This window comes from Equus asinus, chromosome 21, assembly GCF_041296235.1.
Source record: "Equus asinus isolate D_3611 breed Donkey chromosome 21, EquAss-T2T_v2, whole genome shotgun sequence".
Classification (NCBI taxonomy): domain Eukaryota; kingdom Metazoa; phylum Chordata; class Mammalia; order Perissodactyla; family Equidae; genus Equus; species Equus asinus.
This window is the reverse complement of record NC_091810.1, coordinates 59,946,400-60,090,578: the sequence shown is the minus strand read 5'-3', so window position 1 is coordinate 60,090,578 and position 144,179 is coordinate 59,946,400. Positions and strand designations below refer to the sequence as shown.

Below are 144,179 nucleotides of genomic sequence, written 5' to 3'. Positions count from 1 at the left end.
AAGGCATAAGAAGCACTTATTTGGAGCTTGCAAACATGAGTTTTGTTTGTGTTCTTATGCATGTTTGGCAGATACAATGCAAGCTCTGCTTTCAGAACCTTTGGCCTTAAATACAAAGAAATGTGTCAGCAAATACACCAAGAAGTACGCTAAACCCAAAACTTCTGTTGGATCCAGAGGGAGGCTGAGGTAGACTCTGCTTGGTTTCCAGCTAAAGGCAACATCTGGATGCAATCGTCAAGAGTTCTGGCTGTTTGGCCACATCTAACAGAGAAGCAGAAAGTCTTACCAAAAGCCCAGCGTATTTATCACAAAGCTGCCCAATGCTTAAAGCACACCTGGTGTCAGTTAGGAGGGCAGAATGTCCATGTGGGCAGGATAATATCACCCTGTGCCTCTCAATGACCTCAAACATTTGCCATCTACTCCAGGACATGTGAAGTACCACCTACTTGCAAAATGGATTTCTTGGGTTGGCAGTGGGAAAAGGACATGTTTCTATCATCTTCATTTAGTAAATAAGAAATAAGCCAAGACTTTACAGCCCATCTGCTAGGCCGAAGTACCAACTCTGTGACTAAGCAAGTTATATAACATTGGTCTCACTGTCCTCATTGGTAAAACAAAATAAATAGTACCTCCCACATGAAGCTGTTGAGGACTGATTAGATGACAAATCATCTCTCAAGGAATGTAGGTTAAAAGTATTAAATTATTTTGTTAGATTCTGTCTATGTCTTCTCTTTGACTTCTATGCAGAAAAGTCTCCTTCATTAAAAAACAAAATCTTGATCTATAACTCACCCTCTTAATTTACTATATCGCCATTTCCTTAAATGTCAAACTCCTTGAAAGACAACTCTGCACGTTTGGTCCTGTCTCACTCCCATTCACCCTCACCTCCTGCTCCCTCCCCTACAATAAGTGCTGAGGATCATTCATCAACACCCTTTGCCACATGACTTTGAGTGTTTCTCAGGCTATCCCACTGACATGCTGGCCACATGACTGGAGTGGGTCAGTAGAACATGGTCAAACATATTTGCCACTTGTGAGCAGAAACTTTAAATGTGTTCGTTCTCTTCATTTTAGTCTCTTTCATTCTTGCCTTATTCCATGAGAACAGTATAGAAAGTAGTGACTACTCCTTAGCCTGAGTCCCAGAAAGAGAAGATATTTTGAGCCCAGGAAAGCCCTCCAGAATCCCAGCCCACTTGCAGCCTTCACTTAATGCCAGAAGGAAATAGTGTTTAGTTTTATTCTGTTGAAAATTGGGTTGTTTGTTGCCACAGCAAAAGCTGACTAATACCTAGTATCTTTTCTTCTGCTTACCTAAAAGTATCCCCTCTATAATGATCAATAAGGGACAGACTGCCAAAGACCACCGCCCCCCCTACAGCCACTCTGTACACATGATTCCCCTAGGTATTTCCATTTTGCAACTGTCACCTCCCCTGGCCACCAACTGTTGGCTCACAAGTGGGTATATGACCCAGGCTGCACTGGGAGAAAAGCATGAAACAATCACACACATAGAAGCAGAATGAGAGGGAGCATCCAAGGGGACTTGAGCCACTGGTTGAGGTTGTTCAGTTTCTATTGCTATGTCCATGCACAGGAAAGAGTTCCTGGCTAAGAGGAGTGGGGCTGTGATGATTACATGTAAGGAAAGGAAGCAGAGAAGCCTTCTGTTCAGATAGGAGGGACTTACGTTGAGCCGCACGGCAACTGATGGACAGCAGCTTGAAGAGCCAAGCTGGGTGTTGAAGTGGTTTAGAGCCAAGTCTTTCAGTTCAGACATGGTCTTGACAGAAGACTTGAGGAACCATCCAAATTCCTCTTGTGGCGAAGCTGAATCTAAGGGAAGAATGCAAGGGTCTGAGCAAAGCTGACCGAACCTTGAGGTTGGGAAGAACACCAGGCAGACCTGAGACACTGCAGGGAGTGTCAGAGGACCAGGCTCCTGACAAGTCACCCCAGGATTATGAATAAGAGACTTTCCCATCCCAAACAGCAGCTTCTAGAGCCAGTCTGGGGCCAGCCTTCAGTTTGTTTCCAGCATAGCAAGTCTCATCACAATCAGAATTGCTGTGCCCTCCCATAGACCACTCAGATAGCTCAGAGGAAGAGATTCCAGAACAGACACAAGAGTGTTCTGGGCTTTAAGGGATAAACAATCCTGCACCCCACACTCCAACTGTGTTTTCAATTGTGATGAGAAAGAGCAGTCTGCATCAACAAAGAAAAGGACTCCACAAACAGACCATCTTTCTCCTTTTGCAAAGAGAGGGAGGTTAAATCAGGCAAGGCACCCACCAATGCTTACCCTCCCCAGGGTCTCATGTTCAGAAGCCTGGGGGCTGTTGATTCGGGAGTTAGAACAACCATGCCAGGAGACTGACTTGGGAGTTCTCCTGTTGGCTCAGTCCCTGCCGACTCACATGAGACTGTAGTGCACCCCATGACAGTTACAACTCCCAGAGTGCCCTCCTGAGTCTCCTGGAGACCTTGGACTTACACTGGAGATGGCTGTGTTTATCACGGAAGAAGATCTTCTGGAAGAGGGGTGAACCCTGACCAGCATTTGAGGAACCAGATGAATAAAGGCAATGATGAGTACAGCTGGGTGGGATTGCAAATTATAAAGTTTAGCAATAACTTAATCATAGTCAACACCTAATGGATGGTAAGTAAGTGCTGGGCAATGATCTAAACATGCACAGAAGGTTTATTTTAATCCTCATAGTGTTCCCATGAGATAGATGCCATTAAAAGTCCCACTTTATTGATAAGAAAACTGAAGCATGAGAGTTTAGTGAACTTCTCTGAAATTTATTAAGGGAGATTTGTTAAGAGAGTACGTAAAGATTTAGACACAGGAATGTTCTTACAGCACTATTTTTAATAACGATAAGTTTTTCATAGCGACACTGAGATCAACTTAAATGTCCCACAGTAAGGAATGAATTAAATAAGTTACAATTCACTCGTACTACATTCAAAATAACCCTGTACGTATGTGGTTTGGATATGAAAATCTGTTTATCACGTATTGTTCAGTAAAAAATCAGGGCACAAAATAAATTAAAGTATAATTTCATATTTTAGTAACTATAAATATACACGAATTTTTCTCAAGTTCTGAAAGAAGGTGAGTCAAGGTGTTAATAGTGATTTGAAAATAGTAAGGTTGGAGCTGCTTTTGGTCACTCTTTCATTTATGTAAATCTTCTAATAAAAAGGATTTGCTGGGGCCTGCCCCATGGCCAAGTGGTTCACATGTTCCGCTTCGGTGACCCCGGGTTTCACTGGTTCGGATCCTGGGCACGGACAGGGCACCACTCATTAGGCCATGCTGAGGCAGCATCCCACCCGCCACAACTAGAAGGACCCACAACTAAAATATACAGCTATGTACTGGGGGCATTTGGGGAGAAAACGCAGAAAAAGAAAAAAGAAGATTGGCAACAGTTGTCAGCTCAGGTGCCAATTTTAGAAAAAATAATAATTTGCTTTTTCATAAAAAGAAAAGTTATATTAATTTTTTAAAAAATAAAGTAGAATGGAGGATTATCTGGGCATCAAAATCAGGTCTATGGAGGGCTCTTAATTCCATGCACAATGAAGGCAAGGCCTTGGTGCAAGTGGAATTAGTGTAGTCCAGCATTTCCCAAGAGTGGGTTGCTAGGAAGAAGGGTGTTTCATGGTCAAACAAGTTGGAAAATTCTGCTTTGTCCTCTCAAAGATTCACAATGCATAAATTCTGTTAACAAAATTTTAAAAAAAGAAAAACCTATTTTATTTCGTCTAATCCAGAGTTTTCACTACTTAATCACAGAACTCCTTTACACATAATACTTATTTATAGTTCAAGAAATGCTCACACATTTTGGAAGCAGTGGTATTATTTATCCCTCTGCCCAATGCTAATACCCGCCCTTGTTTATAGATGTTGTTCCCAAGAGAATCCCCCAGAAAACTTCCCACATTCAAATCCCCACTTCAGAGTCTGTCCCAGATAACAACATTTGAAAAGATTAAATAAAAAGGAGAAAAGACAGGTACGGCAAGTTAGAAAAAACAAGAACTATGATTACTTACTAGTCATGCTCATATTCTTTAGAAATCAAATTCTAAAAATTAATGTTTTAAGCAACATAGCTAATTTTTGAAATGCATAGGAAGAAACAACATAGAATGATCCCAGAACTGGATCAGGACTTACTCTAAATTTTCCCATAACAAGGCTTTAGGCGACATTATTGGGATTCACTGTATTTTCTACATTTGTCTTGTTTGTGGTTTTCCAGCATCTTTTGAACATGCTTCCTATATTTTGGCAATTTTCCACCTTGTGAGACCCACCTGTGCAAGATGGAAACCAGGAACCTTGCTTTCCCAGCCTCCTTGCAGTTAGGCACAAGGAAGTGAACCAGACACACCCCCACAGATTTCAGTGAAGAAAACAAGACAAGGGAGAATGCAGCACAGAATGCATTTTACTGGAAAGGGAGAGGGAGCTTGGAAGAGAAATATCAATCTTTCGGAATCTGGAATGTCAGAGGTTTTCACCGCAGTGTCTCGGGTCACTGTGCTCGATGAGAAATGCAGGGCAGGCACCCAGCCATCATGGGACTGGATCTGTGAGGAGTCCTGGAGAATATAATTCTGGTTTTCTTCCTGACTGCACAGCCCTCAGGCCTGACTCTCCGAGTATTCAATAACTTCCTTTTCTATTTAAACTAGTTAGAATGGGTGAGCAATGCATTGTTCCAGAACCAGATGTTTAGACACACCCTAACACTATCGCACTACCTATTCTCACAGGGTGAATGAGGGATGCTACAAAGTAGGCAGGTTACTTTTTTCCTGATATTCCAAATGTTAACCAGAGGATTATTCACTTTATTCCATCCAGTTCATGTTCAATTTTATATTTGGCTGGGTGAATTTTACTTCATCTAGCAAATCTAGATTGTCTAAATGGCTAATTTAATGCTCAGATAAACCAATGAAAGTAGCCGTTAGCACTCTCCTTTCTTGGATTCTGTAGGGCATCATCTCCAGGTTTTCCTCCTACGTAATCAGCTCCTTCTCTGCCTCTGTCTCTCTCCCTCCTTAGTAAAATCTGGATGTCAGCATTCCTCAGGACTGGGTCTTTCTTCTCTCTTTATACCCTCACTGGATAAACTCGAGTCCTGTAGTTTTAAATAAGACGTATGTATAGGTGACAACTATGCTTCCATCTCCAGTGTCAAACTCTCTCATGAATTTGAAGCTTAATACATCACCAGAGGATTATCAAAAAGATGTCTCAAACTGAACGTATCCAAAATGGACTATCCAAACTGCATTGTCATCCACCTGGGTGCTCACACCAAACACCTAGGAGCCAGCTTCCATTCGCCTTTTTGCCATGCTTCCTGCATGATTCAGAGAAAAAGCAGACATTTGAAAGAAGCTGCTGTAAGATACAAAAGAAATTCTTATAATGGATCTAATTGGTGCTCTCATTAAATACAAATACACATCAACTCTATTTTTTGTGTGTGTATGTGAGGAAGATTGGCCCTGAGCTATCTGTTGCCAGTCTTCCTCTTTTTGCTTGAGGAAGATTGTCACTGAGCTAACATCTGCACCAATCTTCCTCTATTTTATGTAGGACGCTGCCACAGGGTGGCTTGATGAGCAATGCTAGGTCCGTGCCCGGGATCTGAACCTGTGAACCCCGGACTGGCAAGCAGAGTGGGAGAACTTAACCACTATGCCACCAGACCAGTCACCACTCTATTTTAAAATGTAAAATAAACTAGAAAATTAATGGCTAAAATATGGACTAATGTTAAAATCTCACTAGAAAAAATGAAGAAATCGTAGATAAAATGGTGCAAGGAACTTAAAACACAAAATCAGAAGTGAGTTCTGTTTGCTGTTCATACAGAACAGAATCAAACCACAGATACGTAATGCAAGGAGAACGACTCAACAGCAATAAGCCCAGAGTATGAGCCCAAACTAGAGTGTCAAAGGTCAGGAAATGGCTTGGTGAGGGAGATAAACATCAGGAATCTTAATCTCAAAAGTGACATAGGAGGACCTTTAATCATTGAATTGATATTAAATTTAAAAATTGGAGAAATAAGGATTAATGTTTCAGAAAAGTTGAACAATAAGAGCGAAACTGAAAGCAAGACACACACTGAACAAATGACAGAAAAGAAAGAGGAAAGGAAGCATGGAGACACGCATACAGGAAAGTTATCAGAAAGCAAAATATTTCAATTAAAACACAAAAGACATGAGTTAAGTTCCCCTATTGAAAGGGGAAAATTCTCAGATTGGGTTAAAAAGTAAACCCAACTGCATCCTGCAAATAAGGGCACCTGAAACAAAATGGTACAGAGATGTTAAAAGTTAAACTATTGACAAGAAAAACATTTAATAAAGAAAAAATACCCATGGTGGTAATATAAACATCAAAGTAAACAGAACCAAAGGCATGAAAAGGGTCATTTTCGAGGGTACAATCTATAATTAAAATTAAACAAAATTATGAAGCTTTATTTGCTAATATCCTCAAGGTTTACAGAACCAAACTTCTGTTGTTGCTCTTGCCGGTGGTGTGGCATTCAGGGCCCTGTCCACCCACCCTCGTCACTCCCACCTCCCTCGGGATCTTTCTACATCTGATTGCATCCTGCAGCTTCAAGAAAAAAACCCTAGAAGAAAACAGGGGGTACTGACTGTCTGCTGAGGCAAGGTCCCCAAAAATGAAAGCTCTGTTTGCTCTAACAGCAGTAGACAATGGGGGCTAAAGATTGTCAAGAACTCCACTTGTTTAAGAAAGAAGAAAGACAGTAGAAATTTTAAAAAATCCATTTTCCCCTGCCAAGGGACCCAGGTGAACTAGGCCTGGGACTTATTCACATCGGCCTCCAAAGGAAATTCAGGCAGAACATGCATGGACTCAGAACAGGACCAAGGGCAACAAGCTCCACCCCTGATGAGTGGTAAAGACCAAAGTCAGAGAGGGCCCCTCTTATTCCAACAGCAAAAGGGAAGAAAGTGGGCACTATAAAAAAATACTGTGGGGGCTGGCCCCGGGCCCAGTGGTTAAGTCCAGCACACTCTGCTTCAGTGGCCTGAGTTTGGTTCCTGGGTCCAGACTTACGCCACCCAATGGCAGCCATGATGTGGTACAGAGCCCAAATACAAAATAGAGGAAGATTGGCACAGATGTTAGTTCAGGGCAAATCTTCCTCAGACAAAGGAAAAAAAAAAAGAGGGCCAGCCCAGTGGCACAGCAGTTAAGTTCGCACACTCCACTTTGGCAGCCCAGGGTTTGCCGGTTCGGACGCCAGGCACAAAGCTACGCACCTCTTATCAAGCCATGCTGTGGTGGTGTCCCACGTATAAAATAGAGGAAGATTGGCACAGATGTTGGCTGAGGGCTGATCTTCCTCAGCAAAAAGAGGAGGATTGGCAGAAGATGTTAGTTCAGGGCTAATCTTCCTCATAAAAAAAAAAAAGTACAGCAGATCTATATGAAAGGCATGTGTGACTGCTTACCAAAAACAAAAACAAAACCCTATGATGTCCCAGGAAAGGAAAAGGGAAAAGAAAGAAAAGGAAGTGTATGTGTGTGTATGTATGTATGTATTTATTTATTCATTTATTTATTTATCCTGAAACAAATGATGTCGCAGTCTCATTCTGCCGACACTGAAGTGTATCATCTGGGCATTCTGTAGATTCCGTAGATTGAACTAAATGAAACAGTCCCGGGAGCTGAAGCTCAGCTCTCCAGCTCATGAGCACAGGGCGGTGGATCAGATGGTTTGAACACCATGATGCAGAGCCCTCCAATTTTCCCCTGGAGTCAGCGCCTGCTGGGAGCAGGAAACAGGACTGGGAATGGGTGGTGAAAGGGACAATAAATGCAATAATAAAAGAGAGGCTGTGCAGGGAGTAAGGATAATCCTATACTATAAACTGAGGAGGAGGTACGGTCATTCCAATTCTCCATACCAAGGGGGAAAAAATGTGTCATTGAAAGCCAGGACAATGTCACTTAATCCTTGCAACACTCTGAGGTACACATCATTCTCATTTTACAAGGGAGCAACACAGGTGAACATAAGATAGATACCCAATAGTGCCCAAGTTCACTCCATTGACAAATAGGAATTAAAACCCACCCCTGCCTAACTCCATGGCCCGTCTCAACCATGACAAGTGTTCCTCCTCTGACGTTTATGCTAGATGTGACTTTCTATGGATATGTCCTTTCCTGAGATATGCAGTGTCATGGTTATGCTGTAGTATATGGCTCTTCCCACAGGCCACATACATTCCATTTCTTCTCTGTATCTTTGTTGGTAAATTTCCTTCATTCTAGAGGCAGATTGCATATATGCATCTTTGGGAAATGGAAAGAGGCTTTTTTGTCAGGACCTTTTTGGCAAAATCTGTGTAAACATACAGAAAAAAATATCTAACAAAAGTTTACATCCCTCAAAAAGAAGATCTAGATAATTCAAGCGACTGTATTAAAACTTCCCCATTCTACCTCACCTTGGTGTGTAGAAACAGCTGCAGAAATCCTGAATACAAGATCTTTGTCAAAAATCTTCTATGTCTTCTTTCAACTGACCATGGTTCCCCTAAGACTTTTAAAGTCTTTGGGTAAGCCACATGAACAAGCCCAACCTCCCCCCCTCATAAATCATGCTATTGTTTAATGATGCACCATCAAGATAGGCTGCATTTATCTCCCCAGAGCAAGCCTGGCAAGAAAATGTTCTGAAAATATTGGTCATGTTATCTTTCCAAAAGGTTAAGAGAAGGATTTGCTTATCTATAATGATTTATGGAACTGACAAGCAGGTGCACAAATGGGGCCGGAAAATGCAGAAGAATAGACAGAATGGCTTAGAACAAAATTATGGTGTCAGGGCAAGAAGCCGATAGCTCCATCCTATAATGGAACAAAAGAACTGGGATTCATAAATCACATTTGTCAAGAATAAATAAAAAGAGAACCAGACGAGGACAGTGCCCCTTACTGTTTCTCTCTCTCTCATAATTTGTTGGCCTGCCCTGCCCTGCCTCTGTCAGAGATAAAGGTTTCTATTGCTTTCTTGCTATCTCTAGATTAGGTCTAAACACCAATAAATAAGAGACACTGGCTTCTGTTAGTGTGTCCTGTCCATATCTGACTTGCCTAGTGACTGGTAAATGATTTTCTGTGACTTGATGATTTAAGCAATGAACGAGTGTATCTGAGCAATACCCCATGTTGATTCCCTCCAGTGAATCAGGCCTCAGTGGCCACAACAAGAATGCCTGAATTCCAGTTCTAGCTCTGCCAATACCTGCCCAGGTGACTTCGGACACGGTTTCTGTTTTCACTTCTTTCCTTTGCAACAGTATTAAAAATACATCATCTATCAGTTTGAAAAGCTGAGATAATAATCCAGATGGACAAAAAGAAACTATGTGAAGTCATGCCAGTGCCCTGGACCTCATGGCTGTTTTATTGATGAGCATATGGTGGGGGGCAGAGGGGCAGGTAAATGTTTATAAAGTTGACTTGAAAGAAATGTCTCGGGGCCGGCCACGTGGCCGAGTGGTTAAGTTCGCGCACTCCGCTGCGGCGGCCCAGGGTTCAGATCCTGGGCGCGGACATGGCACCGCTCGTCAGGCCACGTTGAGGTGGCGTCCCACATCCCAGAACTAGAAGGGCCTGCAACTAAGATATACAACTATGTACAGGGGGGGTTGGGGAGATAAAGCAGAAAAAAAAAAAAAAGAAACATCTCGTATCTCTAAATGAAGACAAGGAATAGATGTATACAGGATGTGTCAGTCCTTTTAATACTGAAATTACATCATTGAACTTGTAAAGAAGAGCTAACCACCTGCTGACTTAATTGACATTTTAGCACCAACTGAACTGTTTTGGAATAAAAATATTTTATAACTTCCTCGTTTTTGAAAACATTCTCTCCTTGTGTTTCGTTGTGGCCCTAACAAAAATTCAAAGGTAAACAAACTTCAATACAAATCCCCCTTCTACCTCCAACAGTCCCTTGTGCTATTTTAAGCTCTAACTGCACCATGGGTAGCAGTTGGTATAAGCACCTTGCCAGAAAACCTTTATTTTCATTCGCCAGAGAAGACAGCTAATCTCCAGGTGTTCTATTCAATGGATAATGTGCATATTGCAATGTATATGCACTTGTGTATCTCCATTTTGAAGCCTGAGCTTTGGAATAAATATCGCTCTAAGACCACTTGCAGGATTAAAATACAGAATGTAACACCAGATCAGGTTCTTGTCCCCTGCTCCCTGTCCCAGGCTCTTCCGAATCCATAGGCCCATGCACCTAGAAGGAGGCAGCACTGGATGCCCCACTCCTCACCCTCATGCTTCACCTTGATCCCTGCTTCCAGCTACATCCCTGCTCTGACCTGGGTCCTGATTTGCTGGCTTCATCTCCTATTTCCGGATGAGTTCTCACCTCCTAGACCAGATTCAGCCACTCCCGTTTGGACTTTGTTGCTCTTCCTGGGACAAAGGCTTGTGCTTGCTCTGCAGATCCATCCAGTTTTCAATGAGGCCACCCAATCAAGGCCTGGCTCTCTTGGCCTGAGTTACATGGTCCTTGCAGACCTACCAGGAGGAGGAAGGTGGCAGTTTAATTATATGTCACTGTGGCATCCACGCTCAGCTACCTCAGCATGTAGACACAGACCCCTCCACTTCCTCAGTTCCTTAAGCAAGAAAGCACAAAACAGTCAGAGTCAGAAGAGTTGCCAAAGAAGGCTGATTACCCTAGGTCAAGGAAAACCCAAAAGGTAGGGCAGCCTATGATTTTTTAAATACTCTTTTAAATTGAACTATGGCATATGTACAGATGAGTTAAAAATTATATATGTACAGGTGGATGACTCATCAAAAAGAATACACTCTTCGATCAAAAACCCAGATTCAGAAATCCATGACCAGCATACCAAAAGCCGCCATCATGTGCCTCCAAATCAGAAGCCCCTCTTTTCTTCTCAAAGCAACAAATGTCGTGACTTCTGTCCCCAAACATTAGTGTGCATGTGTTTGAATTTTATATAAATATAATTACACTGAACTTATTGTTTTGGGTCTTTGGGGTTCAACATTGTTTGTAAGATTTGTCAATATTTTTGCACGTAGATCATTTCTTTTCTTCTCTGTGGAGTATTCCATTGAATGAATGAATACCCCACTGCTTATTTCTCCATTCTAATGTTCATGGACTTTTTGAGTTGTTTGCAGTTTGGAGTTACTATGAACAATGCTGGTATGAATATTCTTCTACTGATTTTCAGTACACATATATGCACATTTCTGTTGTAGAGCACAATTTCTGTCATAGACTTTAGCAGATGCTGCCAAATAATTCTCTAAAGTGTTTATAGCAATTTACACCCAATTTATTACCAGCAGTGTTTGAATTCCAGAAGCCCTACTTTCTCATCCATACTTGGTATTGTCAGCCTTTTTAATTTTCACTCTCCTGATGTGTGTATAATTGCAATGCTATTGTAGATCCAGGCAGGAGTGGAACCTATTCGAAGCTTCAGAACGCCCTGCTCTGGCCCTCCTGTGGTCATACAACCCCCCACAAGTCTGCTGGGCCAAAGACAAATGTGGCGATAGAAGACCTGACCAACAGAATTAACATGATAGAACTTACTGACGTATGCTATGTACCCTCAAGATAGAAAACGGGTCTTTTTTCCCCAAAAGAATTTATTAAAAACGTTTTTTTAATTTACTATAAAAATGTTTGTTCTACAAAAAAATATAATAAAGAAGAAAAGTTAAGTGTAAGTAACTAAAGAAAGAGATAAAGAATAACACTTTTTAATTTATTTAATAACACTAATTTAATTTATTTAATAACACTAATTTAAAGAATAACACTAAAATACATTGCCCAAGACTATGAAAAATTGAATGAAATGTATATTTTCCGAAGAGAGTATAATTTACCAAAACTGATGCCAGGAAAGATAGAAACGCTAAATATACTTATTTCCACACACAAAAAAACTATTAACTTACCAACTTCCAAAAAAGCCCCAGGTCCAGATTATTTCACAGGGAAATTTTGCTTCAGGATGTAGAAAAGAAAAGACAAAAAAGAAAGAAAGAAAATGTCCACCTTTTTAAAATTATATGATTATAATATTGATATCAAAACTTGACAAAGATCACCCAAAATAGAAAATCTTAAACCGCTTTTACCTTTGTATATTAGTGAAAAATCCTTATTAAACTATTAGGAAAGAAGATCCAATGGCACATTTAAAGAACAGTATATAATGATCAGGTGGGTTTGTTCAAAGATGGTTCAGTATTAGGAAATCTATTACTATAAGCCATCATATTTATAAATGTAAAGAGAAAAAGCATGTAATTGTCTCTAGAGATAATGAAATGGAATTTGGCAAAATTCAACAACCATTCTTGATACGAATAAATAACAAAAATATTCATCACATATGTATAGATGGATAATGGATATTACTCTAACATAATAAAAGATGTTCTTCTCAGCCCAAATGTAAGCCTCATGCTGATAGAGAAACTCCAGAAACATTCTCACTAAAGTCAAGAATAAGATAAGGATGCCTACTGTTAGCATTATTATTTAACATTATACTCCAGGTACTACCCAATGTGATCAGACGACACAAAGATATGGCAGTATTAAAATTGGAAAGAATGATGCAATACGTTCACTCTTTATAGATGACATGATTGTTTACCTGGAACACCCCCTCCCCTAAATTAACCAAAAAATGACAACAAACAATGAGATTTTACTAAGTTATCAAGGGAAAATTTAAAATACAGAAATCAATGACTTTCAAGTAGTATATAAACACCCAACAGTTAGAAGATATAATGGAAGAAAAGACCACATACACATGAGAAATACACAACATAAAATAACTAATATTAGTCTTAACAAGCAATATTCAAGGAGTATAAAAAAAAATATTTCACATACTAGTAACTAACCCAAAAGAAGATTTGAAAAAATAGAAAGACATCATACCACATTCCTGAATAGGATCATTCAATATCATAATGATGTCAAATCTAAGTTAATTTATAACTTTAACAGGATTTCCATAAAAATATCAATGGATGCTTTTAGAAGTAGATATGCTGACTCTAACGTTACTATAGGAAAGCAATAGCCAGGAAACTTCTGAAGAATGAAGAGCAACAAGAAACTACCTTCCAGACATTAAAACAGATCATAAAGCCATTGTAATTAAAACTGTGTTATTGATGCATGGATACATAAGCAGACCATTCAAACATAATGGAAGGTATAAAAATAGACCCAAATGATTTTAAGAATCTGACAAATGATAAATGAAGCATCCCAAATTAGTAAGGTGAAAGTGGACCACTCAATAAATGATTTTAGAGTAGTTTCTTATCCTCGGCACTGTTGACATTTTGAGTTGGAAAATTCTTAGTTGTGGGAGGTTGTCCTGTGCACTGCAGGATGTTCTGTGGGACCCTGGACTCTATCCACTAGATGCTAATAACAGCCCACCCAAGACATGTGACAGCCAAAAATGTCTCCAGACATTGCCAAATGGTCTTCAAGTGACAAAATTGCCCAAGTTTGAAGGAAAATGCTTGAGAGCAACAAGGTAGCCCTTTGGAGAAAAAAAAATGAGCTATATTTCACAAAAACAATACACTCAAAATATATCAAAGATAAAATAAAAAGAATAATATGATATAAATGTACTAGAAGGAAATATGGGTGAGTTACTTTATAACCTTAAATTGGGGAAGACTTTTTTAATTTTGACTCCAAATTCAGAATTGCCTTCTCCATCTCCCCACAGAATTTTAAGCGAACTATCCAATTCCGGTGAGCATCTTGCAGAATCAGATCAGTTTGGAAGATACAAGGAGGTGAGTGTAATGGCCTCAAGGAGACAGCCATGGGACATATTTTGAGGTTCACTCCTAAAATAAAATTCTGAAAAATCCTGAGCTAGGAGACTACTACACTGTTCCAAGGTTGGAGCAAAGGTTTTTTCAATATAAAAATGAGGAAATTGAGAAGAGACCCAGTTGGAGGGGAGAGGGCATGATTAAATTGAATTTCAAACATATTTCCATATTCCTTAGCAGTTGACTGTCAAAAAAGCCACAAGAGGGCCATAGTGTTGATTTGATTCAGTCATTGACATTGCCAAGGCAAACGGGCCAATCATACTAATAAATACATTACATTGCCCACATGCATTCTCATCTATTTCTCGGCAACTAACCTGCCAATGGTCCACCATAATGGGCATTTAGCATTGTCCACAGTCACAAAAATAAAACTGAAAGATTACGGTTTGGGACAATGTCCTGTTGGGCACCATCCAGGATTCTTTTCTTGCCTAGAGTTTGAAAATGACCTTATGATCAGTTCTGGGTAAAGCAGTCAGGAATGGATGTGGTACTGCCAAGACAATTCGCTTTCCTTTACACACCAGCCCTCCAAGAATCCTAAGATATAAGAGTATCTAGTGCAGTGCTTATCATATAGTAAATGCTGATGTTATAGTCAGATCTTTCCTAAATTTAAGTAAGACTCAGAATACCCTAGGCAGCATGTTTAAATGCTGATGCTCAACCCTGTCCCCAGAGATTCTGCTTCAGGGAATCTGCACTAACACCTCCAAAGTGATTTGGATGTACGTGTTCCATGGACCTCACTTTGAGAAATACTACTATAGACTTTCTCCTCTACAAACGTGTGGTAAAGAACCACTTTTTCTTTAATTTCCAATCCATCACAGACTCATAGTTTCATAAAATATAATAAAAATGAATGACTAGAAAAATGAAAAAAACAGAAACTTATATTCAAATATAAGCCCAAATTTTTTATTATTAGATTCAGCAGTTACAAAATTACACACGAATAAATGTATCAATTCATTGATAAATATAATCAGAACAAATATGACACAGAAAAGAAGCAAAACTGTGCATCTTCTTCATTGAAAGTGTGCATAGAGGCAATGAGCACAGAGACTCATTATTATTGTCATAAATTTGTCATTTCACACTCATAACTAAACTAAAAATTATGAGCTAGCGACATCCCGTATTAAACGTTTGTGCATATTCTGAGCAAACACCATGTATATCAGCATTTAAAGGCTTTAATGTAACAAATGCATTTGCTACCCTAAATTGGATTGACAATGTTATTCACAGGGAATAAGGTATATCTAAATGATTTCTGTGTTTTGTTTTAATAGCATTCATAGACTCACAGTAAATAAACCATTCTGTTAACAGAATTGGAAGAAGAAAGTTTAAAGCAATCTCAGCAAGCTCAAGATACACACTTCTAACATTTGACGTGGCCCTACCGGGCGTGACTGGTTTGCAGCTCATGCCACATGTGACTCACTACGAACTCATTGCCAGAACTGGGCTATATCTCATTCAAAGATAAAAGAATTAATCATTGTTCAGATGGCAGCAGTGTCAAACTGTTACCAAAATTCTAAACACGTCCTCTTCAGTTCCGTACTCATCTCCTCGTGACCAGTCACAAACAGTTGGCCAACTAGCATGGTCCTCAGACCACACTTTGAATAGCACTGGCCCAGAGGACCTGAAAAATTGGCCTATCAATACTTCATTCTGCAAAAACTCAAGGTAAACAGACACAACCTTTTTTAAACATCAGTGATTCACTCAAAGGTTAGAGTCTTAATGCCTCTAAAACCATGAAGATGGCGAAAGAGCTGACAGACATTCATGTCTTCAGTTTTAAAATTATGCTGTTTCCATACCACACTAACTTAACATTCATTTATAGGAAGTATGTTTTTGTTTGAAATTCTTGTAAATAATAATTGTCATTTTACATTCATAATGACAGCAGACAACAGTTTCAGCCAGATAAATCCAATTAACATGAACACATTGTGCTTTCACCAGCAAACAAAAGAGAGAGAAACCACAAAGATAAACTCTGATGCCCCAGAGAAGGAGCAGAAGTGAATTCTAAAGACTCATGACTCAATTCATGCCCCGCCTACTAAAACCAGAGCCACCAGATAGAAAGCTCCAGCATTGTTGGGACAACCCAGCTAATCAATGGGTGTAGAGAGTCAGTCCATATGTATTCTCCTATCCCATGAAACATCAGGGAAGCAAGACATGGAGGCCCTAACTCAGTTTGGGAATTATTTGCAACCACTGACTCCTGTAAAAAAGACTTTCATGGAAATGTTTTGCTCTTCCACAGCACTGAATGGTGTCCATCTGTCTCCATCCAGTTCAACTCCCGCTTTGGGGCTCTGCAATGTCTCTCTCTCCCCCATTTATCTAGCCAACAGCTCTCAACCCCAGAGCCCCAAAAATCAGTTGCTACACAAGTATGCCCCCAACTGTTGATCACTGTGTAAAACCTACTCTTCCTGCAACAGGGGACACACTCCAGTCCATCAGCTGACACTCTGAGCTATGCAGGACAATGGAGTGGGGAACACAACTGGCTGGGAATAATAGGTAGGAGGCACAGCAAACAGTATGCAAAGAAAGAACGCAGAGAGTGATGTCAGCATCATGGTGGAGTGAGCTCACCCAGGACTCTCTCCCCTCCAACATACAACAAAAAGGAGCAACCACATTCTAACAAAAAATATCCTAATAACACAGGAATCCTCAGAGACCCACAGCAGCCAAATGACAGAGGGCGGAGAGGCTGGAGACCCTCTCAGAGGAACTGGAATGGGGTAAGACAGAACTTCACTCCCTCCCCTAAAGATCGGCTCCATGAGGGAAGGAGCAGAGAGGGGCCGTGTGTCCAGGGGATTGTCCCAGGACTCCCATGGCCATGCAGCCCAGACAGAAGCCTCTAACTGGGTGAAAGCTTTTGTGCGAGGGGACCCCATCAAGCCAAGGCCCCAGGAAACCAGAGAGCGAGAGCTGATTGGGAAACCCAGGTCTGCGTGGAGGAGAAAGTGCCCTCTCTCCCCCAACCCGCACTGTGCGTGCCATCTCAGCTGAAGGCAGAGGGCTCAGAATGAGCCGCTTTCGACACCCATATAGTGGCAACAAGCTGTAACTGCAACCAAATAATAGCACTACGAGCAAAAATCATTCCTCTACCATCCAGCAATTTATAAAAGCTCCAGACCAGAAGGAAAACAATAAAAACACAGAATTCTGTCCTGAGGACTTGGAAACAGGTAAACTAAATGACAACAAATTCAGAATAGCTATCATCAAAAACTCAATGAGGTAAAGGGAAATATAGAGAAACAAGCCAACAAGTTTTGGAGTTACTTCACAAAAGAGATTGAAATTATAAAGAAGAATCAATCAGAAATACTAGAGACGAAAAATACAATGGATCAGATAAAACAGAATACAGATTCCCTGAATGCCCATGTGGACACCATAGAGGAGCAAATTACCATAATCGAAGATGGACAGGTTGAATGGCTTCAGACAGAGGAAGAAGGAGAACTGAGACTAAGAGGAAATGAAGGAAATCTCCAAGAAATAGCCGACTCAATGAGAAAATGCAACTTAAGAATTATTGGTATACCCGAGGGCAAGGAAAAGGAAAATTGAGCAGAAAGGATGCTCAAAGAAATAATAGCAGAGAACTTCCTAAATATAGAGAATAAGAGAGAAATGTGTGTGGAGGAAGATTTCAGATCTCCTAGATATGTCAATGTAAAAAGACCTACTGCAAGGCATATAGCAGTAAAATGGCGAAAATGAATGACAAAGAAAGAATACTCAGAGAACCAAGGCAAAAGAAAATAACCTACAAAAGTATGCCTATCAGACTTTCAGCGGATTTCTCTGCAGAAACCTTACAAGCTAGGAGAGATGGGAATGACATATTCAAAACTTTAAAGGATAAAAATCTTCAGCCAAGAATGCTCTATCCAGCAAAAATATCCTTCAGATATGAGGGAGAAATTAAATCTTTCCCAGAAAAACAAAAGCTAAGGGACTTCATAGCCACGAGAACCACCCCCCCCCAAAAGAAATCCTCAAGAAGGCCCTCATACCTGAAAAAAGAAAAAAAGAGAGAAAGGGGTCACAAAACACAGAGTAAGGAGACAGATAGAATCAGAATAGGATAGCAAATATTCAACTATAGCATTAGGATAAAGGGAATGAAATCGCCAAAAACAAAGACAATCTTATCACTCTAGCCACAAATTCACAACACAAGTTGGAATAAGAGACGAAAATAATAACTTAAGAGGGGAGGAGGAAAGGGACTGAATCAGTTTAGGCTAAGGAAATAAGAGGCCACCAGAAAATGGACTATGTTATGCATGAGATTCTGAATACAAACTTCAGGGTAGCCACTAAACTAAAAAACAGAACAGAGACACAAAAAAATAAATAGAGAAAAAGCTAAGAAACCCAGCATAAGAAATTGCAGAAGTCAATGGGTAGGCCAAAACACACAGGATGAGAAACAAAGGAAATGCAGGAAAAACGAGGGACAGAATGACAGCATTACGCCCTCATGCATCAATAATCACCCTCAATGTAAACAGATTGAACTCTCCAATAAAAAGACACAGAGTGGCAAGATGGATTAAAGAACAAGATGCAACAATTTGTTGCCTCCAGGAAACACACCTCAGCTCCAAGGACAAATACAGGTTCAGAGTAAAGGGGTGGAAGATGATACTCCAAGCTAACGGCAAACAAAAGAAAGCAGGTGTCACAATACTTATATCAGACAAAGCAGATTTCAAGATAAGGCAGGTAAAGAGAGACATAGAGGGCCAATATATAATGATCAAAGGGACACTTCATCAAGAAGAAATAACTCTTATAAATATCTATGCACCCAACACGGGAGCACCAAAGTTCATAAAGCAACTATTAACAAACCTAGAAGAAGATATCAAAAATAACACAATAATAGCAGGGGACCTCAACATCCCACTCACATCATTGGACAGATCATCCAGACAGAAAATCAACAAGGAAAGAGTAGAGCTAAACAAACAGCTAAAACAGTTGGACTTAATAGACATATATAGAACACTTCATCCAAAAACAGCAGAATACACATTCTTCTCGAGAGCACATGGAACATTCTCAAGGATAGACCATATGTTGAGAAACAAGGCAAGCCTCTATAAATTTTGAAAAATTGAAATAATAACAAGCATCTTCTCTGATCACAATGCTATAAAGCTAAAAATTAATTACAAGAAAAAAGCTGAGAAAGGCACAAAGATGTGGAGACTAAACAATATGCTATTGAACAAGCAATGGATCATTGAAGAAATTAAAGAAGAAATCAAAAAATATCTGGAGACAAATGAAAATGATAACATGCCATACCAACTCATATGGGATGCAGCAAAAGTCATATTAAGAGGGAAATTAATCACAATACAGGCACACCTTAACAAACAAGAAAAATCCCAAATAAGCAATCTCAAACTACACCTAACTGAATTAGAGAAAGAAGAACAAACAAAGCCCAAAGTCAGCAGGAGAGAAATAATAAAAATCAGAGCAGAAATAAATGCTATTGAAACAAAAAGGCAGTAGAAAGGATCAATGAAACAAAGAGCTGGTTCTTTGAGACGACAAATAAAATTGACAAACCCCACCAGACTTACGAAGAAAAAAAGAGAGAAATCTCAAATAAACAAAATCAGAAATGAAAGAGGAGAAATAACAACAGACTCCGCAGAAATATAACAGATTATAAGAGAATACTACAAAAAACTGTATGCCAACAAAATGGATAACCTAGAGGAAATGGATAAATTCTTAGACTCTTACAATCTCCCAAAGCTCACTCAAGAAGAAGCAGACAATTTGAACAGACCAATCATAAGGAAAGAGATTGAAACAGCAATCAAAAACATCCCAAAGAATAAAACCCCAGGACCAGATGACTTTCCTGGGGAATTCTACCAAACTTTCAGAGAGGATTTAATACCTATCCTTTTCAAGCTATTCCAAAAAATTAGGGAGGATGGAACACTTCCTAACACATTCTACGAGGCCAACATCACACTGATACGAAAGCCTGACAAGGACAGCATGAAAAAGGAGAACTACAGGCCAATATCACTGATGAACATAGATGCAAAAATTCTAAACAAAATTTTGGCTACCCAAATTCAGCAATTCATCAAAAGGATCATACATCATGATCAAGTGGGATTCATACCAACGACACAGGAATGGTTCAACATCTGCAAATCAATCAATATGATACACCACATCAACAGATTGAGGAATAAGAACCACATGATCATCTCAGTAGATGCAGAGAAAGCATTTGAAAAGATCCAACAGCCATTTATGATAAAAACTCTGAACAAAATGGGGATAGAAGGAAACTACCTCAACATAATAAAGGCCATATACGACAAACATCATACTCAATGGGCAAAAACTGAGCGCCATCCCCCTGAAAACAGGAACGAGACAAGGATGCCCTCTATCACCACTCTTATTTAACATAGTACTGGAGGTTTGGCCAGAGCAATTAGGCAAGAAAAAGGAATAAAAGGAATCCAAATAGGGAGTGAAGAAGTGAAACTCTCGCCGTTTGCAGACGACATGATCTTATGTATAGAAGGCCCCAAAGAATCCACTGGAAAACTTTTAGAAAGAATCAACAACTATGGCAAAGTTGCAGGGTATAAAATCAACTTACAAATCAGTAGCATTTCTATACTCTAATAACGAACTAACAGAAAAAGAACTGAAGGACACAATACGATTCACAATCGTAACAAAAAGAACAAAATACCTCAGGGTGAATTTAACTAAGGAAGCGAAAAACCTATACAATGAAAATTACAAGGCTTTTCTGAAAGAAATGGATGACGACATAAAGAGATGAAAAGACATTCCATGTACACGGATTGGAAGAATAAACATAGTTAAAATGTCCATGCTACCTAAAGCAATCTACAGATTCAACGCAATCCCAATCAGAATCCCAGTGACATTCTTTACAGAAATAGAACAAAGAATCCTAAAATTCATATGGGGCAACAAAGGACCCCAAATTGCTAAAGCAATCCTGAGAAAAAAGAACAAAGCTGGAGGCATCACAATCCCTGACTTCAAAACATACTACAAACCTACAGTAATCAAAACAGCATGGTACTGGTACAAAACCAGGTGCACTAATCAAGGGAACAGAATTGAAAGCCCAGAAATAAAACCACACATCTATGGACAGCCACTCTTTGACAAAGAGGCTGAGGGCATACAATGGAGAAAAGAAAGTCTTTTCAACAAATGGTGCTGGGAAAACTGGAAAGCCACATGTAAAAGAATCAAAATTGACCATTCTTTTTCACCATTCACCAAAATAAACTCAAAATGGATCAAAGACCTAAAGATAAGACCTGAAACCATAAGACTTCTAGAAGAGGATGTAGGCAGCACACTCTTTGACATGAGTATTAAAAGGATCTTTTCAGACACCATGTCTTCTCAGACAAGGGAAACAATAGAAAGAATAAACAAATGGGACTTCATCAGACTAAAGAGCTTATTCAAGGCAAAGGAAAAGAGGATTGAAACAAAAAAACAACCCACTAACTGGGAAAAGATATTTGCAAGTCATATATCCGACAAAGGGTTAATATCCATAATATATAAAGAACTCACACAACTCAACAAAAACAATCAAACAATCAGATCAAAAAATGGGCAGGGGTCATGAATAGACATTTCTCCAAAGAAGATTATACTGATGGCCAATAGGCACATGAAAAGATGCTCATCATCACTGATCATCAGGGAAATGCAAATCAAAACTACACTAAGATATCACCTTATACCCATTAGAATGACAAAAATAACCAAAATAAAAAGTAACAAATGTTGGTGAGGTTGTGCAGCAAAAGGAACCCTCATGCACTGCTGGTGGGAATGCAAACTGGTGCAGCCACTGTGGAAAACAGTATGGAGATTTCTCAAAAAATTAAAAAAAGAAATACCATATGACCCAGCCATCCCACTACTGGGTATCTATCCAAAGTGCTCGAAGTCAGCAATTCCAAAAGTCCCACGCACCCCAGTGTTCGTTGCAGCATTATTCACAATAGCCAAGATGTGGAAGCAACATAAGTGCCCCACAACTGATGATTGGATAAAGAAGATATGGTGTGCAAATATACAATGGAATACTACTCAATCGTAAAAAAGGATAAAATCATCCCATTCACAGCAACATGGATGGACCTTGAGGGAATTATGTTAAGTGAAATAAGCCGGATAGAGAAGGACAATCTCTGTATGACTCCACTCATTTGAGAAATTTAAACAGATAAACAAAGAGAACAGATTAGTGGCTACCAGGGCAAAGGAGGGGTGAGGGGTGGGCACAAAGGGTGAAGGGGTGCACCTACAACACAACTGACAAACAATAATATACAACCGAAATTTCACAAGATTGTAAACTATCATTAACTCAATAAAATTTAACTTAAAAAAAAGAAAGAAAGAATGCAAGAATTGTGCCCCTTGGGTATAGTCAAGAGTGTGGTCAGAGCAGTAACAGTTCAGCTCAAACAGCAGCATGGTTCCGAGGGGTAAACCAGACTAGTAGGGTGATGGGTGCTTTAAAGGCAGCATGAGACACTGTTATACCGCGGTGGGGATTATGCTGGGGTGGTCACTGGCTTGCCAGATTGATTCCTGTGATCCCTCAAAACTCAAAGAGGTGCTACAAACCCAAAAAGGTAAGAACTCTGCTCCATACATCTTTCCTCCTTCCTCCCCGGAGAGTGTTTCTCAGAGGCAGAAGGGAGGTCCTAGGAAACGGAGAAGTGATGCTTTAAAATGTAGATTCTCAACTCGTGCCCTAATCCAAACAATCAAAGTCTCTGAGAGTGAATCCCCCCAAGGATGGGTGGTTCTGGCTGGAATATGGAGGAAATCTGAGTCCTAAACCTGGACCCTGAAGCCCAGCTCTTTAGAGCTGCTGACAATGCAGACAGTGAGCCCTTCCATCTGCGGGCCCAGCTGCCTGGACAGGTCTCTTCTGTCCAAGGCAGTGAGGGCCATTGCACAATGCCTCACACTCCTATTAGGGACATTGGGGATTTACCCTACTGCCATCAAGTCTTGCTGCCTCCTCAGCTCAGGAGCTGACCCTTCCCCTAGCCCTTGCCTAAGTCTGATTTCCTGATTAGCTCTCCAGGGTTCAACTGGAACCAGACCTCCACCCCGTAATGATTATAATAACCACTACTGTGTGTTAAGGACCTACAGTGTGCTAGATACCATACTGGGTGCTTTAAATACCTTGTCATCCTCACAGCATCACTCTACACCAGGAATTATCCCATTTTACAGTTTTAAAAAATGAGGACCTGTGAAGTTATCATACGATTAGGGAATAGTAAAACTGGTTGTCTTATCCCCCACACACAAAGTTGGACTATGGCTGAGACCCTGGAATGCCATCCAGTACTTTGTCATCCCCCTCCTCCTGACTTTGATCCCATTTCTGAATCCCCAGCTGTCCAAGACCCTGCCCCAAACCAGGCAGAATACCCGGAACCATGCTTGGGGTGCCCCTGTCTGTTGGGCCCACTTGCCTGACCGAGCACCTAGGATGTCAACCTGGGCCCAGATCACACTAGACTTTGTTTTCTTTTGGAGTCTGTTTGAACTGGCCACACCAGTAGAGAATCCAGTTAAATATCTGACTTAGACCCCCTGAAGTTTCAGGAAACAAGGTGGAAAAACTACATTTTTCTGGGGTCTTGGAACCTCAACCAACCCTTTCTGTTTAACAATAGGGCAGTAACTCTCAGAGTGCAGCCCATGGACCACCTGCATCAGAATCACCTGGGATGCTCTAAAAATAAACATTCCCAGGTGCCCCGAGGACTCCCGAACTAGACTGGGCAAGTGGTTATTTTCCTCTAGGTACTCTGTACATACTTCCTGAATTTCCATTAGCATCCTCATTACAGAAACAGCTTGCCACCATGTTTTCATCTCTGAAATGCATACATGTGTGCTTTTCTGACATAATTTATAACAATATTCATAAGAACTTCTTCAATTCACTCCTGTCAAATGCAAGACAGAGAAAAAGGAAGCTAACACTACAGAGCTGCTATAAGGGATCAGGCATCTTGTATTCTTACCCCAATTAATCCTCCTAGCAACCTTGGAAGATGATTTATTACCACCTTCATTGTCAGTTAAAGACACTGCAACTCTAAAAGGTTAAGTGACTTGTCCAAGGTCATGCAGCTAGACCAAGGTCAGTGCAGATACAAACCCAAGTCTGTCTGACCCCAGCCCCCAAGCTAGTCCCTCTACACTGCTCTAGTCTTCCCTCCAATATCATCTACAGTATGTTCTGCACATCGTCGGCTGTTTGGGCTCATTTTAATACTTAGTTACTTGGTTGTTTTGCCATAATATAGAAATTACTGCCTGCATTCATAACAGCTCCCCCACCTTCCCCTCCCCTGCCCTTAAGGAGCTCGGGGCCAAATTTTAGACTTGAGTCGTCTCACCTACATTAAAGGGAAAGCATGCAGAGCAGCATCGCTCAGAAACAAAACAAAAAAAGAAAGGAATTACTCATACCTTTTGCACACAGGAAGTTGTCAATCACTACTTGGCAAATAAATGAATGAACTCTGTGTAGACTTTTAAACCCATAACTAAATCGTATATTTCATACTGCCATACAAGAAATCTGCAAAAATAAAAAACTGTTTAAACTCTGAAATTTGACCCTCTCTATCACTAAAAATAAGGGAGTTGGCAAATTATGGAATGTGAGTCAAATCCGACCCACAGCCTATTCTTGTGCAGCCAGCAAGCTAGGAATCGTTTTTATATTTTTTAAAAGTCATTAAAAAAAGAAAGAAAAAAATATATGACAGAGACCAGAGACCATATACGGCCTGCAAAGCCTGAAATATTTACTATCTAGCCCTTTACAGAAAAAAATAGCTGAGCTCCACTACAGATGATAAAAAAATATTATGCTAAGATCATGCGTTCTCAACAGGGGTGCCATCAGAATCAAATTGATTCTTAAGGGAGTGTAAAAAATTTTACTCATTTTATGTATAAACAAAGATATACAGATAGTACATAAACAGATATGCAATCTATCCATGGCTTGAAATTTCTTGGGGCAGAAGCAATTAGGAAAAAATATCTCAACAGACTACTTAAGGGGACAATAATGAATAAGAGGATGAAAAACACTGTGCTAAACAAGAGCTGAGAGTCGGGGGGGAATGACTTCATGCACGAGATGTACAGTGTTCTCAGACTTCATCTTCATGGCCAAGCCGAGGCTTTCCTCCAGGATCAGACTCTCCCATTAGCACACACCTATTCAGAGCTATAACATGGCTGCCCCAACCCTGCCAGGACAGCCCAATGGGGCTCACACAGCAGCCATTTCTGTTATTAAAAATAAAGCCAAGAAATTCATTTTTTGAACTGAGAAGCTCACATGTGTTGCCCCCATTTTTAGCCTTGGAGGTGTCTAACAGCCAAAGATAAGCACCCCCAGGTTCTGTTGTAACAAGTACACAGAGATCAAGTGCCAAGCCAGAGAAGTAACTGGCAGCCAGAGAGGTAAATCGTTTGCGTCCCTTTCTAGCAAACATTCACAAAAGAGTTGTTCTCTTTTTTCAATCCAATCTAATCCACATCCTTCCCATAAAGCTGCTCTTGCTGGTCATCAGAGAGCTCTATGCTGACAACTCCAGGGGTTATCTTTCTCTTCTTATATTACTCAAATTCACAAAATCCTTTGAAACATCCTCTCCTTCTTGTTATATTCGTCTCTTCTTTACAGCAACTCTACACTTTGTAGATTTTCCTCTTAACTCCCTGGACAATCCTTTCATACTTCCTTTTGCAGATTCCTCTTCTTTCACCTGAATTTTGAATGTCAAAATTACCCAGGGCAGTCTTATACCCTTCCTCTTCTTTCTCTACATTCTCTCCCTGGGTTACATAATCCATCCCTAGCTTTAAGTGCCTTCTACAAGCTAATGAATCCTAAATTTGTATCTCTTCACCTCTCCCCTGAATTCTAGGTTCATATTCAGCCGTCTTCCTGATATCTCTACTTTTATAATTAAAAAATATTTCAAATGTCAGGAAACTCTTTATTTTCCCCTCTCCTTACAATGAACCTAGTCCAGACAGAACTCAGTTAGAGTCCAGTCAGGAAAACAGAATCACTCTAGATCTTTTCACCAGAGAGGATTTAATACCAGGAATTGGCCACACAGATGATAGAAACAGGAGATGGTGGAGCAACCCGTAGGTTAGCCACTGTAGGAAGTCACCAACACTTGCAGGGCTGAGAGGAAAGCAGAGGTGGAGGAGTCATTAGAGTCTAGAAACCAGTGTCTCTTAGGGAGACTTGAGACCATGACAGCTGACAGAAGCTAGAGCCATAGAAGAGACAAAACCTCTGCTGGCGACACCTGCGGCAGAGGGAAAGGGAGAAATACTCCTGGCTTCTCCGTTCCTGCTGCTAATCAGTTTTCTGCCATTGCCCCCATTGGCCAAACTTACCAAAATTCAGCTGACAATGGAGCCCAGGAAATAAGGGGTCTTATGTCTTATGGCATAACATAGGCAGGATGGGGAAAGGATATGAAGATAAACAGAAGTAACCAGTCTCTCCTTTCTTGGTAAATGGCACAAGTTCCACTGAGTTACTAAAGCCAAATTATAGAAGTCATCCTTGAAGCTACCCTTTTCTTTATCACTCACTTATAGTCTAATATAAAGTCCTGTCAGTTCTATCTCAGAAATATATTTGTCTACTTCTATCCATCTTATCCATCCTGGTCCAAATCATCCTTATTTCTCAGCTCAACAAATACAAGAGCTCTTTACTGTCTGCTGCCCCTCTTGCCCTGTTTCCAACATCCACACAGCAGCCAATCTGACATTTTTAAATTTGATACTAAATTATTTCATCTCTTCCTCAGAAACCTCAAATGGAGTTTCCACTTCTTATAATGGAAGTATAAGTGATTCAGACCAATCCTCCTGCTAAAGATGTCTAAAAATCTGGGCAAAACATTTTTTTTAAGAAAAGAGGTATCATCAAACAAAAAAAAAGAGGAAAATCTCTCTTGAGGAAGAGAACTAGCATACTAGGCATCAAATTACTCCTTAAAAAATTATAAGTGTAATGTACAACACACAGTCAAAGAAAAGTAGACAAGGTAATAAGTCACTATGACCAAGAACCAGCAGAAACAGAACACAGATTCTCAAAAATGTCACATATTATAATTATCAGGCATAGGCTACTAGCTTACTGGTTTAAAGAGCTAAAAGCCAAGTTTGGAAGTTTTGGAAAATGACTGAAAACTATAAAAAGTGACATAGCAGATTCTGTAAAGAACCAAATACAAATTAAGAATAAAAAAAATGCAATAAACAAAAAATGAATGGCAGATTTGACCTTGCCAGAAAGACAATAGCAACTTGGTTTATAGGGAGAATGCATTATACAAAATACAGCACATAGAGACAATATGATGGAAAATAACAGAAGACAGTACATGAGATACAGAAGATGCAATAAGAATGTCTAATATACATTTACTTGAAATCCAAGGAAGAAAAGAGAGAGAGAAAGAGTGGAGCAGAGACAATATGTGAATAAAACAGCTAAAAGTATTCAAGAACTGACTAAAAACATCAATTCCCAGATTCAAGAAGGTGAATGAATCCCAAACATAATAAATTAAAAAGAAGTTCATACATGGACATATCATAGCAAAACTACAGAAAAGCAGAGGCCAAAAAAAAGGTTACAACAGCAGCCAGAGGAAGGAAAAAAACCAATGACAGTCATTAGCAGATGACTCCTTACCAGCAACAACAGAAAACAGGAGTGGAATGAGATTTTCAATGTATTTACCAAAAACAACTGTCAACCTGGAATTTCATGCTCAGAAAAACAGATTCTTTAAGAGCAAAGGTAAAATAAAAATATTTTCAGACAAAGCTCAGGGATTGTGTTGCCAGCACCCCCATTGCAAGTATAGAGAACATTCTTTGAGCAGAAGGAAAATTATTTCACATGGAATGTGAGGTGTGCAGAAAGGAATGAAGAGTAAACAAACAGGTAAACATATGAGGTTAAGATATATAAAGACGCACGCAGTGTCAGCCTGTGATCCCCTGGAAAGCAGAACCTGAGACAAAGACGTGCATGTAACTTATCTTAAGTAATAATCCCAGGAGAGAGATTGGGGGACTGGAGAGGGCAAAATAAGAAAGGAGGGAAAACCAGTAAAAGGATTTATTATTGAGCAGGTCTCTTCTGTGGCGGAGCTGCAGCTCAATCTCACCAGGGCCTCCCAAGAAGCCACATAAAATTCTACCAAAAGGGCAAAAGAGAGGAGTACTTATTCACCAGTTTCTGTCCCCAATGGGACATTAACCTCCTCACGCTTCCAGGCTATGGATGCAAGAGTGCTGGGCATGATCTTGCAGACAGGAGGTGAGAGGGTTGAGAAAACGTGATATGGGGCGTAAGAAGAGTTCAATTTCTTTTTGTCTTATCTATGACTTTACTGAGAAGACTTCTAAAGCATCCCCACTAAGTATGATGATTGCACTGTTCTTGATGAATACCTTTATCTGGGTTTTTTTTTATTGAGATAGAAGTGTTCAATATTTGTTGTAAGATTATCAGTCAAGTAAACAGAGGTACAGTGTTCTCAGATCCTCGTCTTTTCTGGAATGAGAATAAAAGTATCGCTTAGACTTTGATAAGGTAATGATTTCTAGAGTAATTTCTACGGTAACCACTAAAAGAATGTGAACAGTATGTATAACTTACAAACGGGGGAAAATGGAATTTTAAAAAGATTTAAACAAAAATAAAGTGTAAAAAAAGGCTATAAATAAATAGCAAATAAAAAACACAAAATAAAATGGTACATTTAAACCCAGATATATCTGTATTTATATTAAATACAAATGTATTTAATTTCCAGTCAAAAGATAAAGATTATCAACTGGAAGAGCAAAACAAATAAATAGTAAAATTTCACCATGGGATATAAAAGACTTGTTTCAGGTTATCAAATTAAAACACCTATTACGGTCAAGATGTCAATCCTTCCCAAATTCATAAATAAATTTAATACAATTAAAATAGCAACAAAATATTTCAGAAAAATTAACCAATAATTCCAAATTAATCCAGAGAATACTGAATAACATTCTCTAAAAGTAGAATAATGAGAGATGTTAAAACATCTATAAAACTACAAGATAGACATAACCGCACCCATTCACGTGTGAATACTATTTAACACTTTTCTGAATGCATTTACATTTATTGTCTCATTTGATCCACGTAATAAGCTTTATAAACCAAACAGGCATTATATAGAGGAAGAAACTGAGGCTCGGAAAGTTAGCTTGTGCAAAGTTGCCCAGCAAATGATGGAGCTAAACCTGAATTCCAGCTAAAACTCACTCCTCGTGTGCTGCTCTGGTCCATCTCATCTTTAGAGATGACTACAATCATTAATCAGCTATACTTTTGGAATTGGGTCATGATTTTATATATATGAGTAGATAAAATGGAGATTGATGTGTGAGAAATGTCCCCGGTTTATTAAACGTTTGCTTTCCTTTGAGCATAGAAATAGCAAGGGGTTGACATAATGAAAATACAAGCAACAATCTCTGGTAAAATTCTCCCTTGGGTTTCTAAAATCTAGTATTCATCAACTACTTAGCATAAGATTTCAGAGTTCGTTTTCCCCTAGACAACATGATAAAGTTGTGATCTTTCCTAACTATCTTGGAACCCCAGGATTTTTTGTACATCTTTTGTTACTATAATTTTTGTGTTTGTTTGTTTATAATATCAGCTTATGTTTAGAAAGCGTTTGAGCTGGCTCAAGGCATGTACCTTGCGCCAACCATATTCTTCTTGGTGTCCTTGCAGACTTACCTGACACTTTCATCTTCCCTGCAATGATGGCAGCTACTTAAAGCTGATTCTGTGACTCCACCATCTAAACAGTACTAAACAAATATGTCAAGTCTTAAAATTATGACAACGATGATGACAATAACGATGACACCTTCCTCCACAACAACAGAGTAAATTGTTTTACCAGCTTCCTACAGAGAGCAAACACGGGAAACTCTACAATATGGACCTTCTTCAAGAAGTATGATTCCTGTTCTCCAAACTTAAGCCAGCCCTAAAAGAGATGAGATAGAAAGTCTGTATAGCCAGCAGACATCTCTCACAGATAGAATGCAAGCTCTGCTTCAGAACCATCGAATTTTTCTGCTCAATAGGTCCCATAAAGGTTACAGTATTCTTCCTGGAATTAGTTGTTAGACTTCTAATGAATGGAAAATGAGAATGAAGAAGAGAATTATTCATTTAGAAATTCACAGTGAGCATCAATAACAAATATTTTTTCATGCTTGTCTCAAAAATATCCCATTTTTAACTAAATGATTCTTTTAAAAGATTTTTAGGCACAGAATATAGTCGTTTTCACAGAGTATTATACATACTTTTGTATGTTTATTTTATATCCAAAACACAGTTACTTGTACAGTTTTGTTACGTAAAATTGACAGATGTAGTTATGTGACTTCAAAGGAATTTCATAAAGTCATAAATTCCTCAGCCTCTGCCTACCTATCTCATGCATCCAATTTTTTCTCACCATTAGCTAACTACGTTTTATGTTAAAAATAATGACAGGGAGAGAAGGGAACCAGACCTCCTGTACAAAAACAAACTCATATTTCTCTTCTCATAAAAAAATGAGGAATTGTCTCTCTCCTTGAGAGACCAAGCCATTCTAATGAATTATGAAACTCTGAAAAGTCCTGAACCTCTTTTCAACCCCAAGTTGATCATCTTTGTGTGAATCATTCACAGTAAATCTATGCCTGAACATTTTTAGTCTTAACCAAATGTTACCTCATTATCCCCAAGCAGAAACTATGCTGACAGCTCAGCCAACCTTTCGCTCTCCTTTGACAACTCACACTGCCAGAAATATAGTTCACTTCTGAGTAATCCTTTTATTTCTCCTTGGCTAGTGATTACTCTCAAACTCCTCTGCGTTTGAGATTGTATTCTTGCTTTTACTATTTGCCCTCCTTTCCTCTTCTTCCCCTTTCTGCTAGCCCTCATTAGCTCTTGCACGCAGCGTCAGTTCATGGTCTTGGTCACAGTGCCATCGCTGATCCCTCCTCCAAAAATTAGACAAATCCAGAGGCTGCCAATGAAGTTGAGAGACCATCTTTTCCAGCTCTTCATTGTAAAGTAGGAAGCCCCTGATTTTAGGCAAAGGCCAAAAGGAATCCCCTTTCCCACCAAAGGTCAGCCTATCCATCCGCCCCCCTCTGCAAGGGTCTCTTGAGTACTTGAGTTGTTCTACCCCATTCTGGGTTTCTGGAACCAAGAGAGAAATTCTGTTCTGACCCCAAGTCACTGACGGACCAAGCCCTGTTTTCCCATGTCCTTCAAGACAGTCCAGTACCTAGACTAGGTCCTATTTCTCCTCATTCAAGCTGTGACTACAGTCAAACAACTGATCCTCGCATTTTATCTGTGCTGCACCTGCCTCCTTTCCCAGAATCAGACCCTCTTCCTGTATCCGTGCCTGACTACAAGACGAGTAGCCACGTTCTTGCTGAGTAGGCTGACCCTCACCAGGACCCAGGACACTGCTGTGTGCCAGGTTGTCTCTGTGCTTCTCCTGAGAGCACCCCCACAATCTGCCCTCCTCATCTGCTCTTGGCGCCTCCTCTTTGCTCCTGACACGCTCCATAGCTAGAGTCACTACCTCGCTAAGAGCTACCACTGCCTCAGAGACAATAACAGCAGCTATTTCTAGGGTAGGGTGTCAGAGAATATGTCTAATAAAAAGAAATTGTACCAAACTTCAGCCTTTAAACCAGGGTAACTGACCCTTGGCAGAAGGCCATGGGCTTCTCAAAGCCCAGGATAAACATGGCACAGCTTCTTGGGGCATCAATTTTATTTATTTAACAGCAATAACTTCAAACTTGTTAAATATTAAAATAAAGTATGAGTTATTGTGGAGTCAAATACAGAATGTATATTAATTTTTAAAAATAAAACTCAGGGCCACTAGGAAACAAATTTGAATGGAAAATATCAGCATAATTCCAGACCGTGCCCCCGTATACTACCCCATCAACCCCCAAGTGTAGGCATTGCCTCAACTCATTCATTACTGAGAACATTGGAGAGACGTGGCTCTCTGATTGTCTCTCATTGCTCAAGGTGGTTCCTGTTGGCGGGAGTAAATTTTATATTTTATAGATATGGCCCTTTCCCCTCTGGCCCTGTCACCAACAATTTTCTTGAAGCCATTCTAGATGTTGTGCTTGAGAAGAGTTTGCAGGACTAAAGGGGCTTTACAGGGTTTTCTTCTGGACTGAGATTTGAAGTGGAATTATTTTTTATGAGTGTTATAAAGAAATTGATATCTCAATAATAATCATGGATAATTACAATTTCCATTTTTTTGTTATTATAAACAGAGCTGCAATGAACATTCTTATCATCATATCTGTGTACATGTCATTAACTATTTCTCTAAGGATAATGAGGGAGGTGGCTCTTTATAAAAAATATAAACTAGACTAATATTTCTATATTTCTACTTTTATAAACCCCAGGACTAGGTTGTGAGTATGAAACAATCCTCTTATGCCAGAAACTGGTGTCTCTTTGAACACTGAGGTTGTACTAAGGTTTGTAAAGTGTTATCTTCAGGTCCCCTGGCTGCAAGTGACAACAGCCAAAATCACTCAAGTATCTCAAATATAACAAGAAACAAAAGTGGGAAGGAGAAGGATGTAGTGGAAACCTGGAACTAAATTCAAATACCAAGCCACTACCCCTGTGAACTTCCACTACTCACAGAAAGAAGTTTTAGTACATATATTTTAGCTGTAATACTAAAATCTAGCGGAATTGTGTATATAAAATGCTGCTGAGAGAGCAATGCACTTGAGGGCCATAAGAGTAGCTGAAATTTAACAGGTGAAATTGTACCTTTCTTCTTCAAAATGTGGGTTTTAAAGAATATGGAATAGCAAGAGAAAATGTATGTGTAACCCATTCAACAATGGTATGCAGCCAATATTTGTCTGGTTCTTTCGATGCTCATCCTGCAAGCTCACACTCTTGGTTTGATTAGTTCTGGGCATCACCCTATACTGATAAAAACCAAGAGAGCCAGTAGTTACACCCCAGCACCCTTTCCCTGATCTGGGAGAATCTGTTGATTCTGTATCCTGGTGGAGGGAAGGCACTCAAACTGCCACTGATCGAGCACCAGTGTGCTGGTGCTTCATGCTTGCTGACCATTTCACCCTCATGACCACCATAAAAATTAATGTTATTGTCATCACCTTCCAGATAAAGACGCCAAAGGTCATAGTAGGCATGGATTTGCTGAGTATATATTAAGTTTGATCCACAGTCCCAAACACAACACAGATATGTGACTGTGGAGGCTGAAATATGAGGCCTTTCTAAGATGGTATAAAGGAATAAATAGCTGTGAGCACGGTTAATGACCCATTGAAATAGAGATCAGTGCAGCCAGAGTTCAGAGAGGGGTTGCATTCCACTACAGAAAATGATGAAAAACCCCAGAGTCCATAGAAATCTCACAGGTGCTCTGTCTGCAGTCTGTTTAGGGCCAAATTACAGCTCTCAATTTATCTGATGAAAGGTAACTCAAGTAATTTTTCAAGGTCAATACAAGCAGCACCCTCAAAGTCACAGCTCTGATGCCCCTGAATTAGGATGGAAAATAATTGCACCACATCTATAGCATCTTTGGAAAATAAAAAATTTTTAATCAGCAAAACTGAAAATAATGTTACCCCTCTCTGTTTCCCAAATTCCTCAGAAGATGCTAAGCACCAGAGGAACACATTGCACAGAACAGTGAAATAACTCAAATAGTGTGATTTTTATATTCAGGTTGATTAAAGATGTCACCTTGCCTCAATAAGCTTCAAGAACTGCCCAGATGGATCCTTTTTTCTCATGACTCATAAATTACACAGTTTGCTGAATCTGTAATTCACAGAAACATATCATGATGTCGGCCTTCTAAATGCCAATGCCAAGCCACCAGCCCCTTTCATTATATGCCGTGACTATGGATTAAATGATTTCATAAACATATTGGTTGTTTCACAGTTGGCCCGAGGAGTCTTAGAGCCCCTACAATCTGTCATCGCTATTAACGAGATATCGACCTCCTTGTAACCCAAGCAAAAAAGCGCCCCTTTGAATGTCAGCCAAGAAAAAAAAAGCCTCCAGAATTTCAGCAAACTCCTCTCAAACACCATATTTGAAATGGCCTCAGGAAAAAGGCCAGCAGCATGACCAGATGACAAGGGCCACATCTGTACAATATGAAATATAGGTATTAGTGATGCCTGGGATCCTTCCTCTCCCCATAGGAAAGAGGACCACCTTAAACAGGTGAAGCCCTTGGAGCAGGTTTCTCAAACATTTCCCTGAAGACCGCTTAGTAGCAGAAAATGGTAAACTCAACACCCAGTGGTCCTAGAGGCATGGCTGCTGGATCCTACCACGATTTCAAAATTTCCTAGAAGACTTGTGTGATACTTTTGCAATTTTATTATGTATCTTGCATCCTTTTCCATATGTCTAGGCTTATCTAGTAGCTAAGTGAAACTGATATTCCAGGAAGTGGAACCCTGTTTATCCCAGACGTTGAGGAGGCTGTGGGCTTCACCCACACAAAAGCCGAAGGGATCCACATACCCAACTCCAAGATCCTCAATCTTAGGGAGCTTTTTTAAAATGGAACTAGCTTCATTTAATATCAAAAATGGGGAAACTGATAAGACGAACATAGTTTACAGTCACAGAAAATTCTAAATTTCTCCTTTCCTAGGTAAATTAGGCCATTCCCCTATATTCTTGCCAGATTTCATAAGAATGTTGCCTTTGTGTTACTGTTAGTAGACTATGGGGCAAAGATATAGATAATTGGAGTTTTATATCTCTCTCTTTCTTAGCAATAAAAGTAGAGGTTGGGTGGGACATAGTGAGGCAAACCAAGAAAGCAGATCAGATGCACTGGCCTTCATATGTAGAACAATGCTTGGACTTGGGCCTTTAGAGTGTTAAGGGTTTTTGTACTAAAAGGTTTTTAAGATGTCCTCCAGTTGTATCTATCTGTGGTGGTGGTGTTCAAACTTCTTGTTCTCACATACCCTGAGAGAAATTCAAAGAACAACGTACCTAGGGGCCAGCCCAGTGGCATAGTGGTTAAGTTCACACGCTCCACTTCAGTGGCCCGGGGTTCACAGGTTCGAATCCTGAGTGCAGACCATGCACCGCTGGTCAAGACACACTGTGGCGGCATCCCACATAAAATAGAGGAAGACTGGCATAGAATTTATCAACAATCAGAAGTTAGCTCAGCAACACTCTTCCTCAAGCAAAAACAGGAAGATTGGCAACAGATATTAGCTCAGGGCCAATCTGCCTCACAAACAAAAAAAAAGACGAAAAGAAAAACAATGTACCCAATCACACATTTTTCTTTCTTCATAAATTTAAATAATTCCAAAGGATATAATATCTAGTATATAACAAGTATTGACATTTTTGAAATCAGACTATATCACTCATTTAAATATTTCCAATGGTAATTACATATTATATGATTTGATATCAACTATCACCCCATTTTTTTAAAAAATATGTAAACCAGCTCTCCTCGTATTTTGATGGCTTTTCTTGAACTTGTGTTTTCATTCTATTTTCTCCACAGAATTTTATCCAAATGCAATTTTATACTTTATTCTTGAAAGTCTTTTACTGATTATACTAATTTTATTCTCTGTAACAAAACAAGTGTACAAATAGAAGTTTTAATTTATTTATTTCATTTGGCATACATCTCTAAGTTTATTCGACAGGTTTTGCTATAATAATGCTACATCCTGAACAGCCCCAGAATCTCAGTGGCCAAAATAAAAAATATTTGTTTTTCTTACTCCAGAGTCTTTATGTCAGTGGAGGTGACCTGCTCAGGCAGCAAGTCAGCTGGACTTGGCTCCAGTCCTTGGCTTGGTTCAGATCTGTTCTCCATCATTCTTGGACAAGGGTCACACTGGCCATTTTCTTATCAGGGTGGATGACATAAGTTCAAGAGGTGAGATCAAATCACACAGCATATTTAAACCTCTACTTGCATCACACCTGCTAAGATTCCATTGGTCAAAGCAAGTCACATGGTCAAGTCCAACATCAATGGAGTGGGGAAAAGTACTCCTTTGACTGCAAAGATAATGAGTTAAGAATTGAGAACATAAATCCAATTGCTCATTTAAGAATTAAAAACTTTATTCTGATTGAATTACCATTATAATTATTATTGAAAACAAGTATCAAAACAACAAAAATATATTACAGTTTTTTAAAATAATCATTAAACATAAAAAGTAAATTTTTATGGTAAACACATCTCTTAATGATATGAAATTTTTAAAATTAGATCTTGTATCTGTGGATACGTATTATTAACACAAAAACAAAGCAGAATTTAGCATTAATTTCTTAATTACTTTTTGTTTTTATCAATAAAAGTATTGAGAAATTTTGTTTACATAAATGTATAAAAACAAAGAGGTTTTTATAGCAACTTGTTCAATTTTTTGAACTCTTTCTTTGTTATACACCAAAAATCTCACGATGATCCACCATTGAAAACTAACTTTAATGACCTATATACTGATAACTTGAGTCAGTCCTTCCTCAGTTTTGCTGAAAGCAAAGAATAAGAAACTATGTGTTTTGCAGAAGATTTTATTACACAGACATTCTTTTTATTCACTTTTTCAACTTCTAGGATATACATGTAGGAGACTTTACCAAAATCTATCAAGTGACTATTAATTATACATGGTTATACCTGATACTCTCATTTATAGGCACCTTGTGTAACACAATATACTCAAAAGGGATGGGAAAATATAATATGGCTAGTTTTAACTTAACTGTGCTAATGCAATATCTTTTGGGTAGGGAGGGAATTCTTTTACTTTATTATTAAATGTAGGGCAGCAGATAAATTATGGTAAACTATTTTCAGATAACCTAATGACAATGCCAGTTCTAACATCAAACCAATCGCCTAATCAGAGTTCCTTTCTATCCAAAGAATCTAATTTCATTTTTTAATTCAAATAAACATGTTAATATAGGACCCTATGACTTCCATCCCAATTTGGGGGGCAACAATAGTCTAGAATCCTTTTTTTTTTTTTGAGGAAGATCAGCCCTGAGATAATATCTGCCACCAATCTTCCTCTTTTTGCTGAGGAAGACTGGCCCTGGGCTAACATCCATACCCGTTTTCCTCCACTTTATATGTGGAACGCCTGCCACAGCATGGCTTGATAAGCAGTGTGCAGGTCTGCACTCAGGATCCGAACTGGCGAATCCCAGGCTGCCGAAGTGGAACGTGCAAACTTAACCACCGGGCCACCGGGCCAGCCCTTAGAATATTTTGATCCTAATTCTTCAAAGATCAATTTAAAAAGACACGAGTTGAACATCCGGGATTTATTAATATGACAATTTTAATGGTATCATCCAATGGTATATGGAAATTGTGACTTAACTTTTTGGAAATCAAAGTTTGTTTGTGAGTAAAATTGGTGTTCCCAAGTCCAAGTAGGATTTAAACCACAGATATGAAGAATAAAACTGGTGTTTGCTCAGACAATGAAACAGCTCATGAGCAGAGAAACTTACACGATATTCCCACCATAAACCCAAACCAACTCAGTTATAGGACTGGGCACATGCCAACCCAGATTAACAGAAGGGGACAACTCAAAGCACTCTGAGAATCAAACAAACAGTGACTCTGTAAACATAAAAATGGTTTACACAAATTTGGCTAAGCCTCTATCAACAGTGTAAAACTCTGATTATCTTACCAGAAAATTATTGTCTTTCATCCCTTTCCCTACCTTCATGGGACTTTGGCCTTCTAGAGTTCCATCCTCCAAAAAAAGAAGAAAATTAAACCAAATAGAATGATTGACAGCTGGCGAGGGGGATGAGAAAGCAGAAGGTTTAAAAAACTGAATAATCTGAAAGGAGTGTGGAGAGAATGGGACTCTTGAGGAGACAGCCTCCCCTAGGGCTGAGAGCAATCTAGTTAAAAGGTGGAAAAAGGGAGCGAAAGCCGAAGGCCACCACCTCTCCCCATTCTCCATTCAAGGGGGATTCTGTGCAGATGGTAGAAGGTGATTCAAGTCTGAAACAATTAACTGCTCTGAACATTTTTCTGGAGGCCTCATTAGTCACTGATGGACCTTTAAGAAAAGTCTTCTTCCTCTACTGAACTTGGCTGTCCTGCTCATCAGATGTTCATGGCTTTGTAAATACACTTGCATTTAGGTTCTGCTTACAACATAACTGTGATTTGGAAGAAGAAGAAAAATTCCAATGAGGTTTGAAGTTTTCACTTTTCCAGAAGGAGGAAAGAGAGTGGCCCCCCACACGTGGAAACTGCCTGAGATCCAATAACAGGCCACGGGGCCAGTCAGCTTCCGGGACTGGAAAGGCAGCACAATAAGCATCTGTTAAGTACTAACGATGTGGTCCACACTGCACAAGTGAGTGGATCTTTCACATCTTGGTCACATTCAAGTTCCTACATCTTAGACTGAGATAGGCCCTGAAGGTTGGTCGTCTTTAGGAAAGTGCACCATGATTATCTACATGAACAAGTGAAGGCCAGAGACTTTCCAGGGTCACATAGTTAGGAAGTGAAAGCAGAGAGACTAGAACTCAAGTCACCTGTCTTTCAGGTCAAAGAGAGAAGCACAAAGAACACAAAGTAGGCATGGACCATTTTTGTTAAGCTCCAAGAGCATAAAATTAATATGGAAGAATAGAACATTCGCAGTTTATAAGTTCTTCAGCAATTTCTTTTTTCTTTCTTCCATCTTCCCTTTCTATTATTCTCTCTTTTTTCTACGGGGGAAAATGATTGTGCTATAGCTTTTCTATTTTATAAAAATTGAACATTTTTATTCCTATTATACTCTGTACAGCTAAACATGAGATTCAGGACTCAAGTGATCTTCTTTTCAATGCACAGAGAAACTGATCACCACACTTAATCATCACCAACTGTGGTTGGCAGAATTCTAAGATGACTCTGAGATGACATTTGCCCATGTATAAGCCCTGCCCTTTGTGAGCAGGTGAACCTGTGAATATAATGAGAAATTACCCTCATGATTAGGTTATTTCATATGGCACAGTTGACGTTAAGAAAGTGAGATGATCCAGATGAACCTAACTTAATCACATGAGTCCTTTAAAAGCCGAGAGTTTTCTCTGGCTGACGGCAGAAGGAGGAGTCAGAGATCCAAACATGAGAAGGACTCAATATGCCACTGCTGGCTTGAAGATAAAGGAGCCCATGTGAAAAGGATCTGAGAGCAATCTCTAGTTGCTGAGAGTGACCCCCAGCTGACAGTGAACAAGAAAACAAGACCTCAATCCTACAACCACAAGGAACTGGATTCTACCGACAACCTGAATAAGCTTGTTTCTTCTCCCAGAGCATCCAGATGAGAACATGCCTTGAGACCCCGAGCGGAGAACCCAGCCATGCCTTGCTATAGAACTGACCTACAGAACTGTGAGCTAATAAACGAGCATTGTTTTCAACTTCTAAGTTTGTGACAATTTGTTATGCAGCAAAAGAAAACCAATACATCAATCTTGGATTTAAAATAAGGATATTCACACAGAGAGAACAAGATCAAGGGAAAAAAATTCAAGTAAATTTTGTTTCTTCTGATGGTTAAACAACTGCACGTGGACTTATGTCCCCTGGACATGCTACGATTGGCTTGGTGAAGGGTTATCTATTGAGAAAGCATAGTGCTTTCAAATAGTACTTGTAGTGAATGATTACCTCTCTCTGTTTCTTAGTTACAAATGTTGAACTTTTGAGATGAGAAGAAAAGCTTCAAAAAGGAGTAGTAAATGCTTGTTGAGTCAAAGAGGACAAAAGAAAGGTTTCTTTCTGTGTATCATATTTGCATTTGAAAAACAGGGGTCATTAGGAGCATTCATCTTGTCACGGTTACATCCAAAACTCATACACCATCTCCTCTGAAAGGTACCTATTACTAAAAGAGAAAGTTAAATATGTAAAAACTAGAAAAATAAGATGCCAGATGTAAATCGATAATTTTAGCAGTGGGCAGTGAATGACAGGGAGACGGGTGAATATCTCCTGAAAAATATCTTTAACCATCACTACTGGGATAATAAATTCAAGTAACTGTAAAAATGTGCCTCTTACAGAAATGGCTTTCTGAAATTATTCGCTAGGAAATGTGAAACTTTATACATTCATTCCGTCAGAGGAGAATTTAAAACCACTCATATGTCACAAGTTTACAGATAATGAGAAATGAAGGTTCTGTGTCAGTAATAACAGATATGCTGCTAAGGTCAAGCTGCTTTTATGAAGCAGTGCAAAGAAGGAGCCCTGTGCCAGCCAGCCTCCCAGATCCAGAAACATCATAACAATAGAGAGGTTACTGGCTCACGAGGCAGACAATGCAGCTGTGCCTGCCTAAGAAGCAGAGGAGAGGATATTTATCAGTGAGACTGAAGAATCTTCTGAAACCTTCACTCTAATTTTCATTGGTCTTAACTTCCTTCTACTAGAGCTACCCAGTTATAAAATACCAGTAGAGATCTATGTCTTTATACCACATCGTTATATTTGAATTTGGTTCAAGTAAAGAGCAAAACTTTATTATGGTACATTGAATGAATATGACAAATATATCAAAGCATACTGAATGAATATAATGAGTTAAACCTTTCTAAATATTTCCAGTTTCATGTCCCCTTACTACTAAGTAACCCAGTTTCTTTGCCTGTACCAAATCTATTAGGCCTGAAAAGAGAGCAGGGAAAATGCTGTCTCAGCCCAGAAGAGAACACGATGGAGGGGAGCCCATGCTCAAGAACAGAAAGGAAGCCCACCCAGTCAGCTCTGGAAGACCCAGGCATTTCAAGCACCTAGCAGGTGAGGGGGCTCCAGAGGAAAGTTGGATCTGTAAGAAGAGAAAGAAAGAAGTTAACTTTTCTTTCCATATCTGAATTTGGTGTGAGTAAATTTGGAATGCTCTCCTACAAAAGTTTCACAATAATTTGAACAGAGGAAAGTAGAGGAAAAATTGAGTCATCCAGTGGCCCACAGCAGCAGAGTCAGAATGAACTCAGAAACGTGCATCTTAGGGTTAGGCTTAGTGCCTAGTTCTAATTGTGAGTCAATGTGAGTGACCCAGCTTGACCAACTAGTCCTGGTTTTCCTGGGGATTTCCTGGTTTCAGCCCTGAAAGTCCCATCTCTCAGGAAATCCCTCAGTCCTGCACACATCCTGTCTCTGTGTATATCAGCTTGCAACCATTCATTACAAGTAAGTATAATAGTAAATGTAAGACAAAGAAATTTAATTGGATTAGATATCCGCTTAAGACAGATTTTAACAATGTGGCATTGCTAACCTTATCTTCAAGGGAACATCGACGCTTAATACTTCTCAACAGACACTCATTTAAGCTTCCTTTTGAGAATCGCTTATTAGCAGAGCTTTGGCATGAGGTCCGATTTCCTAAAGAAGAAAAAAAGTCTTAAACTGACCCATATGGTCCTGGACAAGCCCTTAAGAGAACAGTCATTCTTTGCATTAGAATTGGGCCAGGATAACACACTCATACATTAATTTGTGTTTGCTTCAGCTGCTGCAGGACACCTGAAACATCCAGAATGATGGGGACCAGTGAGCTGTAATACCACTAAGGCAGTGGCTACAAATGCATCCTGACAGGCACTATGTTGGGCAGGAGGGGAGCACGGGATGGGTGGATCAGCCCAGCTACCTCTGTCAACGTCCTGTCGACACGCAGGAGGGAAGAGGTGATGGAAGGTGAGAATGGACGAAGGCCTGAAAGTCCCACCTCCTCCTTCCCCAAATCCAGAAGAAAAGAAGTCCCATGTCCTCTGCCTCCAGGCACTAAGTTTAGCTTCCGGAATTGATCAATAATGTGCCTTTGCTCTCATCCTCCAGAATCAATAAGAAACTTACCAATGACATCACTGCAAATTATGACTACTTTTAGGGAAATGAGTCCTGTTTAAATGTCACATTAATGCCAACACCACATCGAAGGGGTCAACATATAATGAGAAGGGGCCCCTTACTAATAAAGCTCATTTGAATTTTAGGCCCATTTGAGTTATAGCTTCTCTCTTTTCACCTCTCAGTCCCCTGATGGATGTGACAATTAAAAATAAATGGTATCAAACTGCATGGATAATTGAAAAACTAAATCAGCAACTTCTGGTAAAAATATATTTTTGTAAATATATTTTGTATATATTTCCAGTAAATATGTATTTTTTGAAACAAGAAATACACTCATCTGCTGCAGTCTTGGGCTCTGACACAGTGAGAAGTGAAATGGGCAGCCCTACGACCTTGTAAATAGGAGGAAGCAATGGACTGACAGTTTCTCTCTAGAGGAAACATGCAAAGTACTGTAAAGTGTGCCTTTTCTATCTCAAGTATGGGGAGGAGAGGGGCTGTGGGCACAACCTCAGATCAGGAGAGAGAAATGAAAATGGAAAGGACTATCACAAAGTTAAACTCTGCTATAGTTGCCTCTAACCACCATGCACTCTCAATACGTAAGACTCTAAGGGGACATTTGCTGTCAGTGTTCCACCCAGATCCCCTGTATCTTCTTGCTAGTTAGGCACATCCCTCCCCCAGCCTCTGCATTCCCCACTCCTAACATGTTACACCCGGGGATCTCTTCAGAGACCTACCCTTGGGCTACCGAAGCTGCATTGCCACAGTAAGTAGAGAAAGCCAGAGGCTCCCAGCAGTTTACATCCTCCCAATGACTGACTGACTGTGTGGGTATAAAAGCCTAGCTCCCTGCCCTGACAGTGGACAAACTCTGCTGTGTGGTTTATATTCCAAAGCTCCCTTCAGAATTAGGTTGACGCAGGAACTCCCTCTAAAATCGCACCTTTGCTTGGCTTCCCCTACTCCGTCTCCTGCTTCTCCTGGGAGAAGTTCTTTCATAAGTCATTGTACATGAATCCCTGTCTTCAGGTCTGTTTCTGGGGAATCTGACCCAAGATCCCCTTCCAAGTTTTTTTTGGAGAAAAGACTCTAAAGTTAAATGTTATAAGCCCACGTAAGTCTCAGTAGCATTTCCAGTGGAAAGTCAAGCTGATTGAATTTTGCATGCAGACTTGGGGGCCTAAGAAGAGAATCCAGATATAGCCAACAAGCCAGCTTATACCTTGCATGTAGAGCTAAAGTTTTACATTATTCATAAATATTAAGGAGAAAAAATACCTCTGCCAGTCCAGATCATAAGGTGCTAAAAGACTCAATCCTCTAAAGGTGAACTCAAGGTCCAAAGTCAGGCTGCCTTCCAAAAGCTCAGAGAAGGAAGGTGCCAGCACTTCCCTTGTCCCAGTAACATTGAAAACATTAAATGTTATCTTCACATCTAAGAACAAAGGCTCTTTTGCCCTCTGGTGCTGTCCGAAGATAGCAGGATTCAATGGGAAAAGCACGAGATGGGTTGGAATCAAAATCCATGTTTTATACCAGCAATGAACAATTGGAATTTGAAATTCAGTACACAATATTATTACATTAGCACCCAACAAAATGAAATATTAGGTTTAATCTAACAAAATATGTGTGACACACGCAAAACTTATGAAATTTTGATAGAAGAAACCAAAGAAGATATAAATAAACGGAGATAAATTCTAGTTCATGCATTGGAAGACTCAATACGGTTAAGATGTCAATTTTTCCCAACTTGTTTTATAGATGAATGCAATCCCAATCAAAATCCCAGCAAACTGTTTTGTTGATATCAACAAACTTATTCTAAGGTGTATACGGAAAAGCAAAACACCTAGAATAGCAATACAATCCTGAAGAAGAGGAAGAAGAAGAAGAAGGAGAAAGAGAAGGAGGAGAGGAGAAAAAGAGAGTTGGGGAACTCACACTATTAAACTGCAAGATATACTATAAAGCTACAATAATCAAGACAGCATGGTATTGGTAAAAAGAATACAGATAAAGATTCTTGGAAAAGAATAGAGAGCCCAGAAATAGATCCACACAAGTATGATTACATTGTGAAAAGGGATGAATAGGTGAAGCACAGGCAATTTTTAGGGTGGTGAAACTATTCTGTATGATACTGTAATAGTGGACACATGACTCTATGAATTTATCAAAATCCGTTAAACTTTACAGTGTAAAGAGTGAAACTTGTATGCAAATTTTAAAAAAACAATCATTTGGGATTGGGAAGGTCAAGAGAATCCTAGAATGGAAAGGAGAATATAGTAAAATAATCTAACCGTACTTACAAATGTAAGAAATAACTTCACTAAAGGAGTTAGGGGAAAAATGATGTTGACCTAAGTATCTTTGGAAATGAGCAGAGTCTGTAAAATTAAAGGCAAAAAGCTGTAAATAAACACCATACTCTGATTGATAAAGTAGTTTCCCATGGGAGTAATGAGTTAACAATTCTGATACTAGTATACATGTATACTGGAATTGAACAATTAAGTAAATGGATGGCAGACTGTGGGAGTCAGGTTCCTCACTGTTGGAGGAGGAAGTTACAGATAAGAAAGGAAAGGAGGCTAGAATGATCCACGTTGTAATAGATTAGAGTTGGAGACATCAGTATGAACTTACATTTAGCTTAATATAGATACAGATGGTTACATATAGAAATATTTATGGATATGTATATATAGTAAGTTAGTATATACACACATATTTTCTTGCTCTGTCAGCTTAGAAGACCTAGCAATGACACTCCAATAACAGGCACACCTAGCGCCCAGATCTTGGTTCCTAATGCCATTCTCTGATAAAAGGAACCAGTGCTCCTTGTAGAAATGGTTCATTCTAGAAATGGCAGGAAAGATACAAGATGAGCCAGGAGCATCTTGTAGTGCCAGAAAGTAATGCAGTACTTAAAACAAACAAACAAACTCACAATGATGACAACATGTCAAAGAGACACAGGAGTCAACTGAAAGACCTCCCAATAGCCAAAGCTGGAACAATTGCAGCAACAAAATTAAGTAGTATTAGATTATAATCCAAAGCATAAAGTAACTGTCCTTTGAAAATGACTTCACTATCCTCTGGAAATAAAGAAGAAATCATTTCGATTTTCCCTGATAAACAAAAGCTGAGGGAATTTGTCACCACTATACTTGTCTTAAAAGAAATGGTAAAGGAGGTCCTGCAAGTTGAAATGAAAGGACACTAAATAGCAACACAAAAGCATATGAAAATTAAAGCTCATTGGTAAAGCTCATCATCTATTAATATATAGACAAATACAGAATACTGTTATACTGTGATGGTGGTGCATAAAGCACTTTTAATTCTGGTATAGAATTTAAAACACAAAGCATAAAAACTAACTATAACTATAAAACTATGTTAATGGACACACAATACGTGAAAATGTAATTTGTGACATCAATAGCATAAAGTGGAGGTGGGGACATGTAAAAGAGTAGAGGTTTTGTATACCATTAGAGTTGAGTTGTTATCATCTTAAAACAGATTGTAATAACTACAAGATGTTTTATGTAAGCCCATCGTAACCACAAAGAAAACACTTACAGAAGATACACAAAAGAAAGTGAGAAAGAAATCAAAGCAAGTCAACACAAAAAAAATCGATGAAACATAAAGGAAGGCAGCAAGAGAGGAAAAGAGGGACAAAATAGTTTCAAGACAGACAGAAAACAATGAACAAAATGGCAGCAATAAGTCCTACCCTATCAGTAATTACTTCAAATGTAAATAGATTAAAGTCCCCAATCAAAAGACACAGAGTGGCTGAATGGATGAAAAAACAAGATGAAACCATATGCCATCTACAAGAGACTCATGTTAGATGTAAAGACACACATAGGCTGAAAGTGAAAAGATGGAAAAAGATATTCCATGCAAATGGTAACCAAAAGAGAACAGGAGTGGTCATACTTATATCAGACAAAATAGACTTTAAGTAAAAAAAAAAGTCACAAGAGAAAAAGAAGGACACTATATAACTATAAAAGGGCCAATTGACCAAGAAAATAACAATTATAAATATACATGCATCTAACATAAGAGGCCCCAAACATATGAAGGAAACATTGACAGAATTGAAGGAAGAAATAGACAGTAACATGATAATAGTAGATTTCAGTACTCCATTTTCAATAATGGGTAGAACAACCACAAAGAAGATCAATAAAGAAACAGAACTCTTCAACAACGCTAATTGGATCTACAGACATAAACGGAACACTCCACCCATCAGTAGAAGATACACATTCTTCTCAAGCGCACACAGAACATTCTCCAGATAGATTACATGTTAGGCCACAAAATAAGTCTTCTCAAATTTAAGAAGATTGAAATCATACCAAGTATCTTTCCAACCGCAATGGAATAAAACTAGAAATCAATAGCAGTAGGAAAACTGGAAATTTCACAAATATGTGGAAATTAAACAGCACATTCTTGATCAACCAGTGAGTCTGAGAAGAAATAACAAGGGAAATTAGAAAATATCCAAAACAAATGAACATGAAAACACAATATACCAACACTTATGGAATACACTGAAGGCAGTTCTAAGAGGGAAACTTACAGCAGGAAACACCCATATTAAAAAGCAAGAAAGATCTCAACTCGAAACCTAACATCGCACTTCCAGGAACTGGAAAAAAAAGAACAAACTAAACTCAAAGTTAGCAGAAAGAAGGCAATTATGAAGAGTAGAGCAAAATAAACATAATAGACATAGAAAAAAAATCAATGAAACCAAGAGTTGGTTTTTTAAAGAAGATCAACAAAATCGGCAAGTCCTTGGCTAGATCAACTAAGAACAAAGAAGACTCAAATAATTAAAATCAGAAGTGAGAGAGGAGACATTACAACTGATACCACAGAAATAAAAAGGATTATAAGAGACTACTTTGAACAAGTATAAGCCAACAAATTGGGTAACCTAGAAGAAATTCCTAGAAACATACGGCCTGCCAAGACTGAATCATGAAGAAAGAGAAAATCTGAACAGATTGGTAACTAGTAAGGAGATCTAATCAGTAATCAAAAATCTCCAACAATGAAAAGTCTAGGACCAGATGGCTTCACTGGAGAATTCTAAACATTTAAAGAAGAATTAATACTTATCCTTCTCAAACTCTGTTAAAAAATTGAAGGTGGAGAGGCCAGCCCAGTGGCGCAGTGGTTAAGTTCACACGTTCTTCTTCGGCAGCCCAGGGTTCACCCGTTCACATCCCGGGTGTGGACATGGCACTGCTTGGCAAGCCATGCTGTGGCAGGTGTCCCACGTATAAAGTAGAGGAAGATGGGCACAGATGTTAGCTCAGGGCCAGTCTTCCTCAGCAAAAAGAGGAGGATTGGCAGCAGTTAGCTCAAGGCTAATCTTCCTCAAAAAAAAAAAAAAATCAAAAATGGAATACTACTAAACTCATTTTATGAGGCCAGCATTACCCTGATAACCCAAGCCAGACAAAGATACAAGGAAAGAAAACTACAGCCTACAGCCCAATATCCCTGGTGAATACTAATACAAAAATTCCCATCAAAGGGGCTGGCCAGGTGGCATAGTGGTTAAGTTCATGCACTCCGCTTTGGAAGGCCAGGGTTCACAGGTTCAGATCCCAGGTGCAGGCCTACACACTACTCACTGGGTCGCGCTGTGGCAGCATCATACATACAAAATAGGGGAAGATTGGCACAGATATTAGCTAAGGAACAATCTTCCTCAAGCAAAAGGAGGAAGATTGGCAACAGATGTTAGCTCAGGGCCAATCTTCCTTGCCAGAAAAAAAAAAAACTCTCAACAAAATACAAGCAAATTGAATTCAATGGCACTTTAAAAGGATCGCACACCATGACCAAGTGGGATTTATCTTTGGGATGCAAATATGACTCAACATATGCAAATCAATCAGTGTAATACACCACCATTATCAGAATGAAGGACCAAAATCACATGGCCATCTCAATTATGCAGAAATGCATTTGACAAAATTCAACACCCTTTTATGATAAAAGCACCCAACAAACTAGAAATAGAGGAATATTATCTCAACATAATAAAGGCCATATATGGAAAGCTCACAGCTAACATCACACTCCATGGTGAAAAACTGAAAGCTTTAACATCAAACTCAATGGTGAAAAACCCATTCCTCTAAGATCAGGAACAAAGCAAGGATGCCAACTCTTGCCACTTCTATTCAACATAAAACTGGAAATCCTAGCTAGAGCAATTAGGTAAGAAAAAGAAATAAAAGATGCTCAAATTAGAAAGGAAGAAGTAAAATTATCTCTGTTCTTAGATTATACATGGTATAACATGGATGAACCTTGAAGGCACGGTGCTAAGTGAAATAAGCCAAACAAAAAGAGTCAAATACTACATGATTCCACTTACACACAGTACCTAGAATAGTCAAATTCACAGAAAGAGAAAGTAGAATGGTGGTTGCCAGAGGCTGAGGGCAGGGGGAAATAGGGAGTTGTCATTCCATGGGTATAGAGTTTGATCATGAAAGATGAAAAGTTCAAGAGGTCTATTGTACATCAATGTGCATATAGTTAACAATACTGTGTACTGTACACTTAAAAATTGTTAAAAGGGTAAATTTATGTTATGTGTTTTTTACCATAATAAAAAAAATGTATTATTATTTCAGTGGCAATAGGGGTGCAGGTGGTGAAGAAGCAGGACTTCAAGAATTTTAGATTCATGAGTCATTTTTCCTGTAGATATGTGAATAAAAGCCTTCCTTTATAGTTTATCCTATAGTTGCAAAATCAAGTATCATCAAGCACATGTAGAATTTTATTTCACGTGGTTGTTACACAAGACCTGTGTGTATGTGTCCCTTTCACCATCAGCAAGTTTATTAGCCCTGGTCTGCTCATCCATTCTTATCACCTTTATCCCAGTGGTAATCCACCTGTGCTGGGTCTTCTCCACTTGCTGGCTACTCTCCAGCTCTTGTCCACACTTCCCTGCCTTGCCCTGGGCCCCAGAAGGCTGACTTTTGTGGAATTCATCACCCAGGCTCTTTTGTCCTCTGGCTGCTTGTCGGATTTGGCAAATGGAGGGCAACCGAAGGGCAGGGAGAGAAGTGACATGTTTATTCCCTGCTAGACAACACTTTGACAGCGTCTGCGTTTTTCCACCCAAGGTCACAGCTCCTCGCGGGGAAGGCCTCTCTGACAGCTACAGCTCCTGCAGAGTCCCCATTACCATTCCCACTGCTTGACCATCATGGGAGGTGATGGATTCTCACTGATTTTGGTCCCACATTGCCTCACCATTCCTTGCTGGTGCCTTTCACCCTATCTATACCTTTGCAAACACCTCCTCATTAAAACTCTCCTAAATTAATTTACATGCACCATCCGTTTCCTGTGGGGCCCTGACCAATATGGTTAGGATGAACTGAATACAGAGGCACTCCAGCAAGGTGTTTGAGCTGCGAGCAACACCTTTTTTCCCATGTTCATGGGGAAGCTCCCTGCTAGAACCAATATCTCTCCCCACCTTGCAAACAGAGCTTCCTAATGAAGCTATCATACCATTCCCAATCTGCATGATGAAAGCTCATGCTAAACAGAAATCGTGTTGTGAAATCCTGCCACAGAGGACTGAGCTGCATCAAGGAAAAAGTATTCGAACTCAGAGGAGAAGGAGGGTGGCAGGGGTGGGGGAGCCTTGCTGGAGGGAGCCAGCCTTTAGAAGGTGGTGTCACGGTGGGTCAGAACCAATGATGAGGGGTTAATATGGGTTGTTCTGAATGGCTGGCCCCAAGAAGAGAGTACAGGACAGGTGACGTTCACAAGCAATTGGGCAGCAGAGGGTTCTCGTGGTGATTAATGAAAGTCTTGGCCTCTGACTTGCTTAAACTCAAAAAGAAAATTAAATTTCCCATCAGACCTCTCCCATGCCTGGGGCCTGGGAAGCCTGTTGTTTATCCCCACAGGATGCAGGCAGAGAAAAGAGTTAGCACGAGAAAATACAATACCTGGGTTTCCAGGCCTGCCTCACCCTTCTCTCCAGTGCCAAACCTTGGCTAACCCACAGCAGAGGCCAAGGGAAGAGGGAGAACCTGCAGGCAGCCTCCTAGCACACGCTGGGCACTTGGCCCACTGTGTCTCACTTAGGATGACTCTTCATATAACCCTTCAGGACAGCTATGGATAGAGGGAGCCCTTCTGGCCTTCCTGATGAAACAGAAGTCAAGAGGCAAAGCTGCTCTAATCAACATTCCAGAGTCACAGACTATTATCCTGCCTTTCCTAATCCATTTGTCAAATCAGAGCAGGGGATTTGAGGAAGGGGGAGAGAAGGAGGAGACATGAATAGGTGAAGCACAGGAGATGTTTAGGGTGATGAAATCATTCTGTATGAAACTGCAACGGTGGGTATATGTCTTTGTGCATTTGTCAAAACCCATAGATCTGCACAAAACAAAGATGTAAACTATGGATTATAGTTAATGCATACTATACAACAACGTAAACTATGGATTATGGTTAATAGTAATGTATCAAGATTGGTTCATTGATTGTAACAGCTGTCCCACACTAATACAAGCTATTAATAATAGGGACACTGGGGCCAGCCCCATGGCATAGTGGTTAAGTCTGGTATGCTCCTCTTCGGCATCCTGGGTTCGCAGGTTCAGATCCTGGCTGTGGACCTACACTGCTCATCAGCCATGCTGTGGCAGTGACCCACATACAAAATAGAGGAAAATTTGCACAGATGTTAGCTTAGGGCTAATCTTCCTCAAGCAAAAAAAAAGAGAGGAAGATTAGCAACAGATGTTAGCTCAGAGCAAAGCTTCCTCACCAAAAAAATAATAATAATAGGGAAACTCTATTCTTAGGATTGGGGAGGAGGGGTGTTGAAGCATGGGTATTTGGAACTATCTGCTCAATTATTCTGTAAATCCAGAACTGTACTAAAAACATAAAGTCAATTTTTTTTGTCATTGTTGACGAAGATTTGCCCTGTGCTAACATCTGTTACCAATCTTCCTCTTTTTGCTTGAGGAAGATTCACCCTGAGCTAACATCTGTGCCAATCTTCCTCTATTTTGTATGTGGGCTGCTGCCACAGCATGGCTGATGAGTGGTATAGGTCCATGCCCAGGATCCAAACCCATGAACCCGGGCCACCAAAGCAGAGTGTGCCAAACTTAAACACTACTCCATGGGGCCTGCCCCCAAATAAAGTCTATTAATTGTAAAGAATTGTAACAATAGTCCCACCCATGAGCACCTGCCCTTCCTTGCTTTGGAGTGCACCTGGCCTTTCTCCCAGTGTGGGAATAGGCTATGTTGTGACTGGGACTGTGCGGCTGATCTACACACACTGGACGCACAGAATGGCCCAACACTGAGCATACAGCTTCAACCGAGCGTCACAAGATACTAAGAACTCCGTGGGAAACAGCGGGAGGGAGCTCCTGGCTAAACACCCCTCGATGCAGGATGAAGGTCGCAGTGCCAGAGGACTCCTTCCTGATAATACTCCTAGCGGGTGGCAGAGAATTGGGAAGGACTGTGAAACGTTCCCGTGGCTACGTTTTGTCTTGTTTTTTAATGTAGGTGTGCTTCATTCATGAGTGAATATTTCTGAGGTAGGGAGAAAATAACTGTGTCCAGTTATTTATGTAACAGTTGTGGTATTTCTTTTTAAAAAAAACCTTAAAATTCTAGGAGCCAGACCTGCCTCTGGATTTTAAAGATATTCCAGGAACCCAAGAAGTCCAGTTACTAAAAAGATTGTAGGTTACTTCTGGTTCTCAGGAGGGCAATGCCTGAGACTTGGGTGCAGGCAGTTTATTAGAGAGGTGATTCCCAGGAAGAAGTGAGGGCACGAGGAGAGACAGGAAAGGGAAGAAAACCAGTACAGGTGGGGCAGGAGGACTTGAACGCTGGCAACTGGTAACTGACAACAAAAAACTTCCACAGAATATCAAAAATAAGCAGACAAAGCCACTTACGATAGAACAAGAAAGACCACTTCATAATCATGACTGAGCACAAAGGTAAGGACACTGTGAAACCACAAAGATAATCAAATGCCCCCTTCTTTCTAACACAAGTGAGTGCCATTTCTTTATCAAACACTCAAGCTCCACTTTGTTAGTCCTGCCTCTTAGATAAAAATTATTAAAATAACCAGTCATCAAATTTCCTCAGCACCCAATTCAGCACTGAATTCAGAAAAAAATTCACTTCCTACAATCCTCTTCAAAATTACCCAGCACAAGTCCACATCCTTAACACTCGCTTAAAGTTGCCCACTGTATGCGTTCTCTCTGTTGCAGCAAACCAACCAACCTCACTTTGACTTAGGTAAGGTCCTGCGGCCTTCGGCTAATGGACATGGACACTAGTAAAAGGTGTGTTAATGAGTTAATTGCCATTGTGGGCAAGTGGAATTCAATCCCACTACGGACACTGCAGAATTGCATAGAATGCATCTCGGAATTGTACCACCAGAAGACGGAGAGACTAGAGAAGTGATGGGGGACTCCCGTTCTCCTATACTTGAGAGCCGTTCCTGGGGATTAACTCCTCTGCATTTTTGGATTGTGCCTGCATGGGGCTGAGCAAACTCCCACAGCTTTGAGGAATCCCAGGAAGAGGAAAGCAGAGGGACATGTTGAGTGTGCTCTCAAATGTGCTTACTGTGGGACCCTGATGGTCTATGGAACCGTCCACCAGAGATGTGCAGACACCAGGTGGTCCAACGGGGTGTGGCGCATCACAGTGCACTACTAGTGATAATCCGGATTTTACAGAGGCGGAAACTGAGACTCAGACAGGTCAGAAATGTTGAACTGGGCCGCAGAGCCGTTCTCTCACTGTTGAAAAATGGCATTGCTAAAATTTTCCTGCCAGAGACACATTTCTTCTCATCTCTTCTGGATGTGTTTCTGTGACACTGTAAACAAAAGAGAACGTGTTAAGTCCCACTTCTCACTTTATCAAATTGCAGAATGGGATCTGGGGATTATCTGCTACTACAGGCCGTCTTGAGGAATATGCAGAATCCCCTGGAGCAGGGATTTGCAAACTCCTGTTAATCATGGAACCCTTTTTTCTTCAGAGGAAATCCTACGGGGAACACAGAGCAGAGACAAGGCCCAGAGCCTCCCCTACTTGGGACTTAACCCACGACCTCAGTCAGCTCGGAGGCTCCTCCGAGAATGCCCAAATGCCACAGAGCACAGAAGCAAACCAAGAATAAAAGGCAGAATTTTGGAGATTCGGGCCTTTAGACCAGCCTGACCTCTATCAGCTTGTTACCCTGAGTGAGTCATGTCCCCTTACCTATGGGATGGGGCTCCTTTCATACTGGGATTCAGTTTCTCTCTTACATTGTACAGCTACCTCATTTATCAACCAACAACTGAGGGCTAAGTGAGCTGATAAACAGCCCAACCCTGCTGGGATAATTCACAATTAATCTTGTTACTCTCCAAGTACAAATTCAGCTGTTTGATCCTCACCATGCACCAGAGGCACCTGCGGTGGCACCTACCCACCTTTAGTACTTATTTGTTCAAACCCAGTGTCTTGTGCCTCCATGATTATTATCATGATAGGTACACAGCTGAACATAGAGGCAAGACAAAACAAACTACTTTATCCTTTCTTTGCAATTTCCCTTGGGAAACAAAGGAAAAGCATGGCAAAGCTACATGATTAGGTGCTAAACATACCGAGCAGAAACAACAGGGTTTTAGGAGCCCACAGGATGGAAAAGATAAAGGACAGAGGAACACATCAATAAGCTGCTACGAGTATTTAATGTGAAATGATATGATGTTTGGGATTTGATTTAAAATTTCCAACAAAACAAAAAGTGGGAGGACAAATCAAACAAGATTGGCAAAATCTTGTTGCTAATTGTTAAAGGCAGGTCCTGGGTACATGCAAGTGTGTCCTTTTCAGTGAAATTCTGTCGGTCTGAAATTTTCCATAATAGAGGGTGTTGTCCTTTTCCAGTTCAGTATGTGTGATGCCCACCTTAAACACTTTTCACATTATCTCATTTAATCTTTTAAAAAGCCGATTCATTTTATAGATGGAGAATCGAAGAGTCAAAACCATGAAGAAATTTTCCCAAAGCATCCCAGAGCCAGGATTTCCCTTGAGACCTCTTGCCCCTCAGGAAGCCCTCAGGCAGAGGTCGAGTTGGAATGGACCTTGACTTCTAGGAATGTAATGGCATTCGGGGAGAAGGCGCAACATGGACAAGCTCCTGAACTAAGACCCACAGGACAGGACCAACACTCTGAGAAGATGGTTTCACAACTCAGAAATACATATTTTATTACCCAGTTAATATGAGCCAATCAACCCTAAGTGAACTAGTGGAGGAAGATCCGTGAGGCTGAGAATCAGCTATTGAAATAAGACTGATGGATCTGAGGTCTCCAGGGTGACGAGAGGACTTGAAATGATCCAATGACTTGCTCTGTCTCAGCTGTGTCCTAACTCCACTGTGAGAATGGAGGGGATTGGGAATCCTGACAGCTGAATGAGGCAGAAGTTCTGGTTCCTGTCAGCTTTTGGAAGACTAACTTTCCTTTCTCCCTCCTTTTTCACTCCCAGCTCCTGGCCAAAAAAATATACTGAGCACACAAACTGCGTGCTGGGCACCATGTGGGTTGGATGTTGGGGATTCAGAGGGGCAGTAGATCTCTGCCTCCCTCCAAGGCTCCAAGGCCAGATCAGCAGCCAAGAAAGGTAAGCGATAATATAAGTTCAGAAGGGGAGGTCTGCACAGAGTGGAGCTGCTGGTAGGAAGCAGAATCTGCATTCCACCATGAAGTAAGGGAGGACCCTAGGCAACAAAAACTCGAGAGGAGGGCAGGCCTAGTGGCGTAGTGGTTAAGTTTGCATACTGCTCTTCGGCAGCCCAGGTTCACCAGTTCAGATCACAGGCGTAGACCCACACACAGCTCATCAAGCCATGCTGTGGTGGTGTCCCACATACAAAATAGAGGAAGATGGGCGCAGGTGTTAGCTCAGGGACAATCTTCCTCAAGCAAAAAGAGGAAGATTGGCAACAGATGTTAGCACAGGGCCAATCTTCCTCACCAAAAAAAAACCTCAAGAGGGCTACCCAGCCAAAGGTGGGCCTGTTTAAGATGTACCTGTCGGGGTGGTAGAGAGGGAAGGGCTACAAGAAGTTGCAGAGTAAGGTAAAGGAAAGAATCTCTTTAGACTTGAGTGGCAGGCTAACAGTAATGCAGAGCCAGTGATATTTCATACACACTGTGGTAGATTACACTTTGGGGGCCAAATTCTTACCCTTCCCTATATCCACACCCTTTCCCATCTGACTTTGCAGTTCCCCGTGTATGCAAGAGTGAGTGTATTTCCCCACGCCTCAACTTTGGGATCAGCCATAAAACTTGCTTTGGCCAATGGGATCTTAGCAGATGTGACACAAAGCTGGCTTTTGCAGTGGGGCCTTCCCTCATGTACTTCTGCCATTGCCATGACAAAGACATGCCCTGGGTAGGCTGCTGGTCCAGGAAGGATGAGACACTCTGCCTAAGAGACCCACAGACTAGAAGCAGAGCTTCCCCAGACACTGCAGTCAAAGCAGAACCACTCAGCCATGCCCCACTTAGATCAGTCAACCTCCAGCCAACTCATGATGCATAAACTAGCTGAGATCAACAGAGTCATATAGCTAACCTGCAGATGCATGAGCCAAATAAATGCTCTTTGTTGTATGCCACTGAGATTTTTTTGTGCTTGCTGGTTACATAGTAACGGCTGACTGATACATTCACCATACTTCTTTGCCAAAACAATTCAGGGAATTTTTTCCAGGAGGCTAGTCAATTCATGGACAATCATGGGCACCCGTGAAGTTAAGGTAGGGAGTATTTCTCTCTTCTTCTCCTGGAAGGAAGGGCAGGACAGTGCTGGGAACAATTGTGGAAAAGGCATGACTCTCGGTAAGATAATATGCGTGCATTCCTCCTACGTATTTGACCTGGCCTAACATTCCCTAACCTTCTAAAAGAAATATTACTTCTTTCCTAGAAGTTAGGAGCATTCTAGAAGGTTCTGAGAAACTTTCAGCCAATCCTGGGAAGTTGGCAAGCAAACTGCTTTAGAAAAGTAAACATTGTAAGTCCCAAAACTTTAGACTCTCTTACACACACAGACATACGCATCTTCCAAACCTAAATATTCCTAAGGTTTTGCAGGGTGCAGGCATAAAAACAGATTTTCATCACATAAAGAGAATTTCTTTTATAACAAATCAGTCTTCTTTAATATACGAAAACTCACGTCTCTGAAGCCATAACCAATAGTGTGTCTTGGGCAAAATTAACACAATTTAGTTCTCTGCTTTTAAAATGTTGGCTGACCTTTAACTATTTTAAAAGGTTAAAATGGTATAGGCTGCACAACTGTCAGCAGCTCTGTTATTAGAAAAAAAAAATTGTACCATTTGAACATTTCAGTCTGAGATCTTATCTCCTCTTCATGACAGCCAGTTACAGGCAAGCTCGGGCAAAGCAGCCCTAAGCATTAAATGCTTCCCTGAGCCAGGAATGAGGGCTGTTAGCCGGAGAGAGAGAGAGAGAATTAGTTGTCCCCAGGACTGACATTCAAACCCTAATGAACTTTCTCTTTCTCACAGACAGAGATTTGGGCAGAAATGAAGCCAGGCTGCTTTACACTCTCAAGTGTGGCCACAGCCCCCCAGCTGGCTCCATGCCCCCAGCCCACTGTCCACCAGAGATTCTGTTCTGGCAGATGCTGCTCAGCTTGTGTCCCAGTTAATCCTAGAAGAGATGCTCCCCGTGGCTGGAGACACCCAATGGATGAATCAAGACATTTCAAAACAGCAATTTGCCAAGACTCTTCTAACCGTCAGGACATTTTTTTTTTTCCAGTCTTTTATAACATCTACAGTCATGCATCACTTAATGACCGGGAAATGTGTCATTCAGTGATTTCATCATTGTGCGATCATCCTAGAGCGTAGTTACACAAATACAGACGGTATAGCCTACTACACACCTAGGCTGCATGGTACTAATCTTATGGGGCTGCTGTCATATATGCAGTCCATCGTTGACTAAAACATCATTACAAGGTGTGTGACTCTATAGCAACATGGACCTTATCAAAGTGTAAAAGCACTCTTTTTACACGTTATGAAGCATGTGCATAAGCCTCTCCCACAGCCTCGCCCCAGCCTTCAGCATCACTTGCATCTCAGCCTTTTCCCATTAACAACCCCATCCTCTGACCGTCCAGAAGCCTCAGCTCATCCCACTCCCCATCCCTCATCGAAACTCCAGCCCATCCCTGGGCCTGGCCCACCACACTCTGTCTCATCCTGACCTCTGGGATGGGGCGGTGCTAAGCCAGGAGACTAGATGAGGATCAGGCAGGGCCTCACCCTTTCAGCCTATCCATGAAGCTTTTCACTGCCAGGAGCAAAAACATCTTGACACAGTCCTTATCTTGTCCAACAGAAATATCCCATTTTGAGAGACTAAACCTAGCAGGGCAGAAAATGAGAAAGATACCAAACCCAGATTGTGGAGGAAAGCATTTATCAGAAGCCAGTACAACTCAAATCAGTCGGGCACAGGGTCAGGAGGCAGGAGCCAGGCCCAGGCCCTGCCGCGCCTGGTGAAACTCGGTCACTCCCTGATCAGAGCCAAGCGTGCCCCTCAGCCCCCAGCACAGCGCCCTGGAGACAAGGACTGATTCCCAGATAACCGCTGCCTCACCTGGGGGAGGCCGGATGCGACGCCGCTGAGGGCGCCATCTGGTGGCTCCTCAATGATGTGGCAGCCCGCGGAGCCTAAAGACACCAGCAAAATCCCAGCCAAAAGGGTTCAGAAAAGTGAAAGCTTGGCTCTGCCTTTAATTCTTTCTCCCACTCACTCACTCTTTGAATTGTCAAGACTTTTCTGGTCCTGGTAATGAGCATGATGAGGAAAAACTCCACCAAACCCCAGTTCAATTTGAAATCAAGCAATTTACTGATTTTCTTGGCTGGGGTACATTAGATATTGAATCAGCCAGAACCAGGGTTGGAAGGTGCCAGCCCACTGAGGGACGCAGCACTGTGTGTGACTGTTCCTGCCCTCGCCTCCCCCTCAATGACTGTGCACAGGCAGGGAAGGAGGACAGGGAGGGCCTTACCCGGCCATCTCTGGGACTGCAGGGTCACCTGACCCTCTGAATGGGATCTCTGAGAGCTGTCCTCAGCCCAGAACGAAAATCTACAACTGCCAAATTATTCAGTGGGCAGTGGCACAACTTGGAGGCCTTTTTTTGCCTTCTCCAATCCTCTTTCAAACCTCTCCTTACAATTAACGCTCATCTCAGTGTTAAAACACCATGAGGGGACAATATCCAGCTCGCCTCAAAAATCTTACTGCAGACACGAAAATAAGAGTGGGGTATCTGGACAACAATGCCCTGAAGACGTGCCTCAGCTATGATCAATGGGGGTGTGAGGATGTGTTCTCGCAGCTCAACTGGGTACAGGAAGTGACTACCTCTAGGTAAAAATACTCACTAAGCTCCTGCCAGGATAATCCTGATCATGCCAGAGAAATCACAGCAGACAAAGGGGATCAGAACGTTCTGGAAAGTGAGCAAGAGAGAAAATTGTGGAGCATCGTAAGCAAACAGGTCATTGCAATATTGCACACATTTGGCAGGATACTTTTTTTGAGACATTAACCTATGTTTTGCCAGGTGCTGTTTTTATCTCCTCGGGTTTCATGAAAGCAGCCTTTGTAAGTCTTTGCCTCGGGGTATTTCTTGCAGAGCAGGATGCAGAGGTGACTTGAGGTCAGAAGCTTGTCACTCTCCTGCCCTCTGTAAGGCTCCCTGATGAGGAAATACCAGATGTCCTAGAGGTGGAGTGGAGTGAGGAGCACCTATGCCAGAAAGGGGACAGGGCAGGGAAGAGTTGGGAATACCTGTGAGTCCCACATCTGTGATGTTGGGAATGTCTGTGGGTCCATGAATTATGGGGACAGCACTTCACAGGGGAGAGTCACAAGAGGGCGTACTCAAGAGTGTACTGGGTTGAGGAGGCTAAACCCAACAACCCAAAGCTCCCGGCCGCACCATAGATTCTGGTGCTCCAAGCTGAATCTGAATACCTGCTGGGCTGGGACAGGGAGTGTGTCTCGGCATTAACCAACGTGGACCCACGACTCATGACTGAGGAGGCCTCCCCTTTGCTTTATCTCTGTGAATGACCTCAGGACCTCGCACAACCCAGAGTGGAGAGATCCCACAGTAACCCCATGAGGTGAAATTTCCTGTGAATCCAGCAAAATGTGGCTTCAGCATTAGAAGATGAGAACAGTGGTCCTCACTGTGCATCCCAGTGTAAAGTGTGGGGGACTAGAATTGGCCACCCCAAGATATGTCTCTTTGGCACAAGGATTATTTTGGGCTGGTTACTTTTAAAAACTGGAGACAGGAAAGAAACTCTGAAAAGTAGAATTTACTTACCCTTTGTAAGAGACGTGTACATTTGTAAGGGAAATCTCCATCTGTAAAGGTGTCTCCTTCTCTATACTAGGAAGAAGGGGGGATGACCTTATCTCTAGAAACTCTTCTCAACGTGGAAGGCAAGGACTTAAATCTGCATAATAACCTTACTCTTGTTTACTGTGCTTACCTTATTTACTCTTGTTTACTTTGTTTACCATGTGTAATCTCCCATAACTGACTACCCCCACCCCCAACATCCCCCTTTGTCTGTAGCTGAAGATGATATTTAAGGTGGTGGCTTCAGCCATTTTGGTGAGTAGCTCAGTTTGCCTGAGCCTCTCCCATGTATACATGTTATAAAGCTTTGTTTAATTTTCTCCTATTATTCTGTCTCATGTGAATTTAATTCGTTGTCCGGCCAGAAGGACCCAGAGCAGGTAGAGGAAGGGTTTTCCTTCCCTATGAAAGCCTCCCATTCACACCCCCTCAAATGTGTTGGCAAGAACGAACTTTGCAGAAACCTGCCCCTGGAGTTAGAAGGACCTGGGAGCAAATATAAAATGGAGACTGAAGACAAAGTCTCAGAAGTAAGGAATTAAAATCCAAGCATTTAAAGCCCAGAGCCACACACAGTCCCCACAGTAGACACAGACAGGCCTAGTGTTTGAGAGGTTAGTGAAGGGTGACTCCCAGATGGTTAGTGAGGGCCACCTGGAAGCTCAAATCAGAGCACGGGATTCGTAGCCAAAGCTCCCATGTGTGGCCACCTTATCTTTTGAGATCTCAACAAAATTGGCCTGAGCATCTTCTCCCATGAGCTGTAGGAGGTCCAGTGAATTCCTGGGGAGGCACAGACAGGGATTCTTTCTCTTAAGAAGCCCAGGACAACTGACAGGGTCTCTGAGTTCCCTAAGTCTTTCTCCCTTTCCAGACAGGCCTTAAGAGAGCACAACTTTCTTTCCCTCAGATACAAATTGTGTTACTCCATCCCCATTAAGACTTAGATCTGTAGACCAAACTGAACACTTAAGATCAGTGCATTTTATTGCATTAAATAGCCCTCGACTTAAAAAAAAAAAGGAGGGGGCTCAAAACTTGCTATGGGCATCCCAAAAACCTGGAAACATAGACAAATATATATCTCATCCATAATATCTTCAATCTTGGGCCAGCCAGGTAGTGTAGTGGTTAAGTTCGCACGCTCCACTCCAGCAGCCCAGGGTTTGCAGGTTCGGATCTTGGGTGTGGACCATATTGCGATGGTGTCCCACATACAAAATAGAGCAAGAATGGCACAGATGTTAGCTCACTGACAATATTCCTCAAGCAAAAAGAGGAAGATTGGCAACAGGTTCTAGCTCAGGGTCAATCTTCCTGACAAAAAAAAAAAGAAAAAACTTCAATCTGTAAAAAGCGATATACTATTAGCTATACTGCCATAGTTTAGGACACCCTAGATTTGGATTAGGTTAATGAAGACATAATGAAGACAGTTATGCACAGCATAACAACATCTTGGTCAACAACAGACCACATATATGATGGTGGTCCCATAAGATTAGTACCATATAGCCTAGGAGTGTAGTAGGCTATATCATCTAGGTTTGTGTAAGTACACTCTGTGATGTTCACACAACAATGAAATCGTGTAAACAACGAACACATTTCTCAGAATGTATCCTCATCATTAAGTGATGCATGAGTGTTTACTATTCTCATTCTAGAGTGTGGGGTCAATCATTCTCCACACTAGAAATTACCTGGGCAAGACAGACCCAGGTGAGCAGCCCCGACACAGTGCTGGCATGGCAGCGTGCCTAGAGTTGGTGCTACCAGGGGCAAAATAGTCATTGTGGTCTTTGTTAAAGCTGGATTGAGAGAGAAAAGATTTAAACTCTATTACCCGCCCACGTGCTCCCTTGAGCAAGTTTGTTTCCTCTCCCTGGGCATTAAGTGTTCAGCTGTAAAAGGAGTAAGATGGACAAGGTCATCTCTACATCTTAAATTTTATGACTGAGTCTGTCTTTGATCCATCCTGAAGCCCTCAGGGCGACTTTCATTATAAATCATATCCGTGAGGCATCCTTGAAGTGCCCATCCCTAGGAAGATATTCTAAGTTTCTGAATGGAAAACCATGACTTAGAGTGGCCGAGGCCACACAGCAAATTGAAAATAAAATGTCTTATGATCACGACACCATTGAAGAGAAATGCATGCTGGGTTTCCATGTTGCTTAGAGTAAAATCACCATCATTGTACTTTTGGAGATCCCTTAGACTGGTCAAGGACCAAAGCAGAAGCGACTCACACCCCTGCTGTGGCACCAGAATTAACCCACAAGCCTGCAGGTGTGGGGCTCTGGAGCAGACCAGCTTGGAGAAACGGACTGCCTATGTCCAGGGAGGGTACAAAAGTCTCCCAGCAAACCGTCAGCTGCGAGGCTGGGGCCAGGGCTGCTTTCACAGCCTGCAAAAAAAACAAAGTAGCCCAAGGACCATCCCACAGCTCCCTCACCTGCCTGCCCTACATTGGGCTAAACTTGGCTGACTCGGTCCAGATAAGGTCATTGCAGAGAGGGTGTTTTCAAAAGATTTTAAAACAACAAACCCACTGCAATGCAACACTAGCAAATTGTATCCAAAGCAGCCAAACACTCCCAGCACAGCAGCCCCAGTGTGATTCCAAATGTCAAGAGCACCACCTGCTGCCCAGACTGTGAAAAGCCTCAGTCTCCCGTTCTCTTCAGCAACATCAGTGCAGTGGGTCTCAAACTGGATGAGTAAGCTGAGGATCTGAAGTTCTCTCCAAGATTCGTAAGCTGGTTGCATGTTTTCATTTTTATGATAGCCTAGAAAAGTTGACACAAACATATGCCAGATCATCTGACTGAGAAAGGAAAGGAAAATCTTCAAACCAGATTCCACGCCTTTATTTTGCATTTGCTAGGTTAGCGCTGGGAGGTTTTGTCAGGTGCTACTGTTTTAATTGTTAATGAAGCAGAACAGAGGTCGACTAACCCCTTAGGGAAGCATTTGTTCTAAGTTAAAGTCAAAGGACTCAGCTGCGCGCTCCATAGGGATTGTAGGAAAGAGCTGTGAGGACTAAATCATCACAGGGCTCACAATAGCAGGGGCACACCACTCAAAACAAGCTGAGACAGAACAGTAAAGACCATATTAGCAGTGCAAGAGACAATTTAGTGGGAGCCAAACACTATCCATCCCACTGAGTTAATGTGGATTATTGATGTCGCTTTCTTCAAAGTTAACTTGTAATTTGGCTTTGCTTTTATGGCTGAGTATGAATTATAAAGATAAGAAATGGATACCTAGTATTATTCGAATTATTTGTTACACTATATAAAATGATCTACTTCTATCTGGTCTTCCTATTTCCATCTCTCTTGCTTATACACACACACGCAGTGTTATTTGTTAAATGAATAAATTATATCAACACAGAGGGTTTGCTAGAATCTCCTTCCTCTAAAAGAGGTCCATATATGACTCAGTATCAGTCAAGTTTGGGCTGCAATAGCGGTGTGCTGCATAACAAACAACCCCAAAATTTCAGTGGCTTACAGTAACAACCATTTGCTTTCCTCATCCACAGGTGTGCAGGTCAGTTCAGGCTGCTCTGCTTTGGTCTGCAGACCAGGTGCAGGTCTGCTCCATGTGTCTCTCATCTTTGAACCGGGGTCTACTCTTTTTGTGGCAGATGGCAGCAGCAAAGTGGCCAAAAAAAACAGGAAAACCCGTTTAAAGCCTCTGCTTACATCATATTTGCTCACATTCTATTGGCCAAAGCAAGTCACATAGTCAACCTCAATGGAGTAAGGAGGTATATTTGTCCCACAGAGGTTGAGAGAAAGCGGGAAGAGGGCAAAGAGGGCAGGTCGAGCTGTGGACAAATCATACAATCTATAACAGACCCACATTGTAGAAACACTGCCTTTAAAGAAAGGGATTGTTCCCATTACTCTCTTAAAAAATTATAGAACCTCCAATGCAAGTCGTAATTAAGTCTATGAATTTTATTCTCTTCTCCTATTTCTGAAATTTCCATTAACTAAATGAAATTAGGTGTAAAATTCTAAATCATAACAGGAAACCAGAAGGGGAGCAACCACATGCCTAAAACTTATAAATTGAAAGATTGCAGACAAAAGGGATGCTAGAAGAAGTGCCAGCCCTTTCACCATTGGCTACACAAACTTCTCAGAAGGAGATGACATGACAGGATCACAGGAACCTGGCTTTCATCCTAGCTCTGAGCCAAAGTGGCTAGAGATAGGGTGGCTGGTGTTGCAGTCAGCCAAAAGCCAAATCCTCCAGGAATGGCCCCTCAACCTGCTGCCACGGCCCGCTGGAATGAGGCTCTCCTCAGGGCAGCCTCACTTCTCCTCAGAGCTCACCCGTACACGGTGCATGTGGGAAGTGAGCTGCATGGTGTGTGGGCCCTACTGAGAATGGCTCCTGCCCTGGGCAGCTGGGCTGGTTGATGAGGGGACCCTGATCCTGGCAGCTTTGGGCTGCTGAAGTGGGCATGGAGGGGAAATGCTCAACGTCAAGGAGGTGCTCCCATGGTAAGGCGCCTCCCTCTGTGGAGAGGAAGACCTCTGCTGACTCTCACTGGATCTGCCCCAGTGTCCAATATTACACAAACGAGGCCAGTCTGGTCGATGAGGATGAGCCATCAGAATAGTCCCAGGATGTACAAAAGGACTCTACAGTTTAAAAGAAGCAGCCCACAGTAATTTAAATCTGGTAGTTCTGGGACGTGGGTTAACAGGCTACTGAAACAGAATATAATTTAGACACAGACTTAATGCATAAGAAAATTTAGCATATAATAAATAAGGTATTCTTTAAAGTGAAAAAAAAAATGAGTAAGTAAAAAAATCTGTGCCAGGGCAACTGGGAATAAAAACAAAACTGAATTCCCTCCCTAACTCCTTGAACCAAACTAAATTCTGGATGGATGAAATAGCTACTGTTCAAATGTTAAATAAAGGTATGCATATGAAAATGTTTTAACATTTAATCTTGATGTGGGGAAGGTCTCTCTAAGCAATATATCAACATCAGAACCCAAAACAGAGTCCAACCATCAGAAGAGGATCATGTTTCTTTGAAAGGGAAGTTTACCAGGGGCGTACCCCAGAGCAATGGACAGCAAGCAGAAAGTGACGCATAGGGATGAGACTAGAGATGCCAATCGTTTCCTGCCCGGCCCATACCCTCCTCTTCTTAAAAGATCTACCCTCAACCTATTCTCCTCTGAAAGGGGCAGCCCCTGTACCATGTGACCTTCCACCACCATCAGACACAGTTGATTGGGCTAGAAGTGGACACCTGACCCAAGCTGAGCCAATCAAAGTTTCTCTCCCAGGAGTTTGGAAGTGGATCCCTGAGAAATGGAGCCATTTAGCTCTGTGGAGATAGGATACAAGGTAATGGAGAATCAGGAGCCAGCGTGGGCACCATGATACCCATAAACGTGAGAGAGCAAGAACCAGGAGCTGGTGTGAAGCAAGTTGGTGTGCAGGGGAAGAAAAGGAGGGGATGCCCAGTTCAAGACCTAGCTGAGGGCCCACTGGGCCTCACAGGGATAACCAGGCTGGAGAATCAGTGCAGGTGACCTCTGGTTCCCATGAGACCTGTTCCGTGAGAGCCCCCATGCCCTTGCAATAAGCCCCCTCTCTACCTGAGTAGTGTGTGCTGTCACTCTTCCTTGCAGCGTCATGATGCCTGATGAAGATGCAGCTTATATGGATACAGGTATTGAGAAAAGTGCCTCAAGAAGGAAGGAACAAAGCAGAGGTAAGGGGAGGCAGGTGTGGAGGAGATGCCACTGCTGGCTCTGTTCTGTCTGAGAGGGGTGTGAAGCAGCAATGGAAACACAACCTGGGAAAACAAAATGAGTGGAAACAACGTCCAGACACTCAGAGCCCTTGGAAGGGAAGCCTGTGTTGGAAAGCTTGCAAAAGAAAACACATGGAAGAGGCAAATGTGGGACAAACTGTCCCGTGGTGCTTCTATTATTTTCAAGGGACTAGGCAAAGCAGAAAAAAACATTGTCAGCCCTTGAACATTTTTATGAAGGCTGAAAAAGCCACGCCAGACAGCTTGAAAGCGGCTGCCTGGCAGGTACAAAGGCCCAGCGCCCTTCTGATTCCAGGCAGGAGAACAGCTCTGCTGACTTGTCACAACCTTATATTGTTTCCCTGGTGTTGATTTTTACCCCTGAGGGCAGGTTTAAAGAAAGAAATGCAGTAAAAAGAGTCACTCTCCAAATTGAAGATTCCGCTCCCCCTCTTTAATAAGAGTGCTGTGTTGGTGCCATTGGCAAAGTTGGGCCATTTATAAAAATAGATGCAGACTTATCTGATTGCATTTTGGGGAATGAAGGCTATTCTTGAAAAAGTGTTTTTGGTTTTGTTTTTTAATGAGTACAAAAGTGCAGGGCAGCCCAGGGCTACCGCCAGAAAGCAAGCAGTTGAACCTCAAAGAAATGAGGGAAAAGAAACTAAGAGACGTCCAGCAGGTCATGAGCCACTATCATTTCTGTTGTGATTTTTCCAGCTAGTGAGGCCTTGTCAATTGGCCGTGTCTTCATAATCAAGAATCTGAGCTGAAAGCCATTTTAACTGCTGCTGATGACTGAGGTGGATGAGGGAACAAGTATCTTCCTTTTTGCACATCTATCCATGAGCTACAGTCTCGTCCTCTCCGTGGTGTTAGAAGCACAGACGTGAGAGCTGGAATGAGCCTTTGAGATAGAGCCCAACCCTCTACTTCTGCGCAGGGTTCTCCTCCAAACCAAAGAGCTTCTTCCTGGCTTAGGGAAATAGAGAGAATTCTATAGGCTCTGGGAGCCCCCGGGATCCAACTGGAGACCCAGCAAGAGGCCTCCAAAGCAGAATCATCAGTGTGACCATGGAGGTAGGCCTATGGAAAGTTGTACAAAGGATTCCCAAGCCTTAGAGGCAAGGGAGCAGCAGAGAAGTGGGCTGGAACAGTGGGTGTCAGCAGTAACCCCATGGGAACTAATCGCTAAAGGATGCTCCCCATGACTTGGCACTTCACAAGACCCCAGAACTGTGGTCCACCGGGGAGCAGGTGGCTGAGATCACTGCCCACCAGCCAGCAGGATGGAGGACACAGTCAAAACGTAATTCAATTGACAGAAAATAAAATTATGCAATACTTGTTGCACCCCTGTAATTTCAGACTAACGTTAATACCTGCTGTGCCCAGTTAGGAAAACTGAAGTCAAAAGGTGAATTAAGTGACTTGCATTAAGATTGGATTAAAAAAAAATAACTGGGTAAATCTACGTTTATTGGAGAAACATCAATTTCAACAAGTCAATTTAAAATGACATCCTATTTAAAACTATTTAGGAGGAATGCTTATTAAAATCACATTTTCTGTTTCCAGAGTTACCTCTGTGATGCTCTGTGTAAGTCTTCTCTCCCTGTCAAATGCCTGGGAGGCTTTGGTGATGGTTGATGTGAAATGAGGGCAATCTGAGAGCCGTCTGCCTTCCCGTACCCCCACCTCCCACCAAAGTTCTTTTGGGAAGTTGGAACTGAGAATTTATACAATGTGCTTCCTTCTGTCAGATCAGGAAAGAGCCCAAGAGCTCTCAAGTGGAATAAACTTCCAGATCATGATGAAGTTATCGGCTTTCGTTGACATAAATTACACAGGTACCACAATAGACGAAGCATCATTTTCTCTGTGCTTCACGGGTTTTGCAATAGCAGCTGGATTTCTCAATGCAATTTTTCTTAAGGTCACATTTTCTTCTCCAAGTATATTCAGTGATATGAGACTTGTCAAAACAAATCTAGAGATATCTTTATGTTCTTATGTTATTCAATTCCCAGATTCTATCAGGAAGATAGACAAGGAGAAAAATGATATACCATTAAAAACAAAATAAATATCTGATCCTATTCTGTACAGTATCTGTGTAAAACAGAAAGAATACAACCCAAGGGAAAGAGAGAAATTTCCAGTCTTTATTCCTAGTACCACTGCTTTCTAGGAAACAATTACAGAGTTTTCACTGCAATTTATTTCCAGATTCTAGGACACCATTACTGTAAGATATAACCTAGGTTCAAGAAGATCTTTCAAGGGGAAAAGGAAACTAATTGAGTACTCATCAATTGTAAAATGCACTCCAATTGAAGAAATGCTAAAATATGAAAAAATTTCCATCTTAGAATGGAGGAACACAGCTATGGAGTGTTTGTCTTATAACAACTCAGCTATTAGTATATGCCGTAACGGGATGGTCATGGTGATCCCACGCTGGGACCAAAGGCAAGGTCATAAGACGTGGGGTCAAGGTTCAGAAAAGAGGAGAGGTGTGCTTTTCCAGGTTCCCTGGGCAAGATGGCATGGAGGGAAGAGCTGTAGCCTTTGGTAATTATGGCTTCAGATCCCAGCTCTGCCATTGACTACCTGTGTGGCCTGGGCCCTCAGTGTCTTCATTGGTAAATCAGGGATTTCTTCATTCATGCAACAAGTATTTATTACGAGCCTAAAATTTTCCAGGCACTCTTCTAGACATGGATGATCCAAGACCGAGAAGGTGCCTTCCCCACTGGAGTTTATATTTCATGGGTTTGGGTAGGCGCAGACAAGTAGACAAGCAAAATAAGCAGGAACGTTTCAAATGCTGAGAAGTTCACTGAAGGAAATTGAACAGAAGGGCTGGGACAGCACCTCAGGGAGGCAGCTTCTTGGAGGAGGCAGCATTTGAGCTGAGACCTCCAAGAGCTGGAGGAAAATCATTCCAGAGAAAGGAAACAGCCAGTACAAAGGCCCTCAAAGAAGGAGTGGACTGTGCTAGAGAAGTCACAGATGTGTTTGTGTGACGACGGCAGAGCTAGCCCTGGGGAGAGGGTTCGGGAGATGAGGGGAGCCGTGAGGTAGGGAGGGCCAGCTCATTCAGCTTCTGTAGGCCATGTTGAGGAATTCTGTTGTGTTCTAAATGCAACAGGAAGTCATTTTCAACTGAGGTGATATGATCAAACTTTTGTTTTAAAAATTCACTCTGGCTATGGTCATTCATGCATCATTCAGCATTAAGGGATGCTGGGAGGGGATAGTAATGCCTATATCATGAGGTTGTCTAGGGATTAGCTGAGAAAATATCAAGGACCTGTCACAGGGCCTGGCTCTGCATGTGTGCTCCTAAATGACCACTATCAATTATAATATACATGAAACTCAATGCACATCGCCTTTATGCCGTTTAATGCATTGCATTAAATTATCAGCTTCAAGCCTGTCTCTCCCACAAGATGGAGCCCCTTGACAGCAGATGCTAAGTCATATCCATCATTGTGTTCTCGGGACCTAGTCCAGGGCCTGAGTCATGCCAAGCACTCAATCATATTTGCTGAGTAAAGAGCTGAATGCATGAACAATTTTTTCCTGATGACTGAGGAAGGAACCTGGCACAGTTTCTGCTCCTCCACCATGAGTGTTAAGAGATGGAGATTCAGGTTTGGCGAGTAGGTTAGTAAGGAGGATGGTTGATCCAAGCAAGGAAGATGTGGTAGAATGCCAAAATGGCCACAAATTCTCCCATCAAGCTCCTCCCATGGAGAGGTGGAGGCTGTTGCCCGACTCCTTGAATCTGAGCTGGGTGTGTGAACTGGGTCAGCCGACAACGTGGTGGAAGCCATGTTATGCAAACTCCAGGACTAAGTCTCAAGGAAACATGCAGCTACCAATCTCATGCTGGGACCCCTTCCACCACCCTGTTATCAAGCCCAAGCTAGCCTGCTGGAGCATGAGCAGCCACGCAGAGTGAGACCCCAGGCATCCCACCTATTCCAGCCAAGCACAACAAAGCACCGCCTGTACCAGGACTGCCCAGCTGAGCCCAGCCCACAATCCCAATCCACAGGTTCATGAGAAATAATAACATGTTATCGTTTCTAAACAATTAAGTTTGGTTGTTGTGCATCAAGAGGTAACTAACACAGAAGACCTGGAGTAGAAATCCTATCCAAGGGCAAGTCAGCAGGGAAAGAAGACCAAGACAAAAAGAGAAGAAAATGCAAAAGTCTGTTAACTCCAGAGTATGAATTAAGTCCAAGACTCCTCCTTCACTCCTAAATGCTAATGGCGCCCCACTCTAAACACTTTTAGAATGGGGAGGGTCCTCATATTTTGATGCTTTGCTGAGATGGCGGAATCCTCTCCTGTCAGTTCCTGTGACTGGTTCAATTTGCCAAGAACCTGTCTTTCTCCAGAAAAGTACCCTGCCAGCCCCCTCCTACCTACCTGTCCCTTTATAATAGGCTGAGCTCTATCAGTCCTAAGGTGTCAATGATGGCACCTGCCTTTAATTCCCCATCACAATGAGTAAAGCCCCTCTGCCTGGCTAGGTTGGAAGAGATAGAAGCCATCATTTTTCTATGTTCTCCAAATCAATCTCCGAAAGCACGCAGGCAGAAGCCTAAGGGCCCAGTCTCTCCGGGCCATTTAAAAGCTGTCACCAAAACAGGTCTCCTCCAGGGATCTCATGTGCCTCCGAATCCGCATGCCTGTGGAAATAGACTGCCAACCCCAGTGAGCAACAATCCCAGTCAGAGAAGAACATAACAGCATCCAGGGGCAAGCTGCAAATGCCACAACCCCCATTGTAACTCCACAACCCTCGTTGTAACTCCACAACCCCCATTGTAACTCCACCACGCTCATTGCAACTCCACCACCCTCGCTGTAATTCACAAGAACCATAAAATCTCTCCAGAGCTACTTTGATGCAGTTTTTTGTTGTCTTTACAATGCCCCTGCCCTGCCCCCATGACTCTGAAGTCTTGAAGGGAAATCTCAGTCCCGTGCAAGTAACCCACGTATAACAGCTCCTGCTTTTCCCAACCTCTCGCCAACACCGTGCTGGTTTTCTTCAAATCCTAGAGGTCCTGACTCTAGGTTACCCACGTGTAGCACCCCACAGCATCCTGTCAGCCACCCCAGAGGCTACCTGCAATAGCTGCTACAGGTGCCCACGGCTTCCTCTGACTCTCTCTCTTCCTCAAGCCATCCCCTAGCTGCAGAAGCTTTAGAGCAAAACAGGCCAGAGCGACAGGGAGTTAACACACCAGGAAAATCCCTCCACCAACGAAGGGGAGGAGTTCATGGATAAAGCCCCAGCTTTCCTGCCGAGAAGTGGGATGATTCTGAGGTGTACTCTACACAGTGTCTTAGAGGGCTCTGAATGGGAGCGAGCCTCAGTCACCTGAGTGGTCCTCGTGCATGAATGCACCATTTCTTGGCTTTCCTCCCTTCCTGGACTCACATCCCCACTCTCCCACCGCATTTCCTGGGACTGCCTCCCAAAGAAACTATCCACTCAAGTCCTTGTCTCAGGGTCTGCTTGGGGAACACCATGACTCCAGAACTGCCCCAGGCGGGCTTAGCTTCCTTGTCCCCAGACCAGAAGCATCCAGCAGTGCCTGCTTGAGCTCCCCTCCACTCCCCAGCACAGCTCGAGGATGGAGCCTAGTTACTCACACAGGCCTTGAAAGTCTTACTGACACACTAGAACTAGTTCTAATCTCCCTTTTCAAGTAAAGGAAACCACAATCAATTCTGCAACCCCTTTCTGAGTTTGCTGGTCCCTGGATTACATGACACCACCACAGCATCCCCAATGTCACTAGGGTCCACTCACTCAGGAACCCTGGAGCCAGAGCAATTCTGTGACCTGGCCCCCTAGGATTAGCCTGAGTCTGGAGAGCCAAGCATTAAGGGGTCCATTCTGGGCATGGAGGGGTCCAGGGAAGAGGAGCTGGAGAAGTTCCCCGGGTCTAGCTGCCTCCTGCTCACATTAACTGGATGTGACAAATTCACAAGTTGGTCTCCCTGGGAAGCAGATTCTGAGAGCAAGATCTGTGTGTAGGAAGTTGACTGGGACTGTTCTCAGTATTGACGTCTGTTCGGGAAGGAGGTGTAAATTACGCAGGACTGGGGAGAAGAAGTTAACTGTGTTATAGTTGAAGCAAAGGCCTTGTTTGGTCTCACAGAGAGATATGGGATGGCTCTGCAGAGCTGCCCAAGTTGAAGCAAGGAGGCCGGACCTTTGTAACTCACATTGACCAGACACTGGATGTGAGATGCCCAGAGGGACATGAATGTGTGTATGGAGACTCATCTCAGCTAAGAGTAAGTCTAGGAGAGCAGGTGCTTCAGTCCTGGAGCAGGACTCTACGAGGCAACCACAGCATCCACCACACCAATGTTACGAATTTTCAGGGGGAGAAATTATCAGAAACAGAGGAGCTGGAGCTAAACCCTGAGGAAAGAGCACAAGTCACTTGACAATCACCCCTGGAGCTTCTGTGCTGGAGGCATCCCCCCTGGTAGGACCAATCATGGCTCTTAAGCCACCTCCAGACTTACCATCAACTCCCAACCAACTGCAGGTGAGTGGGTTGTCTGAGATGCCCAAGGCCCCACAGCACTGGCCTCTAATTTAAAAAAACCTTTCAACTCTCACAAGGCAGAACTGGGAGGGAGTTAATGGAGCCTCTAGATAAACACCTCTGTTGCAGAAAGCAGTGTGTTCAGAATCACTCATCCACAGGCATTTGGGACCCAGCCATGCAGGATCAGAAGCAGAGCAGAGGCTGCGAACTAAAGAGATGGTGCCATTCTGCATCGGGTTCCAACACTGAGAAAGTGAACCAATGGGGACGGACTGGATATGAGGTGGGGGACAGAGGTATCAAGGATGCTGCCTGTGTTTTGAACTTGCTCAGCAGAACCATTCCGTGAGATGGACAGCAATGGAGGAGGGCCAGGTTTGGGGGTGATGATTGCACATTCCACCCTGAAGGAACTTCTTTTTTTAAAGATTTAATTTTTTTCCATTTTCTCCCCAAAGCCCCCCAGTACATAGTTGTATATTCTTCGTTGTGGGTCCTTCTAGTTGTGGCATGTGGGACACTGACTCAGCATGGTTTGATGAGCAGTGCCATGTCCACACCCAGGATTCGAACCAACAAAACACTGGGTTGCCTGCAGCAGAGCACGTGAACTTAACCACTGGGCCACGGGGCCAGCCCCCACCCTGAAGGAACTTTTGATGCTTACATATGGATGTGTCACATATGTCGTATGGCCAGTTGGACAGATGGTCTGAGCTCCGAGAAGAAGCCTGAACTGGAGATGTAAATGGGAGGAAGGAGGAAGAGGATCATCTGCAAATAGATAGTGAGTGTAGGTGAAACTGCCGAGGCAGAGTATAGAGTAAAAGAAGAGGCTCTGGGACTGATCTTGAAGGAACAGCAACTATATTTTTAATAGCTTTATTGAAGTATAATTGACACACAACTAATTATACACAATTAAAAGTATACAATTTGATGAGTTTTGACATATATACACCCATGGATTCATTATTACATTCAAGATAATGAACATATCCATCACCTCCAAAGTTACCTTGTGTTCCTTTGTAATCCCTCCCTCCCTCCTCTCCCCAAGTAACCCCCGATTTGCTTTCTGACACTATCAATTAGTTTGCATTTTCTAGAATTGTACATAAATGGAATCATATGGAATGTAATCTTTTTTGGTCTTCTTTCATTCAGTCTAATTATTTTTAGTTTTGTCCATGTTATTACATGTATCAAGAGTTCATTCCTTTTTATTGCTGAATATTATTCATTGAATGGATGTACCACAATTTTTTATACATTCACCAGTTTATAGACATTGAGATTGTTTACACTTTTGGGCTACAAATAAAGCACCTATGAATATTTATGCACAAGTCTTTGTGTGGATATATGCTTCATTTTCTCTTGTAAATACCTAGAAGCGGAATGGCTGGGTCATATGGTAGGTATATGTTTAACTTTTAAAGGAACTGCCAAATTGTACTCCAAAGGGGGAGTACCATTTTACATCCCCACCAGCAACGTACAAGAGTTCCAGTTACTCAGTCCCTGCCAATACTTGGTATGGTCAGTCTTTTCATTGTGGCCATTAAATTTTAGCCATTCTAATAAGTGGATAGTGTTATTTCATTGTGGTTTTAATTTGTATTCCCTAGTGACTAATAATGGAACTACAACTTTTAGCAACTGGAAGAAGACCGAACCTATACAGGAGACCCCAAGGATTAGCCAGCATTGCACAAGGAAAACCAGAAAAATGTGGTATCCCAGACGTCAACAGGAGAAATGACTCAAAAAGAGAGAGTGGTCAATAGAATCAAACTATGCTAACAAGAGGACTGGAAATTCCATTTTGGATCTTGTGCCTTTGGTGACTTTATCAAAAGATGTTCCAACAGCATTTGATTCCAGCTTCCAAGACTCTTTCCAAGGAGTCTCATTGTATTACCTGCTGGGCAGCACCCTCTCCTTGGGTGTCTGGGTCCCAGCTCCCCGGAGCCCCTCCTCAGAGCCCCTGAGGTTAAAGCACCAGCTGGTATCTCTTTGCAGCAGTTTCAAGTGTCTGGAGAGTCACAGGCTCTGTTCTCTGGGGAGCCAACTCTGAGACTGAGATTAGCACGCAGAAGGTTTATTGAGGAGTGGTCCCAGAATCATCACCTCTGGAAGAGAAGGGAAAGAAGCAGGACTGGGTGACGGAGAAGTTGGGCTGTGATGCAGTCTCAACCCAGGGCTAGCCCTTCAGCATTGTCCCCACTGGGGACAAAGGGACCAAGCCTTCCCACTCTACATGAACCAGTTATCGGATGTAGCCCATCCTAGGAAGTGGGTGTGATCCTGGGTGAGGCGATTCTTCCCAGCTAAGGGCAATTCCTGTAGATGGCGACCATGGAGGGCTGTCAGCCAGCAGCATCCTGGCAGCTTATTCCTGTGAGTCTGGAAGGGGGATCCGGGTGGCACACTTAGCATCCACTACAAGACGTTTCTCCTGCAAGCTTGTGGGCTCTAATCACCCATCCTCTTCCCTTGGTTCCCCACCTAGGATAGGAAGCCACTTCCTGCAGTTACTATCTAAATACCTTCAGCACCTCCTCTGTGCTGTTGCATTCCCCAACATCTCTTTCAGCAATTCCTCCTACCAAACTCTCTCATGCTCTCATGTTTTCCTGACTGATACTTGCCTCCACCCAGAGGCCCCTAACACTGTTAGGGAAGGGAGGGGGGTGGTCAGAAGCCCACACTTTTGACTTTGTGACTCTGTGTCTTATTGACCAGGTTACATATAACCCAGAAAGGTCAATTTGGGAAATATCAGGATTATGTCTTGCTTTCAGCTCATGCATACTCCCAGAGTCATCTGCAAAAATCATCATCTCAGTACAGAAATCTGGACTGAGATAATCAGTGAACAGGCCTCCTGAGGCCCCCACGTGTCTGCCCTGCAGGTGGGAATGTGCCTGAACTCTCAGAGCGCCTTCATGCCTGAGCGTAAGCCACTTACTGCATTTCTGACACGTGAATGCACTCAATGGCTCCCTTGTGCTCTGAAAATGTTCACACAGTCACAGCCTGACTGCCTAACTTCATATGGAAGTGACTCAGGCTCAGGGATAATCAGCTGAAAGCAGTAAAAATGGGACAACAATGAATCAACGATTTCTCCTTTCCATTTTTCAGACTGCGCCAAATCTGATTTTCAGTAAGACTGAACGCTAGAGATCAAGACCAGCACATCCTAAATAAGCAGATGGTGCCAGTTAATCAAGTGTCCATCACAACACTTACATGCAGTCATGGCGGCTTCAGGAGGCACGTGGAAACCATAATTCCCTCGCTTCATCACCAGCAATCAGAAATAATCAGAAAATGACCCACTTCAGTCATTCAGAGCACATTTTATTAATGCAGAAAGACCACGATTCACCTTATTAATCTCACAGGGGGAGTTTAGACCCTGGTAAGCACCACTCATGTCGTAGACCATGAACTTGGTTACAAGGAGAAACAAAACACATCATTATTACTAAAAATCCCTCGCTGATAACAAGTCCTCCCCTCCTCCAGAAAAATGTATTAAAGGCTTCAAATATACAAATCTAAAAATATGTTACAACATTTAACATTAAGACTCGTTTATTTTTTCAATATGCTTTAAAATATACTGAGCGCCTCTCCTTCCCCTGATTTTCCAATTATGTGAAGAAGTCCTTTTCATTGTTTTTCTCCTAGACTTCTCTCCTTTTCTCTGTCCTTGAGCAGAACGGGGGGCTGAACAGGTCCCCAAGGAGGCGACTATGAAGCCTGCTCTGCAGCCCGCTTGTGCTGGCTCCGGAAGTGGCCCTCGCTGCTGGGGGCCACCTCCTTCTGTAGGTTTGCCGTGCTGGCCTTTCCAACAGTTTCAATCCAGGGGTGCTGAAGAACCTGGTGGGCTGTGTAGCGCTTTTTGGGGTCTACCACCAGCAATCGGCTCACCAGATCTTTGGCAGCTGTTGGAGAGACAGAAAGAGGGAAAGGAGATGAACACAGGTGGCCCTGACTTTTTCTTCCCCATGCACGAAATAACACAAACATCCACATCAGCACCAAGGCTACAGTAGAGCAGTGCTGTCCACCAGAACTTTCTGCAATGATGGAAACCTTCCCTATCGGCAGTACCCACTTGGGACTACTGAGCATTTGAAACATGGCTAGTGAAACGGAGGAACTGAATTCTCACTGTATTTACTTTTAATTAATTTACACTTAAATTTAAATAGCCATGGACAGCTAGGGGCTATTGTGTTGGAGAGCACAGCTCCAGAGGATGTTTCTTCATTTCTCCAGAGTCACAGGGCAGGCCCACCACTAACACACACGGCACCCAGTGCAAGAGAACAAATGGAGGCCACGTACCATATGTCTATATATTATATATTTTAAATTTGTAAGTCAAACTATCAAGTTGTTAAATAAAATATATTCAATCTTCCTTCCTAAGTTAATAAATATGCCTCCATATTGACAAAATTGAAAAATGTGAAAGAAATCTAAGTAGTCAATGGTGCAAATTCAAAATGAATTTCATTTTCCACCCAAGGCCATGATTCTAAAGAGAGGTGGTGACAACTGGTGGGCCAGGTGGCAGGTGGCAAGGAGAAAAGATTTCTCCATGGACGCTGGCTCTCCCAGGCTGGCTCTCTGAGCCCCCTCTTCCCATAAGTCAAGAATGCACAGGAAAGAAATCACCCACTTTTCTTTGCCTTTATTGGGGGATGGATGACTCTTGCTCAAGGTCAGCTGCTCAACCACCAATCACCCTCTCCTCTACCCCACTGTCCAGCCACCAAATGAGCATGGAAGCCACAGGATTTCTCCTACCCCACCTAGTTCAGGCTGGGCAAATTCTGCCCACAAAGTGCCCTGGAGCCTGCCCCCACAAGCATCACTCCTTCAAGGTCCTCAAAGGACTCAGGGGGTAGAAGGCCAGGTTTAAAGTGGGAATTCTCAGACTCACATGTACATGTGTGGACAACTGGACACCCCACCAACATGTCCAAGTTCTCTCTACCCACCCCCCAAGACAGCCACTCCTTGGCCACCCTATGGCATTGTGGGGAGAGGCTGGGAAGAGAAGTCTCACCAGTCTTGGAAGTGGGCCTGATCCATTTGAGCAGGGAATTCTAGGGTCCCAAATAAGTGATCTAGACTGGGAGACCTGGGCTCTGGGGCAGGGCACGGTTCCTTGGCCTCACAGTCTCCTCACTCTGTGGGGAGGAGTATAACCAGAGCAGGGCCCCCTAAGGCATGGGACCCAGGGCAGGGGCCACCCAATCCCAAGTCTAAGGACAGTGCTGCACAGAACGTTCTAAAATTATCTTTAGTCCTTCAATTCCCAAGTTGCCATTGCCTTGATCAGCTCAAGACCTTCACCCTACCAGCAGTAAGCCACCCCTCCACGTATCTCATTTAAGGGGAATAAAATGAAGCTTTTCCCTTCCCTCAACCTCCAACCCCAAGTGAGGAGACAGAAGCTAGGGATGAGGGCAGTTCAATAACTAATCTTAGATGACATGTTTAAGAGAAATTGGGGAAAAAATAGTTACCACTCCTAGTCTACTTTTTAAGCTAAAGACTCCAAGACTCAAAACCCCCAATTATCCAGTTCCCAATTTACAAGGGCAGTGGGTAGAACAGACAAATCAGCGGAAACGAGGGGAAAGATTCCATTTAAAGGACCAAACAGGGGCCAACCCGGTGGTGCAGCGGTTAAGTGTGCACGTTCCGCTTCTTGGCGGCCCGGGGTTCGCCAGTTCGGATCCCAGGTGTGGACATGGCACCACTTGACAAGCCATGCTGTGGCAGGCGTCCCACATATAAAGTAGAGGAAGATGGGCACAGATGTTAGCTCAGGGCCAGGCTTCCTCAGCAAAAAGAGGAGGATTGGCAGTAATCTTCCTCAAAAAAAATAAATAAATAAATAAAGGACCAAACAGGAGGAGGCCCACACATGCTTCTGCTCCTCTAAAAATAACTGAGACCCTCCCCCATCACTGTCCAGAGCCCTTGTGCTCCAGGCATGCCCCACAGGACCCCTGATTGCTTATATGAATAAAATAAGCACATCCAGTGTGTTCATAAACACTTCTATAAGATGCCTTTGATCTTTCCAAATGAGTGTCACATGTTTCTGATATTTTTCAGTTCTGAGGTTCCTTAACTGCCTTAAGGAAAAATGTTTGCTGACTGCAACTGGTGGTTAGACTCTTTCATTAAGTCTCAAAGTAAGTCATGTTTTCGGAGTGCTACATAAATCTACACAAAGCCAGAAGGAAACACAGGATGAAGCCCGACATGTCTACAGCCCAGCTCCTTGCCACGCACACAGTAGGGCCCTCTGTCTTCTGACACATCTGACCTAAAACTTGCATTGCAGTCAGAACCCAGGAAGGGCCCCAGCTCTTCATCCCTCCTCTCCTGCTGGAGGAAGTCCCAAATCTCACCGTCAGAGATATTGTCCCAGTAAGGGGCCAGGAACTCGAAGTGGCCCAGCTGGATGATGTTAAAGAGCTCGTCCTGGTCCCTCTCCGGGCTGCGGAAGGGGGGAAAGCCACACAGCAGGATGTAGAGGATCACACCCGCGGCCCACATGTCCACCTCCAGCCCGTAACCTGTGCAATAGAGGCAGGGACACAAGTGAAGCTGAGACCAGGCTGGATCAAATGTGACGAGATACATGTTGGAGAATCAGAGCTCCAGGTCACAGAGGAGCTCAGCTCTCAGTAAGCAAGAGCCCCTGCCAAACACATGGGTGGCCTTGCTGCCAACTCCTACAAACCTGGGGTCTACACCAGTGTTACTCAAAGTTTGGTCCTCGGACCAGTGCCAATTTGTGATCCTTTATTACTGGCCTGTGATAAAATAAGCACAGAAATTGAGAGCAAACATTTGGAAACTCTTATAGCAATTTGACACGGCCATGACATCCAATTACATGATCAACGGACACATCTCATGGGACAGGGTATAGATCAGCTCAGGGGTTGTCGGACACACATGATCAGTCATGTGGCATGAGCTGTGATGTTGTCACGTGCAGCAGGACTTCATATGGATCCACACAGTATCAGAAATTTTAAAACCTGGCCCTTTGCCAGAGATAGGCTGAGAACCCCGGTCTACACCAGCAGCCTCAACTTCCTATTCATTCAATGCTTTCTCTCACTTTAAATATATTATTTACTGGGTCTTTTCTATGATTATAAAAGGATTGATATTAGTAGCTATACTCCCCATGAACATGCAAACACACACACATTTATACTTTCTTTAACAAAATTAAGATCTCATAGCACATATTTTATACCCCATCTCATTCACTTAACATTATATCACAGCATTTCCTATACAGGAATTTCCCATGATGAATATAAAAAAATATTCTTCAAAAATACGATTTTTTAATAAGGTTTTTTTTTGAAGATTGGCAACTGAGTTAATTCTTCTCCCCAAAGTCCCCCAGTACATAGTTGTATATTCTGGTTGCAGGCCCTTCGGGTTGTGCCATGTGGGACACCGCCTCAACATGGCTTAATGAGCGGTGCCATGTCCACACCTAGGATCTGAACCGGTGAAACCCTAAGCCACCAAAGCAGAGCACGCCAACTTAACCACTCGGCCCCGGGGCCCATCCAAAATTATGATTGCTAATAGCTGTTAGTATTCCCTTCATATAATGAATCTTCTGTTGTAACTGAAGGTTCTTCTAATATTTTACAACTGTAAGTAATTCTGTGATGAACATCCTTACATATTAAATATCCGTGCACATCTCTGATTATATTCTTCAAATAGCTTCCTAGAAATGAAATGCACAAAGTAAATACAGTAAAGATTTTTGATACATATTGCCCAATCATCCTCCCAAAAGTTTATAACAGGAGTATATATGTTTTCAAACACTTTCTCACTTTTTATCTTTAGAAAAGGAAAACATTTGGCAGCTTTAATTTGGAAGTCAGATATTTGTTATTACGCCCCAGAGCAATGTTGTCAAGACACAAATCAGCAGGAAAATATTAGGGGAATAATCACCAAAGACCTCTTTCTAACCAACTTTAATGGCCTTTTCTCAGTTCTCACCCGCCTTCCACTCTCAGGAGGGTCTGGTTCTGCTGGGCCTCCCCTCTTCTTGAAATCTGCCCCTCGGCCTCTGTGACACTGTACTTTCCTCATCCTCTTCCTGCCTCCAGCTGCCCTGTCCTCTGCTTCCTTGTCTCATCCCCCAACTCTTGGCTTTCCTCAAGAATCTGTCCTTGGCTGCCCTTGTTGGCATCACTAAGGAGTTCATTATCTCGCCAGCTTTGGCTGCCAACTCTGAGTTCAGTAGTCTCAAAGCCACACGACCAGCCCAGGACTTCACTTGCTTGCCAACCAGACAGTCCATGTGTCCATCCTGATATCTCTACAGAGTCAGTGTGTTCAAAATTTCACTCACCCCATCCCCATCTCCTGAAAGAGCTTTCCCTCCCAACACCCTATTTCAGTTGGCACTACCATCAATGTGGCGGTTTCCCTAAGTGTTCATCTGGACTATTTCCTTTCCCTCTCCTCCTATCCAGTTCATTATGCCTCCATTAAAATGTCCATGGTTGCTCAGTATTTTCCTCTCCCACTGTCACCGCATTACCATGGCTCCTATGCTGGCCACACTGAGTCCAATTTCCTCTGCTCAGCCTTCCCAATTGTGAGTAATCCAGGCTCAACCTACTCAACCAACTAAACTGCCCTCTGCAACACTGAGGCTAGTCTCAACGTCTCTACCACCCAACCCCACGCACATTCTAGTCTCCTCATCTTAGCTTCCCTGATGCATCCACTGGTGGAAAACTATCCCTCCCTTCCCCCTACCACCAACCCTATACCCATACAGAGCCTTCCCATACAACATAGAGTTCCTAAACTGATTTCTCCTAGAGCGCCACAGAGGCTAAACAGTCATTCATATATTTGGAGCCATATAATAATAATAGTGATTTCCTTTTTATATACTTTACAGAGTGGGTCACTAAAACAGTTCATTGCATCCTTATACAATATAGAAACAGGTAATAAATATTATTCATGGGGTTTGAAATGGGACCCCGTTTTCCTTAAAATGCGTGGTTGGTGGAGGAATTTTTAAGCCAACTATCACAACTGCTTCCATTCTCTCCCATTAGAGGTAGCCTTGGGTCAGTGGCACAAATAGCATTGCTTGCTTAAGTTCCTTCCCAATTCTCTATCATCTTTCATCTCACTGTCCTGCCAATACACACACACAAACACACACCTCCCCGCCCCAATCCCTTCTCTGTAAAAAGGACAGCCCTGATGAGGGAGAAGTTCTCATACTTTGGTCAAGGAAGCTTGCTTCAAATATTTCCCTTAAAATCCAAGTGCAAGCTTAGTGCCAACTCTCTGAGATTTTTGACTGCTCCATACTAAAAAATATTAAATATTAAATATTGAAAATAAAACACTTGTTAGTAAGTGAGCTAGAGTCCCACAGAGCACCGCGTAATACTTACCTTTCTCAGAAAGAATTTCAGGAGCTACATAAGTTGGAGTCCCACACACAGTAAATATAGGTCTCACCACGTGCTTTGCAAGGCCAAAATCAGCCAGTTTCAAGGTGGTAGATTTGTCCTCATTTCGCTGAACCTGTAAGAAACCAAAATCCCCCAAACCGCCCAAATTGTGGTGAGAACAAAGAAGGAAAACTGAGACAAAAAACATGCAAAGTCAGGATAAGCAAACAATAGACATCGTTTAGCCCAACATGGACAAACTCAACGTGATCTCAGTGACAGCTGCTCACATTTTAAACTACAGAACCAACGAGTGAGGATTTACTGTGCTGTCCAATGTGGTAGCACCATATTGCCGCAGTCGGCTATTTAAATTTAATTAAATTAAAAATTCAGTTTCTCAGATGCACTAGCCACACTTCAAGTGCTCAATAGCCATTGGTGGCTAATGGCTACCATAATGGACAGTACAAATAGAGAACATTTCCATCATCACAGAAAGTTCTCTTGGGCAGCATTGAGTCAGAACAAAGATCAATGATACTTTGAGCACAGACTAGCTTTAGTGAAGACTAGTAAATGCCTGTGGGTAACGTAAAGTCTGGGCAGAGGGAAAAAAGAAAGGAAAAAGAACTAGGAATTAGAGTGAAGAAGTAGACAAACAAGCAGTGGAGGAATGTTAAATACAAACCCTAATTTGGGGGATGGCGGGAGTTAAGAACCAAACAGACCAGGAGTCTTTCATTCCAATTCCCAGTCTCGTGGCTGAGTGTCTTAGACAAATTTCTACTCACCTAACAGCAAGGAGGAGGAGGAGGAAGGGGAGGAGGAGGCAGAGGCGGGGGAGGAGGAGGAGGAGGAAGAGGAGGAGAAGAGAGAATCTCCAGCAAACAGGATTGTCAGGAGTTCCATTCAATGTGTATAATCTGCCCAGCAAAATGTTAGCCCTAAAGTGAACAATCGTCCCAGATTGCCTGGGACTGAGGGGGCTCCAAGGATGTAGGACTTTCATTTTTAAAACAAGGACAGTCTCTGGCAAACCGGAATGAAGTGGTCATCCTAGTTTGCACATAATACAAAAAATTAATGCCACTGAACTTAAATTTATTCCTACATATTGAAACTGATAAACTGGGTTCTGTTAACTTTTTTGCATAAAGGTGAAATAAATTATCTCTGATTCTTCCTTTAGACCCCCCAACTTCCACCAGGTTTTAGAGCACAGTAGAATTAGTCATTTTTTAAAACAGAGAAAAGACAGCTACCCTCACTCTGAAATGAATACAGCGAATTGACTGCTCTCTTTTGTCCTCACCAAAACATATCCCGCCTGAGTCTCACTCCTTCAAACATGTGCAGGTAACCGGCTTTGTGATCTCTGGCAAACCAATTCCCACTGCCATGTCAATCTTTCCTGTCCTCCTCCACCCTCAAGGTGTCTGCATGCTAGATGATGACTGGTAGGAAAAGGTGGGTCTTAACCGAAAAGAAACGAATCTCGAGATGTGACCTTAGCAAGTATTTAGACCACCATGCAAGAAATAAAACTAAAGATATGTTATATTGCACATAGAAAATGGAAACAAACAAAGAACCAATGGGGGGCGAACCTAGCATATGTTGCAGCAAGCAAAAGATGCATTGGTGCTATGGAGGCGGGATTTTACTTTGGGGAAAGGTTACATAATCAGGCACAAATCAAAATTCCAACCTTCTTCAGTACTCGTTGGTACCCAAACGAGTAAGATAGAAGGGCAACCCAACAGGAGGTTTGGCCTCCAAACATCAGAGAATGTGAAGACTCAGAGCAGCTGCCTCCCACATAAGAGTCTCACCTTGACAGACGTTTCAGGACACCAAGAAATAAAGGCACAAGCCAAAGGGTTCTCACAGCCCCTCATTCCCAGGATGCAGGCAGCTATGCACACCTGGGCGATACCTGCCTGCTTCTGACTCTGGCTGAAGCAGCTCTGGGCCTGAGCTGGCCCTGCTCTGTGCTATCCCAGGCAGCCGCAGCTTGCAGCTGGTGTGTGTACACGCAGAAGATGCTGGCTCCACACCAGGAAGGTGTTCTGAGCCCTTTTAGCAGCCTTGCCACCCAACCATCACTCTGACCTCTTTCGGTCACAGAAAGTAGCCAGCACAATCTGTAAGAAAGGAGCTTTGAACAAAAGACTCTGCAAGTGTGGCATCGTTTCCTCCCTCAGTGTCATGTGCCTCTTGGGAAAGGTGCAGCCCACTCAAGACCTGTTGTCACATCCTGCCTGGCCCCTTTCTTCCTAATATAAAGGACAAAGCTTGGGGGTGTCAAGTATCTCAGGCCCAGAGAGGAATTTATCCATAAGAGGGCAGAGAGAACAGTGGAATCGAAAAAAAAAAAAAGTTGAATTCATAGAAACAAAAAGTAGAAAGGTAGCTGCCAGGGGCTGGGGGACATGGGGAGATATTCGTCAGAGGGTACCAACTTTCAGTTATAAGATGAATAAGGTCTGGGGATCTAATGGACAGCATGGTGACTAGTTAATAATTCTGTATTGCATGCTTTAAATTTGCTAAGAAAGCAGATCTTAAGCATTCTCACAAAAAAAAAGGTAACTATATGAGGCGATGGATTGTGAATTAACTTGACTGTGGAAATCCTTTCACAGCATACACATATAGCAAATCATCATGTTTTACACTTAAATATATTACAATTTTATTTATCAATTATACCTCAATAAAGCTGGGGGGGAGAAATTAATGCACAGTTTTAATTAAAACATAAATTTTGTTAACTATAAGATTAAATAAATTTATATTTTTGGTTTTTTTCAAGGTACATTCTCAATAAAATTTTTATTTTCCACTTAAAAAAAGACAGAAAACAAAAAAAAACACAATGGTCACTATTGATATCTTTATCTTGAAACCCAGACAGCCAGTCAGTGTTCTGGGGATCTTGGCCACCCAGCAGAAAGGCAGAGACACAGCCACCCCTCCCCCTGGAGGGACCCCCTTCTGGACCCTGTACCGCCTGATGGATTTATGGCAAAAGCCCTTTTTGTAACAACATAGTAAAATTCAGGGCTGAGCTCCTGGAAGAGGTTGGCCTCTGGTCCACTTGCCTGTGGTTCTCTTGGGGACCTCTGGATAGGCCTCCTCATCTCCTCCAACAGAAATAACCCTTTGCTGGAAGGTTCAGCATCATGTAACAGTTACAAGCACAGACTCTAAAAGCCAACCATCAGCGTTCAAACTCCAGCCCACCATTTACTACGTCCTGGTCAAGTCACTTGCCCTCCCTGTGCCTCCATTTCAGTCTGGAAAATGGGAATGTGAATGATCTTACAGGACTATGATGAGGATTCAATGAATTAATATTTGTAAGGTGTTATAGACAGTGCCCGGCACCCAAGAAGCACGACAGAAGGGTTTGTTAAGTAAACCATATTACTTTAGCCACCATAACAGTTCACCTCTGAAGAGCAGGACAGACTTCAGGGAAAATGAGAAGTACAGGAAGTCAGCCCTGATATCTTCCGGCTCCCCTTTTAGGATCTCTTCATCCAGGCCCCTGGATCAAGCATGGCCCTGGTCCATCCCCTTCTGTCAAAGCTCCCACCCCCTCCCCAACTCTTACCTGCCCCGCATCTCATCATAGTAGCTGAAGGCTCAGGCCATAGGCGAACTGAGCAGTTAATTACAGCTCTATGATAAGACTAACTGGGATGAGCCTGGATGGTACCAGCCAAGAAGAGACTTGCTGGGGCCACCAGAGCTATAGGAGAAATTATCAACTGGTCTGGAGGCACATGTCCTCACATCTCTATTGGAATGGGGACAAAGGTTCCCAAAGTTCCTACCAGTGCTTGGGGGGCAGAAGGGCAGTGGGGAGGACTCTGGTCTTCCCTGTGCCCAATCACAGCCATGAACACAGCAACACCAGAAAATGGAAGGCAGGCAGCCACTCCCTGGTCTCCCCATACGAGTTCTCTGAACCCTCATACACAGCTGGTGGGAATGTATACTGGTGCTGCCACTATGGAAAACAGTAGGGTATTTCTCAAAAAATTAAAAATAGAAATACTATATGATCCAGAAATTCCACTGCTAGGACACACACACACACACAGTGGAATACTACTCAGCCATAAAAAAGGTGAAATTGTACCATTTGTGACAACATGGATGGACCTTGAGGGTACTATGGTAAGCAAAATAAGTCAGATGGAGAAAGACAATTACTATATGACTTCACTCATATATAGAAGATCAACAAACAAACAAACATATAGATACAGAAAACAGATTGGTGGTTACCAGAAGGGAAGGGGATAGGGGAGGGTGAAAGGGGTAAGGGGGCACATATGTATGGTGACAGATGACAATTAGACTTTTGGTGGTGAACATGATGCAGTCGATACATCGAAAATATATAAAGAAGTCGAAACATAATGATGAGCACCCGAAATTTACATAATGTTATAAACCAATGCGACCTCAATAAAATAGATTTTTTAAAAAAAGTTCTCCAGGGGCTGGCCCCGTGGCCGAGTGGTTAAGTTCGCGCGCTCCGCTGCAGGCGGCCCAGTGTTTCGTTAGTTCGAATCCTGGGTGTGGACATGGCACTGCTCATCAGACGACGCTGAGGCAGCGTCCCACATGCCACAACTAGAAGAACCCACAACGAAGAATACACAACTATGTACCGGGGGGCTTTGGGGAGAAAAAGGAAAAAATAAAATCTTAAAAAAAAAAAAAAAAAGCTCTCCAAACTTCCTTTGGATCCTGTCAGTGAGCTTACATCTCTGTAAGCAGAATGTGTCTTAATTACCGAGCCGGAGTCACTGCCAGGCAATCTAATCAATGTCTCCATAATTAACCCAACCAAATGGAAAGGCAGAGATGTAGAACGACTGCGATTCTGCGTTGGTCTGCGTATTGAGACAGACATAGCCCGAAAGGAGACAAGGGAAGTAATTATTAGAATAATTTAGACTAGAAAATCTAGTTTGGAAGGGAAAGACAACAAATAGTGTAGTGCCTAGAGTTTCCAGATGGATCATCTACATTAATCACATTGGCTGGGTAATTGCTGAAAAAGACATGTCCCTCACAAATATTTGTAAATATTCCCAACCAAGCGATCAGCATTAAAAGCATTTGGCTGATTTAATAGACCAAAATAAAATATGTATTCCTATGAGAAACAACAAGCATTCCCTTCCTCAGAGAAACGTCCCAATTCCAAAACCTGGCTCCATGGAGGTAATAGCAGATTCAACGCTTGAAAACTCAGTCTTTTATTTTGGAATTTAGTATGTGAAATGTCCATGTGCTGATGGGTCCATTTTCACATACCAAATCTGTTTTTTAAATTATTTTATGGCCTTTCTAAAACACCTTACGCTTCTTGTCTCTTCACGGTTAGCTTTTCTGAGTCTCAGGATCACCGCGGGAGCACCCACGCCAGCAGGAGAAGAACCTGGGGGGTGGTTAAGATCTGTGGAGTCTGTTCCTTCCAGAAAGTGGCTCCAGACTGCTCAGTGTTTTTAATTCTTCTGTCTCCAGCTTCTGCCATCAGGAGTTATGTGACCTCCTTCAGTGACTTGAGATTTCTCATTTATTGCACCTACATAAGCAGCTCGTTGCGTTTGAGGTCATGTACTGACTGGGGGAGTGTTGTTTTGGTTTGGTTTTTTTTTCAACAGGCACCTCCCATTTTTGGATTCAGAACAGCTCATATCTTAATCCTCGAAATCAAATGAGTGATATCTTTCTGGAAAAATTCTTCCTCCTAGAATCTGTGAGACTTCTGGAACCATCAAATTCTCCACCCAAACCGGGAAGTTGTCTAAAACATCCTTCCACAAGACTATTGTTCACCCCTGATTAAGATCTCAAAATGGAAAAGATTTCACAACTTTATGCAGGATACCATCCTAGCTTGTATGGAGATTCACCTCGGTGTTGATTCAGAACTCCACCCCCACCCCTGTTTTCCAAATCTGCCCTCTGGGGTGACACTGAATAAGGACACACCCCTCATAAACATGGGAAACAAGTACCATCATGCCCCACCACCTCTGGCTCCTCTAAGTTCACCACTGAGGATCCTCCAGCTGATTCTTATAGGACGTGGTGTCCTGACCAGTCACCCTTTCTGGCTCCCTCCTATGCTAAGTGCAGCGCCTGAACCAGCAGCATCGTGACACTTGGGAGCTGGTTGAAGATCTCGGGCCGCCCCAGCGCCACTGAACCTGCATGTCTCCAAGACTTCAAGGTGACTCCTGTGCACAGCAAAGTTCTGGATGATCCTCACTTCACTGATGCCTCTTTTAACAAAGAGCGTCCAGAAATGACCACCACACACCAGGCGTGATTTGATCAGAGCGGTGGGCCTCAGGACCTCACCTGCCGGGGCACTCGGTGGCCATCAAGGAAGCCAAAGACCCCAGTAAACATCCCCCTTCAATGTCCTTTCCTCAGAAAGCCTTTGTGAGGGGTCAGAACATGCCACCCCAAGTTATGCCACTTTGACATATTGATTATTTTGAGCCAAAGGTATTTGAGAAACAGCAGATGCAGGAAGCATGCTCTGACCTTCCCCTCTCTGCCTAAAAGCAGGACATAAACTTTCCCCTGACGAAGGTGCCCTCCCTGTACCAGGAAGGACAGAACTAAGTCACCAGAGACTCTGACCAGCCCAGAGATCAGAGAGAGGAATCCACATAACAAACCGCACTAAACAACCCTTCTCTTCCACTGGTTCCCGCCACGCATTGACCCTCCACAGTCTGCTGCCCCTAAAAGCCTACACTCCTTCCTTTGTCTTGTTGTCTCTCTGAAAATTTGGTGCTCTTCGTTAAGATGCTATAGAAGCCCCAAGTTCTAACCACCTCCTTGAATTACTCATCACTGTTTCTCCCATATGTATGCACACTGCACACGTAAATAAACTGTTTGTTTTTCTCTTGTTAATCTGTTTTTTGTCAGTTTAATTTCCAAGTCCCTAGTCACAGAACCTAGGAGGGTAGAGGAAAAAGGGTTTTTCCCTCCCCTACCCCTTCTTTGGTTGGGTCTGGTTGAGGGTCCTCCCATAGCCCCAGGGCACATATCTGACCCTGCCTCACCCACATCTCCATTCGTCTATCTTCTGGTCTAACTAAACTCACTGCTCTGGGTCACATTCCTTCTGGGGCTCTGTTTTCAGTTGTCCTCTAACTGAAGGGTGTTTCAGATTAATTTACACAGCACTGTAATGACTGTTGATCCATCTGCATCCGTCATCCCCTTTTCCAGCTACACCAGAGCGCCCTGCTTTGAATCCAGGCAATCTATATTATCTAAATAAGCATCCAGATAACATCTGGATGGTCTCAAAGCTTCCAGAGGAATCTTTATTTTTCTGAACAATTAACAGCCTCTTTGTCTCCTTCAGTGGTACAATTTAAACGTGACCTTGCAATTTTCAGCTCTGACCAGAGGATGGCAGCAGAACACAGACCAAAGAGCAAGCAGCCACCCTAAGGAAAATTAAGATGTGGGCAAGGCTTATTTCTCTTTGTCAACCACTATTTGTCAACTACGTACTTGATCCTTTATGGTTCCTCCTGCCTTTTCCCTCCAAGTTTCCATTTTCAACTGGCTGTGAAGACTGAAATGATCTTAGAAACCAATTCACCTTGAAATGCCAATGCCTAAACTCAATTTATATTTCAACAGCAAAAGATATCCTAATACAAAGAGTGACTGAAAAAAAATCAGTGGGGACAAAGTTTTCCCTGGGAATCTGTCACATGACAGGCCTATCACATGTTTTTGGTGTCTACATATCATGCCAGTGTTTTTCTACCAAGTTAACATCTCATATGCATTCAACAAATATTAGTTAGATGCCTACCATGTGTCAGGCACTGGTCTGGTACCAGGAATAGAGCAGTGAATGAAGTAGATAAACTCCTTGCTCTTATGAAGCCTTCTTTTTATTATTCAGTAATATTCACATGAATATGTAATGACAGATAGTGATAAGTGTTATAAAAAAGCAAAAGAGGGACAAAGGATGTGTTGTCTAGTACAGTCTCCACCAGCCACACGTGGCTTTTATTTTTAAATAAAATTTAAACTTCTTCCTCAGACACCCAAGGTACATCTCAAATGCTCACATAGCTAATGGCTACCTACTGGGCAGTGCAGATGTAGGACATTTCCATCATTGCAGAAAGTTCTGTCGGACAGTGCTGGGACAGACAGTGGCAGGGGCTGGTATTTTTAAAGGGTAGTTAAGGAAGGACTCACTGAGGAGGTGACATTTGAAAAAAGTCAGGGGTGCACCGTATTAATATCTGAGGAATGAGTTTTTCAGGTGGAGAAAATAGCAAGTGCAAAGGCCCAGGGGCATGTTTGACCCCATGTAGGAACAGCAAGGAGTGGAGTGAGTAGGGGGGTGAGTGGTTGGAGAGGAGCTTTGAGAGGAAGCAAGACGCCACATCATGCAGGACCTTCTAGGCCACGGAAATGAACTTGGCCTTTATTTGAGTATAACAGGAAGCCAATGACAGCTCTGAGCAGAGGAGTTACGGAGTCTGGTTTTCTTTTGGAGAATATCATTCAGGCTTCTGTGAGGAGTATGGCCTTTAAAGGAAGAGGGAGGACCAGTGAGGAGGCCACTGCCATAGTCCCAGCAAGACATGGCGGTGGCTTGGTCTTGGGCAGTGCAGTGGAGGTGGGCAGAAGGGTAAAGACAAAACATGAGAACAGACTGAATGTGGTGGATGAGAAAGAAAGGACTCAAGAGTGACTGAGGTTTCTGACCCAAGCAGCTGGGTCAGCGGTGGCCCCATGGTTCCAACGGAGAAGGATGGTTTCACCGCAGTTAAGGGGTTGAGAGCCTGACTGGAGTTCAGCATAGAATGGGAAACTGCAAATGGTGGGTACAGACACTTCTTCCAAAGTGTGCGTGTGTGTGTGAAGGACATCATAAAAAGATGGGCAATAGCTGAAGGGGGATGTGGAGAAAACAAGGGTTTTGTTTCGCTTTGTTTTAAGCTGGGAGATGTTACATTTTGTTTCTGGGATGATGGAGCCGTTCTCTGGGTTGGGGAGATCTGGGAGAAAGGCAGCTTCCAGGGCAATCAGTTTCGGCATCTTGAGCTTGAGATGCTCGTCCCATGAGACGACTAGGTGATGATGTGAAGTGGGCTGCTCTACAGGAGGCTACCGAATCAGACCCAGGAAACATCTACAGTTCAACATGCACTCCTTCATCAGCTGGGCTGGCCACAGCTGAACCAGACGCTGAGCTTAGAAAGACAGCACAACCCAGCAACTACAACACGGGCTCTAAGGTCAGACACACCCAGCTGGGGGACCTCTGGCAATTCCCTCAGTTCAGAATCCTCGTGTGCACATGGAAATAATGAGGCCTTGCTCACAGGGTTAATGTGAGAATCTAGGAAAACGTAAAGCACAGAGATTAGTAATCAACATGTCGAAATGACATGCCAATGAAGTTAATGGTACTCTAACGAAGTGTGCGCTCTAACGGGGTGGGAGCCATGTCACAGCACATCAAAGTGTAGGCAGTGGTTCTCCACCAGGGACAATCCTCCTCCCCCGGCACCACCCTCGGATATCTGGCAATGTCTGGAGACATTTTTGGTTATCACCACCGGGGGTGCTGCCAGCATCTACGGCAGAAGCCAGGAGACTGCTGAGCATCCTCTAGTGCACAGGACACCCCCGAGAAAGGACTCCTCCTGCCCAGATGCCAGCAGCGCTGATGTGGAGAATCCTAGTGTAGAACAAGAGAAATAAGGCCGTAATCCTCAGGTTCAGGCGAAAATAATCACCCACTAGTAAAAGAGACGATTAAGGTAACTAACAGGATATTTCCAAATAAATGCTTGGCCTAAAAAGAGATTTCCACACGTCTCTATTTATTCGTATGGAAACACAGAGTATGTTCCTCCCCACTAGCTTCTCAGTCTCCCAGATACTGGCACCCATGCAGCTCCCCCACCCTCAAAGGACCCAAGTCCACAGTCAGCGTCAAACTTGCTCAGGAAATACATCATTTAATCCAAAGTCAGTAACTGAACCATCAACACGTATTTTGCAAAAGAATTCAGAACTAGGATTGAAATTACCTGGACCTTTGTTTTAGCTCTGCTTACAGCAAACAAGCCAGAGGGCCTCAAACTTGACTTTTGCTGAGCCTGTTTCATCACCTACAAACTAAGGGAGAGGTCTCTAGACTGCCCCAGCAGACCTAACTGACAGTTACCCTAAGATCTACTGGGATTTGAAACCTGCAGCAAGAAAGCATGCCTTTCATCTCAGTGTTCACATTCAGGGACAGCAAATAAAAAGTTAAGATGGGCTGCTGAGCACCAGCCTAGCAGAGTGCCCAAAGCATGGATGTATCCCGGGTTCAAATTCCTCTTCTCCTTATTTGCTGTGTGACTCTGAGCAAGTTACTCAGCCTCCCTGTGCCTTGGTTTCCTCCCCTGCAGAGTGGAGTGAGTGTACCTACTACACAGGGTGTATACAGCAGGCAGCACGAGTAAGGGGCCTGGAGTGATGCTGGCCCAGCAGTGAGCACCATGCCCCTATCACCAGCGCAGTTCAGCTCCTTTGAATTCTTTAACTAAGAGGAAATGAACTTTACAGTCTTTGATCCCCTCCTTCACCACCTTGAGTCACTGACATTTGTTAAAACTAAACTTTTAGCTAATACAAGAAACATACCACTACGTAACCACACCTAAGGACCTAAAAGCTAAACAGCTTTCACCTGCCCCCAACTACTGATGGTGGGTGGGGCTTGATTTGCCTGTAATAGACAAACTGACACATAAAATTCAAACTTGAAAAATAGATAAACTAGGGGAGGGGAGTGGCTGGAACCACAAGGTCATTCTTGGCAGAGCCCTTTGAATAAGCAAGATTTGGTAAGGCAGGACAGAATCGAGGTATCAGGGAGGGGAGTCTGCTTGTTCCCCACCCAGGCCCCAGGCCCCACCCATGTGGGAGGGGAGCCAAGCTCAAAGGTCATGGCTATCACAGAGGCAGCCACAGCAAAGGAGACCAGCCATAGATCAGGGCAGGAGGACTGGGGCATCCGCATGCAAAATAACAGGTTCACTTCTCCCCCCAGAGCAGGGGAAACAAAAGCAGGCCAAGAGGAAGGGAAAGCATCTGAGAGACACTTTGTCCCATAGCCCCAACAGGTCTTTCTATGAGGTTGGGGGCCCCCAAGAGATCCAGAAGAATTGCCCACGAGGTTTGAGGAGTTTGGAAACAAGGGGCTAGTAGGCCCTTCTTGTCTACAGTTTACTGAAGGCTGTCACCTCCCAGATTTACCCTACACCAGTAGTCCCTAAAAGCCCTGAAAGAGGGCTCCGAAGTATCCCCATGACTCCACACTGGGGATGGGGAGAGGAGTGGGGACAGAGGTGGCAGGCCACCCCAGAAATGGCCCAACGCCTGAGCAGAACCTCTGCTGGGTCCTGAGCCAGCCCCACGCTGAGGCTGAAGGGACCCAGACAGGGCGCCACGTGGGCAGTCTCCACTTCCCCTCCCACACCAGGAGGTCCACTGTCTTCAGGGACCTCAAGAAATAGCTGGCAGGCAGTTTCTACTTCTGTCCCCAAACTTTCCCTAAGGGGAGGGGAACAAAAGGCATGGCTCCTGGACAGAGTTCCCAAGAAAAAACGAAAATGAACATCTCAAAAATGCTAGGAAAACGTATCTTTTGAAAGTTTCCCATGCTCCACCCACTGTACCTTGAGGGGCCAAGGTGAGCCTAAAATACAGGCCAACACGTAAGCCACAGGGCAGAAAAATGCATTGGCCGAAGAACCTTCCGAACCACAGGGCCATCTGAAACTCAAACAAACATATAAAGCATCTACTCTTACTGCCTGGCACCCAAAGATAAACAGGTCAAGAGGGCCCAAACATCAGGCCGTATCGCCTCCCTATCCGTCTAGCCGCCCTTTGAGACACACAAGTCTGCATAGTCTCAGAGGAGAAGCCCACGCAGTGTTGGCGCCCCGTCTCCAGCACAGGCGGTTCTCAGAGTCACTGTGCGGCGTAGGACAGTCGCTGCAGGTGCCTTCCCGTGAGTGCCTTCCTTGCCCACACACCCAGATTCCACACCGCTCTTGGGCAATTCCCATCCCGCAAGGCGAGCCCCGCCCAGGCAGCCATCGTGACTGGGCTGCCATCCATCACGGCAACCAATCCTCCTCTCCGAGAGAGGCCACGTGACCCATGCCAGCCAATGAGGGAGAACAGGAGGTCCGCCGAGCAGCATCTGAGCAAGACTTTCCTGCAGTTTAAAAAGGGAGACCTCAACCAAGAGCCGCCCAGTGCTTTCCCTGCATTCTATGTGAGTGTGACAATGTGATACGTGGTGTGGTAGACATTTAGGGGTCATGAGAGAAATGGCAAAAACTGCCTTGACATCTTTGTCCTGCTCTGTTAACCATCCCTGGAATTGCGTGTCTCCAGGCTTCTGGTTATGTGAGATGACTAGATGTCTTTATTGTCTGAGCTCTTGCTCCTCAAAGTGTGCTCTGCAGACCATCGGCATCATCTGAGAGCTTATGGGAATGCAGCATCTCAGGCCCCTCCCCAGGCATACAAAATTAGTATCTGCATTTTATCAAGATCCCGGGTGATTCCTATTCGCTTGAAAGTTTGAGAAGTGCTGATTTTCACCACCCTTACGCAGGTAATCCTATGGCAGCTGGAAGGTAGTTCAGCTGTAACAAGGAGAGCTAGTAAGAGTGCTCCCTCCCTCTCCTTATCCTCTCCTCAGCCCCTACAATTCATTCCACTCCCTTGGATGTAGAGGCAGGCAGTATATTGGTAGGCACATATCTTTATGTTCCTGCTTCCAACTCCCTCCTGGGATAAATAATGAACCTACATAGAGCACCAAGCTGATAATTATATGGCCATGCATGTAATTTGTCAAAATTTCCAAGGTTAAGGTCCTACCCAGTAAAGCCAAAGCATATTATTACAAACAGAATTATCATTGTTGTGGTCACCGTTAACTCCTCATGGGCCTCCAGTGGTGCTGTGAGATCTGAGAAGGTCAAAACATCAGAGGCGCTCCCTGGAGGGGAAATTTACCATTTCAAGCAGGCACCATGGGCCAAATGCCTGGGGGTACAGCTCACTGAGATCCTTAGACAAATAATTCTTTAACCTGACTCTACACATTCTATCCAACTGACTGAAAGGGATTTTAAGAGTTTCGTCTCTATATGAAAAACTGGAGCGTCCTTGCCAAAAATGGTACATTAGAAATTAAAGGTTAGAGAGGGATTAACAGTATATCCGTGTCCACATAGAATGTCTAGTTCTGCTGAGTCCTTCATCAGAAAGGCTCCGTCAGAATATTGCAATCAACGTGGCACGGTTTAATGCATGAGAGAGTGAAAGAATCCAGGACCAAGGCTAAGTTTCCTCTTTCTCTCTCTCTCTTTCTCTATCTCTGTTTCGACCTCTCCCTCTCCTTCCTTCCTTCTTTCCATCCTTCCTCTCCACACCTTACATGACCCCTAATATACAGGACATCTGAAAGAAGCTGAAACAGAGCCAGGGGGGTTCATGTTATTACAATAAGACAACTAGACCTTAGACCTTCGAAACTTGTTGAAGAGATTTACTAAATTGCTTCCTCAGATTAAGGGCATTTTGAAAATACAGAGTTTTAAGAAACTTAATCTTAGACCCTCAAATGGCTCACAAGAAATCACTCTCTTAGAGAACTGACAACACACAGGAATACAGGTATTAAGGAAGAGGATAAGGGAGATTGTTGTTATTTACTAAATGACCTGAACTTTAGGACCCCTTGGGGGAATGGAGTCACAAGTTTAGAAGATACTCAATAACTTCAATAAGTGTGAAGCATACTTTATAGTTGCCCTTGTTGTTGATAATTTATTGTCTGCAGTAATTATCAAACATCTACCCTTTTAGGTGACTGTTTCAAAACGAACTAGCAGAAGAAAGAAAACCCCAGTTATCAAGATGACCCAGTATCTGGAGTTCTGAAGACTTTAAGAAATTTCCTGAAACTTCTGGCAATGTGGTCAAACCCTGGACAATATGTGGGTTCACTGACTCTAAGTATACTTTTTATTTTCCTGGAAACTGCTGAAATGGACACTGAGGGCGACTCTCACTGATACAAACTTAAAGTCATAACTGGGATGTTTCCTGACAGAATTCACCCTGAGATTCTCGAGATGAGTTCTATCTCTTATAAACGTGTCTTCTCACTGACTTGCTTAATATTGACCAATGACTTAAAGGCCTGTATCACTATACTTCTTCTTTAGGGATTTCATGTTACTGCTAAAAGGCACATTTCTTGATTTTATTAGGTATACGTTAACGAGATATGCTTCATAATTGTTATCAATTTTTTAATTAAGGGAATTGGTATAAAAATGCATTCATGAATACTCAGACCATTAACGGGAGGATATAGATACCTTTGTCTTAGAAGCTAAAGGGAAAGGAGATTAAAATTGGAGCTGTTCTAGAAGAGAAGTCGTGCTGATCAGGGAGAAGTTTGCATTACAGAACCACCGACTAACACAGCAATAATCGTTGAGCCCTTCTTATATATCAAAGTAGAAGTGGAAAAAGAACTTAGGGAATTAAGATGAACAAAATGATAAGACAGGTTTATTTGAGACGGAGAATGGGCAAGGAGTATATTTGGCCATTTTTTATCCTTCTAGATTCTCCTTGTCATCCTTGGGGACATCAGTCACTGCCCTGTCCTAGTCACATTCAGCAGTTAAATACCTAGAGATATATCTTCCTTCCTAGAGCCAAAGAGAGGCCAGAAAGAGGGTACAACCTTTGTCCTTAACCAGGCTGTCCCCACAACCCCCCGCCACCATTCCTCCTAGATTCCAAGGGTCTCTGCTCCAAGCCCTCCAGAGCTATAGCACCTGCCCACCCATCTCCTTCCTTTCAGCCCTGTTGCCAGAGTGGGAACCTGTCCCTTCTCTTCCTCTTATTCTGGGACAGATTTTCTCAAATGACCTTGCTCGTGTCTGATATCTCTTCAGTCTCTTCCCCACCCCACTCACTCAGCTTTCTTTTCTGTATGTAACACCCAAGCCGTTGGCCGTAAATAACCTGGCCTTTTCCACTTCCCATGCTGTGTGGGCTGGTCTGATCATCAGCACCTCTCTGGCTCCTGTTTGCTTCCTCCCCTCATCCCAGGGCCCAGTCCCCACCACACAGCACATTGTCCAACCCCACCAAGGGAGCACACACTGGCACAAGGAACAATCGCACTGATATTTCTGCAAGCTGGAAATTCTCATAATTAAAAGTTCTTTTGCAAGATCTCAGGAGTCTAAATAACCCGAAGGGGAGAGGAGCACTAACATCTTATCAGGAAATGTGATCAGTAGAAACAGATAAACTCAGTAATAGAGGCCTACAGTTTTACTCTAGGGCCCAGTTATCAGATATAAATATTTCTTTTGATTAAAACAACATGATACGCTTGCTATATTCATTACATACTCCTAGCACATTCAGAAAGTCTCTAAAAGCAGCAATAGTTAGAATCAGCCATGTAATCAAAAGTTAGTTCTAACATAATCACTTTCCTAGCTTCACAAAGACAGGTCTTAAGACAGTAGCCATCCACTGAAGGAGGAAGAAACAATTACTTTGATAAAACAAAGCTCAACACAAGTGTAAAACACTACATTAAAGACAAGCGAAGCAAATTAACTGATGGACAGCAGTCACCATCGTGATATTTACTAATAAGAAATCTTAGAAGATCAACTGAGTTTGCCATATAATTATCATAACAGCAAGTGTAAAGATGACACCTTTCTAAACGCAGACAATGAGACCATTGTCAAGTCCAACACTATCTAGATCTCCGTCTGGAAAACCAAAAAGCACTGACATTAGATAGCATTCAGACTTCTGACATCACAACGTGTTGCACTTTACTCTCCCAGAAAAAGGACAAACATGGTTTATCAAGGTGACAGATCGTGTTCATTTTGATAAATGCAAGCTGACAAATTATCACAAGAGAGAAAAGATATTAACCTTTTACACAAAAGATGGCTCAAATATGTAGCTTTTCACAGTTTCTGAAGGACTCATACCGCCACGAAAAAAGATTTTTATTTTCTTTAAAGTGGGCTTTCTTCAATATCAGAAAAGAGGAAACGGTCTAAATATCAGTTACAATCAACACCAATACACAACTCATGTATTTAGATAGAAAATTATAGCTACTCTGCAGTTTTGCGTCCCTCTCTCTCAGAACAGAGACACACAACACACAAAAACACTTCACTGCCCTTAAGGGCACTAAATACACGTGTCCTGATATTTAACTCCGTGACGAGCTGCCAGATGACTTCGCAGAGGCAGTTAGCTTGTCCGTTCTAAATGCATTCCTGGCAGTTTGTCTGCTTCCTGAAGCAAACTTCCTGCAATCTAACCAGTGCTGACCTTCTCCACTTTAAAATTTGCCGACAAATGAGTCCCTTAACACAAGAGAGAGTCTCTATTGCCCAAGAGATGGGCCAGCTCGACAGACTGGTTCCAGAACCTCGTTGAGAAAATGCAAGCTCAGATGACTGTTCCCAAAAGAAAACAATCCTACACAGTAAATGATCTCATTCCACATCCTCGAGAACGTGTACACCTGTTCTAAGGCTTGATTAGGCACATGCCCAAAATGTTCAGCTCAGGGGACCCACCCAGGCCTCTAATCAGAATCTCTCCTGCTGACAGTTCAGTGACAACATCAGAGGGTCACTGAAGAACACTGCTCTCTTGCAGTTCCAAAGTGGTCATAATAAACAGTGCACAGGGCACCACACGTGGCGCTCAGACCCAAAAGATGGAAACAATCAAAAAGTGAGTGAATGGGCCGGCCTGGTGGCATAGTGGTTAAGTTCACATGCTCCTCTTTGGTAGCCTGGGATTTGTGGGTTCAGATCCCAGGCGTGGACCTCCACACCACTCATCAAACCATGCTGTGGCAGCATCCCACATGCAAAATAGAGGAAGATTGGCACAGATGTTAGCTCAGCAACAATATTCCTCAAGCAAGAAAAGGAAGATTGGCAACAGATCTTAGCTCAGAGCCAATCTTCCTCACTAACAAAAAAAAGCAAGTGAAGAAAGGATGGGAACACTCAGCTAATGCAAAAATGAAATGTTTCAAAGGAAGAATGATTTGACGGTAATTCAGACCACTCAGGCAACCAGATTGCTTCTGAAATTCTATGAATTTGGGGAAAAAACAAGGTTGCTTGACTTAGGGGTCAACACAGACATTTCGTCAAATAATTAGCTTGACTCAGTGTTTCCTTTTACCTCCTGGAGCAGTTTACAGAGAGGTGCACGCACTGGGATAATGTTTCCAGGCCAGGTCTACAGCCATGGAAATTAAAGGAAACAGGCTAAATCCCTGCCAAATAAATAAATAAATATGGGAGGGGGGGTGGCTCATGGAGATCGTTGTCTCCATTCACTATCACTTCATCTGGAGCAATCTGGCTTTGGATGCTGACTTGTGCTACCCACTTTAATATCAGAGTTGTTTCTAATGTAGTAATAATGATGGTAGCTGCCACTGATGGAATGCATGCCATTTCCCAGGCAGCATGCTACGGTCTGTATTCATTCATTCATCCAATTAATATTTAAAGAATGCCCCATGTGACAGAACTGGTGTAGGTTTTGGGGTACAGGCTGAATAAAACAAAGTTCCTGCTGTCACAGAACTTTCATTCCAGTAAGAGAAGAAATAAATCAGAAGAATAAATATGGAATGTACCAGGTGGGGATTGGGGCTGTGAAGAGGAAAGCGGGATAAAGGTGCCAGAGGGTGACGGGGTGAAGTATGCCATCCTAACAAAGACCACCGGGAACATACTTGTAGTTCAGGAACACAGTAGGTTTACTGACTCCCTGCAACAAGGGAGAACGCACCCCACTGGGTTCCAGACATCTAAGTAAGGGGTGTCCAGTGAAATTATTATAAGATTTGCGCTGTGTTAGGTGATTGGGGGGGGGGGGGTGGTTCAGGAAAGCAGGATTTTGCTCCAAATTGGATACTATCAGGAAGTGAGGGTAATTCTATGATTGGGTATCTTAGTGATTCTCATCTAGAAGGTGGGAAGAATGAAGTGAGGCAGTCCCTCACAGTAGCCAGAAGGGGGATATGTGGCCAGAGTTGTGGTTTGGACAATCTTGGTTTCATCTGCATTTGGACATGATTATAAAGGGGTCTTGCTTTTGTCTTGACCAACACAGTCAGAGAGCGGCCTTATCGGATGCTGGTGTTCGGTGAATTATGTTCAACAGGAGAACGCCACAGCTGAGCTGTGAGTGCCAGGCCAGCTCCCCGTGGTTAGCAGCAGTTCTTCTCTTTCCTGTGCTCAATCCTCACTCAACCTCCCAAGATCAGTAATATTACTATTTCTATTTACAAATGAGGAACCTAAGGTCCAGAGAGGTGAAGGACTTATCACAGAGCAAGCAACTATAAGAGCATGGATCCAAACTCAGGTTATCTGACTCCAGAGCCAGCCTCTTATCCACCCCACACATGGGCCCGTGCAGTGCTGAGCCTTTGAATTCCCTTGACAAGATGTTATCTTCGAAAGGGCCAGGTGGTTTCAGTGGGAGAGGGGACACAAAGCCTACAGGGGAAGCTGCTACCAATAGACACCCCTGGTACCTAGTCCAGAGGATGCGCAAATGCCACAAAACTCCACCTGGTCATCATCAAGGCGAAAGCATTTTTCTCCCAGTGATGAGGAAACATTTTCCATTTTATTAAATTGGAAGGCTTCTCTTTCAATAATTTAATAAAAACCAATTTATTTCAGCGACTTATGAAGTAAGTTTTAAATACTGGAACGAGTATGTTAAAATACCATAAAGGTAATATTCTAGCGTGTAAGAGCAAGAGTCAGAGGCAATTAATATTGTATCCTCTATTTTATAAACACCCTCTCCCACAGCAGCAAAATCGGGGCTTACCAGCAGGTTTTCTGGCTTGAGGTCCCGGTGGACAATGCTCTTGTCATGCATGTGGACGAGCGCCTTACACAAGTCCATGAGCATGAGGGCAGCGTCACGCTCTGGGAACTTCACACTTTCTATGATGGCATCAAAAAGGTCCCCTCCCTGTACATACTCCATGATCAGGTAGATTTCCGTTTCCGTTTCGTACACTTCATGCAATTTCACTATGTTGGGATGAGAGAGGCTCTGGATAATTAAGATCTCACTGTCAACCATGTCCTCCTTACCCTTGAGTTTGGACTTGTCGATGATCTTCATGGCGTAAGTCTGCCTGGTCTCGCGGTGCCTGCACTCCTTCACCACGGCAAAGTTCCCGTCCCCAATGACCCGGCCCATCTCATAATGCTTCTCCACGTTGGCCGTGATGATGCCCGGGGGCCGCCGCTTCCGGCCGCTGGGCCGCTCTTGCTTCTTTTCCTCCAGCCTCGTCTTGGGCTCCTTTTCTACCCTTGCAGGTTGGTCATCTCTGGGAACCATCTTTCTCCCTTCTGACACACATGGCTTTTTTTCCTTCTCTGGTTCCTGCTCTTCCCCTTGGGTCCTGGGGAGCTTCTCGGGGTTGGCCTGGCGCTCCCACAGGAGCCAGCCACCATGCTTGGTCCTGCAAATATTCCTAGTGTCCTTCTTCACATCCCTCAGCCCCTCCTCTCTGACGGGCTGAACTTCCATGAGACCCTTCTTAGCCTTGGCTGCTGCTTGAGGATGACCTTCCTGACCTTCAGACTCTCTGTCCTCTTTCTTGTCCGTGTTTTTGCTGGGTCTCCTCAGCTCCTGAGTGGGGTTCCCGGGACTGCTCCTGTGGCTGTCGCCCTTCCACCCTTCCTCCCCACCTGGAGGGTTTGCCTCGGGGGACCTCCTGCAGCTTCTCGTCCTCACCAGCTTCTCCACGTCGTACCTTTGGCACTTCCCCATGTCCAGCTCACTGGTGCCCAGGGAGAGCCTCTCCCTCTGCAGGCTCTGCTGGAGCTCCCTCTCTCTCTTGCACTTCTCACATCTGATAATTTCACCGGAGGTCTTTTCGACCTCCACCCCCAGGTGCTTCTCTCCACTGGCATGCCTCTCTAGAGTGGCTTCCCTGGGCGGCTTGCTGTCTGGTTCAGGCTCCCGTTTCCCCCTCACCCACTTCTTCTGGGCCCTTGCCCTGTCCTCCAGCACTGGCTCCCCGGGGGTCTTCCCCTGGAGTCTGATGGCTGCCTTGGACCCAGCAGCCTCACTGCAGTTCTTGGCGGTCTCGGTCTCCCCACAGCAGTGACCTTCCTTCAGAGCCTTGCTATAAAGCCTGCTTTTCAGCCTTGGAGAAGGGACCCGGCTGTGCTGGGTCAATGTCAAGGTCCGGGCTTTATTGGGGTACAGTTCCTCTAAAGCCACCTGAATGTTCTTCAGTGTCAGCGGTTCTTTGCCCATGGCTATGAAAGCATCGCCTTCCCTGAAGAAATCAGAGACGCTCTTGATCTCCCTGCCCTTAAGGTTAAACAGTTTCCTCACGCGATCACTCTTCCATCTTGGAAAGCCCAGCGCCTCTGAGACGTCTGCCAAGAGCTGCTCGAAGGTCTGCACTGAGCGTCTGTTGAGGAGCAGGGTGATCTTCCGGAGGGGGTGCCCGCCCAGCTTCACCACGGTCACAACCCTGGGCTTCAGCGGGCTGTTCTCAGCATGGACAGAGTGAAGGCCACTCTGAGGGCTGAACACAGGCGCGACGGAGCTGTGAGGTCCCAGGAATGGTTTCTCCAGACTCCCTCGGCCAGCAGGCAGCCACGTGCCCTGCAGCTTCCGCTCCGTGATTCTCGAGCTTAAATATTTTAGAGAATGGTCACATAGGCCTCGATGTCCTGCAAGAGGAAAATGACAACACAGTATTAGACAAGATGGGTTCAAAGAGCCGTTTGGCCATCACCGGAACTTTACTGGAGATTACTAAGTGTGATCTTTGAGGATCTGCTTGAGACGATGGAGCCTTTACACTTGAGGGCTAATCCCTAGTCTCCTCTATGAGAGACCAGGAGTGCAGAACAGAGTCAGACTGGGCCCAAGGTGGCTCCTCTAGGCCTGCCAGGAACCCCCAAGATGGGCCACACCTCGGGAGCCCTCTCTAGGCAAGGCCTGACCCTGGGAACACAACTCCAGCTACCCCAAAGTGAAGTGACCTTCAAGAATCTACAACTGAGATAAAAGGTCCAAGCTTTGCTGCTCAGGAAACACCAAGGAAAGGTCAGAACATTCTGGAACTTTAAAGAACCCACCTCATTGCCAAGAATAGTTTTCTCAGCTTGACTTCCAACTCACTCCAGGTGAGGCAATCTGTGAAGAGGTCATGATCACAGAGTCTGAGACAGATCTGGATTTGAATCCTGGCATGGCTACTGACTATTTGTGTGAACTTGGGCAAATTACTCATGTTTCAATTTGTTCATCTCTGAAGTAGGAATGATTAACACCTTCCTCCCAGGGTTTTTGTGAAGAGTAAATGAGAAAATGATTACAAATTCACTTAAAGGAGTGCTTGACACACAGTAAGGGTAGAGTAATCGCCAGTTATTAATACTATCCTTATGATCTTAATATCTCTTTTGTATTAGACTTTCATTTGGTAGTAATGTAATATCTTGATAAAGTAGAATTCGACTGTACACAGTGTCACCTGGCATCATAAGAACTCATGGACCAACATGCTATGGTGGACATTTCTTAAAGCTCTGAGATTCTCTTGCACTGGGGGTCATAAAAAAAAAACAGAAAGTTGAAGGAGATTTCAGTCTAGGTATAGAAACTTTCTCCTCCAAGTGGTTTTTCCTCTCATTATTAAAAAAAAAGGAAAGAAAGAAAGCAAGGTCATATTAACATTTAGAGCTTTAATAATGAGAATATGCTCGTTCTCATTATATTTCCTGATAAACTGAATAAATGAATAAAACAAGACTGTATTTCCTAATCAGCTGTACTCAGCCGGAATAAAGTAGTTGAGACAAAAGTGGTTCCGTTTTTATTTCTGTCCAGGTCAGTAAAGGAAACAGGAAAATGACAGAATATGTAACTCGGTTAAACCATGAGCGTGGTCTGCAAATTATTAAAGTTACCCCCCCAGGATCCATATGTCATATCCTACATGTAGGAATCTACTGTTTATGCTTCCTTTAAAAAAACACTCAAACTAATTATTTTTAAGTGCATTTGAATGGTGGCAGAAACTCCAGGATGGGCAATGTGGCCTAGCATATTTACACAGAATGTTTTTTGTTTTTTAATTATAGCATACAATCTGTTCTGAGATGATTTCCATCTAGACACAGGTGTCAGATTAGATGACAAGTAGTGGCTGGTACTGATCTTCCCACCTGCCAGAAACTGATGAGCTTAACAATCACACTTACAGTTAAACTGTTTATTTATGGACATCTGTTATTCCTTTTCTTCTCATAATCTCTCTAATCTGCCTCCATTTTTGTCTGAGAGAGTTGATGCTGAGAGAGAGAGAGAGATCAGCAGCAGTAATAGCAGACTGTGTTCCCTCACTGGAAAAATTGAGGCAGGGTGCAAGGAAGGTGGCCTTCAGAAGCGTATGTCATTTGTTTTCCTGATGGTGCTTCCCACAGAGTAGGACCCTCGATACACAGGTTTCAGGCTAAGTCAATGGAAAAGAACTCTCTATTCCAGGGCAGGGAGGGGACGGGGATTTTCAGGGGAGAACCAGGAGGACAAGGGAGCATTTGGTAAATACATTAGGGATGGGAGAGTTTAGCATGGAAGGGGGGTCAGGAGGGTCCCAGAGAAAGATGCAATATGGGATGTCAGGGAGGCATACAACAGTATTCAGGGAACAGGAGCGACACTGGTGGGGCTCACATGTTGAGTGGTGACGTAGGATGAGAGAGAGGCAAGTCACGATGGGACCAGTGGTCTCAAGGTCCCAAACAGTGAAATTGTGGAGCTTGGGTGTGGTGACAGATGACTTGGCCCTGTGGTACCCAGAGTCAGGGTGAGGAAGGGAGGTGGCGTGCTCTCTGGGACGGCTGTGCGCAGCCAGTTTCAGCAGACCCTATCCCAGAACCAGTCCTGAATCCTGGTAGTTGTCCTCCTGTCCTCCTGGTGGGAGCAATCTGGGAGCACTCCATCCCTGAACCCAGGAGAGGCTCCCCAACAGTGGCCTCCATCCCAGGGCACGGGACACAAAGGATGTGAAGACACGCAGCTCAGCCTCTGTGGCACCACCAGCAGGCATACTCAGTCCACTACCAAGATACTTCACGCAGTGAAAACCTCTGCAGTCTGCGGCAAGAGTGAGAACTCAGTCCCACTCCTCCCGAACATACCTGGGAGCTACAGAAATGGCACTTCTCATTCTGTCTGCATCAGGCTACCAGGGAGCGCCAGGAAAACACAACCTCCAGATGCAAACATTTTTATCTTCTCTTCCACAAGCCCACCTTCCTCCTTTAAAATTCTTAGTCCAGAGCAAGGGTTTTCTTCTTTAAAGGGAAGAGAAAAAATCAGGACACTCTGAATGCCCGGTCCATAGGCAGGGGGAGCAAACATAGGGAGAGCAGAGCACATCCCGCGGGCCTGGGCCCTGTCTCCAGGAATAGTCTCATCTCCCAGGGACAACAGCACTTTCAGGCGATCTATAAGCAGCATTACTGCAGTACTTACCCCAGTCACCCTGACCAGAAAACAAAGGCCAGCCCGTGTCCACTCATCTCCAACAACAACTTACAAAATCGATTTAATGGAACCACATGAAATTGCCAGTAGTTCTACCCATTACCAAAAAATGGAAATTCCATACGGCTCAGGCTAATATGATCTAGGATAATAAGTCCTCCTCTGTCCCTACATCGACAGTAAATAGTTATGAATGTGGCAACAGTAAAGACTGAACATCCTAATTCCCAGGCCTCAGCCACCAAGCCAGCAGCTTCCCAGGAAGGGACAGGGAAAAGATCCTCTTGTAGCACCCTTTCTGTTCACTTCCTACAGCAACATAAATTAAACTAGCCTCGACTTGACAGTACTGCTGCTTTGCCTCATACGCCACCAATACAAATGTTTATAGGGTTTCTCCCCTGCACCAATCTAACCCCACGCATACAGCAGGACAAGCACTGCTTTCTCTGAGCCACTCCTCTGCTCCAAAACCTACAGTGGCTCCGTATTACCATCCTGTAGGATGCCAAACCCAGACTCCTCAACTTGATATGTAAGGCCCTCCAGAATCCAGCAGCCCCCATCCATCCCAACCCTACTCCACCCTCACTCCTCCCACCCATCCCAGCCTCACCATCTTGTAAGACCTAAGACCCACAGCCTCCACCAAACCTTCCCTGACCTCACAAGCTCACAGTCAGCTCCCTCCTCTGGAGCTCTGTTCATTCATTCAAGCAACATTTAGCCTGAATGCTTGAGACCCAATACCAGCACTTGGCTGCAGAACACCGGGTCTCCCCTCCTGCTAACTGTTGCCAATCTCAGCTAATTGTTGCTTCATCTTCACAGGTGTAAATCTTCTCCCTCTCAACTTAAGCTCCCCAAAGGCAGAGACCGTGGATTATGCAAATTCCCCTTCTCAGCCCTATTACATAGAGCAGGCACTCCAGATTTGGGAAACTAATTCCCAGCGCTAACATCAAACACGTGTACCCAGCCTCAGTCCTCCAGCTCCCCTTGTAAATAATGGAGTGTAACTGCTTTCAGCTCTGGAAGACATCACACAACAGACCTCCTAAACAGATTAAATAAATATATGATCCCAGAAATAAAACATGATCCCAGACGTCCATTTGCCACAAGGAGATTTGCCGCAGCCGCATTTATAAAGAGCGACTATATGGGTGGGGGGAGCAGTACATTTCTTCAGAGTCTGTGAAAGCTTCCTTTTAGAATAGTGCCAGGAACACTGAATACAGCGTCAGAAGACCTAACTGAAATCCTGGTTCCACCAGGCTCTTATTAGCTGTGTGACCTTGGGAAGGTAACATAATCTCTCTGAGCCTCAGTTTCCACATCCGCCAAACGGGATACCTCACTCATGCTGAGGATGCCCAGCACGCTGCTTAGCAGAGAGTGGGCACTCAAACTGGGCTTATTTTCTTCCCTCTCCGAAAGAAAAGAGGCTTGTAACCTTGGATTTCCCCAAACCCATGTACATACATCTCAAGGGCAAAGAGAATGCAATGCTAAATGTGACTCAGCGGGGTGACTGTGTCATTCATGTAGCAATTGAAATAGAAAACCAGTAGGGACAGGGAAATAAGAGAAACACTCCAGCAAATCTAAGCCTACAGCTCTTCTGGGGAGAGAAACAAGCTCCCTACTCACTGATCCTAGGACTCTTGGTGTGAGCCAATAAACTTGGTAAGTCACAGGCCTCTTACTGTCGTCGCCTCTAATGGGTTTGGCTCCTGGCAATCGTGTCTTCTATCTGCTGCCACAATTCAGATGAATTAACGTAACCTGATTCCACAAGGGTCAGAGTGACACTTCATTCTACTGAAAAGGCCTTCAAAATGACTGGAAGTCACATCAACCCAGTTTCCTTTCTAATCATTTAGTATTACTTTGTTTAGGCTGCTAATCAGCAAATTTAGGATCAAGAAAAAAAGCAATAAAAAATATATTGCTGAAATTAATCTTTTATTTGTCTTTTTTAATCAGAACAAAGAGAGTGCACCTCTTCCTAGTCATTTTTTAATCCTAACCCATATGTCTAATAACAACACAAAGAAAAACTATGTCTGAGGTCAGCACAAACTTTGGAATTGTTACCTTGGCTCCTAAAAAGCTGTAATAACACTCTAGAAAAAGAAATGGGAGAATCACACCCAAATGCTATAGGACGTAGGTAATACATCATCACTCTTTAAGCATTTACAAATTATGAGTACTAAAGCAAACGGAAACTGGGGTTTTAAAACATCTGGAAATATGCAATACAACGATAATAAAAAATGACTGGAAAATAAAAGTCAACGCATATAATGGCATGCAAACCCCCTTCCTGGCAGGGAAGCTCCCGTTAAAATACTTCCCCTTTTATCAACTTTATTCCTCTTGGTGATTTCCCAGGTTGATCACTGTGGCCTCAGCAGGCGGTGCTGAGAGGCCATTTACGTCTCGTCTTCTGTGGGAGACGGAGGAGGGCTGGCTGGAATCATGTTTTTTTTCACTGAGTAATCATTCGTCCTGGGCGTTTTCCAGGGGCTGTTTGGGAACAGATTCAATTTGCTCATGTGCAGATATGAGGCAGGAGAAACATTTGCGAACTTAGATTTGATTATGCAAACATCCCAAGGAGGGTTTTCTAAACGAATAAAAACTTGGAATGCAGCCTCTCACTAAGCTTCAAAAATGCTACTGTTTCATAATAAGTCAGAAGCCTGACCAACATCCGTATTGATCAAAGCTGGAGAAATTAATAAAGGTAAGGTAATAAAATAAAACTGCCATACTATTGGCTGTCATTGTTGCTGACACTCCTATGTCCAATTAACGTCATCTCTACCTAATCTTCTTTATTACCAACAGGACACTAACCAAGACCTCAGAAACAGAGGAAGTAAAAAGACTTTCTCCCGCTCTCATCTCAGAAGGGCCCTGTTCTGGGTTGTCTTTTATCTGCTGACCAGTCATGCCAAGTTCCCAGAGTGCCCCCAGCATATTGGCACAAGCTCCCTGTGTGGTCTCTGAGTGAGGACTATTCGCCAGTCCTTGTCAGAGCCCACCTAACGGATGTCTGATACTTTTTTCCTAAGCTACTCACTGATTTAAAGATGAAGTTTACGCGGCCAGCCCAGTGCATAGTGGTTAGGTCCACGCCCTCCACTTCAGCGGCCCAGGGTCCCTGGTTCATGGGCCATGGACCTACACACTGCTTATCAAGCCATGCTATGGCAGTGTCCCACATACAAAATAGAGGAAGACTGGCACAGGTGTTAGCTCAGGGACAATCTTCCTCAAGCAAAAAGAGGAAGACTGGCTACAGATGTTAGCTCAGGGCCAATCTTCCTCACAAAAAAATGAAAAAATAAAGATGAAGTTTACTGTCCCAGCTACTCTGGAGTTACGATGAGTTTTATGGACTGCCTCCATTGTTTACAAGAGTATTTTAAAGTGACCAAGCTTACACGTCTTTCCTTGCTTTTGATGCTCATCCTGATCCACTCAACCATTCCCGTCTCCCTCCCGTGATTTTCGCACTCACGCTGATCTAGTCCCGCCTATGCTACCCATCTCGTCATCACATCACGGTTCCCATTTCCTTCTCTGCTATAGTTGTATTTTGTCACATGGAGCAAGAACCCTCAGGCTCCCTGTGAGCCGGAAAGCATCTTCCTCTCTCCCCAGACGTCCCAGGACACAGCACAACAGAAAGGGCCCACGCCGAAGGTAGGAACTTTTCCCCACTGTCACTGATGTGCCTCATCTGGGCATCCTGCAAAAGTGGCTAAACTGGCATCTCCCGTTTCTGATGTACTGTGTTCTCCAGACAGGGCTTGTCAAATGTTACTGTGCACACACACCATCCGGGGACCATAGTAAAGTGCAGGTCCTAATTCAGTCACACAAGGTCTCGGGCGGGGGGGGGGGGGGGCTGGAGATTCTGCATTTCCAACAAGGTCCCAGGTGATGCCAATGCCGCTGGCCCAGGGACCACACTTGGAGAAGCAAAGATACAGAGGGAAGTTCCGGAGTATCCTTCTGGGCGTGCTGGTGTACTATAAGCAATTTCAAAGTGGCCCCTAAACCAATTCCTTAGGGTGGTCTTATAACAAACCGCATCTTGATTTTCATAATGTGAATAAGTAATCAAAACATGACATCACCAGTGCAAAAAGTCCAGTCATGATTTCCTCACCAAAGGATTTTCTCAAGTATGATAGATAGAAGTGGGGGAGGGAGTGATCTAGAATTTGACCACCCACAGTGGACCAGCAGCATCTTTTTATTAGAAATGGAGAATTTCACCCTCCACCCCAGACCCACCAAATCAGATTCTGTATTTTAGCAGGATCCCCGGGTGGTCTGATGCACATGAAAGGCTGTGAAGCACTGCTATAGAATACCTCTTGCTTCACCCAAGTGGTCAGTGAACCAGAACATCCAGACCACGGTGGGAGAGATCATCATGGGACATAGCCACTTGGTTAACCCTGCAAGTGTGACCCAGCTCACTCCAAACTGGGATCCAGGGTCAGCTCTGGCCCAGTGCTGGGATTATGTCTCTGGGATCTCTTTGCACCAGTTGGCAAATGGGCAGGAACCGGTGGGGGCCATGGGAAGGCAGCAGTGTTTTGTGCAAGACACTGGTGGACACCTGGGAGAAGATAACAAGCATAGGAGGTAATGACAAAAGAGTGGAAGGATGGCATCTGCGCCAGCCCATCTGGTCCTTGGAGCACAGGGTTAAGGATGGATGCTGAAGGAGCTGGGTTTCAAAACCCTGTCCTGTGTGAGCAGGTGGGGCCGCTGGGACTCCAAAGTGGGCATTAATATCAACGGCCTCATTTGCTACCAGGCTGGTGAGGCCTCGGACGTCCCAGCAACCACAATAAGAGTTTCTCTCCCACTGCTCTTCCTCCGGATGAATCCTCCTCCCGCTTTCTGACTAGTTTGTCACGCGAAGACTTTATGCTCCTCTTTTTGCCGGCGGCTCTGTGTGCCACTGTTTGGGGAGCCTCTCCAGATGCCATTCTGTCCCTCCCGTTGTCTTCCTTTGCAACATCTGATGCCGGTTTGTTTTGACCAAAGCTTCTCCTGGGGATAGCTTATCTTTCAGTCTCATCCCTGGGTGTCATGTTTCCTCCCAACGCTCCCCGACTCACCAGCGACCTCATCCCTGGGGTGTCACCACGGACTCAGTAAAATTCCAAGAGGGCACAGCTCCCAGGCAGGCTTTTGTTTCCTACGACCTGGATTTCTAATCCCAGTTGTCTGTTGTAGCTGGAAGATCACAATAACCTTGATCTGGGCTGCGTTTTGCTTTTCTGGGTGCTGCTTAGGGAGGCGCTGTGGGTATGTTCATTTGAAAGGGGAACACAAAGTACACTCCACCTTGGGAGCAGTCTCCAGCTGACTCGATGCCTGCAAGGCTTCACATTTTCCTCTTTCTTTCTGGTTATGGCACCCCGAGGCCTTCACCGGCCCATCAGTCTCCATCGGCCTGTGTCATCACAACATTTAAACACTGGGCTAGCCAGAGCCTCACCACCTTCCATCCCTATGGGTGAAGCTGCAAAAATCATTCTGAAAGCAAACTCTTCCATCTTTTTTTTCTAGAGGGACTGAGCACATCTATTTTATTTCTAATTCTTCCTGCTTTGGTTTGAACGGATCTTAGATCAATGTAAAGACACTTGGAATATTTGAACCATCTGTCAGAGCCTGGCCCTGATGACTCTCACCCCTCATTTATCAGATGCTCATCTGAGGGGCAGGCGGACACCTCCACCATCCGTTATTACACAGGACAGAGGAGGCAGGGAGCCTGTGGATTCTTTAGAAAGCAGTTTTCAAACAATTTTGACTTCTTGATAAGACAACCTCCATGAACAACATATAATTAAATAGCAAGCAAGTAAAACAATTCAAGAGGAAATGTTTCCAAAAAATGTATAGCTTTCATTCACATTCAGGAGAGATGACACATTTGAAAACACAGGGCTATTTATGTACAATAATAATACGGGAATATTATGAATACCTTATGCCAATAAATAAGACAACTTAAATGAAAGGGATGAATTCCATGAAAGAAACATATTACCAAAGTTCACTCAAGAAAAAATAAATAATCTAAATAGCTCCACTGTGACATTTATCTGAGGTTTAGGTACACCAAACTCGGGAAGAACTTTCCATAAATATTCAAGACATGATCATTTTACATGATTGATTAGATTTACTGGTAAAAATCCTCACAAATTGCTTATGCTGAAAGATGCATCCTTTGTAAACAAAAGTGATGCCATGGATCCAATGGAAGAAGGATGCAAAGAAGGATCCTATGGAGGAGTCGTGTGTTGGATGCAAAAGCTGTGTGGGTGAAAATCGTTGCACGTTAGAAATGAGAGGGCCAGTAGCCTAGCACACTCAATTTTTAGATAGAGCTGTAGGCCATAGAAGGTAAGCAATTAGCTCAAGGCCACACAGCTAGTTAGTAAGAACTGAAACAATCCCTGCACAGATCCTGAATCTTTTTGAACAATGGCTAGGACAGGTTTAGGGGTGTCACTTGTAACCATGGAATAAAGCAAAGCTCATGGGATCATCCACAGGAAACGGAGCAAGACTCAGACTCATCAATGGGCATCAATACCTAAGCAAAGCAGCCTAGTTTAGCTCTGCCCTAATTGTTAAGCCAGCCAGCATCCCAACTGGGCAAAATAAATTCACACAGTCTTCCTGCAGCTGGCAATAAACAAGTGAGCTTTTCCCTGACATGGCCCTAGACAGGATGATCTAAAAAACTCCCTGAAGTGTATTAAGATTCCAAACAAAGAAGAGAGATGTTGGGGTAAAGCAGATTAAGGTGCAAACTTTTCTTCCTTCAGGGAATTCAAACTGGGTTTGGTTTTCCTCTAATTTAAAAGTAGGGAAGTCATGGTGCCAAGACCCTGACTGCAACAGAGATCCAACAGGCACCACAGAGCTCCAGCCGTGGCCCCAGTACCCACCGTGAATGCCAGAGCCAAGAGGAGCCTCACCTACATCTCTGCTGGCAAAGTGCCTGGTGGTCCTCACTGCCATGGGAGCCTGCATGACTACCACGAGCATGGCTTCCCAGGATGGCCAAAAAGACTGTAACAAGATGACGGGCATAAGGTTGCCTGCAAATGGTAGCACTCAGTATGTCACATCGTGGTTAAATCAGATTGACAACAGTGGTACCAAGGCAAGCAGGCTCCTCCGCTGAGAAGCCAGCCTCGGTGGGCAGAAACTTACATGGTTCCGGAAACAGCCCAACTGCTGCATTTGGCCGTTTGAGAGCATCATACACAAATGTTTTAACAAAGGCTACTGCCTTGTTGAGGTAAACATTGGCAGCTTCTGGCTTCTCCAGCAGTTATGGTTAAGCTTCTTTGGGATCCCTCACGATGCTATCTCTTGGCATTTGCCAAAAATATATAACTTACAGAGATGGAGTCTACTAAATAAATGGGTCTTGCTTAGCAAGATTCCAAATACACAGACCTAATGCCAGGCATGTGGTAGGCTGACAATAAATAGGTGTTGCATGAAAGAACCCAATAAATCCATAGTAGTGTTAATGAAAATAGCCCATCCGTTGAGTTCATAATCATCAGAATGTGCTGGGTGATCAAAGTAACCATATACTCATGGTTTTTCATCTGTTTCTGCCCCCCAATCTATCTAAAGCTACTTAGTCATCAACGTTCTACAGGGCCAGCACAGTCGTGGATGCTGTAAGTGGCCGCCCAGATGCCCTTTACCAGGCAATGGCCCCCATCCACCAGCTCTTTTGAATGTTGGCTGTTAAAGGTCCACCACTGCTCAATTGTCCCAGGAATGACTCTCGCTGCCTAGAGCCACTCCACTCAGGAGGTTACACACCCAACCCTACCTTCACAGGACAGCCCATAATCAACGACTGACTGATGGGGACAAGGAAGGGTACAAAAGACTTGCCCCTTACCCCAAGGTGGGACCAGCTCTGTGGAGCAATGCATGCTACAGAGCACCTGTGGGCTCAGGCTGAGGCCCGTCTCCAGCTGAGACCACATCCTTGCTTAGCTATGTCCCTGGCTCATCTTGCTGCTCTAACTCCCTTCTCCTGAGAGCTCTCCTCAATAATCACATGCCCAAGAATCCCCACCTTGAGTTCTGCTTCCAGGACCTAGACCCACACCATCGCCCAAAACTATGAAAGGCCTTTAAATTTTAAAATAGGAATGAGTGCTGTTTTGTGGCATTTTTTAAAAATTCCTAAGTAGAAGGCATTCCTTCTCTCATGTTGCATTAAAAACAACAGGCAGTTAATTACCCAGAGGTGCCTGGAGTGTCTTCAAACTATTTCTCTCACATCCTTCCTCCCTTTGTCCAGGTGCGCAATGGATCTAACATCACTTTTCCAAGAGGCCTTCTCTGAAGACTCTCAAACCACTCCATACCCATCACTCGGCAGTCCTGCTTCTTTCTTCAGAGCACTTACCACTCTTGGTGTTACAATATTTACTTGATGCTTTAACCTCTGTCTCCCCAGCCCTCTAGCTCTGCAATGTCTAATGTGATGGCCACTAGCTCTATGCGCTTATTTTCAATTTAAGTTTAAGTTAATTAAATTACTGTGCCTACCACAGTGGCATAGAGTAGACACTCGATGAATATATGTGAGTGAACGAAAGAATAGTTCACAGCGATCATCAGATTCCCCTAGATCTAATTTTGGAACTTTGACACTGAAAACTGATATTCTCAAGGGTAAGAAAAGAACGGTAAGAACATGTAAGAAAAAGTTCCTTAAAAAGCTATGAAAGGATATGACTATTACTGGTTGAATTTTTAGCGGATGGTAGTTAATTGTAGGTTAAAAAAACACAATGCCAGCCTCCAGATGGAGACAGCTAGCTAGCCAGAAACTGCTGAGAATTTTTGACAGTTTCAAGGCAGCATGGAAAATAGAAAACTTCCCTTTTTTTCCCCTGAGATGGGCAGATATTTAAAACCCCACTCCCTCCTCCCAGTAGAATAAAAATCCATTATGTATGTTTTTTCCTTTGTTAACATCCTTACTTAAGACTACTTAAAAGCCCACACATTGTGTTTATGGCCACGCAAACACGCTAGGGGCAAGACTGTCTAGAACACGCTAGAGATCCAGTCTGTCTCCTCACCCAACACTAACACTCCTCTTTATAAGGAAACAGCTTAACAAAGACCCCTACTTTGTACTCTTGATGAAGAAAGCACAACTAAACACAAAGAGAATCAGGCAACCACTGCTGTCTTTGCTTTGTAATATAGACAAAGCAACTGGAAAAAAATAAATAACTAACAAATGTTCCTGAGAACATGGAAACCACAGGGATCTTGCAACTGGTTCTGGGATTTTTCATTTATTCCCTATTTCTCCTTAATGTGAGTGTGGACTCCTGTTTTTCTTTCATACTACATCTTTGGAAAATACCATTTTCAAAACCCGTAAAGCATCTTCAGTTATGCCATTCTTGTAGAAAATGACCAATTCCTTGGAATTCTAAATGAATAGTAATAGCATTAAAAAGAACATAACAAAAGGTTCTAATAGCCAGCACACAGCATCCCCATAACCTCGTGCTCAGGAGCGTCCTCAAAGATGACTAGGGAGGCCTGCAATCCATGGGCATCAGGTGGCTCTAAGTTCCAAAAACAAAAAAGAGCTTCGATCTAGTGCACTTGGTTTCTTTCTGTTTCTTTTCTCTTTTCAAATTAATATGTCCAAAGATTTTGGTTTTCTTAACTCGAACACAAGGTGAGACCCTAACCAGGGATGTAGTATCCTTTTATTTTGTTTTATATTAACCAGTCTGACTTGCCAGGCCTGTCTTTGGCATCGCTGTAGAGCCGGCATCCTCTAACATCATCTTTTATTATCCACACTCAACATATAAACGTTCTCTTACTAACAAGTGTCAGTCATCTAAGGGAAGACTATGAGGTTGAAGCTGGTCATGTCTAGGACCAGTCAGAGACATCTACAAGCAAGTTTTAAATTCATGGAAGATTATGTCTCAAAGAGAAAACACACAATGAACCCAAGCTGTTTGTTTTCACAGGATCTGTAACTCTGCGCATGGACTGTGGGGGTGGCATCCTCTGATTCCTACCTACCACATACCCAACTCCTTTGTACACATTTTCTCTCTCTATCGCCCTCCTTTCCTCCTGAAATTTATTTCACTTCTACAGTGTATCTATTTGTTTATTCTGAGCTACCTGGAAAAGAAATTAGAGCACATGGAACCTCATGAAATAGCTTTACATGTTTTTACTTCAAAATATAATTAGAAAGTGGCGAGCAATAAGGCCAAAATTTTTAATTATGTATGTCATATTTATATTAAATATATAAATACATATGTATAAAAGCTTTCTATATAACAGCAATAACCAGTTAGGAAATATAATTTTAAAAGTAATAACATCATAATGTCAACATATATAGAATTCCTAAGAATAACTTTAGCAAGAAATGTATAGGATCGACATAAGGAAAACTACAAAAGTGAGAGAAGAAATAGAAGATCCATTTAAATGACTGTCCCTTCCAGAATGTGAAGACCTAATAAGCTAAACACATCAGTTCTTCACCATTGTAATTTGTAGGTTTGAGGCAATTTAAGCACTAATGCAATTTTTGAGAGAGGATAGGAGGGAGACAAGTAATGAAGACAATAAAATATATCACAGAGCCACAATTACAATGTCTTGGTACTTACACAAGAATAGCTGAATTTAAGGAAAAATAAAACTATAGCCCACAAATATATCCTACTTCACATAAGAATTTAATGCATAATAAAAGATCATTACGAACTAATGGGGAAGGTAAGAATAATTTTTATTCAGTATTGAAACAATTGGTTAATAACGTGGAAATAAAATGAATTTGGATTTTTATTTCACAAGGATATACTAAAATAAATTCCAGGTGAATTAAAAGCTATAGAAAAATATAGAGAAATTGTACTTTAATATTAATCAAACCACTGAAGAGGGACGGACTTTGGAAATTAGAAGCATTCAAGAAGATCATAGGTAAAAGATCCTGAGTTCTTACAGATCAGTACAGAATGGGGAAATGGAGGAAGGGCTGACTTAAGCGTTGGCACCCCAAGGGGACAGTGCTGATGCTCCGTGTCACGTAGGGATGTGCCTCAACCAATAAATGCCCAAAAGCTCAGTGGCTACCAGAATGAAAGTTTCCTGCTCATATGAATTCCAAGGTGGAGTCAGCTGCCTTCCTCCATCTCAGATCCTCCCTGTTTGACGCAGTAGCTAGAGAGAGAAGCGATGGCAGCGCTCTGGCTCTTACCTGCCTTGTATAAGGAGTCACACATCCTACTTCTACCCACAGTCCAGGGGCCCCAGTCAACCCAAAAGGGTCTTGTGTCTTGGACTGGACTCTCCCAAAAGCAGAGTTTGGGGTAAGGATTTGAGTTTAGTTGGGAGGTGATCCTGGGAAGCACTGGAGGAGAGTGAAAAAATGAGACACAACAGCGGCATGAATAAGCAGGTTACTACTGTGGGCAACCTGGGCTCAGCTCTGCTGGGGACCTCTGGGAAGAATAGGTGGAACATGCCTGAGGATTGTCTCACCAGAGAGGCAAGGAAACTGTGATATTTATCCACCCATTCCCCTCCATTAAGAAGGTTGAGAGCTGCTCCTAGGGACATTAACTCCTCAGCACTTCTGGCTTTCTCCAAGAATGGGCCAACCATGCCTCTGCAGCCAAAGAGTGCCCTCAAACAGGGTTACAGTGGATTGTGGAGGAAACATCAGAACAGGGACTATCGACAGGGACCGACAGCATCTGCTACAGAAGCGGAGCATGTGGACATCTGGGGAGCACCAGCTGTCTCTGCCACGGATATAGAGACCCAAGTTCTAGAGGATTCTGGTTGCAGCCAATCTGAAACCAACACAGCATCTGAACTAAATTGAACAAGCAGTTTCATCCAACTCATTCCTGGAAGAGGTAGTCCTCAAACCAGGTTGTTGCTGGGAGATCTGCTCCACCAACCAGCCTGAGGCCAGAAGATGCTTCTTAAAGGGTGCCCTTCTAGCTCATGGGTATGGAGATGGCTGTTAGGAAAAACGCTCTGCTAGTTAGAGGGGGTTCCAAGATGAAAACACACAGTCCCTGTCCTCAAGTAGCATGTGGTCTCTGGGGGTGACAGGTAACCACTTGCCTACAGACCATTTATTACAAATTCCAAAAAGTCACAGTGGGGGAAGCTACACATCTCCATGGACGACCTTGGAGGCTCTGCCATGAAGATGATGCCTGAATCAAGGCCAAGAGACAAGTAGAAGTTTGTCATGAGTGGAAATAAGCAGAGTGAAAGCCACTTCTGGCAGCTTGCTCATGTTGCTCCCATCAGTTGGTGTATTGGGTAAATAATTCATACAAAGAGGAAACACCAAATTACATTTTAAATTATTTAATGCCAAAAACGTTAATTAACACAAGATTTCACTCTAGCAACCACAGGGATTTGTTTTTAGTTTGTGACATTTTTATTCGCTTGTCTATTTGGGTGGCCTCATGTTCTCTGCCCTCCACTTCCCCAAAGGACAGAGTTTCCATATTCCTTGTTATATAATTACCTAGAGATCATTTAACCTGCACCACATGTGATCTCTCCTCGGAGAATTTTGAGTATCTCTGTGCAAAAAAACAGAGTGGAAAGTTGATTGGTGATGTTCTTAAAAACTGAAGGCAGATAACTATCTCATTTTATGGTATGACAGCTTCTATCTCAGAACCATGCACAATTTTCTCAATTTTTTTTCACTTTCTTCAAACATGCAGAAGACAAAAGAGTATGTACTCAATTAGGCAAAATGTTGCCAGAACCCTCTCCAATGGGTCAGAAGCAGCAGGCACAATAGAAAGGCTAACAAAGCAACTCCTATCACCCAAATGAGCACTAATTAAATGTCCTGGAGAGGAAAAATAGACCCCACAAGATGCAGCAGTTCTTCGGAAATCAGTTCAGGAAAGTTTAAGTCAGTTAGGAAAGAAGGGATGATGAATATGGCTGAGCACAGCTCTAGCCTTGAGCTCTTCTGTTCTTTTCATGGACACGTGTGGTCCTCACCCTGGTCAGTGGCACCATCAACTGCTCAGTCATCCCTGACTCCTCTTCCCTTCCCTCACCTCTCACATCCAGTCAATCTCCAATTCCTATGTATTCCACCTCCTAAATGTCTTTCAATATGACACCTTCTCTCCATTCCCTTAACTGCTTACTGCCTTGGTGCCCATGGTCATCACATCTGACCTGAAGCATCTGCTTCTAGCCTTCCTCCCTACCCTTCACCTACCCACACACCTGTTCAAAGTGAAGTCTCTAAACCATTCAGTTGATCATCTCTCTCCACTTCAGTAAACACTCCAGTGGTTTTCCACCTGTTTCTCCAATTCTGGGGGATCCTTGGACATATTTGAGGGGCTTCATGAGTTCTCTAACATTATTTTTTGTTTAACTTTGCACTTTCATTTTCATGATTATCTTTTTTAAGATTATCAGTAGAAAAACAATGGAAACATATTCTGGATCATCTGAACAACCATGTTATGACCATGTGCTGACACATCATTTCACTATATGAATTCTTGCATTTATGATGCAGTAGGCAACAAGAAATGTTATTTTAACTGTCACGGGCTAATGAGACTTAATATAGAGAGAGGAAACTGATGAGAGAATTGAGCCATCACACAATCCACGTGGCATGGCACATAGCATACCAAATTCATCAGAACCAGAAACAGTGGTTTAGTTTTAGCAAAAATAACTTCATCCATCACATTAAATTCATGAAATTAATCTGAATTTACTCGATTTGTAGATGTGTTGATATTTTATTTATATAATTCGTTTTGGTTTTATGGTTACATGAAAGCTCTAAATAGAGAGTTTAGACCTATTTAATGTTGCTATATATTTGAATTGCATTATAATAAAAATAACTTCAGCTATCACTAGGATCTACAAGATTTCTTTTCCTTTATAGAAATTCACATAATACTCCATTTGAGAACCTCTGGCCTTAAAGAATGAGGCATAAGCTCTATAACAAGGCATATGTGGGAAAGACAGTGATGTTCTCTGGACTTTCTATCCACACCGCCCAACATTTCCCAGCCCCCTCACAATGAGTCCTGGCCAATGGGCTGTGGCATAAGCAGCAACTCATCAGTTCCAGACTGAAGCATGGAAGAGGCGGAGAGCATGATCTCCCATGATCTCCTCCTGCACTGGTGACTACATAGGCCACGTTTTCCAAATGGTGTGGCTGTAAGATGGGGAAAGCTCTGTCAACTTGGCCCTCCACTGACAAGTGAGGGACACAGAGTATGAGTGAAAAGTAACCTTTGTTGGGTTAAGCTACTAAGATGATGAAGTTAATTTGTTACTACAGCAGAACGGGCCCTATCCTGACTAATACATGTTCAAGAACCAAGCTCTGTCTCCCTGATCAACTTCCCATCACAATCCATCCTCCAAATGACTCTTAGTACAGTGACCTGAATAAAGGCACCCTACCTCTACACAAGCTGTTCCTTAATCCTAGAATGCCATTCCCCATATTGTTCTGCCCTCCTCCCCTACCCCACCACTGTGACTCATCCTCCAAAACCCAGTTCAGACATAATTATTGCCAGGAAGTTTTCCTCCATTTCTCAACCCTCTTACTACCATCTCCATTACCCATGAACTCTACAGAATGCTTATCTCACCACGTAATAATCACATGTTTACATGCCTGCCTCTACCCCGCCCCCAACAGCACTGTGGTAGGGTCAGTGGCTTATTCATCTTTCCATCCTCAAGGCCAGCATGCAGGAGAAGTAGGCAGAATTTGGCCATTTGGGAAGGAAGAGCTTCCTCTAGGGGTCTGGTCCTAAGCCACAGGAAGGAAGCTGCATTCTGTCCATCACCTTCTTTAGGAAGCAGCAAGTCCCAGCTCTCTCTGCCCCAGCTCCAGGTCAGACCTGCTTAGGAGGTCCAAACCCTCCCCGTCATCTCAAACACAGTGTTCTTCAGCCCCCACAAAGGACTCAGACTTTACCTTGGGAGGAGTGGCCCAGGGCCTTATACTCACAGTGTGGTCCCCAAACGAGCAACACCTACAGAACTTCAGAGCTAGCGAGCAGAGCAGAATGTCAGGCTCCACCCAAGACCTCCTCAATCAGAAACTGCATTTTAACAAGATCCCCCAGAGGATTCATATGCCCAATAATATTTGAGAAGCACTGGCCCAAGACACCCAAACAGAATTCTAGCCTAAAAGGTAACTTTAATAACAATATATTCTATTTGTAATAATATCAGCTGAGTGCTTTACATCACTTAATCCTCAGAACAATTCGTTCATGTTCATTTTACCAATGAGGAAACTGAGGCTCAGAGTGGTTGGGTACCTTTCCCAGGATCACACAGCTTTGAAGTGTCAGAGTCAGGATTTAAAGGCAGTTCTGATGGATCAAGAGCTCTAACCCCCATAACGACACACTACACAGCACCCTGCCATTTGCGAAGTTCTGTGAACACTTTGCCTTCAAGACCAGCCCAAGCCGCTCAGGAGACTCCCCTGTCCCTTCATACAGCTGCTGAACTAGTGCTCCTCTCTGTTCCATCACTTACTACGCACACCACAGTGCCTCCACATACACCACTGTCCCCAAGAGACAGCCAGTTCTCCCTGGGTAAGGATTTTATAGGCTTGCTCAATAACTGTTTGATGAGTCAATGAAAATATGTGCCCTTTGATCATCAAACAACCCTCTGAAGTCAGCTGGGCAATTATTAAGAAAAGAAAGATGAAGACACTGAGGTTCCCAGAGAAGTTCAGTGACTTGCCCCAGGTCACCGGGAAGCCCCGGACCTCTGGGGTTGGAACTCAACTCCCCAGTTCCCAGTACAGATGTCTTCTTCCCACTCTTCCACTCTCCCTGTATTTCCCTCTTCTGACATCATTACCAGGCATTTAACAAAAACATCCTTTTCAAACAACTCTCCCACATATGCATCTTCAAAAGGGGTTCTGCTTTACCAAGAGATGGCCCAAATTTAGACACTAACAAGAGGTCACCAAAGGAAAAAGTGCGGAAACTCTGGATAATAGATACAACAGGCCCCTGGGACTCAAGGAAAGGAAACCTCCACAGGCAAGAGCCTCTGCCTAAAGCAGCCCATCTGAGCCCCTACACAATGACGCCACAAGGCAGAGGCCCCTTGGAACGACAGGCTGGTGGAGACCTGCCCACCCTCCCTGACCACCACCGCCTGCAGTCTGGGGTACTGTGGCTCCACTGGCCAAAATAGCCTTTCCCTTCCCTTTATTGGCTGTAGAAAGAAGCCAAGACATTTAACCAGCTCGTCCAGAGAAAAGTAAAACATCTGCCTAAAATATTCAAATATTTAGGAAAACATAGGAGGCAAATTTCCCTTGAACTGGGAAAAAGAGGTATGAGAGGAGCCAAGAAATAAGATCCTGGGATAACTAAGGAACTCTCCATTTTGTTTTGCTTCTCTGAGCACCAGGCACAAGCACCACGCCACCCCATCTGTTGGGCATTGCCAAAGGCACCCAGATGAGGAGACTAATGGGCACTGAATCCCATGCCTGGGCACAGGACTCCATCCTCCCAGAAGGAGGCATCTTGTGCAAATTCATACAAAGGCACCCTACAGGCTAGCACAGGCTACCCATTACTATGATACAGTCTTACTCAGATATCACGGGAGGAAAAATACATTGAGAGTGAGAGGGTCCATGTTTTTGGTTGGGTTCCCAAGAATCAGATCCCGAATAAGAATTCCTATGAAAGTGTTTTATTAGGAAGTATTCCTAGGAAAAGCTGGTAGGGGGGCAAAGAAGAGAGACAAGAAAGAGAAGCAAGCCCAGAAAGACTCACAGAGGTCAACCTGACACAACTCCACAGTGGATCTCTGAGTGTCTCAATCAAGGGCAAGGGAACTGGACTATTTATCCTCCAGCACCTACAGTGATTGGTTAGGGGCTGCCGCTGGGGGAGATGTCAATTCCCAGGCACTCCTTGCTCTTGGTTCCTATAGACCAAGCAGATTCCAGAAGCCCTTGTGTCATCCTCCAACAAAGAGAAGGGGCTGGCAGTTGGGAATGAAAGAGCTCAGGGCACCAATGTGCACAAAAATGGCAAAGGACTCGGAGAGGATAGAGCGTAGACCTGAAGCACCTGGGACGGTCCAAAGACCAGTATTTCTTTCTCCTAGTCTTGCCCAAAGCCTGGCCATGATAACAGGAAGACTCCAACTCCAGTATTCTGAGCCTCACGGGGTTCTCATGCAGGGCTTCTTTCCCTCCTCACTTCGTTTAGCTCATCATCAAGCAACATGGCTCAGAGACCTCTCAGACCTAAATGGAATGAGTTACAAAGCATCTTTCAGAAATTGTTTTCTGCCTCTGTTCCTTCTCCAGTGAAGCACCTTATGGCACCACCCAAAGCAATCCAAATACTAAACTGAAATTCTTTTCTGAAGTTGGACTGCCCAGAAAACCCAATATCCCTTTCCTTTTCCTCCTCCTGGGGCCCCCACTTCTTGCTACCTTGCCCCTTAAGGATGAGCACAATGCCTGGCTACTGCTCTAGATGCCTCCCTCATGGTGATTGTTGGCTCAACACTAGCCCAACAGATCTCTTTTATAAGCATGGACATGGACTAACTTCACAGCTCCTAACACAACCACCAAAGCACAGGACCACCTCATGCCAAGATGCTTCATGAAAAGCAACCCCAAAGGTAGGGCCCAGCTTCAATTTGATAGCTGTCATCTTGGACAATACACCAAGGAAAGGAAGGGATGTAGGAATCAACAGGGAGAGGGTGAGTTGGAGTGATGACTAACTGTTGGGGATGAATAACAACTGAGTTCCCTCCACAACTTCTCCTCACCCCCAACTCCCAGCAGGCGGATACTCTGAAAAGGTGTCCCCAGACGCCTCTGCCCAGCACTGGTGCAGTCTTCTCTCTACCTCACAACACCTCGCCCCCAGAGCCAGACGTGCAAGGCAGTGTAAATGCGGTCCTATATTTGAAATTAATTGATGGGATATTTCACAAACTCATGGTTTGTTTCCGTTAATTCTCAAATCCTTTGCCTCTAGCCTTTTTCCTAAGGGTCTTTAGTGCTTCTGTGTGTTTCTTTATCTAGTTCTAAGGAGAGTTTCCCTTCCTTTAGCTAGGTCAGAGAGTCTGGAAGCCTGGGTTCAAATCCCAACTCCACCGTTATCAAGCCACGCGACCTTGAGCAAGTCAAGACTTCTGGGCACCTCCGTTTTCTCATCTGAGAAATGGGGATAATTCCACCTTCCTGACAGGTTTTGAAGAGGAGGAGGTCAACTCTGGTAAAGCACCTGGCACGTTGAGATGCTCAATAAATGTCAGCTCCCTCCCTGGCGCCTTCCCTCTTCTGCACCTTGCAAAATGCCCACGCGTTTCCCAGGAAGGTCCCTCTGGCTGGAGAGGGAGAGGAAACCAGCTCCGGATAGCGTTATCTCCAGTAAGCGAGTTTCAGCGGTGTGGACACACACACACACACACACACACACACACACACACACACACGGCACGCTTCGGGGACCCCCGCGGGACTGGCACTGCTGCTCCCTCCTGCAAGGAGCGGGGTCTCCAGGCAAGGCGACAGAAGAGCTCCCACGCCAGCCAGGCGGCGTCGCCGACCGGTCCGCGGGAGCGCACGGCACTTACCCGGGGCAGGCCGAGCAGGGCAGCCGGGGCCGGGCCGGGCCGGGGGCGGTGGCGGGCGCGGGGTGGGCGCGGCGGCAGGCATGGCGCGGCGGCGGGCTCGGGGCGAGCGAGGCGCGGCGGTGCAGAGCGGGGCCGCGACTCGACGGCCGAGAGGCACGGACAGGCGGGGCGCAACGCGAGCGGCGACGAGCCCGCGCCCGCCTTCTCTCCTCTTTCCCCGCCGCTGCCCTCCCCGCGCCGCGCCGCGCCCGGCGACAGCCACCGGGAACGTCTCCGGGGGCGCTGGGCTTAGCAACCGCGCGCCCGCCGCACCTCCCTCCCCGCGCCCGCCCCGCCCCGCCGTGCGCGCCGCGCGGGACCCTGGAGGCCGGGCGGGGCTGGGCTTCGAACTTGCGCCCGCACCCTCTACTTAGCCAGTGAGCGCCCGAAGGTGGCCTCTGGGGACCCCTCAGCAGCCCCGCCTCTCTCCGCCCCGCTAGCTCCAGCCTTTCTGCGCTCCCTCCCCGCCCCGCGCCCCTGTGGAGCCGGGCTGCTCGGCTTTGAAAGTGAGCCTCACCCCCGTTCTCTGTTGGTGGCCGACCAAAGGCGTCCCAGGAACCCCCAGCAGCTGCCCGTGCCGGCAGTTCAGGACATCCCGCACCACTCCCATCCTCTTGCCCGCTTCCCACTACTCTCATACAAGGACTTTAGGGCCCACAGCCGCCCTACATCCTTGTTGCCCCCCAGATTCAAAGACCTGCTCACACCCTGGTCCACACTTGTGGCCTCAAAGATACAGGCTGCAAGACATCCCTCCAGCCTCGTGTCTTCCTGGTACTCTGTAAAAGCTGACCAATGCCCCTTGCATTGTTATACCCCTTCGGAGCACAACACACAGATCACCCAGGTCTGCAGTCACAGTCCCCAGCCCTGGGGGCCCATATCCTCAAGTACTTGTTCCCAGGACCCTCCTGGGAGAATGAGGAATGCTAGGAAAAACCATGCCCACCTCTCCACATGGCCACTGATAGGATTACAGCAGTGGTCTTGATTTTGCCTTGATCCATCAGGTCATGTAGTATCCAGGGTTGGTGTTCTGTGAAATTGTTCATGTTCGACAGAACACCAGGGCTGAGCTGATAGTACCAAGCCAGCTCCCAGATGTCAGGGCCTGTCTTTCTCTTTCTCACACATAACAAGTCTAGAAGAAGGCAGTTCCCTGTTGCTTGGTCTTCTCAGGGATGACCTTAGGACCCAGTCTCTTTCCAGGCTTCCACTTGGCCACCTTCAACATATTGCCTTCTCTTCTCGGACTTGTTGTCTCAGGGTCACAAAATGGCTGCTGCAGCCTCATGAAACCACTGTGTGAAAAAGAGCTTCTGCTTCTAGCTGGTTTGATGACCAGACCATCCAAAGTGATCATCAGGGACCATTTTCAGCAATCCAGTTCACCCACAGTGAACAAAATGAAAAATGACCTGCCTCCAAGTCGCTCACCTTCTAGAGGGGTGGGGAGACAGATAATGAAATAATCAAGTATGGTGATGAATGGTAAGGAGGAAAATGAGGCCAGGAAAGGGGAATGAGGAATGTTGTCATTTTAAGTTGGAGAGTCAGGAAAGACCTCATTGACAAGGTGACATTTGAGCAAAAGCCTGAAGGAAGAGATTATTTGGAAATTTCTCTTGGAGGTAAGTGCCCCTCAGCTACTTAAATACTTTCTTTTTAAAAGCCTTAACAACCACTCTTCTGGCCCTATCATTTATATTTTAAGAGTAAATAAAACTTAAGTAAATTGAGTTCTAGTAAAAGGTTTAACCTTTGCTGAGGAGAAATCATATGACTTATATTTTCTTTCTTGCAAAAGCAGCAGTCCAGTGGTGTTTAATTACTGGCTGGATAATCATCATTTATATGTTAATTAGATGTACACATTAAACAAGTATAATGAACACCTTAACTCAAGTTATCAGATTCCCCCACAACAGTGAGGGATAAACCTACACATCCTGTTGAACACTGTGGAAGAAATTGCTAGTTGCCTACTCCATACCTCTTCTCTCTTTCTGACCTGGTAACAGATACCAATTTTTAGCTGAGCACACTGCAACTTGGAATAAAGAATATGTTTCCTAGCCTCCCTTGCAGCCAGGAATGGCCATATGAAAAGTTTCTGGCTAATGAAATAGAATTGGTGTTGTGTGGGAGTTTCAGACCGGCTCTTTAAAAATGCTGATGTGGTTAATAGGTACATTCCTTTGTGCCTCTCAACCCCCTCCTTTCTTCTTGGATTTCAGGTTTGTGGTAGGTTGGATTATTGCTTTCAACTCTTCGCTCCATCCCTTAATAGAATTAGACAATCCACTCTTTATGGAGTGTACTTCCCTGACCTTGATTTTAGACTTGGCCATTTTACTTTGGCCAATGGGATGGATGTTATTGGAGATAATGTGAACAGAGACTTGGAATGTAGTCCTGTGGTTTGCTTTGCCCTTCTGCCAACAGCCCAGGTAGCTGCTGGTCCAAGGAAAATGTGGAGAAACATGCAGCAGACCTAAACTTCAAACGACAGCTAGAATTCAGCCACCTGCAGCCTGAAGCAGAGCTACCCCAGCAGACCTGCAGACATATGAGTGAGATAAATAAATGCCCATTTGTGTAAGCTACTGAGTTTGGGCTTGGTTTGTTTCTCAGCATTATTGTAGCAAAAGCTAGCTAACATGGAGATTGATGATGGCTGGAGCTCCAACAGCCATCTTGGGTGAAGCCAAGCCCTCAGGATTGCAGAGCAGAAAAACAGAAGAAGCCTGAGTCCCTTATGACAACGTGGAGCTACCACACCACACTTTCCTTTAAGAGGGAGTAAATCCTCATATGTTTAACCTACTATAGTCAGAGCCTCTTGTTAGCTTCTAAATGATGATTTGTATCAATTCACTCAAAAAAGAAAACACTTTGTTTTCATATTAAGAAAAACATTAAATACAGACATTTGCAATAATTTAAACGTAAATTAGAAGAAAGGGAACCTCATGCTTATAGTGAGCCACTTAACTAGCAACTCTTTTAGCATAGCTGAAGAAAAGGGAGTAATAGCCCTGGTGGTCTAGGCTAGGTGTCAGAGCCATTTGGGTTGCAAGTGAGCAAAATTCACTCAGGCAGCTCAGGTTAATTGACGAGGAGCACAAGATCTTTTAAGGCCATCTGAAGAAATATCACAGACATCCAAAAGGAGATTGGCCACCACATCATGACCTTACTCTCAAAGGTCCTCCACAATTGCTACATCTCAGAATCCAGTTTCTCCAAAGACAGAATATACGTGGCCCAGTTATTTATTCTGACCAGGCTGCTTAAACTGCTGGCCAATCACTGGATTGGCTTCTTTGGGGGAGGTGTCCAGCCCTGGTCCCAACAGTCATGACTCCATGGGAAAGAGGCTAGAAGAAGTAGGATGGAAGTGGAAGCTAGAGGATGGGATGATTGCCTCTCTGAGGCTGTTCAGAGGATGTTTTAAGCCAGGAGGGGGAAATACATGTGGCAGGGAAATTGACTGACATATTCAGGACACCAGGTAGGCTTTGTTGAGGACGGAGGTAGAAACATTTCCAGGAGATCAAGCCTGGGTGGGACACCATTGTGTTTTCAGGAGAAGCTTGCAGGGAGACCTAGATAAACGGGTGATGGAGCTTCCAAGAGAACTTTCCCTACTTCACAGCATTACCCCAGATGACTCCAGGTTGAGATCTGGAGAAAGGAGAAAAGTTCAGAGTCTTACATAGATCACTATTCCAACAAATCTGCAGTGTTTTCCTCAGTGACACTTTACATTTCTTCCCGTCACATTGATAGAACATTTCTAGGTTGCCTCCTCGCCCCCAGCTGTCACCATCTCCCTTCTTAACCTCCCCAGGTAAACTTCTCGAGAGATCCCTTCGCATTTCCCATCTACGCTCCCTCTCTTCTGCTGAGCTGCTCAGATCTGCTGCAGTCTGACTTGCTTTTTCTCTTGCCGCGTTGCTGCTTTCCCTGCACTCCTAACGACCTCTGATCTGCCAGACTCAGTGAGCACAATTCAGTCCTTGTTTTATTTCGTTTCACTGGAAACTCTCCCCTCTCCTGACTTCTAAAGCACTGGTTGCTTTCGGTTCTACCGCACCTTAAAGCAAACATTTTTACTGCGTTGTGGGTCTCTCTTCCTCCAATGATTCCTTAAATTGCTATTTCTCGGAGCTTTATTCTTATCTTTGGTAGATTCTCCCTGCGTTATCTTATCCAATCCTTCGTTTTGACTTGCGAACAATTTCATCTCCTCTCTCTCAAGATCCAACTCAGTTGCCTACCAGACAACTCCTCACAGATCACTCAGGCACCTTTTATGACATATCCAAAACAAAACTCATCATCTTTCCCCCAAAATCTGTCTCTCCTACTGGATTCTTGGTCTTATTTGATTCAGTTGTCCAAGCCATAAACTCAGGGATTAATGTGAATCCTGCGTCCAGTCACCAAATCCTCTGCTCTCTCCTCTTCCTCCTCTCTGCCTCCCTGCCATTGCCTTATTCAAACTCTCGTTACATCCCACATCCCAGCTAGAACATCCCAAGCATCTCCTCCATTACGCTGCTGCATCCTTTTCATCCTTACTCCCAGATCATCAGCCTTACTAGAGTCAAAGAAATCTTTCTCAATATTGATCGAGTGGTTATGTCATTTCTCCATTTAAAATCTGCCAATGGCTCTATGTCTCCTGAGAGTTAAAATCTAAACCCCTTAGAATGCCCTTCAAGACCCTTCAACCTCTAGTCCTGTCTACCTGTCCATCCTCATCTCCTGTCATTCCCCCATGGATACTGTGGGCTCCAGCTAGTGCAAATTCCTTACTTTGTCTTGGCCACCATCTCTTTCCCTGCACTGCTTTCACCTTTCATCTGCCCCTGTGCAGCCCTCACTCAAGCATCACCTCCTCACGGTAAGCAACTGGCAAGCCTTGATTCAAGCCCTAACTACTCTGCCCTCCCTACCAGCAGAAAGATAGGAAAGTAGGGTGTTGGAAATGATTGCATTATGGCTGATCTGATCCCTCCCCAATGCTGACAACTGACCCAGTCAGTGGCAACTTTCATTCAGCTGGTGACTCTTATCTACCTTAAAGTCACCCCAAATGCCTCAGTCTGGTTGGAAAGACTCATGATGTTTCATCCAAGTCCACACTAGTGGAAGGTTTCAAAAAGGAAAAAGAAGTCAAAACTGCTGCCTAAGATAGACTACGGGATTACCCATGGATGTCACTGACGCGTATAATCTTTCTTCTCACTCTAGTCAGAGAACTGTGTGTCAGCTGTGTGTAGACATGATTTAAGGAATATATCTAAAATGCATTACCACTTTTCCTGGATACAAGCTCCTGCTTTTAAGCGAATCAGTTTGTTTCCAATGTCTGCTAAAGTTGCCATCTGGGCCCTCCTGATGCCCGAGAATATGGCTCTCAGTGCCATAAAAGCAAGCTGCACATAATTGTTTCTGTATTATAGCAATAAAAACAAACTCATTTGCAAAACTACTAATCAATTTTCAAATGTGGAATAGTAATAAAAGGAAAGTCCAAAACAGTCTCAAGTCCTTACAGTATAATAGTAGATTCAGGGCAAGATTTAAAGTATCATGAGATACTATGTTACTTTTAAAACTTGATCAGCATTTCTCAGAACACTGCCTATATTTAGATATAATAGCTACAAAACTGAGCTGGGCTTAAGTCTGAAAAAGCTAGACTACAGAACAAAAATATGTGTAATCTCTATTGAATTGCCAAATTTGCCCTCAAAAACGAAGAGATAATAAGTAAATAATATCCAGTCCTAAGATTCCAGAATAAGACATGTAAGCACACAAAGTTAAAGACATACATGTGCATAAGCACATTTGTAAAATGTATATGTATTTTCATGCCTATGTATGGGACATACTGAAACTGAAAATGATACAGAGATTTCTAAATTAAGGGCTCAAATTCTCTTATTTAAAAACTTAAAATAAATTTATCAGTGATTCAGTTGGCCTTTAGAGAAATTCTTCCTGTTTATCTCAATGTCAAGCAAAGATATAAGGTCACCTTAGATATGGGTGCTGTCCCCAAAGATAAACAGAGAGAAAGTGGACAGATCTCTCCCGTTTCTTACAGTTAGCTGAAGCAGTGCTGCTCTAGAGCAGGAGTCTGCAAACTACATGGACCTCACAGCCAAATCCGGCCCACTGCCATCTTGTGTAAATAAAGTTTTATTGGAATACAGCCACACCTATTCATTTACATGTTGTCTACACTGCTTTTGAATAGTTGTAATGGAGATGGTATATTCCAAAAATGTTTATTACCTAGTCCTTCAGAGAAAAAGTTTGTAGAGCCCTGCTGTAGTGTCAGCACATCTCTGTGTTCCGTCTTTGGATGAAATGGAGAAGAGTAAGCCACCAAAATCTACTTATTTATATGTTTAATAATGATGAGAATTTTTGTGGGAAAAAATAAAGCTCCTCATTCTCAGGTTCAAGAATGTCGTTCTAGTGTAATCTAACACTTTCAGTGTCCAACTCACTCAGTAGATTTACCCCCACCCCCTCCAAAATTCTCCAAATCTCCACCAAGTAGAGAAGTCCAATACAAAAGGAGATATGAACATTTCTGAACTATCTATCAGGAGCTTCCACAAAGGGTCACCTCTTTAAAACCTCATAACGTTATGAGAGAGGGTCATTCTGGCTGTCTTTCTGAGGCTGTCTCCTGTTTTTAAACACTTTGAGAAAGCTGAGAATTGGACAGTTAGGAAACTCACCCAAAGTCACACAACAGCCTCATAAGTTGTGGAGGCAAAATTGGAATCCAGGTCTGTCTGAGTCCAGTGCCCATGCTCCTTCCACCATACCTTGCTACCTGATTGATTTATCCACTTGTTCAACCAATAAATAATTATCGAGCACTTCAGGGGTGTCTACTATGTTTAGTCACTATGCCAGGCACCAAGGACACAAAGATCATCAAAAACAATGAAGAGTGACTGACACCAGGGTGAGATACATTTAAATAAGATTGATGTGACCTGACCCTCCACCCCAGAAACCCCTCAATCCATGATACAACAAAGAAAACTGAGTAAGCACACCCTTATGAAAGACAGTTCCATAACTTTATTTCTCTAAAAGATGTAATACTGACTAATTAGACTGTAAGCCTGAAGTCCATGCATGGTACATAGATCGTTGATACGATGTCAGAGAAGTTGCCTGGCTCGTGAAATCTGAAGCAATTTCTCATACCAATTCAGTTTCTTTTCTCTAGATTACTTTTGAATTTCTATTAACCACAACACCGGACGTAATTCTAATGTCCTGTTGATATGGAACTCACCAGACTATTATGAGTCATACACAGTCACTATGTTGAAAAATTGGATACAATAGGAAAGAGCAATCTGTATTATGTGTGTGTACATGATAGAAGTGACTTCAGCTTAGATTTGGACAAAGCACTGCAAAATATCCAACTCTTGACATATGCATGGCATGTATATGAGGGAGAAGTGTTCAATGACTTTCATGCTCCGGGAGAAGAGATTGTTTGAGGAGCTGTGTTAAACTGGAAAACCAGTGTTGAGGTCAGGGCTGATGGAGCATCAGCCACATGTCAAACGAAAAAGAATATTCCTATACAGTTAAGGGCCTGCTCCTGCAAGACAACCCATACACAGCTTTGACTGAGACTAGTCAGTGGTCAACAGCATGCCCTCTGGTCCTGGAAGCTGTAAACATCATGGTCATGATCAAACCACAGCCACTTAGTATTTGCCTGCTCAGCATGCTGTGAGAAGAAACGGGCAACAAGAACAACTTTGCTCTTCCCACCTTAAAGTATGATTGCAGTCAAGAAGTGTGCTTACATTAAATTATGGAGATGAGACTGTAAAAATAGTTTTGTGATGTCACTGATAATATAAAAAAAGACCTCTTCTATAATTCCAAGTGGCAAATGTCAGTGACATATTCAGTATCTCAGAGAGGCTGAACTCATAACCTCAAGGTTAATATATCACAATTGTAAATATCAAAGATAAAGTATCAGATTTCATAAGGAGGTTCAGCTGTGGTACAAATGACTCCATCACTGAGTAGGATTTCTTCCCAACACTTCATTTTCTTTATCAATCAGAGAAAGAATATCATATTATTGTTTAGAAGCCACATTCAAATACTGCACCAAACCCTGAAGAAATTCTTTCCTGGGCCAGGTCATCCAAGTGCAGAACAGGAATGCAAGTCGTGTGCTCTTCCAAGCTCAAACATACACCCTCCTGGGCTCAGAGTGCCATGTAACCGTCGACCTCACAGACTTTGAGGGTAGTCTTCAGTAAGAAATTGCTCCATAATTTCTGGGTGATAGTGCAATTCCAATATCCAAACCAACTAAGAGAGCTATCAAACACCTGCTGGTATCCTGAGTGCCCACAATTGTGACTTAGGAGAAATGAGGAGTTAGAAAAGGAAACAGCTAGAGAGAGTGAGCCTGGCCTGCTGTTCAAGCTGGCAGATATGGATACCCTAGTGGAAAAAATATTCTCCTAGATGATCTGAAGCTATTGTTAGGAGTCTTGACTTTTTAATGTCATGCTTTGCAATATTTGAAACTTGTGATGATTTTTTGAACCTGAAGTTGGTAAATATGTGATCTAAAACCTTATGAGTGGTCTAAATTAAAAAACAGAGTAATTTTCCAAAGTTAATAGAATTTTTGTTAAAACAACAACTGCAGCATAGCGATTTTTGCAACATGAAAACAGGACAGTCATGGCTGGGTCTGGATAACCATTGTCTTTTGTATGTGGTCTTTGTCCTTTTCACTTGCATAGAAACTTCCTGGTTTGAAATTTCAAGAATTTTGCAAGTGTTCCATGAATCTCTAGACCATCCCACTTACACTGAGAGTGGGTGGAAAACATGAGACCCAGCAAAATGAAACAGCCTCTTCTGTGTCAGAGAGGAGAATAAAGATGAAAAAAAATGTCCTAACTTTGCTCTGGTTGACTTTTAATAATGTCGTTTCTTGCAGCATTCTAGCAACAAGAAAATCGGACAAAACCCCCTCAAATTATCCCTAAATTTCAGAGAAAGTATTTTTAAAGCTATTTTCAGGAAAGCGTTTTAAAAGCACAATTATCTAACAAAGCAAAACTGATAATTATGTAATTCCACAGCACTTGGCAGCATGATAACTTTTGTTTAAAGGAATCGGTGGGATTCTTTTTACTCCTTCATGTCTGCAGAGTTTTGTGTCTTAGATCGCTGGAGATCTCTAGTGCAGAACAACAAGGTTATCATCAGTCAAATATCTTGCAGGAACAGACACTATTTATCTTAGTCTTCAGGTAAACAAAAGTTGAAGAGTGCAAATGGCAATTACTGGCAATGAAAATGGTCAAGATATGGCTTAAAGAATGTTTTCTCTGAAAAATGAAAGCAAATCACACACAATCAGTGACAGAAGACTTGCTTCCCAGAAAGATGGCACCTCCTACACCTTGAACTTTAAGAAGGTATCACCTTGGTTCTTAGACAGAACCTCAGTTATACAGCAACTATAATATATTAAGCTCTGTGTTGCTAGCTTTATATAAAAGGTCTTATTTACTCCTCGTGACAACCTGTGTGCGGAAATTGTATGCCCATTTCAAAAATGAATCAGATGAGCCTTTCCGCGCTGCCCGGCGAGGGGTCCATACGGCGTTGTTCTGGGTTCCCGTCGTAACTTAAAAGGGAAGCTTTCACAATATCCGGAGCCCTTGACGTCCTGCAAATGAAGGAGGAGGATGTCCTCAAATTCCTTGCAGCAGGAACCCACTTAGGTGGCACCAACCTTGACTTCCAGATGGAACAGTAGATCTACAAAAGGAAAAGTGATGGCATCTACATCATAAATTTGAAGAGAACCTGGGAGAAGCTGCTGCTGGCAGCTCGTGCCATTGTTGCCATTGAAAACCCAGCTGACGTCAGTGTCATATCCTCCAGGAATACTGGCCAGCAAGCTGTGCTGAAGTTTGCTGCTGCCACTGGAGCCACTCCTATTGCTGGCCGCTTCACTCCTGAAACCTTCATTAACCAGATCCAGGCAGCCTTCCGGGAACCGAGACTTCTGGTGGTAACTGATCCCAGGGCTGACCACCAGCCTCTCACAGAGGCGTCCTATGTTAACCTGCCTACCATTGCTCTGTGTAACACAGACTCTCCCCTGCGCTATGTGGACATCGCCATCCCATGCAACAATAAGGGAGCTCACTCTGTGGGTCTGATGTGGTGGATGCTTGCCCGGGAAGTTCTGCGCATGCGGGGTACCATCTCCCGTGAACACCCATGGGAGGTCATGCCTGATCTCTACTTCTACAGAGATCCTGAAGAGATTGAAAAGGAAGAGCAGGCTGCTGCTGAAAAGGCTGTGACCAAGGAGGAATTTCAGGGTGAATGGACTGCTCCTGCTCCTGAGTTCACTGCTACTCAACCTGAGGTTGCAGACTGGTCTGAAGGCGTGCAGGTGCCCTCTGTGCCTATTCAGCAGTTCCCTACTGAAGACTGGAGTGTTCAGCCTGCCACTGAAGACTGGTCTGCAGCTCCCACTGCTCAGGCCACTGAGTGGGTAGGAACAACCACTGAGTGGTCTTAAGCTGTTCTTCCACAAACTCGGAAAATGGAAATAAGGTTGACGGAAAATAAACAAGTTTCTAAAAAAAAAAAAAAAAATGAATCAGATGAGAAAACTCTCTAAGACCACACAGTTAATAAGCAACAAAGGCAGGATTTGAACCCAAGTCTGTCTGACACCAAAGTCTATGTTCATTTACTAGCCCACACTGTTACAGGCTGGGAAGTGAGTGTAGTAGTTTTTGCTGTGCAATAAACAAACCCAACACTTAGTGCCTTAAAATCACAACTACGTAACTTGTTTTATGATTTAATGATTTAGGCTGGGCTCAGATGGGCAGTTCCTCTTGTCTTGGATAGGCTCATTCGTACACCTGCAGTCAGCTGATAGGTTGGCTGGGGACTATCTGGTCTAGGGTGGCCTTGGCTGGCGTGGATTGTATCTGATCCATGTAGTCTCTAATCTTTCAACAGGTTAGCTCAGGCCTGTACAGATACAGATAGGCCTGGGCAATGTACAAGGGAACAAGCAGAAGGGTGTAAGACTTTTTGAGACCTAGGCTCAGAATTAGCATAACATCATTTCTGTCACATTCTACTGTCCACAACAAGTCACAAGCCCAGCTCAGATTCGAGAGAGAAGATACAGAGTTCAGCTCTTGAAGAGAGGAACTACAAAGTTACCCTGAACATCACCCCTGTGATTTTTCTTCCGATAAATCCGTGGCCTCTCTCTAACCAGGAGAAAGCATCAGAGAACCCAAACTGAGGGATATTTTGCAAGGTACCTGACCAGTGCTCTTCAAAAGTGTCGAGGTCTTGAAAGACGAGGAAAGACTGAGGAACTGTTACAGATTAGAGGAGCAAACCAAGGAGACAGGACAATTAAATGCAACATGGGTTTGTGAATTGGATCCTGAAACAGGAAAAGGAGATTGGCAGAAAGACTAGTGAAATCCAAATAAACCCAATAGTTTTATTAAAAAGCAAAGTGTCCTGGTTTTGATGATAAGCTACAAAGTTACTCTACTCATTCCTGGCCTTAAAGGGAATGTTTTTCGTATTATATCATTAAGTATGATATTTGTTGTAGTTTTAATTGATGGCATTTATTAGGTTAAAGAAATTCCTGTCTATTCCTAGTTTGCTAAGTTTTTCGTAATAAAGATATGTTGAATTTTAGTAAATTTTTTTTCTGTGTCTTCTGGAGCAATCATATGGCTTTTTTTAAAGATAATATGTTAATTAACCATAGTTTATCTTATATAGTTGATTTTCTAGAATTAAGGCAATCTTGTATTCTTAGAGTAATCCAATAGTATATTAATTATTTTCATACATTGCTGAATTTGGCTTGATAGTATTTTCTTTAGGATGTTTGCATTGCTGTTTATGAGCAAGATTGATCTATACTTTACCTTACTTCATCCTCTCCTTGTAGGAGTTGGATAGCAAAGTTATGCTAGCCTGCCTCTTAAAATGAGCAGAAGCGTTCCATCTTCTTATATTGTCTGTAGCAGTAGATGCAAGATTGGAGTTGGCTGTTCTTTTTCTGTTTCATAAAATTTGCCTGTAAAGTCAGCTGCGTCTAGTATTTTTTTTTGTGGAAAGATTGCCAATGCTTGATTCAATTTATTATATAATGATAGGACCTTTTAGATTCTCTGTTTCTTCTAGAGTTGGTTTTCATAAGTTGTGTTTCTCTAAAAATTCACCCCTTAATCTAAATTTTAAAATTTGTATAAATTGATTCATAATATCCTCTCGATTTCTGCAGCACTGTCATTGTGTTATTCTTTTCATTTTGAATATTATTTATTTGAGCCTTCTCTCTTTTTGCATATTTTGTTCATTAAAAAGACTTTTGGCTTGATCAATATCTATTATATGCTTGTTTTACATTTCACAAATTTCTGTGCTAGTGTTTTTTCTCTGCTCGCTTCTGCTTTTCGGTTTTATCCTGTCTTTCCTTTCCTGTCTTATAAAGTTAAATGCTTAGTTCATTAATTTGGAGACTTTCTTCTTTCTAAGATAAGCATTTTAAGGCTATACATTGTCTTCTAAGTACTACTCACAAGTTTTGTTCCATTCTAAATATTTTCTAATTTCCGTTATGATTTTCTTTTTGATACAGGAGTTGTTTAAAAATGAGAATTTTTAAAAAAAATTTCTGAACATATGATTTTTCTAGTTACTTCTTTGTCATTAATTTCTAACTTAATTGTACATAGCCATAATACCAATCCTTTGAAAATTGCTGAGGAAGCCCTTATGGCCTCGCATGTGGACACTTTTATTACACATTCCATATTTCCATAAAAAGAAGGGGACTTCGACAACTCTTGGGCACAATAGTCTATATATGTCATTTAGATTATTCTTGTTAATTATGTTTTCAAATTTTATATATCCTTAGTGTTTTTTTTACTAGTCAATCTATTAATTACTGAGAGTTGTATTTTTTAATATCTCACCATGGTAGATATGACAGCCATTTCAAACTTTTTTTTAGCAGAATACTTTTTTCAGCTGAAATCTTACATGAAACTTTAACGTGCAAGACCAACAACAGCAGAATTTTCTTGGTAAAGATTCATTTTATATATTCAAATTTGTAACACACTCACGTTAAAGTTACATGATGAGAACAATAAGACTGTTGTGATAACATAAAATTTTGAAATGAGAGTTTTATGGAAGGTGAAGTATTATGTAAGTCCTGCATCCAGAGGGCAAGGTGTCCCAGTATACAGGAGGCAAGGTAACCCAAAAGTTGAAGGAGTGTCAAAAAGATATGAGGAAATGTTTCACTGCAGTTGCTATCAAAGCAATATAATGCGGTGAGAATAAAGCAATACAACTGCAGGCCAAACATCTTCTTGCCCATAGTACTCAATGCTGGTGAGATGTGGTGAGATGAACACTTAGGAGCATTGCTTTTAGAGTGGTATGATTTTTGAAAAGAATTAGCTTTGAGATTCTGTAAAAAACACTTACATTCTTTTTCTCAGTAATTTCCTCTCTGAGACTCTGTCCTAGGGAAATAATCGTAGAGACAGAAAGTGAAAGAAACTAACATTTACTGAATTCTTCCTCTGTTAAACGTATGCTAGGGGTTTTGGATCTTGAAAAACCATAAGTTAGATATGAAATAGATACTATTAATTCCATTTTATACAATGTCTAAGTAACTTACCTAACATCGTTCAGACATTCCAGTCCAGCGTTATCTAACTTTGAAGTCTGTGTTCTGTGTCTTTGAAATTTCTTGATTATCAAGAACTTGTAATCAGGACCATCATTCCTCATGCTTCTTGGTATCCCACCCTCATCTTCCTTCCCTCTTACCTAGAATCACAACACCTATGAGAAACTGAGTGGGAATTTGAGGCTTCAAGAGAAACAACTTACGCCCTCAGCCAGAGGATACCAATTAGATTCCAAAAAAATGCCATCAGATGAAATTTTGCTCTTTTTATATTTGAGAAATTGTTAGAGGAGAACATCTGGATCAAACAGGAAATTCTGAGAGAAACCCAAGGGTGCAAGTGTGGGAGCTCATTGTAAAATTCCCAATTGTCATCGAAAAGTCCTGCATTAAGGTCATTAGAGACAGATGTCAGTGTGTCATGGGAATTGCCCACAAGAAATCAGCTCAATGGAAAAAGATGTGTTCCAGAGACATAAAAATAATGCTGCTCTGTTAATAGTCACCAACAACTCCTGTGAGACCTAAATCACGGAACATTCAGCGTGACTCGGGGACATTCCAGGGAACAGCTAATGAGACTCCCAAGGCTCTTTCTTTCTGCTCAGGCTGCAAAAGCCTAATAAGGCCCATTAGGCTGGATTGCTCCAGGTAGTCAGGTCAGGGGAAGAAGGCATTTCCCCCAAGAAAAGGACTCAAGGAAAGAATTCATAGATGGGCTGCCATGCCACATCCTCCATTTCAACATGGACACTGTGGATAAGAACACCGTGAGTGATGGTTGATGTCTGCCATGCTGGTCTTGGGATGGAGGCCCAAGGTCACTTAGGTGCACACTTCCTTTGCTGCAAGCCAAGGATAGGGGTTGTTGTTCTGGTTAAGATCACACTTTATACCTTGGAAGAAAACAATAATTTTTGGCTTTTCTAAAGAAACAAAAAACATGACAGAAAGTGATGGCCACTCAAGGCCATAGCCTATTTGAGCTTTTGCCAGGAATCAGGCTGCTGCCCTCCTCTCTAGTTTGCCACATTTTCCCACACTCCTCCTCAGACCTCAGGAAGCTCTCTCAGCCCTGCCAGCTTTGGGGTAGGGCTTTCTTATGTGGGTGCACTTAAGATCCTGCATGATCCTTTGGACTCCCATAGGATTCACATCCTTGCCCAAATCTATATGAAGATAAGTCACAGAAAGAGCAGGTCATAAAAATCTCTTCACCCCACCAGCCAGACCAGCAGTCTCTAGAGGTCTCCATGCTTCTGAGAATTCTCTCATCATCAGCGTAATATTTATCTAAGTCCTCACATTGTTTCATTTCTGAGTCATCTGAAACTTAAAAATTTAGAAACCCTAGAGAATAAGAAAGAAAAGTCAAATAAAGATGAATAATAAAAAGGTCGTATTCAATTACTGTATTAGATGTGTTTCTTTTTTCCAATTAAAATTTTCTTCCTTAGTCTTTGGAAAGTAACAATAACAAAAAATCTTAAAGAAAAAATATGTAATGATAGCAACCTAAATACAGAATAGAAAGGGATGGTGGGGGGCTGGCCCCGTGGCCAAGTGGTTAAGTTCGCGCGCTCCGCTGCAGGCGGCCCAGTGTTTCGTTGGTTCGAATCCTGGGCGTGGACATGGCACTGCTTGTCAGACCACGCTGAGGCAGCGTCCCACATGCCACAACTAGAAGAACCCACAACGAAGAATACACAACTATGTACCGGGGGGCTTTGGGGAGAAAAAGGAAAAATAAAATCTTTAAAAAAAAAAAAAAAAAAAAGAAAGGGATGGTGGGTTCACCAGAAATCTTATAGTTGCCATTTTTATACCTCCCTCTCTCAGCCCCTCCATCAAATCTGTCGCTGAGTCTGTCAGTTTTACCTCCAAAGTGGCTCTCAGATGCACCTACATCTCAGCTACCACCACCCTAGACGAAGCTCTCATCACATCCTGCCTAGACCACGGCCCTGCTCTCCTAATTCATATCCCTGCTTAGATTCTTGCTCTTCTCCCACCTATTCCACATTGGAAGCTGGAGAGGATTTCTTACAATGCACATATGATTGTGTCATGCTTTTGCATAAAAGTCTCCAATGGCCAATAAACATTTGAAAAGATGATCCCCTGTTTACTCATTAGGAAAATGCAAATTAAAAACACAGTGAGATACCACTACAAAACAATCAGAATAGCTAAAATTAAAAAGATGCAAAATACCAAGTACAGGAACTCTTCATACCTTCATACATGGCTGGTGAGAATGTAAAACGATGTCATCACTTTGAAAAATAATTGTACAGTATCTTCTAAAGCTGAACATCCACCCTCCTGTGACCCTGAAATTATACCATTAAGTATATATATCCAGCAGGTATACATATTTATCTAGACATGTTCACAAATGTTCCACACAGCACAATTTATAACAGCCAAGAGCTAGAAACTTTCCAAATGCTCATCCACATTAGAATGGATAAACCAATTTTGGTATATTCATGCAATGAGAATGAACAGTCTACAACTACAACAATAACAGGTAAATCTCATAGACATCATTTTGAGTGAAAGAAGCCAGATACAAAAGTACATATTGTATAATTCCATTTTATATAATGTACAAAAGCAGGCAAATGAATATATACCATTGAAAGTCAAGACACTGCTTACTCTTGGAAGGAGGGGTGAGGAGTGGAGGTGAGTGCAAGGGGAGTTGTTGGTTTCTGGCAACATTCTGTTTTCTGAGCTAGGTGCTGATTATATGGATATTCAGTTGGTGAAAAATTCAGCAAGCTGTGTACTTTTGTGCACTTTTCCATACGTGTTTATAGTTAAATAAAAATTATTTAAATTACTCAATGACTTCCCATTAAGAGACAATGCCAAATCCTTAACATGGGCTACAGGAACATAAGTCATCCAACACCTGCCCACATCTTCTTCCTTCTTTTGAACCATTCACCCCCTTGCTGACTAACTCCGGCCACACTGGCCTTGAATCAGTTCCTTGATTGTATCTCATTCCTTCCCACCTCAGTGGCTTTGCACCTGCTCTTCCCTTGGGCTAGAATAACAGTTGGCAAACCATAGCCAGCCCACAGGCTAATCCTGCCTGCCACTTGTTTTTGTAAATAAAGTTTTATTGGAATGCAGCCACACCCATTCACATATATATTGTCTATAGTTGCTTTGGTGGGACAATAGCAGCAGAGACTGTATGACCCACAAAATTGAAAATATTTACTATCTGGCCCTTTCCAGAGAAACTTTGCCAACCCCTGGCCTAGAACATTCTCACACGCCTACTCTGCCCCCATCTGTCTAACTGCTATTCACCTTTCAGAATGCAGCAAAAACATGCCCTTTGTTTGAGGAAGCTTAGGTTCATATTTTGTATATTCCAGGACCTTTCTTCTATGGCAGTTTGACTTCTCTTTCTGCCCAATCTTGCTTCCTCCCCCTTCCCTTCACAGATTTTGATCTCTAATAAGCATCTTGAACCCCACATTCTGTCTCAGCATCTGCTTGCAGAGAATCCAGCCTGAAACATTTGTTTATGTGGTATTACAGAATGGATGCAGAATTTGGAGTCAGACAGACCTAGGCTTGTGTCCTACCGCTGGCACTCACAGGCTGAGTAGTCTTGGGAAAAATCATTTAAGCTCCTAGCCTCCTAGCCTCGGTCTCTTCATCAAGTGGAGATGACAATACCTTCATTGCAAGTTTGCTTTTAGGATTAATGGAAGTTATATTATATGACATATTGTTAAAATGGCAGTTGAGAATGAGATCCGAAGGTTATAAATATTAGATATCAAATTGAATTGAAGAACAGAGCATCCTGCAGGACTTTCAAAGTAGATATCCCCAAATGCATTACATGCACCTTGGAATTCCTCACCCGTCAATTGATAAACAGTATGATTGAGGAGTATGTCTTAAAAGAGAGTGGTCTTGAGACTCACACCTCACTCCTGGAGGTGAAGGTGGGTGGTACATTTCACTTAGCTTTGAGACAAGAAAGAGGAACTTCACAAAGCTGACTACCCTACAGTTAGGGAGATACAGTGGGCCCTTATCTGATTCTCGTGGGGGAAATTGAGAGGGCAAGCGATAGGCTGGATGAAGTGGATGAAGGAGAGACTATACCATAGTGGAAATATCTCACACTCCCAAAGTTTGTCTGAGCAAAGAATTTGAAAGTATTTCCTATGAGCTGGGTTTGGTAAATTTGCAAGAAAGAACCAGTCTGTGGGTTGCCTTAGGTATTATCTAGGAAGCCACTCTGGAAGGACAAATGGAATGTAGCACTGGAGAGGCTGAGGATACTTCCTGAGACTCTAACATTGTGCTAGAGGATTGACTTTCTTTGTCTTAGCTGACCTTGAGAAACCAAGAGTTGACAGTTATAAGAAGAAGCCATCACCCAGATACAGAGAACTGCAAGTTCACCCAGGGATGGGGGCTTTATCCCAAAAGCATCCTACAATAAAAGGAGTCAGCATCTTATGCCTGCCACATCCAGAGCTGCAAAGACATCTTACAATAGCCTCAGTACCTCTCTATCCTCTCTTCCCCTCTTCCACTCTGAAAGGATCTGAAGTCAATGTTATCACGCAGGAGGAAGAGCAGAAATATCACTGAACTGTACACTTAAGATGGTTGAGATGCTGAATTTTATGTAATGTGCATTTTACCGTAATTTTTAAAAACTGAAAAAATCAATAACAATTCAACAATTTTGGCTTTGTATTTACTAAAAATGGCCATATGCACCAACAGGCACATGAAAAGATGTTCAACGTCACTAATTATTAGGGAAATACAAATCAAAGCTACAATGAGCTATAACTTCACACCCATCACAAATGGCTATATTTAACAAGACAAGAAATAAGTGTTGGAGAGGATGTGGAGAAAAGGGAACCCTCACACACTGCTGGTGGGAATGCAAACTAGTGCAGCCATGATGGAAAACAGTATGGAGACTTCTCAAAAAATTAAAAATAGAAATACCATATGATCCAGCTATCCCACCACTGGGTATTTATCCAAAGAATACGAAATCAATAATTCAAAAAGATACATGCACTCCTATGTTCATAGCAGTGTCATTCACAATAGCAAAAACATGGAAGCAACCCAAGTGCCCATCAATGGATGAATGGATAAAGATGATGTGGTATATATATACATACAATGGAATGCTACTCAGCCATCAGAGAAGACAAAAATCACGGCATTTGTGACAACGTGGATGAATCTCGAGGGTGTCATGCTGAGCAAAATAAGTCAGACTGAAAAAGACAAATACCATATTATTTCACTCATATGTGGAAGATAAACAAACACACACATAGATAAGAAGAGTAGATTGGTGATCACCAGAGGAGAAGAGGGTAGGGACAGAGTGAAAGGGGTAAAAGAGTATATATGTATAGTGACAGATGAAAACTGGGCTGTTGGTGGTGAACACGATGCAGCCTATACAGAAACTGAAATATAGTGATATATACCGAAAATTTACATGATGTTGTAAGTCAATATGACCCCAATAAAATAACTTTTTAATGGCCGTATGCAAACCCTAGGATGTAGCACTTCTACTCCTAGGTGTATACCCAACAGAAATAGGTGTATGTTCACCAAAAGATATGTACAAAAATGTCTGTAAGCAGTACTATTCATAATAGCCCACAGCCTACAAACTACCCAAACACCCATCAATGATAGAATGGATTAAATAGATGGTGATATAGTCACATGATGAAGTACTATACATCAATGAAAATGAGTGATTTACAACCACAAGCAACAATATGTATGAATCTCACAAACACAATATTAAGCAAAAGAAGCCAGATACAGAAGAGTATGCAGTATCTGATTCCA

At 43.0% G+C, this 144,179-nt stretch overlaps 1 protein-coding gene and 1 pseudogene across 3 annotated transcripts; one reads left to right on the top strand and one right to left on the bottom strand.

Moving 5' to 3' along the window:
- Nucleotides 1-75,682: 75,682 nt before the first annotated feature.
- Nucleotides 75,683-124,803, bottom strand: DCLK3 (doublecortin like kinase 3). 3 transcript variants are annotated; one of them, XM_044754724.2, is made up of 6 exons: nt 124,427-124,803; nt 100,913-102,786; nt 81,851-81,983; nt 80,092-80,139; nt 78,785-78,952; nt 75,684-76,291 (listed from the first exon to the last, which is right to left on the bottom strand). In XM_044754724.2, exons 1-6 carry the CDS (start codon nt 124,506-124,508, stop codon nt 76,098-76,100), a joined length of 2,499 nt encoding a protein of 832 aa, XP_044610659.2. In that variant the 5' UTR covers nt 124,509-124,803; the 3' UTR covers nt 75,684-76,097. The 3 variants fall into 3 exon arrangements, with proteins under 3 accessions (XP_044610660.2, XP_044610658.2, XP_044610659.2); XM_044754725.2 differs by lacking the exon at nt 80,092-80,139 and having other exon boundaries at nt 75,683-76,291; nt 124,427-124,647; XM_044754723.2 differs by lacking the exons at nt 80,092-80,139; nt 124,427-124,803 and adding an exon at nt 103,198-103,250 and having other exon boundaries at nt 75,683-76,291.
- Nucleotides 124,804-134,198: 9,395 nt separating this feature from the next.
- LOC106834281 (small ribosomal subunit protein uS2-like) lies at nt 134,199-135,184 on the top strand (annotated as a pseudogene).
- Nucleotides 135,185-144,179: the final 8,995 nt, after the last annotated feature.

Excerpts from the sequence above, each read along its gene's own strand:
- DCLK3 (XM_044754724.2), bottom strand. The coding sequence starts at position 124,508 with ATGCCTGCCGCCGCGCCCACCCCGCGCCCGCCACCGCCCCCGGCCCGG. Across the intron at positions 81,984-100,912 it reads TCAAGCCAGAAAACCTGCTG|GTTCAGCGAAATGAGGACAA; the intron begins GTAAGCCCCGAT and ends GGTTTCTTACAG. Across the intron at positions 80,140-81,850 it reads TGAAATTCTTTCTGAGAAAG|GAAGCTATTTGAAGAATATA; the intron begins GTAAGTATTACG and ends TTTCATTTCTAG.